Source organism: Bufo gargarizans, chromosome 11 (genome assembly GCF_014858855.1).
Source record: "Bufo gargarizans isolate SCDJY-AF-19 chromosome 11, ASM1485885v1, whole genome shotgun sequence".
Lineage (NCBI taxonomy): Eukaryota > Metazoa > Chordata > Amphibia > Anura > Bufonidae > Bufo > Bufo gargarizans.
In genome coordinates this window covers 8,947,925-9,092,103 of record NC_058090.1, presented here as the reverse complement: position 1 = coordinate 9,092,103, position 144,179 = coordinate 8,947,925, and the positions used below count along the sequence as shown (strand labels likewise).

General features: G+C 45.0%; 3 protein-coding genes, 1 long non-coding RNA gene and 1 pseudogene across 4 annotated transcripts; all 5 read left to right on the top strand.

Annotated features, from left to right (window-relative positions):
* Positions 1–55,971: 55,971 nt before the first annotated feature.
* LOC122922154 (alpha-1-antitrypsin-like) lies at positions 55,972–58,306 on the top strand. The gene is made up of 5 exons (XM_044272659.1): positions 55,972–56,044; positions 56,078–56,689; positions 57,033–57,297; positions 57,600–57,747; positions 58,097–58,306. Exons 1-5 carry the CDS (start codon positions 55,972–55,974, stop codon positions 58,277–58,279), a joined length of 1,281 nt encoding a protein of 426 aa, XP_044128594.1. The 3' UTR covers positions 58,280–58,306.
* A 26,836-nt stretch (positions 58,307–85,142) lies between these two features.
* On the top strand, positions 85,143–89,261 carry LOC122921704 (annotated as a pseudogene).
* Positions 89,262–98,560: 9,299 nt separating this feature from the next.
* LOC122921708 lies at positions 98,561–112,842 on the top strand. The gene is made up of 2 exons (XR_006387058.1): positions 98,561–98,624; positions 112,701–112,842. It is a non-coding gene; the product is annotated as an uncharacterized LOC122921708 (long non-coding RNA).
* A 2,741-nt stretch (positions 112,843–115,583) lies between these two features.
* Positions 115,584–124,401, top strand: LOC122921707 (serine protease inhibitor A3L-like). Its single transcript, XM_044271885.1, has 5 exons — positions 115,584–115,628; positions 120,047–120,471; positions 120,746–120,971; positions 123,978–124,077; positions 124,236–124,401. Exons 2-5 carry the CDS (start codon positions 120,066–120,068, stop codon positions 124,266–124,268), a joined length of 765 nt encoding a protein of 254 aa, XP_044127820.1. The 5' UTR covers positions 115,584–115,628; positions 120,047–120,065; the 3' UTR covers positions 124,269–124,401.
* Positions 124,402–133,329: 8,928 nt separating this feature from the next.
* On the top strand, positions 133,330–139,138 carry LOC122921706 (alpha-1-antiproteinase-like). The gene is made up of 5 exons (XM_044271884.1): positions 133,330–133,344; positions 134,610–135,223; positions 136,073–136,343; positions 136,457–136,603; positions 139,000–139,138. Exons 2-4 carry the CDS (start codon positions 134,617–134,619, stop codon positions 136,500–136,502), a joined length of 924 nt encoding a protein of 307 aa, XP_044127819.1. The 5' UTR covers positions 133,330–133,344; positions 134,610–134,616; the 3' UTR covers positions 136,503–136,603; positions 139,000–139,138.
* Positions 139,139–144,179: the final 5,041 nt, after the last annotated feature.

Sequence of the window (144,179 nt, the reverse complement as noted above, 5' to 3'; positions counted from 1 at the left end):
CGCTGTACTGTTGTTGCTGGGCAAGATATTTAGTGTCCGTCAAAGCACATTTTTTGTTCTGGGTTGAAGTACAATTCCCAATTTAGCAATTTCCTAATTTAGTGGTTTCTGCTATATCAGAGCTATTTGAAATCTATCCCTAAAAGGGTATATAATATTGAAGGTGCACATAGGGTCATTCAGAATAACTTCACACACACGCTTCTGTGCATTTCCAAGTCTAATTCTGTCACTAAACCCATACCTGTCACCCAGCGCCTAAATACTAGGCCTCAAATTTAAATCCCTCTAAATCTCTCGTTACCGCTGTCCTGTTGTAGCTGGGAAAGTTATTTAGTGCCCGTCAAAGCACATTTTTTGTTCTGGGTTGAAGTACAATTCCCAATTTAGCAATTTCATAATTTAGTGGTTCCTGCTATATCAGAGCTATTTGAAATCTATCCCAAAAAGGGTATATAATATTCAAGGTGCACATTGGGTCATTCAGAATAACTTCACACACACGCTTCTGTGCATTTCCAAGTCTAATTCTGTCACTAAATCCATACCGGTCACCCAGCGCCTAAATACTAGGCCTCAAATTTATATCCCGCTGAATTTGAATACAATACATTGGGCCAAATAATATATTTGTTGTTGTGGTGAACCATAACAATGAGAAAAACATCTAGTAAGGGACGCGGACGTGGACATGGTCGTGGTGGTGTTAGTGGACCCTCTGGTGCTGGGAGAGGACGTGGCCGTTCTGCCACATCCACACGTCCTAGTGTACCAACTACCTCAGGTCCCAGTAGCCGCCAGAATTTACAGCGATATATGGTGGGGCCCAATGCCGTTCTAAGGATGGTAAGGCCTGAGCAGGTACAGGCATTAGTCAATTGGGTGGCCGACAGTGGATCCAGCACGTTCACATTATCTCCCACCCAGTCTTCTGCAGAAAGCGCACAGATGGCGCCTGAAAACCAACCCCATCAGTCTGTCACATCACCCCCATGCATACCAGGGAAACTGTCTCAGCCTCAAGTTATGCAGCAGTCTCTTATGCTGTTTGAAGACTCCGCTGGCAGGGTTTCCCAAGGGCATCCACCTAGCCCTTCCCCAGCGGTGAAAGACATAGAATGCACTGACGCACAACCACTTATGTTTCCTGATGATGAGGACATGGGAATACCACCTCAGTATGTCTCTGATGATGACGAAACACAGGTGCCAACTGCTGCGTCTTTCTGCAGTGTGCAGACTGAACAGGAGGTCAGGGATCAAGACTGGGTGGAAGACGATGCAGGGGACGATGAGGTCCTAGACCCCACATGGAATGAAGGTCGTGCCACTGACTTTCACAGTTCGGAGGAAGAGGCAGTGGTGAGACCGAGCCAACAGCGTAGCAAAAGAGGGAGCAGTGGGCAAAAGCAGAACACCCGCCGCCAAGAGACTCCGCCTGCTACTGACCGCCGCCATCTGGGACCGAGCACCCCAAAGGCAGCTTCAAGGAGTTCCCTGGCATGGCACTTCTTCAAACAATGTGCTGACGACAAGACCCGAGTGGTTTGCACGCTGTGCCATCAGAGCCTGAAGCGAGGCATTAACGTTCTGAACCTGAGCACAACCTGCATGACCAGGCACCTGCATGCAAAGCATGAACTGCAGTGGAGTAAACACCTTAAAACCAAGGAAGTCACTCAGGCTCCCCCTGCTACCTCTTCTGCTGCTGCCGCCTCGGCCTATTCTGCTGCTGCCGCCTCGGCCTCTTCCTCCGCCTCTGGAGGAACGTTGGCACCTGCCGCCCAGCAAACAGGGGATGTACCACCAACACCACCACCACCACCTCCGTCACCAAGCGTCTCAACCATGTCACACGCCAGCGTTCAGCTCTCCATCTCACAAACATTTGATAGAAAGCGTAAATTCCCACCTAGCCACCCTCGATCCCTGGCCCTGAATGCCAGCATTTCTAAACTACTGGCCTATGAAATGCTGTCATTTAGGCTGGTGGACACAGACAGCTTCAAACAGCTCATGTCGCTTGCTGTCCCACAGTATGTTGTTCCCAGCCGGCACTACTTCTCCAAGAGAGCCGTGCCTTCCCTGCACAACCAAGTATCCGATAAAATCAAGTGTGCACTGCGCAACGCCATCTGTAGCAAGGTCCACCTAACCACAGATACGTGGACCAGTAAGCACGGCCAGGGACGCTATATCTCCCTAACTGCACACTGGGTAAATGTAGTGGCAGCTGGGCCCCAGGCGGAGAGCTGTTTGGCGCACGTCCTGCCGCCGCCAAGGATCGCAGGGCAACATTCTTTGCCTCCTGTTGCCACCTCCTCCTTCTCGGCTTCCTCCTCCTCTTCTTCCACCTGCTCATCCAGTCAGCCACACACCTTCACCACCAACTTCAGCACAGCCCGGGGTAAACGTCAGCAGGCCATTCTGAAACTCATATGTTTGGGGGACAGGCCCCACACCGCACAGGAGTTGTGGCGGGGTATTGAACAACAGACCGACGAGTGGTTGCTGCCGGTGAGCCTCAAGCCCGGCCTGGTGGTGTGTGATAATGGGCGAAATCTCGTTGCAGCTCTGGGACTAGCCAATTTGACGCACATCCCTTGCTTGGCGCATGTGCTGAATTTGGTGGTGCAGAAGTTCATTCACAACTACCCCGACATGTCAGAGCTGCTGCATAAAGTGCGGGCCGTCTGTTCGCGCTTCCGGCGTTCACATCCTGCCGCTGCTCGCCTGTCTGCGCTACAGCGTAACTTCGGCCTTCCCGCTCACCGCCTCATATGCGACGTGCCCACCAGGTGGAACTCCACCTTGCACATGCTGGACAGACTGTGCGAGCAGCAGCAGGCCATAGTGGAGTTTCAGCTGCAGCACGCACGGGTCAGTCGCACTACAGAACAGCACCACTTCACCACCAATGACTGGGCCTCCATGCGAGACCTGTGTGCCCTGTTGCGCTGTTTCGAGTACTCCACCAACATGGCCAGTGGCGATGACACCGTTATCAGCGTTACAATACCACTTCTATGTCTCCTTGAGAAAACACTTAGGGCGATGATGGAACAGGAGGTGGCCCAGGAGGAGGAGGAGGAGGATGAGGAAGAGGGGTCATTTTTAGCACTTTCAGGCCAGTCTCTTCGAAGTGACTCAGAGGGAGGTTTTTTGCAACAGCAGAGGCCAGGTACAAATGTGGCCAGCCAGGGCCCACTACTGGAGGACGAGGAGGACGAGGATGAGGAGGAGGTGGAGGAGGATGAGGATGAAGCATGGTCACAGCGGGGTGGCACCCAACGCAGCTCGGGTCCATCACTGGTGCGTGGCTGGGGGGAAAGGCAGGACGATGACGATACGCCTCCCACAGAGGACAGCTTGTCCTTACCCCTGGGCAGCCTGGCACACATGAGCGACTACATGCTGCAGTGCCTGCGCAACGACAGCAGAGTTGCCCACATTTTAACCTGTGCGGACTACTGGGTTGCCACCCTGCTGGATCCACGCTACAAAGACAATGTGCCCACCTTACTTCCTGCACTGGAGCGTGATAGGAAGATGCGCGAGTACAAGCGCACGTTGGTAGACGCGCTACTGAGAGCATTCCCAAATGTCACAGGGGAACAAGTGGAAGCCCAAGGCCAAGGCAGAGGAGGAGCAAGAGGTCGCCAAGGCAGCTGTGTCACGGCCAGCTCCTCTGAGGGCAGGGTTAGCATGGCAGAGATGTGGAAAACTTTTGTCAACACGCCACAGCTAACTGCACCACCACCTGATACGCAACGTGTTAGCAGGAGGCAACATTTCACTAACATGGTGGAACAGTACGTGTGCACACCCCTCCACGTACTGACTGATGGTTCGGCCCCATTCAACTTCTGGGTCTCTAAATTGTCCACGTGGCCAGAGCTAGCCTTTTATGCCTTGGAGGTGCTGGCCTGCCCGGCAGCCAGCGTTTTGTCTGAACGTGTATTCAGCACGGCAGGGGGCGTCATTACAGACAAACGCAGCCGCCTGTCTACAGCCAATGTGGACAAGCTGACGTTCATAAAAATGAACCAGGCATGGATCCCACAGGACCTGTCCGTCCCTTGTCCAGATTAGACATTAACTACCTCCCCATAACCATATATTATTGGACTCCAGGGCACTTCCTCATTCAATCCTATTTTTATTTTCATTTTACCATTATATTGCGATGCTACCCAAAGTTGAATGAACCTCTCCTCTGCCTGTGTGCTAGGCCTAAATATATGCCAATGGACTGTTGCAGTGGTGGCTGACGTGAAGCCTGATTCTCTGCTATGACATGCAGACTAATTCTCTGCTGACATGAAGCCAGATTGTCTGTTACGGGACCTCTCTCCTCTGCCTGGGTGCTGGGCCTAAATTTATGACAATGGACTGTTGCAGTGGTGGCTGACGTGAAGCCTCATTCTCTGCTATGACATGCAGACTGATTCTCTGCTGACATGAAGCCAGATCGTCTGTTACGGGACCTCTCTGCTCTGCCTGTGTGCTAGGCCTAAATATATGCCAATGGACTGTTGCAGTGGTGGGTGACGTGAAGCCTCATTCTCTGCTATGACATGCAGACTGATTCTCTGCTGTCATGAAGCCAGATTGTCTGTTACGGGACCTCTCTGCTCTGCCTGTGTGCTAGGCCTAAATATATGCCAATGGACTGTTGCAGTGGTGGGTGACGTGAAGCCTCATTCTCTGCTATGACATGCAGACTGATTCTCTGCTGACATGAAGCCAGATTGTCTGTTACGGGACCTTTCTCCTCTGCCTGGGTTCTGGGCCTAAATTTATGAAAATTGACTCTTACAGTGGTGGGTGACGTGAAGCCTGATTCTCTGCTATGATATGAAGACTGATTCTCTGCTGACATGAAGCCAGATTGTCTGTTACGGGACCTTTCTCCTCTGCCTGGGTTCTGGGCCTAAATTTATGAAAATTGACTCTTACAGTGGTGGGTGACGTGAAGCCTGATTCTCTGCTATGATATGAAGACTGATTCTCTGCTGACATGAAGCCAGATTCTCTGTTACGGGACCTCTCTCCTCTGCCTGGGTGCTGGGTAGTGTTGAGCGCGAATATTCGAAAAGCAAATTTTTTTCGCGAATATCGCAACTTCGCGATTTCGCGAATATTTCGAATATAGTGCTATATATTCGTAAAAACGAATATTCGTTTTTTGTTTCCCCCCCCCCCCCACAAAATTACAGTACACATATAATTGATTGTTTCCCAAAGGTCCAACAGCTCAGATCTTACTCACATTGCCTAGAAAGTGATTGAGGCGCGAATCTTCGTAAGGCGATTTTATTAGCGCACATGCGAATATCGGCACGTCCCAGAACAGAGGCAAAGGGCTTTGCATTCATACATTAGTGAATTGAGTTGCGAATCTTCGTAAGGCGATTTTATTAGCGCACATGCGAATATCTACACTTGTCCCAGAACAGAGGCAAAGGGCTTTGCATTCATACATTAGTGATTGAATTGAGCTGCGAATCTTCGTAAGGCGATTTTATTAACGCAAATGCAAATATCTACACTTGTCCCCAGAACAGAGAGGCAAAGGCCTGTGCATTCATATAGTATAGCACCATATTCGCGAATACGTAGAACTTCGTAAAATTCGATTTACGAATATTCGTATTTTTTATTTTACTTTCCACCTTACAGATTACATTGATCTGTACTCTGTCAACTACTGTCATCACCCCCCACTGTATCTCGATTGATTCCCAAAAGTCTCACATTCCCTAGAAAGTGATTGAGGTGCGAATCTTCGTAAGGCGATTTTATTAGCGCACATGCGAATATCTACAGAGGCAAAGGGCATTGCATTCATACATTAGTGATTGAATTGAGTTGCGAATCTTCGTAAGGCGATTTCATTAGCGCACATGTGAATTTTGCATAGCATATGTATTATGCGATGCGAAAATTCGAATTATCGCATATGCGAAATAATAACGAATTTGAATAATCGCGAATATTTTACGAATATTCTTTCGAATATTCACAAAATTTCGCGAATTCGAATATGGGACATGCCGCTCAACACTAGTGCTGGGCCTAAATTTATGACAATGGACTGTTGCAGTGGTGGGTGACGTGAAGCCTGATTCTCTGCTATGACATGCAGACTGATTCTCTGCTGACATGAAGCCAGATTGTCTGTTACGGGACCTCTCTCCTCTGCCTGGGTGCTGGGCCTAAATATATGCCAATGGACTGTTGCAGTGGTGGCTGACGTGAAGCCTGATTCTCTGCTATGACATGCAGACTAATTCTCTGCTGACATGAAGACAGATTCTCTGTTACGGGACCTCTCTCCTCTGCCTGGGTGCCGGGGCCTAAATATCTGAGAATGGACTGTTCCAGTGGTGGGTGACGGGAAGCCAGATTCTCTGCTATGGAACCTCTCTCCAATTGATTTTGGTTAATTTTTATTTATTTAATTTTTATTTTAATTCATTTCCCTATCCACATTTGTTTGCAGGGGATTTACCTACATGTTGCTGCCTTTTGCAGCCCTCTAGCTCTTTCCTGGGCTGTTTTACAGCCTTTTTAGTGCCGAAAAGTTCGGGTCCCCATTGACTTCAATGGGGTTCGGGTTCGGGACGAAGTTCGGATCGGGTTCGGATCCCGAACCCGAACATTTCCGGGATGTTCGGCCGAACTTCTCGAACCCGAACATCCAGGTGTTCGCTCAACTCTACTCTTAATCTATCTATCTATCTATCGGTCTATCTAGCTAATATCTATCTATTATCTATCTATCTATCTTTTTATCTATCTCATATCTATCTATCTAATGTCTATCTCATATCTATCTATATACACTCACCTAAAGAATTATTAGGAACACCATACTAATACGGTGTTGGACCCCCTTTTGCCTTCAGAACATCTACGTGGCATTGATTCCACAAGGTGCTGATAGCATTCTTTAGAAATGTTGGCCCATATTGATAGGATAGCATCTTGCAGTTGATGGAGATTTGAGGGATGCACATCCAGGGCACGAAGCTCCCGTTCCACCACATCCCAAAGATGCTCTATTGGGTTGAGATCTGGTGACTGTGGGGCCATTTTAGTACAGTGAACTCATTGTCATGTTCAAGAAACCAATTTGAAATGATTTGAGCTTTGTGACATGGTGCATTATCCTGCTGGAAGTAGCCATCAGAGGATGGGTACATGGTGGTCATGAAGGGATGGACATGGTCAGAAACAATGCTCAGGTAGCCCGTGGCATTTAAACGATGGCCAATTGGCACTAAGGGGCCTAAAGTGTGCCCAGAAAACATCCCCCACACCATTACACCACCACCACCAGCCTGCACAGTGGTAACAAGGCATGATGGATACATGTTCTCATTCTGTTTACGCCAAATTTGGACTTTGCAATTTGAATGTCTCAACAGAAATCGAGACTCATCAGACCAGGCAACATTTTTCCAGTCTTCAACAGTCCAATTTTGATGAGCTCGTGCAAATTGTAGCCTCTTTTTCCTATTTGTAGTGGAGATGAGTGGTACCCGGTGGGGTCTTCTGCTGTTGTAGCCCACCTTTCTTTCCCATTCTGACATTCAGTTTGGAGTTCAGGAGATTGTCTTGACCAGGACCACAACCCTACATGCATTGAGGCAACTGCCATGTGATTGGTTGACTAGATAATCGCATTAATGAGAAATAGAACAGGTGTTCCTAATAATTCTTTAGGTGAGTGTATATATATAATAAACAAACTGATGCATTCTGAGTGGATCCTTTTCCATTCAGAATGCATTAGGGCAAAACTGATATGTTTTGGACAGCTACTGAGAGCCAATGACGGATCTCACAAATGTAAAGCCAAAGCGAGAGTGCGAAAGTAGCCTAAGACAGGACCCACTATTCACAATAAGTGATTGTCAGAGCTTATCTATTCTTCCCTTGCACAAGTCACAGAGCATGCCTCTCCCATAGAAGTCAATAAGCTCTCCTTCTGTACATTGAGTCTAAGGACCATGGGGCTGCTGTGAAGCAATTTTCTTAATGCTGTGCAAATGTTGTTAAGAACAGCTCAGGCAAGATGTCTATAATCATGTTCAGGAAACAGAATAAAAAAATTGCAATCAGAAAATAAAAACAGATTAGAAAAAATTATGTGTTCTGGAAGCATGGTCGGAAGCTGAAGGAAGAAATCGGATGGTTGTTCAGCTCCACCAAGAGAAATCGCATCTGACTTAATCCAACCTTTCACAAAGCTCCAAGTGTCCCCAATTAGTCGCAAATAGCCAGGGGACTCCGTCTGCCTCATTTAGAGTCCTCTCTGACATTTCTAAGTGGCCGGGATTAGAAGATACAGTTCGGCCTAGCACATAGTGAAGACCACGGACAAAGTTCCGGCGTGACGTGGCAAGATCAGAGCACCGGGACTTAACTTTCGACCCTCTGCTCCTCCGGACATCACAAGGCCCCCTCGAGTCTCGCTCATCCACCACTACCCGCGCCTTTGCCAATAGGATAGAGGAGATCTGAAACGAGGACCGACATCAGCAATACATAGCGGAGGTACCGAGATGCCCTGAAGGTGCCCGGAGTGCGCATTTCTTGCCACGTTTCTCCCCCCCACCTCCAACTTTCCTTCCCCCTTACCGCTTATAAGCCAGAACCCATATTTCAGAGCACAGATATGAACATCTGAAACAATATAGGCTTCACCTGCATTTTTTAAAGGACCTCTGTGAAGAGATTTGCTTTCACCAAAGTTTTCTTAAAGGGCCACTGACCCAATTTTTTGGGACTGTAGAGTCAACAATGTTCTAACATCACATTCTATAAATAAGGTGGTTTAAAGCTGCTTAAGGGGCACCGATCAAGAGCACATACAGTCATGTGAAAAAATTAGGACACCCTTTGAAAGCATGTGGTTTTTTGTAACATTTTTAATAAAAGGTTATTTCATCTCCGTTTCAACAATACAGAGAGATTAAAGTAATCCAACTAAACAAAGAAAACTGAAGAAAAGTCTTTTCAAGATCTTCTGTAAATGTCATTCTACAAAAATGCCTATTCTAACTGAGGAAAAAGATAGGACACCCTCACATGTATTCCCTCTTAAATTGGCTCAGATCTCACACAGGTATATCACACCAGGTGCACATAATTAGTAGATCGTTACTCTGCATGTTGAATGAGGCTTGCCCTATTTAAACCTCAGACATTTAGTTTGGTGTGCTCCTGACTGTTGAAGTGAGAGTGAGCACCATGGTGAGAGCAAAAGAGCTGTCAGAGGACTTCAGAAAAAAGATTGTAGCAGCCTATGAGTCTGGGAAGGGATTTAAAAAGATCTCAAAAGATTTTGAAATCAGCCATTCCACTGTCCGGAAGATAGTCTACAAGTGGAGGGCTTTCAAAACAACTGCCAACATGCCCAGGACTGGTCGCCCCAGCAAGTTCACCCCAAGAGCAGACCGCAAGATGCTAAAAGAGGTCTCCAAAAACCCTAAAGTGTCATCTCGAGAACTACAGCAGGCTCTGGCTACTGTTGATGTAGAAGTACATGCCTCTACAATCAGAAAGAGACTGTACAAGTTTAACTTGCATGGGAGGTGTGCAAGGAGGAAACCTTTGCTTTCCAAGAGAAACATCGAGGCCAGACTGACATTTGCCAGACATAAAGTTGACAAAGACCAGGACTTCTGGAATAATGTTCTTTGGACAGATGAGTCCAAAATTGAATTATTTGGACACAACAGCAGAGGACATGTTTGGCGTAAACCAAACACAGCATTCCAAGAAAAGAACCTCATACCAACTGTGAAGCATGGAGGTGGAAGTGTCATGGTTTGGGGCTGCTTTGCTGCAGCAGGACCTGGTCAGCTCACCATCATAGAATCCACGATGAATTCTACTGTGTATCAGAAGGTGCTTGAAGAACATGTGAGACCATCAGTTAGAAAATTAAAGCTGAAGCGGAACTGGACCATGCAACATGACAATGACCCAAAACATACTAGTAAATCAACCAAAGATTGGCTGAAAAAGAAGAAATGGAGAGTCCTGGAATGGCCAAGTCAAAGTCCAGATTTGAATCCCATTGAGATGCTGTGGGGTGACTTGAAAAGGGCTGTACGTGCAAGAAACCCCTCAAACATCTCACAGCTGAAAAAGTTCTGCATTGAGGAGTGGGGTAAAATTTCCTCAGACCGATGTCGAAGACTGGTAGATGGCTACAAGAACCGTCTCACTGCAGTTATTTCAGCCAAAGGAGGTAACACTCGCTATTAGGGGCAAGGGTGTCCTATCTTTTTCCTCAGTTAGAATAGGCATTTTTGTAGAATGACATTTACAGAAGATCTTGAAAAGACTTTTCTTCAGTTTTCTTTGTTTAGTCGGATTACTTTAATCTCTCTGTATTGTTGAAACGGAGATGAAATAACCTTTTATTAAAAATGTTACAAAAAACCACATGCTTTCAAAGGGTGTCCTAATTTTTTCACATGACTGTACATGGTAAAGGTGGGAAGATATAGAGGCACCAGCCAAGATACTCAAAGACCCACAAAGAGCTCCTTGTTGTCGCAATCTGACCTAGACAAGTTTATCATGAAAAAAACACAAGCATTACCGGGAGCTCACTCCTCAAGCCCTAAAAGCTCCTCTACACGACAAGCATTTTCACTGCATGATGGAGATAGTGAAGAAGAAGAAAATACAGAAATTGCACAAGATCTCCCAATATCCAGATCTTTCATTTCTCAAGCTCTTTCAAAAGCCCCAATCCAGTAATAGAAGATTGGCAACAGAGTTGAAGCTTTAGAATTTACTCAAACTGCCATTACCAACTACTCAAAACAAATCACAGACACCCTATCTATATATCAGCAACATATCAACCAGCTTTACGATTATATTGAGGATCAAGACAATAGAGGCAGGAGAAACAATATACGCTTCAGAGGAGTCCCAGAGTCAGTAGCACCTGAGGCAGTACCCAAAGCAGTGACTGAAATATGCAAATCCCTGTCAGGGGAAGATCATACCGACCCCATCACAATTGAAAGAGCACACAGAGCTCTACGCCCCAAGCCTAAACCTGGTGACCCTTCAAGGGATATAATTTGCAAGCTCCTAAATTTTGCACAAAAGGAACAAGTAATGAAGAAAGCTAGAGAAACTACCCATATTGAGTATGAAGGTTCCTCTGTATTACTTTTTCAAGATCTGGCCCCAGCCACCCTGAACAAAAGATGAATGCTTAAACCATTGACGGACTATCTCAGACATAAACAAATTGCCTTTAGATGGCTATTCCCTTTTGGAATGATGATCACTTGGAAAAAGAAGAAATACATCATCAGATCTCCAAAAGACCTTCCAGACATATTCGCCACACTAGAGATTGAAGATATCGACATCCCGGATTGGTCTGCCACTAACGACATCTGCATTTCCTCAGAAATACCTACCTCCAATTCATGGGAGACCGTAGCCTCCAGCAAAGCACAAAGATCGAGAAAGAAACAGGGAAGAATGACGCCAAGACGCATCATCACTGAAGAGGACTGAAAGCCCTTTAGAGTTTATGCTTTACTCCTGCTGAGGCATAGGCACCTGTGACTTACCACTGGTCCAGAGCCACATTCGGTCACAGGATTGGGGGGAGATCCCCCTGTGCTCTAACCAATAAATTACGAACATTTTGTCGGCTTGTTTGATATAGCCGACTGAGCGTGGGAGCATCTCTCTTACTGAGATTATCTATTAGATCTAGAAAGCTAATCTCAGATGTTCTATTTGTTAAGATAGTGTCACAACCAGACAGCTGAGAAGCTCTGACAGAAGCCTTTCAGAACCTCCTCCTTGAGTTCTCTTTGTTGTGCTGTTCATTTCCTCATCTCGTTAGTCTCTCTCAGCTGTCATGGAGTTGGACTAATTGCTTCCCTTTAAATTCCGCCCCATAATGCATTACTGGGCGGCTTATACTACTTCCTGGAGTGTGTGTGCATGCTGATCTTGTTTTCCAGTCTGCTACAAAGTTAAGTGCTGAACATTTATCTGTTATTTCCTGTTTGCTGGATCCCAGGTGACCCTGACTCCCTCCGTGTCTGGTGTAGGGAGCCGGTGGTCATGTCCCCTCACTATTGTAGGGTGTTCAGGGGTTATATAGTCGAGGTACGTGGATATGCAACCATCCACCTCTGGGATCTTTGCATAGGCTGAGCAGCCAGGGAAAGTCTCAGGTCTTGTGCAGGGGTCTCCCTTTTGGTTCCTTAGCTTTGGATCCACTCAGTCATATATGCATGTTGCTTTGTCTTGTTTCCTGTACACCATCCGTGACAGATAGCTTCTTCTTTTCTGAGTAAGTCTTACTTTGTTAGAAGTTATATAAACCACATATTTCATTCTTATATTAATTTCACCCATTCTGCAGTCTACCAACTTCTGGCTAGAGGTTTTCAAATTTGGAGGAACGTTGTTATTAATTTATGTTTTTGTTCTTTATCATACCTGTCTTAGCTTTTCCCATCGCATAGCCTCCTGCCCTATCTACCAAGACTTGGATACCAAGCCTCCTCGCACGTCTAAATCTCATCTAGTTTACATCTTCAGGACTGTGAGTATAATAAACCACGACATGCAATCCCAAACATATCATTATGACCAACCTTAGAATTGCAACATACAATGTAAGGGGGCTTTAAATCCCCAGTGAAAAGGAGCCAAATCCTGCATCAATTACATAAAGAGAAAACTGACTTCATCTTCATGCAAGAAACTCACTTTAAACATAACAATATACCAGACCTTTCACGCTCCAGTTACAATCTTTGGTTCCATAGTTACTTTGCCTACTCTAATAGACTAGGAACGAGCATAGGAATTCACAAACACACTGACTTCTCACTAGTAGATAATAGAACAGATGTTAAAGGACAATACATTATGGTAAAAGGTAAAATAAACACGCATCTATACACTCTGGTTAACATATACACACCTAATGTCTCACACAGACAATGGTTCGAAGACTTTTGGCAAGAAATAGAACAGTTTAGAGAGGGTATAGTCATCATAGCAGGAGACTTTAACATCGCCCTTAACCCTTTAACCGGGAAGTCAGCTATCCCTAAAGGAACCTTGAATACCATAAAAAAGCGAATCCATAAAAGCGCCCTTGCAGAAACATGGAGAATACTTAATCCCAACACGAAAGATTATACACATTACTCCCCACCACACAACACATATCAAAGATCAGATTACATTTTATTCCCAGAAACCCAGTTACATCTATGCACCAAAATAACAATTGGCCCAATGATTCATTCAGATCATGCCCCACTATTTGCTTCCTTTGAGTCTCCAGACTCTCACCCTAGGATGCCCATCTGGAGATTAAATAAGACTCTCCTGGATAACCCAAATGTCAAAGGGAAAATAGACAATACATTTAAGGAGATTTTTTTCCATAAATTCAGCAGGAGATATAACCCCACATATGGTTTGGGAGGCACATAAATTGGTTATAAGAGGAGAATTTATCTCTATTGCTTCTCACTTAAATAAAGAAAGACGTAAGAACATAAAAGATCTATATGGCAAAATTTTTAAACTAGAACACACACATAAACGCTCCCCAAAACGCAGATGACTAGATAAGCTATCAGAGGCAAGAGATTAACTTAAAAAATATTAAATACGCAGTCAGCTGAACTATATTTATCCCTGAAGCAGAAGTTCTTTGCCCATGGCAATAGACCCACGAAGTTCATGCTTGCGCTCCTAAAACAACGTAAACGGAAATCAAGTATCCCCGCTATTAAATTAGAAGGAAAGATATTAAAAAGAGATGACATCAGCATTGCTAACGCCTTTCACAGTTGCTATTAAGGACTCTATAACATTAATAATGCAGATTCAGAGACTTCTAGAAACGCAAAAGCTGAACTCACAAAAGATTTACTACAAAAGTTACACTTACCACCTATCTCTGAGGATCAAGCATTAAATTTATGCTCTCCAATATCTTCTAGGGAAATAACTGAGACCCTAAAAAATATTGCAAAAGGTAAATCCCCAGGCCCTGATGGCCTTCCGGTCTTATACTACACAACCTTTATTGATACTCTCTCACCTTTTATGGGCCAAACTTTTAATACAGCGTTGTCTGGCACCCCTTTTCCGCCCAAACCCTGATTGCACACATTACTTTTTTTCACAAGCCGCAAAAAGATCCAACTCTATGTTCAAGCTATAGGCCCCTCTCCCTACTGAACCTAGATCTCAAATTATACTCAAGAATATTAATAATAAACCTCTTCTTAAAGACCTGATTCATCCTGATCAAACAGGGTTTATACCTGGTACGGAAGGCAAAGACAATACATATAAAATCATGAATGGTATTGCCTTGGTGAAGAAAAGGAATAACTCTTTAGTTCTATTAGGGACCGACGCAGAAAAAGCCTGGCCCTTTATTAAATGCACACTGACTAAGTTTGGTTTCCCCGACTCCTTCATTAAGGCAATATTTGCAATGTATGAATCCCCAAGTGCCTTCATTAAAGTAAATGACATTCTATCCCAAGCAGAGCCAATATCAATAATGGTACCAGACAGGGCTCCCCCCTTTCTCCGATCTTATTTATTCTATCAGTTGAACCTTTACTACAACATATTTGACAAACCTACGAGATTAAAGGCCTAGTTTGCGGAGATCTAGAATTCAAACAAGCAGCTTATGCTGACGACATACTCCTGCTAGTCTCTAACCCCACACAGGTCTTTCCAGCAATTATTGATAGCTTCAACTCATTTGGTATAATCTCAAATTTCAAAATTAACATTGCTAAATCCCAAGCTATGGGAGTAAACATATCGACTAAAGATCTTAGAAAACTACGTACAGATTCACCCTTTGAATGGACTGAGACATTTTTTAAATTCCTAGGATTTAATATACTGCCAGACCTCAATAAATTATAAGACCTAAACTACCTCCCCCCTGCTAAAATCTATCCTGGAGCTCTTAAGTTCCTGGTCACCAACCTTTATTTCCTGGATAGGACGAAAACACATGTTCAATACTCTAATATTCCCTAAAATCACATACCTTCTACCAGTGCTTCCTATAGCTCTCCCGAGCCATTTCTTTACTAACTTCCGCAAAGCATGTTCGAAATACATTTGGGGTAAAGTGAAGCCAAGAATTGCTTCCAAGATCCTTATCTAGATTCTATAGAGCAACCCACCTTAGTCGAGTGGTCGACTGGATTAGAAAACTGCCTCATAAAAACTGGATCTGGATGGAAGGAAAATTAGCCAATTATCCACTTAAAGGTCTGATTTTCTCTGAGCCACAAAACACCCCCCACTATCCTAAAGACAATAATATGCTTAAAGCCACCTTGTCCGTTTGGAAACTCCCAGAAATTAGAGAACTATGCTCTAAATACCCCTCACACTTGATGTCTGTGGGAGACGGTCTATTATCAGCAGGGGGTGGCTATTTTCTCCATTCCAACTCAACTACGAAACTCTATTGTCCACCCCCAGGAACTATTAGACCAAGATGGGGCATTCTTAGACATAGAGGCCATTAGAACGAAGTTTCAATTACTAGTAATAGTGCTCTTACAGTGCCCCAATATGTCCCCACTGTGCCCCAGAAGTAATAATGCTCCCATAGTGCCCATACTAGTAATCATGTTCCACCTAGACCCCCAGTAGTAATAATGCCCACCATAATGCCCCCTAGTAGTAATAATTCTTATAATGTGACAGTGCAAAAAATACCTTTTTTAATGCCCCCAGTTGAGGTAAGGTCCCCATAGTGCCCCCATAATGTGCAAGTATAAAATATCCCCATAGTGCTCCTCTTTCCCCTTCCTCCTAGTGACCCCCAGTATAAAATGCCCCATAGATGCCCTCAGTTTATGCCCTCAGATGCCCTCAGTTTACCCCATAATTTGCAAGTATAAAATACCCCTTTTTAGTGCCCCGTAGATGAGCCCATAGTACCTCTCTCTCGCCTTCCCCATAGTACCCACCATAATGTGCCCCAGTATAAAATGCCCCTATACAGAGCCCCCCATATAAAATACTCCTTCTTTGTGGCCTCAGTAGATGCCCCCAATAAGGTGCCAGAAAAATGTGCCCTCATAGATGCCCCCACAGTTCCCCTAATAATGTGCCAGTAAGATGTGCCCCCATAGATACCTCCCAATCATGTGCCAGTGAAAAGTGCCTCCCATAGATGGCTCCCCAATTATGTGCCAGTAAGAAGTGCCCCCCATAGATGGCCCCCAATCATGTGCCAGTAACAAGTGCCCCCCATTCGTGTGCCAGTTACAAGTGCCCCCCATAGATGGCCCCCCAACCATGTGCCAGTAGCCATTATTGTACCATATAAAAATATAAACACTTATACTTACCTCCATGGCAGCAATGCAATGTAGGCCTCTTCCGGCCTGTGTCCCGCACTGTAAGGCTCAGGCTTGTGCCGCCTGCACCGGCCTCTGATAGGCTGCAGGCACTAGGCCTGCAGCCTACTAGAGGAACGGGGAAGGGAGATGCCTCTCCCTCCGCTGCCCCGCAACACATCCATCTGTATCGCTGTCCTGAGGACGGCGATACAGATGACTATGGGGATGAGCGCTTCCACAATGGAAGTGCTCATCTCCTTGTGACCTGCCGCTGCCCCCCACTTGTAAGCAGGGCCGTGCCGCCTGGGGCGATCGCCTCACTTTGCCTAATTGCTCCCTAAAATTTTGCGCCTGGGGCAACGGACCCCCCCCCACGCTACTGGTGTACTCTTTATATTTTGTGTCTTTTTCCGGATACTTTCTGTACACGTACCTTGTCTCTTCCCATACTGAGTGTGCAGCCTCATCCTGGTGTGATGTCAGCACTTTGCCTTGTGCTAGGAGCCAATCAGATGTCTCCTTCTCATTGCTTCTCCCTCCACTCTCACTGCATGCAGTCTCGAATATATAAAGCTGCAGCTACATCCCCATCCTCTCCCTCCTCCATTCACAGGTGTAGGTGTAATCTTTTTTCTGATGACTTATACTCGGGATAGGTCATCAATATCTGATCTGTGGCGGTCCGACACCCAGGACTCCCACCGATCAGCTGTTTGAGAAGGCACCAGTGCTCACAGCAGCACCGTGGCCTTCTCACAACTTACTCTAGGCCACATGATTTCACGTTCATCAGTCATGTGGCCTAGGTGCAGCTCAGCCCCATTGAAGTAAATGAGGCTGAGCTGCGATACTAAGCACAGCCGCTATACAATGAGCAGGGAGAAGGCCACAGTGCTCACAGGATCACCAGTGCCTTCTCAAGCAGCTGATCAGCGGAGGTCCCGGGAGTCGTCCCCCCAGCGATCAGGTACTGATGACCTATCCTCAGGATAGATCATCAGTATATAGGTCTCAGAAAACCCTTTTGACTTTTACAGAAAGTCTACAATCAGGAAAAGAGGGCTGTAGGCCGTTGGAAAATGCTCATAATAAGATAACGTCCACATTTCTTGTGTAATGAAATTTAGAGCAATTTGCGGTGTTGTCTTTGTCTCCCCTGCCCATATACCCATTAACCCCCTCCCACGATACTCAATGGAAGGTGAGCACTTCTATTCTCCTAGGAGCATACGAAACCAGTGTTGATGTTAAACAACTCAGACTGCGGAGCTTGTTAACAGGTAGTCTTCTGAGTATTTTCACTTGCCATCTAGACAGTTCAGTTCTGGTTTCCACTAGAATCTGAAAGTCTCCTCAGTGAATACTTACAATTAGAAATTGGGACTTGAACAGGAGTTCTCCTTTAATCCTTTGGACTGTATATTATCATGTTGGCTAGGCAGCAGTTCCCTGATAAAAATACCTTTTTAATGGAACAATGAACAAGCAAAGAAGGAACAAGGAAATCACATCCCCTGCAGCAGTATTGGGATTATGAAATGTTCTTCTCATGGAGGTTCTACCAGTTCTTGCATTAAGCATATACAGCAATAAGTTGTACATCCCAGATATAATGGGGTATGTAAAAATGTAATCAGCATTAATCTCCCTCAAAGACATAATATACTTGTCACCCTTCTTAATTAAATTCTGTGATTATGAAAGATGCCTACATTATATATAGATACAGAAGTCGTGACCGTCAATGACATATCCTAGGGAGCCACTCATAAGTACTATACTGTATGTATTTCTGTATGGCTTCTGTGTACAAGACCTTGCAGCAATCTGTTAACACTAGGGTCAATTTCTTATCGAACAATTTACAAGTAACCCATTAGATCGTATTGATGATACGTCCTGTGTGTGCATTGGTTACGATGCAATTCTAGGTTTATATGAATGTGTTTGGCATAGGTGGAGGATGAGCCTCAGAGTCATGTTCTCTGGTGGCCGAAAGAAACCCAGTACATATCGGATTATCTGTATCCAGTGCACAAGAAAAGTAAATGACATATTTGTTTCTGCTACATCTATAAACCCAACCCTTTTAGTCATCTGTAGTACCGCAGAGTGACAGTACTATACATACACTCTGCTACTGTCTCTAATGTCTAAAATTAATGTCATCTCTGTATTTATTCTATCAGGTCTTTTACACTGTGCATTCCTATTATTGCTATGTAACTGCTATTCGTTGTATTTCATGTAATGTGCCTGGTTGTACAGCAGATGGCGGTGTGTATCTGGCAGAGTGAGAGAGATCTTTAGATAAAATGGAACTTACCAGTCCATTCCATTCTCCCCCTTTTGGGCAGAAGTTGGGTAGCCCTGCTTCCTTCAAATGGAGGGGCTGTGGGAGGTGTTTAGTCAGTCTTAGTGAATACTACAGTAGTGTTGGAAGTAGACGTGTCAAGATGTACCAGTGAGGGGAAGGTTCCCTCCTCTCCAGAGGGAAGCAGCTCATAGAGCATCATAACTCCATACAGAGTAAGAGACACAGTATTACAAGGGGGTCAACAGCCAAAGGCATCCCCAACTTTAGAAAGTCTGGACTCGATTCTTACTTCACCTACTACAACCCCCCCCCCCCCCCGCCCCTTTATTGCTCCATAGCCTTACCCTAGGGAGCGACGGTATCCTGGTAGGAGCACGTGACACACACAAAAAACTACTGAGGCCGCACCACACCACTCGGCATTTAGATAAACCTGGGACATGATCGGCCCTGGAGGCGGAATGTTGCACATCCAATCTTACGTTTTCTGGACTAGAGCTTAATTTCATTTTTAGGAATTGAAAGTTTTCATTTTTGAGTTACTTCTGGATGCATAGATGATATGTGATGACATTTAAAGCTGCATTCAGAATTTTGTTGGTTACTACTGGAAATGGCTAGCCCCCTAGCAGCTTAGCATTTATACAGGATTGTACTCTGGGAGGGATTATTCACAATTTCAGATATAAACAGTTACTGGTGGGAAAAAACATTTCCCAGAAAGCAAATCACCATATTATGCTGTATAGGGTAATTGATAAGGTCAGGAACCTAATACATATTAAGTTCAAAGTATGTGCTGAACCTTTGTGAGAGCTACCAACAACTTATATCGCACGTGTTTCAAAGCAAAGCCAAAGGCATTTGTAAGGACTGCATGGTGGCTCATTGGTAAGCACTAGAGATGAGCAAAGTTTTGAAAAAGTCAATTTGCCGGTTTGCCAAGAAATTTGATTCATTCCGAATTAATTAGTTCCAAATCGCTATAAATCAGGTAAACCTGTACGTCACGGTGGCTGAGGAAAAGTATGGAGATGCTTCTGGAACTTCCCATACCTGTCATGGTAACTTGCCTGTGGCGTTGTGCACAAGTCACCGGTCAGCAAGGAGCGCATCAAAATCCTATTCACCCTAATTCACCCTTTATTAGGGTAAACAGGTTCTGGTGGTTAAAAGTTATCACTGTAAAAGTAAAAAAAATATTATATATCATATATATATATATGATAATAACATTTACATATTAGGTATAAACGTGTCGGAAAATGGCTTTTCATGCCTCTCATCCTGAGAGACCTGGTCCTGAGTGTCCGGAGGCCCCTCGTAGAGAGGGGGGTACTATCACGAGGGTGTCAAGAACCACGCCTGACTCCGTTATACCCGGGGTCAGGAAGTCGCAGCGGTTGGCTGCACGCTCTATGTAAGATAGGGCTGTTTCCTTATGGTAGCTTTCTGGGTTTGCTTTGCAACCCTTTTTGGCTCACTCAGGGATCCGTAGCTCCTTCTCCTCAGCTGTTCCTTGTCCAGCACTCCCAACCTCCTGATATTCCCCTCTCACACTTCTCTGGTTGCCAGATATAGAGCTTCCTGCCTGGACTTCTATACTGACCCACTGGAGCTGTGTTGCTGCGTTCTCTGGTTGTTGGTCCAGAACGTTTCCCTCCGGATCCCTGTTGGACCTTTGTGGTCTGCTGTGGTCGCCCACCTGGGTTTATGTGTTTGTCTGTATTGTCTGTCCTCTCCCTGGTGTTTCCCTCTTAGTGTCAGTGGTGCGGACTAGCGATCCCACCGGCCCGTTCACTATCTAGAGCTCATTTTAGGGAAAGCCAGCGTTTAGGCACGTGATCGCCGCATGGGTGAGGAACCCGTCTAGGGACGTCAGGGCAGTCAGGTGCCAGCCGCAAGGTGAGTCAGGGGTCACCACCTTTCCCTCTGCCTTGGGCAGGGCTTTCCCTTTTCCCTCCCTGTGCGTGACGCCGGTCATTACAACTAGTGTGTGTAAGTGTGGGACCCATTCTCCCAGACACTAAAAATTACCAGCAATAGCTTTTGCTGCTGGAGTCTTAAGATCAGCTCAACACTAGACAGTCTGAGTGCAAGTACAATAAGGTGTGTGTGTGTGTGCATCAGGTTGCAGTCTGTGTCAGTGATCATCCGTGGCAATGATGGCCAGTAACACAAGAAGCAAGGCTAAGGAGATGGCCGATGCTAGGAATAGTGGCGGGGAGGACGCAGTCCAGATAGGGGGCCAAGAGGAGATGGAAGGCAACTTCATTCAAGACAAGGAGCCAGTTGCCGGCGGTGAGGCCTGCGGCGGGCCGCATTCCACCTGCCCATCCCCCCAGCCAGGCAGGGTCAGCTGCTCTCCTACAAGCTGCCCTGGACCATTTCCAGGCCAGAGACCAGGCTTCCTATGGGATCCTCATGGCAGCTGCAGAGCATCGCGAGCAAGCAGAGGCTGCAGAGCGTGAGCACCAGCTGCAAGTGCTCCAGCTCCAACTCCAGCAGCCCGATGTAAGACGCCAGAGATCCGAATTCCCAAACTACGGGTGGAGGACTTTTCCCCTAATGGACAAAGATGAGGACCTGGACCTTTTTGTTGGCATTTGAGATGGCCTGCCATCAGTACCAGCTGCCAGAGGACCAGTGGGTCAGATTTCAAATGCCACGTCTCTGGGGAAAAGCCCTTGAAATATTCGGGTACCTGCCCAGCGAGACCTTCCTTAGCTATGAGTACATTAAGCAGGCTCTGATCCGGCAGTACAACTGAACCCCGTACTAGAAAATTCTCTGAAGTTTGCAGCGTGTTCCTACCCAGAGCTGGGCTGATCACATGCGGGCCCTGCTGAGACCGGTCGACTAATGGACCACGGGATTGGAGCTCTCCACCATCAAACAGCTGGAGGAGCTCTTCGCCACAGAGCAGTTTCTGTGGAATTGCCCGGAGGACCTCCATAAGTACCTCAGTGACTGGAGGCCAAAGGGGGCCTCTGCAACAGCAGCCCTGGCCAACGAGTACACTAATAACAGGACTTCAGAGGCTCGGAAACCTGTCGGCTGGAGAGGGGGTAAGACACACGCTGCACCTGCTACCCCTGCCCCTAGACCCAAGTGGGCACTGGCCCCTGCTTCACTTTCTACGTCGGTGGGGGAACCCCAACTTTGCCACCTATGTAAGCAGTCAGGACACTTCAAGGCAATGTGTCCACAGTGCCCAAGGGACCCATCCCAGTCATCGACCCGGAAACCATCCACTGTGATGTGTGTGGGTGGTCCCTGGACAATTTTCAACCAGGGACCATGGGCCAGCCAGTCGCCATGGGACTTAGAGACACCGACGCTGAGATAACTCTGGTATCGCCTGAACTGGTGGCACCCCACGATTTATTGCCTGGGAGATCCCTTACTGTCTCTGGGATTGGAGGAGTAGAACTGACGCTGCCCGTCGCCAAGGTCTATTTGGACTGGGGCAGCGGTCGAGGAGTAAGGGAGGTGGGGATATCCTCAAATATCCCTGTCAGTGTTCTGCTGGGGACGGACCTGAGGTGGCTTGTGTTTAAGTATGTAAACCAAAACGAACAAGTGGAAAATGGTATAAAAAGATATAAATTTATTGATAAAATACAAAGGATGGAGCTACTACAGGATTGCAAGAATACGGAGAAGCGCAGGGTCACAGACACCACAATACACCTAAGTGTCTATAAATTATGACACATGGACAGGTACAATGATCAAATACTAATATGCGTTCAAAAATGACCTAAATGGCCAAAAATGGAAGCTCTACACAATACCTGTAGATAAATTTATACAAGTAACCCTGTTAAATGCAGGGAAAAACACAGTGAATCTGCACATGGTAAACACCATGAAACAGCAAACCATGGGAGTAAGCATACTCTAATAGGGATGACAATGTAGACAATAAATACCATGGATAACTAAGGAGACTCACTATGGATGCGTGCAGAGGTCCCCAGCAGCAGTATGAACAGAAGAATACCGGCTTAGAACGTACCTGAAGACATGGTGGTGAATGGGCGTGAGGGCCCTGAGCGCACAACCTCGACGCGCGTTTCGCCCTACGGCTTCGTCAGGAGGTATTGATTGATGAGTAGACAGGGTATATATAAGGAGGGGTGGGTGGGTGAAGGGAAATTACCTCTATATGGTACACCTGTGGTCCACATGTCTGGGCGCGGAAGGCTCCATGATGCTCGACGCCATCTCTCGGCGCATCCACGTCATCGCGCAAGCGCGAAAATATGACGTAATGGAGCGCGTCCAGATGGCGCCGCGCAGCGCATGCGCAGTCCGCGGCCCTGTGGAACGCAGGTGACCCGCAACCAGTAGTGCGTGGGTAAGGAAACAGGAAGTGTTACAGTCATGTGACTGACTGCAACGGGGTGCCAGGGAGGACACTGGACGCATCCATACCGAGTCTCACACAACTTAAACTGAGCCTGAAAACGACAATTAGCATCATATGCACGTGATAGATAGATCAACCGATAAGTGCATAAAGTCAGCCGTGTGTGAGTAGGGGCGGGGCAGAGCACATCCATGAACAATTGGTTGCTCTAGCCCGTCCACACCGACCACAGCCGAAACAACAAAAGTGCACAACGGACCATATAATTATGGCCCAGATATCATCTACCCTAAGATGACATGTGAAACAAAAACATTTCTAGATGTAATGATTATCAAAGGTCCTGATGGACATCTGTCTACCGATTTATTCAGGAAATCCACAGCTGTCAATGCCCTTCTCCACGCCTCCTCTGCTCACCATCCAAACACGATACAGGCAATTCCTACAGGGCAATTCCTGAGAACTCGCAGGATTTGCTCCAGCGAAGAGTATTTCGACCAGCAGGCCTCGGCCCTGACACAACGATTTCTCGAAAGAGGATACCAGTTCAACACTATCCAGCGGGGTTATGAGAGAGCCAAAAAAACATCTAGAGACTCTCTGTTGGTGAGTAGGCCGAAATCAAAAACTAAAAATACAATCCTTCGCAAGCATTGGCCAGTCCTGCAAACTGATGGCGATCTGGCTGTAAGCCTTCCGGCGTACCCCCAGATTACTTGGAGAAGGTCGCGCAATTTACGCGACATCCTTACCAAGAGTCACTATGTGCCCAAACCTACCGGCGGTATTTTTGGGAGTAAGGGCCCGAATTGGGGCTCTTTCTCCTGCGGTTCCTGTACTGCTTGTCAGTACATGATCCGGTCTACCGCCTTCTGCGATTCTTCTGGTTTAAAAAATTACACTATCGTACACCATATAAATTGCAATACTGAGGCGGTGATATATCAGATCACTTGCCCCTGTAATTTGTTTTATATTGGTATGACCAAAAGAGCACTCAAGGTTCGAGTTTTGGAACACATTCGCAGGATTCGGGCAGCGGCAGGCACTCCTGAAAAGGACTGGGACTTGCTACAAGCAGTCCCAAGACATTTTCATAAATTCCACAGATCCGACCCAGGGGGGCTAACAGTTAGGGGCATTGACAGAATCCACTTGGGATCCAGAGGCGGCAACATCAAATTGGCATTGCTGCGTAGGGAAACCAAGTGGATTGTCACCCTAGATACCGTCACACCGCATGGCCTCAACGAGTTCAGCAGCTTTTCTTCCTTCCTATGAATAGCGCGCAAATTTTAATCACAGGGTATATATTTTTGGATGTCAATATATGTCTTTATGACCATAATACTATATGTCTGTTTTCCTTCTTTCTGAGATCTCATATACCCAGTTCCTTTGTGGGGTTCGGTGGCAAGGGATGTCGTCATCAACCATGGGAGAATGCGATTGCCATGCGGTATAATACTGTACCATCGGACACTGTAGGACATCATCCCTCAGTACAGCCATCCTATTGTCCTAACATCCAGAGTTGCAACATGGTTCTTATCCTGCTGGCAGGTTTATATTGCCTTCTGATTATGTGGATACCTTCGAGTCCTAGCCTAGCCTGGCCTGGATCGTTCTTCACATCTGGGCTGTTTCTGGCCCCTTCCATTTTTTCCACTGTAGAGGTCTGGGTCTTTGTTGGATGGGTGACTTTTCGGTCGACCCCGCCCAAACCTTGACTCTCACTAATTGCAGGGGCAGGTGATTGGATATATCACTGCCTTAGCATATGTATATTTATTTATTCACCATATAATCATATTCATTTTTTCATTGGTGGTCACCATTTGTTGTTTATGAAATATTACATTTAAGCTTTATATCTTTTTGTGGTTTTTCTAATTTTTATCATATGCATCATGACCATTTAATTATAATTATGATTTTTGAATCATGTTTTTTGAATCATGTTGCTTGGATTATAGATGTTGATTGTGTATTCGATATCTAATCAGGAAATATGTATTGATTTTGTATCTATTAATGCATGGACCTATTCATGCTCTGGTGGCCATTTAATTCTAAATATAATAATCATGATGATTCACCTACGGGTAGGCTTATTTAATTATGCTGTTTGGATCATGGATTCTGAATACACAGTCAACATCCGATTACAACCATAAAATATGTATGAATTTGTATTATTTAATTATTGTGTATATTGTATATATTTTTTATATTTTTTATATATATATGTTTATATTTCTATACAATGTACAACACATTATGTAATTTATTGTTTTTGTTTCACATGTCATCTTAGGGTAGATGATATCTGGGCCATAATTATATGGTCCGTTGTGCACTTTTGTTGTTTCGGCTGTGGTCGGTGTGGACGGGCTAGAGCAACCAATTGTTCATGGATGTGCTCTGCCCCGCCCCTACTCACACACGGCTGACTTTATGCACTTATCGGTTGATCTATCTATCACGTATATATGATGCTAATTGTCGTTTTCAGGCTCAGTTTAAGTTGTGTGAGACTCGGTATGGATGCGTCCAGTGTCCTCCCTGGCACCCCGTTGCAGTCAGTCACATGACTGTAACACTTCCTGTTTCCTTACCCACGCACTACTGGTTGCGGGTCACCTGCGTTCCACAGGGCCGCGGACTGCGCATGCGCTGCGCGGCGCCATCTGGACGCGCTCCATTACGTCATATTTTCGCGCTTGCGCGATGACGTGGATGCGCCGAGAGATGGCGTCGAGCATCATGGAGCCTTCCGCGCCCAGACATGTGGACCACAGGTGTACCATATAGAGGTAATTTCCCTTCACCCACCCACCCCTCCTTATATATACCCTGTCTACTCATCAATCAATACCTCCTGACGAAGCCGTAGGGCGAAACGCGCGTCGAGGTTGTGCGCTCAGGGCCCTCACGCCCATTCACCACCATGTCTTCAGGTACGTTCTAAGCCGGTATTCTTCTGTTCATACTGCTGCTGGGGACCTCTGCACGCATCCATAGTGAGTCTCCTTAGTTATCCATGGTATTTATTGTCTACATTGTCATCCCTATTAGAGTATGCTTACTCCCATGGTTTGCTGTTTCATGGTGTTTACCATGTGCAGATTCACTGTGTTTTTCCCTGCATTTAACAGGGTTACTTGTATAAATTTATCTACAGGTATTGTGTAGAGCTTCCATTTTTGGCCATTTAGGTCATTTTTGAACGCATATTAGTATTTGATCATTGTACCTGTCCATGTGTCATAATTTATAGACACTTAGGTGTATTGTGGTGTCTGTGACCCTGCGCTTCTCCGTATTCTTGCAATCCTGTAGTAGCTCCATCCTTTGTATTTTATCAATAAATTTATATCTTTTTATACCATTTTCCACTTGTTCGTTTTGGTTCACCTTGGATGTTATACAAGTGGTAACTGTAGCTGTCTAGTTGACAGGTGGCCTTTTGTAGGTTAATTGTGTTTAAGTATGTGGCTGCTGACACCCTGAGGTCTAATCCCCCAGAATGTGATGCCATGTCCACCCCTGTTGATACTGTTAATGTTCATAACATGCCTGTTGATAGGGATGTGTGGGTTGGGGATGTAATTTGTGCCTTTCCCCTCAGAGGGGAGGGGGTCATTCACATCAGCTGTGCTGAGGCCCCAGGGTGTGGCCAGCAAGCATGCTAGAACCTGTTGTACTCAGGTGTGGTGACTGAGGGGACAAGCAGGGGGCAGACAGCCCGCGGAGGAGGAGGATGCAGATGAGGTCAGGGAGGTCCCAAGAGAAGTAGGACTCCTAGGTAAAACCTCAGTGCAGAGTTCCTCCAGAATTGGGATGTCCGAGGGCCAGGTTAGTCCATCTGGACTGGCGACTTGGTCGGAAGCCGGGGGGAGGCAGGCACTACCAGCGGTGGCAGCTGCTATAGCGGCCCCTCAAGGGTCTGATGGCTTTCCCCCTTTCGACCAAGTGGCTGCCGAGTCAGATGGAGGCCAGGAGACAGGTCCCCAGGACCTGACAGAGGACGTGGCAGTCTCGCCTATTCTGGCCACGTCCAGTCAGGATTTTCAGGTGGTGTTAGTGGCTTACACCAGCCTGAATGCTCTCAAGGAGCAGGCAGCACAGCCTCCCTCGGACTCAGACCTTGAGCGGGTGGTGTGGGACCAAGGATGGCTGAACCGGATCACGGTCCAGCAGGGCTCACCGAAAGAGTGGCCTAGGGACCGGCAGGTAGTAGAACTGACAGGGGACGTGGTAGTCTCGTCTATTCTGACCACATCCCTCCAGGGGTTTAAGGTTGCGTTAGGGGCTAGCGCCAGTTGGAACTCTCTCACGGAGCAGGTGGCACGGCCTCCCTTGGACTCAAACCTCCAGAGGGCGGTCTGGGACCAAGGATGGTTGTGCCGGGAAACAGTCCAGCAGGGCTCACCAGAGGCGTGTCCTAGGGACCGACAATTTGTGGTACCCTATCCGTTCAGGGCGGAGTTTTTGTGGGTGTCGGTCATCGAGTGTGTAATGCGCCTCCAGGGAAAGGCGCAGGCCTTGTCGCGGTTGGTGCATGACAGTATGGAGCAGGCCCAGTCCGACCAGAAGCGGGGGTACGACCAGAAGGCTTGTAAGAGGACACACCAGGTGGGTCAGCAAGCCTGGATACTGGTTCCCGTACCTCAGGTCAAGCTTCAGGCGGCCTGGGAAGGCCCGTACCTCACACACCAGCGGCTCAATGCCAGGATGTACCTGGTCACCCTGGACCACGCCCGAGGAAGGCAGAACGCCTTCCCCGTGAACATGATGCAGGCGTATCATGAGCGGGAGGCAGGTGCCCTCCCGGAATGCAGCCCCTTCCGGGAAATGTTCACCAAAAAACCTGGAAGGACAGAGTCCACTGAGATGCTGTTGGGCATGGAGTATGCCCCTACCACTTCTAAGCGGATGGTTAAGCTGCTTAAGGGACTCAAAGGGTATGCCACTGCTTACCTGGAGGTCATTGCTGTCTTCGGTCCTATATGGGAGAATCCCCGAGAGCATCTGGCGCAGATGCTCGGGCAGATCTGCCAAGCAGGCTTGACCCTTACGCCAGGAAAGTGCCAGCTGGGCATAAGTGAGGGTTCTGGGAAGGTGGGGAAGCTTTGGAACCGGAGCCCGGGAGAGTGGATGCCAGCAAATCCTGACTCACCCCCCGGGACAAGAACCAGGTGATGTCCTTCCTGGGCACTGCCGGGTACTATAGGGGGCTCACGCCCCACTATAGTAGCCTGGCAAGGCCCCTGATGGACCACACCAGGAAGAAGCTGCCCTCCGCAGTCGAATGGACAAATGACTGTGAGACGGCCTTTTGGGTGCTGAAGGACACCCTTTCCAGATTCCAGGTACCCCAGGCAGCCGACTTCACGCGGCCATTTATAGTACCGATTGACGCGAGTAATTGTGGCCTCGGTATCATGCTCAGTCAGGGTGACTCTATTGGTCAGGAATGAATGGGAGGTGGGTACGCTGGAGCCTTGCGCTCCAGATGTACCACTTTGCCATTCACCACCAGAGGGTGTGGATGGGTGCACAGGGAAACACAGGAATGTGCTGCCCCTAGCGCCCTCTAAAAGGGGGAGGTGTGAGGAATATAGATTATTATTTAATGTCAGTCATGTTCCCACACCAGCCATCTACTGTCAGATAGCAGAGGTAGTGAACTCCACAGGGAGGCCTGCTTCAAAGCCCAGCCAAATGGCAGATAACTTCTAGCAGGCCACCTTTGTTTACATCTTACACCTCCATACAGCCAACAAGGAACCGAACTAATGGAACAGGAAAAACCTCTCTGCAGGGAATCTAAGCCATTCACCACTTCAATCAAATTATCAGACATATTGGAGCCGGCGATTCATAAGGAATTATGAATCGCCCGTCCATCACAGGCATAAACCAGATACATATTTGTGTCCTTGTGGCCACGATGAACAGGCCTGTGGTCATAGTTTGGTGGTGGGATGCCAGGGAGGAGAGATATACATATCTCCCCACAGAAACCAAATAACGGTAACAGGTTTGGACTCTACTTGTAGCTGGAACCCAGGTGGGTCCGTTGGTTCCTACGAATCCTAAAGGGTTTTGTGGGTCGCTGGGCTGCCTGGACCAGCAGGTAGGGGGGGACCCCTCCAGAGGCGGGAAAGGGGAGGGGCCGGCTACAGGTCAAAAGGCTCACGCAAGTCAGCAGGCGGGTCTTTCTTCTGAAGGGGAGTCACGCTGCATACGTGTTTGGAAGGGACCTGGAAACGGCTGACATCACTTTCTCCCATGTGACTACAGCCTAGCCTTACAGATACCCATTATTCATCACCACCCAATTGACTCATCTACGGTATCTGTTAAACTGACTTTTTGCTCTGTTTAATCCTGTTTGTACCATACTACCTATATTTGCAACCTCAGACCACTGTATATATTCTTTGTGTGTATAGTGTTATGTCTAGTGAGCCCTTAAGACAATTAAATATATAATTTAATCTTGTGCTGTTCTGGTATCTCGATCACAAATTCCCACGTCCGTGTTTCGGCCTAGTTATACGCTACTGCGGGTTGGTTTCTCACCCTATATAATCCTGTTAGCGCACCCGGCTTATATCAAACGAGAAACTGGTGGCAGCATACCCGGGCTGAGGAAGCGCTGTGTTACAGGGGCAGTGAAAAGGCTCCCTCAGGTTGTTGCCTCTTTGTGCCCGTATGGACAGGAGGAGTCTGTGAACACTGTACCAAGCTGACCTTACCTGCTCCTCAGGGACGGCGTAACATCACGCCTTGGTAACCAGTGACTGTACCGTATCTCGCTGGCTCTAAGTATTTGACGTCCGGCGGCAGCGAGGTGCGGTATTCGTCACAGGGACCATACCATGTAAGTCCGGTGAGAAAAAGAGGAAAACTACCAGACAAATAGTGAGAGAGGGAGTAGAAAAGAGACAGTAGAGACGTATGTAGCTGGACTGCGGATGACTGCAGGGTTCAAATGGATAACTGAGTGTGGAAATGTGCTCAGTGTAGCGCAGAGGAAGTATTATGAGAACCCGTAGGAACTCTGTTTGCTGAGATAGAGTACATATGGAGACAGAAAGCTGAGTATGAAGAGGGGAAAATGCAGGTTGCTTGCAGCTGTGGGGGAGTGACGTCACGGAATTGGAATGTGTGATAGAGAGAACACTGTCTGCAATTTTAAGAGAAAATAACAAGGCAATGTATGTGAGGTACTTAGTGTGAGTGTATGTAGCTCCATAAAATGTTATTTGTTAATAAGTTCAAAGACTTATATTTATTTATGTCTGTGTGAGTGAAATAAGCTTTACTGATGGAATCATCACCACAAAAAAAAAAAAACAATGATGAACAGACATAGGAAACTCACTATGTCTCTGGTTACTGTGTATCTTAAGTCAGGATGTCAGCCCCCTCGAGTGAAGCAGTACCCTCCTCCCCCTCAGTCATGCCCAGGAGAGAGCAGTGGCCAGTCAAATTGATGCTTTTCTCCAGCCCTGGGTATTCTAAATCATGATGAGGAATTTAACCTGTTCTGTTCAGAAATGCAGGGTCACAGTACTGCTGTGCTTACCCAGAAGTATGGTGAACATCAACGGCCAGTGGCATACTTCTCAGCTAGATTAGATTCTGTTGCTTGAGGCGCCCCCTCCTGCGTCAGGGCAGTCGCGGCAGTGCAGGCAATCATTGAAAAAGCCTCAGAAGTAGGGTTGGACTACCCGGTGATTGTGCAAACTCCCCATGACATACAGGGCATTCTCAAACAGTTGCAACCAAAACATATTTCTATGGCTAGACAACTCAACTCCAATATGCCCTCCTCATGCCAGACAATATTTCTTTTCACAAGACGTACTACTCTGAATCCTGCTTCTTTGTTACCAATCACAGATTCAGAAATAGGGGAGGGTAGCACAGACAACCTTTTGTCTGATTTAGCTGACAATGATCCTCATGATTGTATACAGTTGACGCAAGAAGAAACTTCTGGATTTTTTTTTATGTGCATGAAAAGCCTCTTGATAACCCTGATTTTGAGTATTTTGTAGATGGAAGCAGGTTTGTGGGAGAGGATGGCCGGGTCCACACTGGATATGCAGTGGTCACACAGCATGAGGTAGCCATTGCTGAACCACTCCCTCCGCACATGTCTCCGCAGGAGGCAGAGTTAAAGGCACTCACTGAGATGTGTAAAATGGCCGAAGGGAAGAAGGTAAACATCTACATGGACTCCAGGTATGCTTTTGGTATTGCAAATTACTATGGACCCATATGGCGGGCTAGAGACGTTTTGACTTCTGCAGGTCAGCCCATTAAAAACAAAGACTCTGTGCTTGAACTAATGGACTCTTTACTGTTGCCAGAAGAAGTTGCTATTGTGAAAGTAAAGGCTCACACAAGGTGTACCACGGCAGAGGTGAAAGGCAATGACAGAGCAGCCAAGCTAGCTGTGCTCCTGCTACTGAGTGCTGATGCCACCCCGGTAAGAGCCTTAAAAGCTGTGAATATATCCAAAGACACTCTGATCAAATTGTCTGAGCAGGCCCCACCTGAAGAAAAAGAACTATGGACTAAACAAGGGGCTGGGCCAAATGACCAAGGATTATGGAGAAACAAAGACAGCATCTGCCTGCCACGCCCTCTGTACCCAGTTATGGCTCAGGAGGCCCATGGGCCTACACATCTATCAAAAGGTGCCATAGTAAGTGGTGTGGTAAATATTGGCTGGATTGCTCCAGGGTTCTCTACAGTTGCAGCCATTTTGTGCAAGGATGTATGGTCTGTGCATTGAATAATCCAGGGCAAGTGGTGAAGACTCTAAGCAAACACACCCCTAGGCCACTTTACCCGTTTCAGAGACTGCAGATAGACTACATACAACTGCCTAAGGTAGGAGTGTATGAGTTTGTTCTTGTGTGTGTTGATCTCTTTTCAGGATGGCCGGAAGCTTATCCCGTGTCTAAGGCAAATGCAAAGAACACCGCAAAGAAACTGGTCAGTGAACTGATATGCAGACCCTGATTCAGTAGAAGGCACACACAGTCTTGAGCCTGGAGATTGGGTGGTGATAAAGAGGCACGTGAGGAAAACCTTTGAGCCCAGATTTGATGGTCCCTTTCAAGTCCTGTTGAAAACTGCAACCTCTGTAAAGGTGTAAGGAAAGCCTAACTGGATTCACGCTTCACATTAACAAAAGGTGCCCAACCCTGAGGATGGAGATCCTTGTACTGCTACTCCTAGGTCTGAGCATTCAAGCTCTACATGTGAACCTAAAAAGTGACTGGGACAATGCCTTTATAAGGCATCATCAGGTCATGTTAAAAAAAATATATGATAACTGTTGGATCTGTACTTACAGTCCTGTGAGTTCAAAGACTATGCCTTATTTAGCGATTCCGGTACCGTGGTTAGAACTTGCTGACGTAAATTGTAGAGACTTCTTATCCATCTGAAGACCAGAAAATGAAATTTTTAAGTTTAACTCCACTGACTACCTAGATGACCAAATATGGGATGTGTTAGGCCTTGTAAAACAAACTAATGATGTACAATCTCAGTTAATCATAGTTACTAACCAGCATACTCTAGTTTTAGACTATCTTACTGCTAAGGAAGAAGGAATGTGTCAAATAATAGGATCTGCTTGTTGCCATTATATAGATCCACAAGGTAACCTTCAAGTAAGAGCAGGTATCGAGAAGATAATAGAAATGAGAGATAAATGGCTGGATGCACATAGTGCTGACAAGGACTCTTGGTAGTCATATACCTTCTCTTTCTTGAATCCAGAAAACTGGTTTAAAAATGTTGGTGGGTGGCCTATGGGTATAGTACAGGGAATAATTCAGATTTTGTTGATTGTTGCACTCATTTACATTGTAAAAAAGCTCACATTTATGTGTTTGAGCAGAGTGTGTAACAGGAATAAAGTTAGAAAAGACTATGAGACATGTTGAGATGATCCCTCACATAGGTGCAGATATGCAGAATCTCAGAAACCAGCAGCAAAGGGAATGTCCAGCTGAAGTATGTGTATCTGACACCTGTGGTAAGTGAATATCTCAAAATGGGGGAATTGTGAGGGTTAAGACTTCATGTTGTGTCCTCAGCCTCCATGTTTGTATTTCATACTGCCATTTTTTGTGTAATGAACGGTAAGCTTCTTGTGGAAAGTTACTGTAACTTCAAGGTCACTCCTTTCCCCCACCAACGCTTGTTAGAAATGAATCTTAATAAGCACTAGGAGTACTAGCATGTGGCTAGCACCCACAGTTAAGATTAAGGAGACGTTCTAGGCGTGTAGCCAAGAAGATGCTCATTTCAGATTGTGTTTTTAATGAGTTATTGATGTAAATGTTTGACTATGTCTTCAGTTGGAAAATGATCCAGAAAATCGCTTTTATTAATCTGTGCTTTCTTTAATAAAGTTTAGAAACTCTTGAAACACAGCTCTATGCCTGTGTTGTTTTTTCTCTATGGATATCCATAACTTCTAATACGGAGTCCACCGCTCATCCAGCAATGGGATTTTTACCCCAACATAGGCAACGAAAACAAAGGAGGCCCACCGCCAAAGGGGTGGAAATCGAAACTAGTAATTTGATTAGTTATTCATATAAGGCAAAACTTCTGGACCATACTAAGAGAATCTTAGTAGTTAAAAGCGTGTGTAGCATCTTACCCCAAGGTTAGCATTCTTTAGCAACATCATATGAATCTATCACAGAGAAAAATGACTTTTCATATAAAAATTAAAGGATTTCTGTCATCAGAAATATCGTTATGTAGCTGGCTAACATTAGCGATGTGTTAATGTCAGCAGAACATAACTGTATGACTTATATCTCCCTGCCTGCCACCGTTTGCGCTAAATAATGACTTTTATAAAATGCAAATGAGCCTCTAGCTGCTAGTGGGGCGTTGCTGCAGCACCTAGAGGCTCTGTCCTCTCACCATTTGGCACGCCCTTGTAAAGGTGATTGACATCCTCGCTCTCCTCCGTGCCCCGCAAATCCCACGCCTGAGCCGTCCATTTTAGTATTAGGTGTAGTTATTGAAGGACGGCAGCAGGCGAGTGTCCTTCACTCACTGCACCTGCGCCTAATACTAAAATGGACGGTGCAGGCATGGGATTTGCGGGGCACGGAGGAGACCGAGGATGTCAATCACCTTTACAAGGGCATGCCAAATGGTGAGAGGACGGAGCCTCTAGGTGCTGCAGCAGCGCCCCACTAGCACCTAGAGGCTCATTTGCATATTATAGAAGTCATGATTTGGTGCAAACGGCGGCAGGCAGGGAGATATAAGTCATACAGTTATGTTCTGCTGACATTAGCACATCGATTTTTCTGATGACAAAAACCCTTTAACTTTTACTGCTAGATATTAAAATAATACCCCACACAAAGTAGAAAATATAACATACTGTGCCAAATAGAAAAGGCAGAGCCTTACTTTGAAGATGTCCAGGATAATACCATCCAAATAAACAAAGATGCAACAGCTTACCGTTTGGAGACCGAGGGCTTGGATAATTGGCATATGAGAAGTGAAGTCAGGACGGAGGGGGGGGGGGGGAATATTCCCTGATGTATCCCTAAAGACTTCCCCTGACTACAGGCGGAGCACCCACCCCAAAAGGGGCGACCCCACCTCTCAGTGGCTAAGCCCTCACTGTCACCTACTGTGACCCTGCCAGTGGATATGATGAATGCTTGTCCCGACGCGTTTCCCCAGTGTCAGTAGGGCTGGTTCATCAGGGGACCAAAGGTACTGTAAGTAATCCAATACTCATTATAGATAGTAGCAAAATTATACGGGCATCCTGGTATGGTTAGGGATACATCAGGGAATAAACCCCCCAACCCCCCCCCCCCCCCCGTCCTGACCTCACTTCTCAAATGCCAATTATCCAAGCCCAAACCCCTGATGAAGCCAGATTAGCTGGTGAAACTTGTCGGGGGCAGTCTTAGGTTTTAGTTTGCTGACCTCTCATGTTTATATGCCTTCAAGAATAATACACAGATACGTGCTATGCAATAAGCAAGAAGTGTGTGCCAGTGCGCACTTCAATTAGAGTAGTGGTGTGGGGCAGTGCACTCCCAGCTACCATCTAAAAATGAAGCAATTCAATAACATAGTAATCTGGCACTAATAATGAGCATCAGATTGTTTTAACCCACAGTGTTTAGAGCTCACTTATAATAGTTAATAGTATTCAACGGCGTGTAGTCCCAATTCATGGGGGATAGATGAATACAGCGGCTCCACGTCTTTGCTGGCAAAAATAGAGTTACTGTCTAGTTGGATGCCATCTAATTGTTTAAGGAGATCCCCTGCGTCTCTGATTTATGGTGGTAGAGATGTTGCAAATAGAGCCAGTATTTTATTAACATATATTTCTATATTCTGACTCAGGCTCCCTATAAACGAAACAATAGTTCTCCCCTTTAAGGGACTATAGCCCTTATGTATTTTCGGGAGACTGTAAAAGGTTGCAATTTGTGGGTGCTGTGGAAAAATAAACTTATGCTGATCCTGATTGATGACATTATTAATTTTAGCATCATCAAGAATCTCCTTGAGTTCTTGTTTATATGTGTCAGTGGTGTCACCCAAAAGGACTTTGTAACAATCTTTGTCTGATAGAAGTGTTTCACAAATTGACTTGTATTGTAAATGAAACATGAGAGAGGGATATTGTTAGGGATATGGCCACCTCAGGGACCTGTTCACCCCTATCGGGCCAGGTGCTCTGTATGTGTTAGGCAGGGACTAATAGGGCTCTATCCTCAACTTTTATGCCCCTAGGGTGACTCTAGGGCCAGTCATCTATATGTCCCTCGACAGCCTGTGTGACACATACTGGGGCTCCGAAGCAGTATCATTCTTCAATCAGTATAAGACTGAAAAAAGATCCACTGATGAACATTCTTCTTATGTATGTGACCAGAAGATTACATCGGATGTGGTAAGACCTACCCTGATTGATGAGAGACATTTAATTATTAGATTTTCTTCTCACCAGTTATTCCAATTTGAATACCTATATATTTTAACTAATTAAGTAAAAGTTAAGTTTTAATTATCATATCCTCATTGTGTACAGTTTTGCCAAAGGGTTCTGAGGAATCAATGCTGCATCACCAAACAGATTTTGAGCTAGACCGTGTAAAGTTTGTTACATTCATAGGAAAAAACATAAAAATCTAAAAGGGGCGCCAATCCCATCTATAGGTGCATGGGTGGACTGGCCATAGCCCCTACAGGAAAATTTCCCGTTGGGTCGATGCCTCGGAGGCTGCCGTTATGGCTGTCAGCCAGGTATATAAAGATATGATGCTTTCAGAATTAATTAATCGCCTGAATTCAATTGTATTGCTCAGGACGATGATACAGTTTCATACTATAACATGGGTGGCAGTATTTTGTAGTGCACTGTGGTATTTGGTTCTGCTGGGGTGGTATTTTGTAGTGCACTGTGGTTTTTGGTTCCGCCGGGGTAATATTTTGTAGTGCACTGTGGTATTTGGTTCTGCTGGGGTGGTATTTTGTAGTGCACTGTGGTTTTTGGTTCCGCTGGGGTAATATTTTGTAGTGCACTGTGGTATTTGGTTCTGCTGCGGGGTTATTTTTGTAACAGCGGTTGCTGTACGCCGCTGTTCCCCCGGTCCCGGGCGCCACGTTCAGCGGTGACCTGTGGTCGGTGCTTCCTATTTCACCGCTGCAGTCCTGGGCTCTGTTTGTGTAGGTGTTATTGCTTCTGAGGATTCCGCTCCACAGCTTCCATTCAGCCCTGGACACAGCATGAGTTGGGCTGGTTTCGTATTACAATGCTCTATGGGTGGAGCGCATCACTCCCTGGGCTGTGTGGGTTGGGTCAGGTGACCTCGCTGACCAACCCTAGCTCTACTGCATATAGTTAAGTGGCTCAGACCCCTTCCCAGATGCCTCAGTGTCAAGGTCCTTGTGTTTTAACTCACGTGTCCTCCTGATCTATACTTCGTTCCTGGACTCTGCTTATCATCTGATCCCTGCCTGCTTGCTTTGACTCTCCTGTTGCCGAACCGGATTGCCTGACCGTACTGTTCCGCCTGCCCTGACCTATTGCCGGACTTACCACGTCTCTGCCTCATCCTTCACACCTGCACCGTTGCTCCTGGTGACGACTCTGCCTGCCTGACTACGCTTGTACTTCTGGTACCTACTCAAGTATCTCCTGGTCTGCCCTGACCAGCTGCCACTGACTCGGGGATTGCTCTGGAGTAGCCCCTGGCAACTACCCTTACGGATCAAGTCTATCCTCGCCAACTGAGGCTCTAGTGAAAACCAGGTAGTTGATTAGACACGCCCCTCCGGAGTATAGCCAGTCAGAGGCACAGTGGGTTCACACCTGTGACAATTTTGTGGTATTGTTGGTCCTGCCTACTTCTGTTGTCCCACCTTCTGTCAACTTGGACCCATCTACAACATGGGGACACTTTTAGTTTTTTTTCCAGGGCCACTTTAAGTATCCAGTCCGCCCTTGCATAGGTGGGGTTTGTTGCAAAAGTGTCAGCAGGTTAAAAGTTAATACCTCTTGGCTATAATATAGCCCAAGACATAATATACAACAAGCATTATTTGCTTCTTTCTAAAATCATTGATTTTGGGGCATAAAGACAAAGTTAGTTCTAAAAAAATACCCATTAGATATTAAGAGATTTCCACAGTATAACCGGAGTAGTGCAATCTTTCCTTACTGCAGTCATAAATCTTTTTTGGCTGAAGCTTGAGCTGAATAGGACCAGTGTCTATTCTGATTTATGTCACCTGGCAATGTTATCATCCTTTGGCATTAATAAGTTTAGATATTAAAAATCTACTTTTGAAACCCTAAGGCATCCATCTGTGCTAATAAAAGTTATTGAGCTCTTCCCTAGACATTTCCCCTCTATCTAATACAGTATTATGCGCACCAATGAAACGTCCAGGCCACGTTTTTTAAATATGTATGTGTAGTCTGTCCACAATGACATGCGGCCATTTGAAGTCAAGATCATGCTATGCCTGTGTACTAAAAGTCCTCAATATTGAATGTGTGCTTTTTCGCTGAGGACGTCTTTCTACCATGTCCTAAAACTAATATACATATATATGGTGGCTCAGTGGTCAGCACTGGTGCCTTGGGGTCCTAGGTTCAAATCCGACCAAGGGCAACATCTGCATGTAGTTTGTATGGGTTTCCTCCAGGTTCTCTGGTTTACCCCCACACTCCAAAGACATACAGTACTGATAGGATGTTAGATTGTGAGCCCCATTGGGGACAGGTAGATGCTAAATTCTGTAAAGCGCTGCTAAATATAGTAGTGCTATATAAGTGCATAAAAAAATTAATTTATTAAAATGATAAATAATACTATCATTAAAGTAAACGAACCACCCGGCCAAAGAGACCATCTTTAAGATTTGGAAAATCCAAAAGTTTCCCAGATAATGGCATCCCTGATTGGGCTGCGACCTTCCTACCACCAGCTTTCAAAGGCTATCATGATGCACAGCAAGATGGGAATGGAGGTCGGTCCTTTTCAGGGATGAGTCCAAATTTTGTCTCGGATGCAATGATAGTTGGAGATTGGTCTGAAGACCAAGTGGGCAACATGGTGAAGAGGCCTTCACAAGGGAACCTTCCCGGGATTATAGTGTGGCATGGCATAATGTTTGGTAGACGAACGCCTCCAGTCTTTATTTCTGGTACACAAACAGCTCTTTGGTTGTGAAACCTGTTGTACAGTCATTTATCCAAAGTGTCCCAGGATCCTTTTTTTTCAACAGGAAAACCCCAGGCCGCATGTTGCCCGTTCTACTGTGAGCAGTCTGTGTGGTCTAAACATGCTTCCATGGCCTGCAGCGTCTCCGGACCTGTCTCTCATCAAGTACATCTAGAACATAGTTGGTCAGCAATTGCAATCTTGATGATCTGCGTGCCTAAGTGTATGCCAAATTGTGTAAGATACCTGTATTTTCGTGCTTGGTCCTCATACTCAAAACTGAATAAATCAAGGTGTTTTGAATATTTTGTTTCTATTGTTTTAACATTTGCATATTATAAACATATCTATCCGTCCTGTGATTTCCATAATTCCATGACTTTTTCTTGGTGTTGCAATTTCTATGTTGAGGAGTTGAGTTATCATCATTACATCAGAGGGCATATCAGCCAAAGAATCTTTTAGATCCCTGAAGGAATAAACTCCAGTGTTAAGCGATTGGCACCAAAGTCCCCTGCAAACAGGGGTGTCTTCTTCTCGACCCCAGGAGGATATATTGGTGCTCCGGGAAGTCTGTGTAACCCTGCCTGGTAGAAAGAGTATAGAATCTATAGATCTATTGTCTAAACTGGGCAACCGCCACACTGTATTATTTATTGCTTCCTATGTCATCAGATTTGTAGACATTGGAACAGTAATAATGGAGGATTCATATGATGTTTAACTTACCTGGAGGAAGAATCTCAATGTTCAACCATCAATTATACAATATCCGGATAAACCTCCTATATATTGAGAATGAGCCTTCACATCTGACACTGGACTCCCATAGCAGCTGCAGGTGAGTGATAGATTGTCATCTTATGGTATATTATGACCATTCTGTTTGTTCTGTGAGTAATACATTGTTATAATATTGTGAGTGATACATTTATATCAGATTGTGAGTGATAACTAGTGATGAGCGAGCATGCTCGGCCGAGTAACGGTTCGACTCAAGCATCGCTATGCTCGGCAGATCCGAGCGCTCGGCCGAGTACCACATGTGCTCGAGCGCCATGCTCGAGTCTCCTCCTCGCACGTTTGCACCTTCTAAGCAGCCAATAAACATGCTGGTGACAAAAAATAAAAAATTCTAGGAACTCGCCGTGCCCCTCACGGAATACCTTGGGGTGTCTTCTTTCCAAAATGGGGTCACTTGTGGCGTAGTTATACTGCCCTGGCAATTTAGGGGCCCAAATGTGTAAGAAGTACCTTGCAATCAAAATCTGTAAAAAATGGCCTGCGAAATCCGAAAGGTGCACTTTGGAATATGTGCCCCTTTGCCCACCTTGGCAGCAAAAAAGTGTCACACATCTGGTATCGCCGTACTCAGGAGAAGTTGGGGAATGTGTTTTGGGGTGTCATTTCACATATAACCATGCTGGGTGAGAGAAATATCTCGGCAAAAGACAACTTTTCCCATTTTTTTATACAAAGTTGGCATTTGACCAAGATATTTTTCTCACCCAGCATGGGTATATGTAAAATGACACCCCAAAACACATTGCTCAACTTCTCCTGAGTACGGCCATACCAGATGTATCTTTTTTTTCAGCCTAGATGCGCAAAGGTGCCCAAATTCCTTTTAGGGGGGCATTTTTAGACATTTGGATCCCAGACTTCTTCTCACACTTTCGGGCCCCTAAAAAGCCAGGGCAGTATAAATACCCCACATGTGACCCCATTTTGGAAAGAAGACACCCCAAGGTATTCCGTGAGGGGCATGGCGAGTTCATAGAAATTATTTTTTTTTTGCATAAGTTAGCGGATATTGATTTTTTTTGTTTTTTTCTCACAAAGTCTCACTTTCCGCTAACTTAGGACAAAAATGTCAATCTTTCATGGACTCAATATGCCCCTCACGGATTACCTTGGGGTGTCTTCTTTCCGAAATGGGGTCACATGTGGGGTATTTATACTGCCCTGGCTTTTTAGGGGCCCTAAAGCGTGAGAAGAAGTCTGGAATATAAATGTCTAAAAATGTTTACGCATTTGGATTCCGTGAGGGGTATGGTGAGTTCATGTGAGATTTTATTTTTTGACACAAGTTAGTGGAATATGAGACTTAGTAAGAAAAAACAAAAACAAACAAAAAAATTCCGCTAACTTGGGCCAAAAAAATGTCTGAATGGAGCCTTACAGGGGGGGGGGGGTGATCAATGACAGGGGGGTGATCAATGACAGGGGGGTGATCACCCATATAGACTCCCGGATCACCCCCCTGTCATTGATCACCCCCCTGTAAGGCTCCATTCAGACGTCCGTATGATTCTTACGGATCCATGGATCGGATCCGCAAAACACATGCGGACGTCTGAATGGAGCCTTACAGGGGGGTGATCAATGACAGGAGGGTGATCACCCATATAGACTCCCTGATCACCCCCCTGCCATTGATCACCCCCCTGTAAGGCTCCATTCAGACTTCCGTATGATTTTTACGGATCCATGGATACATGGATCAGATCCGCAAAACACATGCGGACGTCTGAATGGAGCCTTACAGGGGGGTTATCAATGACAGGGGGTGATCAGGATGATCACCCCCCCCCTGTCACTGATCACCCCCCCTGTAAGACTCCATTCAGACGTCCGTATGATTTTTACGGATCCATGGATCGGATCCGCAAAACACATGCGGACGTCTGAATGGAGCCTTACAGGGGGGTGATCAATGACAGGGGGTGATCAGGATGATCACCCCCCTGTCATTGATCACCCCCCTGTAAGGCTCCATTCAGACGTCCGCATGATTTTTACGGATACATGGATACATGGATCGGATCCGCAAAACACATGCGGACGTCTGAATGGAGCCGTACAGGGGGGTTATCAATGACAGGGGGGGTGATCAGTGACAGGGGGGTGATCAGGGAGTGTATATGGGTGATCACCCGCCTGTCATTGATCACCCCCCTGTAAGGCTCCATTCAGACGTCCGCATGTGTTTTGCGGATCCGATCCATGTATCCATGGATCCGTAAAAATCATGCGGACGTCTGAATGGAGCCTTACAGGGGGGTGATCAATGACAGGGGGTGATCAGGGAGTGTATATGGGTGATCACCCGCCTGTCATTGATCACCCCCCTGTAAGGCTCCATTCAGACGTCCGCATGTGTTTTGCGGATCCGATCCATGTATCCATGGATCCGTAAAAATCATACGGACGTCTGAATGGAGCCTTACAGGGGGGTGATCAATGACAGGGGGGTGATCAATGACAGGGGGTGATCAGGGAGTGTATATGGGTGATCACCCGCCTGTCATTGATCACCCCCCTGTAAGGCTCCATTCAGACGTCCGCATGTGTTTTGCGGATCCGATCCATGTATCCATGGATCTGTAAAAATCATACGGACGTCTGAATGGAGCCTTACAGGGGGGTGATCAATGACAGGGGGGTGATCAATGACAGGGGGTGATCAGGGAGTGTATATGGGTGATCACCCGCCTGTCATTGATCACCCCCCTGTAAGGCTCCATTCAGACGTCCGCATGTGTTTTGCGGATCCGATCCATGTATCCGTGGATCCATAAAAATCATACGGACGTCTGAACGGAGCCTGACAGGGGGGTGATCAATGACAGGGGGGTGATCAATGACAGGGGGGTGATCAGGGAGTTTATATGGGGTGATCATGGGTGATCAGGGGTTCATAAAGGGTTAATAAGTGACGGGGGGGTGTAGTGTAGTGTAGTGTTTGGTGCGACTTTACTGAGCTACCTGAGTCCTCTGGTGGTCGATCCTAACAAAAGGGACCACCAGAGGACCAGGTAGCAGGTATATTAGACGCTGTTATCAAAACAGCGTCTAATATACCTGTTAGGGGTTAAAAAAATCAGATCTCCAGCCTGCCAGCGAGCGATCGCCGCTGGGAGGCTGGAGATCCACTCGCTTACCTTCCGTTCCTGTGAGCGCGCGCGCCTGTGTGCGCGCGTTCACAGGAAATCCCGGCCCTCGCGAGATGACGTGTATATGCGTCGTCGTGCGCAGGGCTGCCGCCTCCGGACCGCACATCTGCGTTAGGCGGTCCGGAGGCGGTTAAAGAGGTTTCAAAGACCCAAAAGTCCTTTTTAGGCAGAAATGTAAAGTGCAGATTTGCACTTTTTTATTTTATTTTTTTATTTACAAAAAAAATCGCTTCATTGGCTATCTTAATCGAAGGTGTCTGCAGTGACTTAAGACATCTGTGCAATACCTTCTGTGTATCAGGGGCATAGATAGGAAGAATATCAGTGAAAACAGCACCCAGTTTTTTGTCTGCGGCAGAAACCGTTTATCGCAGCACATTGCATTTCTATACCATCTGAGTGCTTCAATCCCATATATTGGGAAAAAGTGAAAATCAATATATATACAAATTTCACTGAATCTGCACACAGTTTTTTTGTCTGCGGCAGAAACCGTTTATCGCAGCGCATTGCATTTCCATACGGTCTGAGTGCTTCAATCCCATATATTGCGATAAAGTGAAAATCAATATATATATACAAATTTCACTGAATCTCCACACCAAACAGGCCTGCAACCGTTACAACGATCACCCCATGCATAAATCAACCTTAGCGAGGGGTAGGTGTTCCGCAGTATGGCGCTTTTTTGAGGAAAGTGCAGAGGACAAAAGAGTGGTAGTTTGCAACCTGTGCTGTACCAAAATGAGCCGAGGCATGAACACTAGCAACCTCACCACCATCAGCATGATCCGCAACATGGCATCCAAGCACCCTACTAAGTGGGCTGAACACCTGGGTCCACAATCTGGTTCTGCGGGTCACACCACTGCCTCCCCTTCCCCTGTGTTACGTGCTGTCCAATCCCATGTCCAAGACGCAGGCCCGCATGCCTCTCGCCCTGCACCTGTACCCTTCGAATGAACCAGCAGCAACAACATCCACTTCCCTGTCCCAGTGCAGTGTCCAAATGTCCATACCACAGTCATTTGAACACAAGCGCAAATACCCACCCACAGGCCATAGCACTTAATTGCCAACTTTCAAAATTACTGGCCCTTGAAATGTTGCCATATAGACTTGTGGACACTGAGGCCTTCCGCAGCCTGATGTCGGCCACGGTCCCTTGGTACGCAGTCCCCAGCCGCCACTATTTTTCACGGTGTGCAGTGCCCGCTTTACACCAGCATGTGTCCCAGAACATCACCCATGCCCTGACCAACGCAGTTACTGGGAAGGTCCACTTAACCACAGACACATGGACAAGTGCTGGTGGCCAGGGACACTACATTTCCCTGAGCGCACACTGGGTGAATGTGGTAGAGGCCGGGAGTGAGTCGTACCCTGGGATGGCACAGGTGCTACCCACTCCCAGGATTGCAGGCCCTACGTCCATCAGGGCGCAATTAAACTGTGCCTCCTGCCAGTGCACCAAAAAAAAAAAAGTTTCAAAACCGTACCCAGCTTCATGTTTAACTTAGCTAGGCGGCGCACGACAACACTGTCCAAGTCGGACCAGTGCGAACAGTTGGTCGGTTGGCTTGCTGACAATAATGCTTCCAGTCGGCTAAGCACCACCCTCTCTTCCACCAAGTCCAGTCTCTGTAGCCAAGAGTCTGGTCAGCCAGGCAGAGCTACTAGTGAAGGCGCGCCGTGTGTGTGCCCATTTCCGCAAGTCGTCCACAGCTTCAGCCGGCCTGTCAACGCTGCAGCAGCTTCCAGCTCACCGACTGTTGTGCGACGTGAACACGCGCTGAAACTTTACGTTTTATATGTTGGCCAGGCTTTGTGAGCAGCAGAGGGCAGTTGTGGAATACCAGCTGCAACATGGTCAACTGGTCAAGTCAACTGCCACTATTCACAAGCGAGGAGTCGGCATTGATGTCAGACCTGTGTGAGGTTTTTAAAAACTTTGATGATTCCACACAGATGGTTAGTGGCGATAACGCTATTATCAGCGTAACCATCCCACTGCTGTGTCTACTCAAACGATCGCTGCTCACAATTAAGGACGACGCTCTGAATGTGGCAAACGAGGAACTGGGGGAGGACATCTCACAGGGTGATACCCAGACCACCCACAGTTCGTCTTCTCAGCACGAATTGGACTGTGAAGGGGAGGAGGAGGAGATGGAGACTGTTGCCTCTGCTACTGAGGCTAGTACCCATGGAACTTTAATTCCCTTTGTTCAGCGTGGATGGGCCCAAAAGGAGGAGAAGGAGGAGGAAGAGGAGATGGAGAGTCATCCTGATGTCGACATGTTGCCTGTTGGTACTCTGGTACACATGGCTGAATTCATGTTAGGCTGCCTTACCCGCGACCCTCTCGTTATACACATTACTGGGTGTCCACCCTTCTCGACCCCCGCTACAAAGAAAACTTCTCATCTCTCATTCCTGTGGTGGAGAGGACGAGTAAAATGGTTCAATACCAGAAGGTACTTGTTGAGAGATTGCTCCGGAATTTTCCATCTGACAACACTGGCGGCAGAGTCCGCACTACCTTAGGCAACCGGGGAAGGGAGACAAGGGGAACATACAGCAGTTCCAACAAAGGCAGGGCAACACTCTCCAAGGCATGGGACACTTTCATGACACCCCGCCAGCAACCTCACTCTGAAGCGCGGCCTAGTGGTACAAGGAGGGAAATGTTTTGGAAAATGGTGAAGGAATACATAGCAGACCGTGTCAGCGTCCTAAATGATCCCTCAGTGCCTTACAACTACTGGATGTCCAAGCTGGACATGTGGCACGAACTTGCGCTCTACGCCTTGGAGGTGTTGGCCTGCCCTGCCGCCAGAGTTTTGTCTGAGCGCGTATTTAGTGCTGCTGGTGGCATCATAACAGATAAGCGTAGCTGCCTGTCAACTGAAAATGCTGACAGGTTGACTCAGATCAAAAATGAACAAGGCCTGGATTGCCCCTGACTTCTACACTCCACCAGAGGAACGCTGAGCTAATTAGGAACAAATACGCAATTTAAATGTATGCTTTACAATATACTCAATTAAAAGACAGAAACATGCAATGCGACAATAAACTGCAATATAGAGTACAAAATTGCATAATAATAACAAGTGCTACACTATAAGTGCGAGATACTTGCCAAATCGTTTTGTACAAAATTATTTGAGCCCGTCTGCCGAGCGTCAAGGCGATCTCTGTTAGACGGGTTCCTACGCTAAATTCTACCTGTTAGGTGCCATGACGGCTACCATACACTTCAGGGAGTGTAGGTTCCACATTCCTACATTGAATTCTACCTGTTAGGTGCCATGACGGCTACCATACACTTCAGGGAGTGCAGGTTACACAGCAGGCCCACTCCACAAAACCACCAGCGCCAAGCAGCTACCAAGGAGTGAGAGTCCCACTCCTGGTGCCATGGCTTCAGTGAATGAGGGGGAGCAGGCCTGACTATGTACTAACACTAATTAAAATCAGCCTGTAAAGCAGACAGGGTGGGCAGGAGTGCATGACTGAGGAGGCAGCCACACCTCCAATACAAACTGCAAAGAAAAACCAAAAAGGGGGTCAGTCAGCACATACCAAACCACAGTAGCACATTGCAATGGCAAGGAACAACATTAAAAGACAGAAACATGCAATGCGACAATAAACTGCAATATAGAGTACAAAATTGCATAATAATAACAAGTGCTACACTATAAGTGCGAGATACTTGGCAAATCGTTTTGTACAAAATTATTTGAGCCCGTCTGCCGAGCGTCAAGGCGATCTCTGTTAGACGGGTTCCTACGCTAAATTCTACCTGTTAGGTGCCATGACGGCTACCATACACTTCAGGGAGTGTAGGTTCCACATTCCTACATTGAATTCTATTATTATGCAATTTTGTACTCTATATTGCAGTTTATTGTCGCATTGCATGTTTCTGTCTTTTAATGTTGTTCCTTGCCATTGCAATGTGCTACTGCGGTTTGGTATGTGCTGACCGACCCCCTTTTTTTTTTTTTTAAATATACTCAATTCACAAAATTCACCTCCAATGTTTTATGGGGTTCGCTCACCTGTAGGCCTTCACTACAATGTTTCATATGGTCTGCTCAGTTGTAGGCCCTCACCTCCAATGTTTTATACGGTCTGCTCAGCTGTAGGCCCTCACTCCAATGTTTCATACGGTATGCTCAGCTGTAGACTCTCACTACAATGTTTCATACGATCTGCTTAGCTATAGGCCCTCACTATAATGTTTTATACGGTCTGCTCAGCTGTAGGCCCTCACCTCCAATGTTTTATGGGGTTCGCTCACCTGTAGGCCCTCACTACAGTGTTTTATATAGTCTGCTCAGCTGTAGGCCCTCACTACAATGTTTCATACAGTCTTCTCAGCTGTAGGCCCTCACTACAATGTTTCATACAGTCTTCTCAGCTGTAGGCCCTCACTACAATGTTTTATGGGGTTCGCTCACCTGTAGGCCCTCACGACAATATTTCATACGGTTTGCTCAGCTGTAGGCCCTCACTCCAATGTTTCATACGGTATGCTCAGCTGTAGGCCCTCACTCCAATGTTTAATAATGTCTGCTCAGCTGTAGGCCCTCACTACAATGTTTCATACAGTCTGCTCAGCTGTAGGCCCTCACTACAATGTTTCATACAGTCTGCTCAGCTGTAGGCCCTCACTACAATGTTTCATACAGTCTGCTCAGCTGTAGGCCCTTACTACAATGTTTTATGGGGTTCGCTCACCTGTAGGCCCTCACTACAATATTTCATACGGTTTGCTCAGTTGTAGGCCCTCACTCCAATGTTTTATACGGTATGCTCAGCTGTAGGCCCTCACTCCAATGTTTCATAATGTCTGCTCAGCTGTAGGCCCTCACTACAATGTTTCATACGTCTGCTCAGCTGTAGGCTCTCACTACAATGTTTCATACGGTATGCTCAGCTGTAGGCTCTCACTACAATGTTTCATACGTCTGCTCAGCTGTAGGCTCTCACTACAATGTTTCATACTGTCTACTCAGCTGTAGGCCCTCACCTCCAATGTTTTATGGGGTTCGCTCACCTGTAGGCCCTTACTCCAATGTTTCATACAGTCTGCTCAGCTGTAGGCCCTCACTACAATGTTTCATACAGTCTGCTCAGCTGTAGGCCCTCACTACAATGTTTTATGGGGTTCGCTCACCTGTAGCCCTCACTACAATATTTCATACGGTTTGCTCAGTTGTAGGCCCTCACTCCAATGTTTCATACGGTCTGCTCAGCTGTAGGCCCTCACTCCAATGTTTTATACGGTATGTTCAGCTGTAGGCTCTCACGACAATGTTCCATGCGGTCTGCTCAGCTGTAGGCCCTCACTACAATGTTTTATACGGTCTGCTCAGATGTAGGTCCTCACTACTGCCAGTGCCCAGTTGCACCACTCTTATCTGGTGTCACAGTAGCTTGCATTTAAAAATAAAAAACAATTTTTTCACTTAAATATAATTGCAGTTGCTTGCAAGCGTGTGTGGCAGGCCCACAAGGTTTACTGTGCCCACTACTGCCAGTGCCCACCGCCACCACTAATATCTGGTGTCACAGTAGCGTGCATTAAAAAAAAAAATAATAATTTTTTCACTGTGATCTAATCGTAGTTGCCTGCAAGCGTGTGTGTCAGGCCTACAGCGTGTACTGTGCCGACTACTGCCAGTGCCCAGTGCCACCACTCATATCTGGTGTCACAGTAGCTTGCACGCATAGTACAACTAATCGGAAAAAAAATGACAGGCAGAGGTAGGCCACCCCGCAGGGGCCATCTTGGTCGTGGTGCTGTGATTTCCTTTAGCCCTAGAATAATGCCCAGTGTTCAGAGGCCACGTACCCTGAACTCGAAAAGTTCTGAGGACATAGTTGGCTGGCTTACACAGAACACCCAATCTTCTACAGCTTCCGCTCGGAACCTTGATGCACCATCCTCCTCCAGCTCAGCTTCGGGCACCTCTCAAATTACCACTCGCCCGCCTGCCGCCACCACCAACACTAGAACCACAGCCGCTTCACTTGATCTGTCAGAGGAGTTATTTACACATCAGTTAAAAGAAATGAGTGATGCGCAACCATTATTGCCAGAGGATGTAGATGACAGGGATATGTCTCAGTCAGGCAGGATTACACACATGGACGTACGGTGTGATGATGATGATGTTGTACCCGCTGCTGCTTCCTTTGCTGAGTTATCAGATACAAGTGAAGCGGTTGATGATGACGATGTGTCCGTGGATGTCACGTGGGTGCCCGCTTGAAGAGAAGAAGAACACGGGGAAAGTTCAGATGGGGAGACAGAGAGAAGGAGGAGATGAGTTGGAAGCAGGGGGACTGTCGTCGCAAGGAGCTAGTGGCACAGTCATACAGCATGTATCGGCACCAGGGGTCAGCCAGACAGCACGCCAATTAACACATGCTGTTGCCACCACCAGAATGCCGTCATTGCAAAGCTTATGTCATGCCCCACTCTGACAATGTGTGGAGGTCGGCCAGGATAGCAGCACGAAGTTAGTGTTTGTTTTGGTGCCGTGCTGGATCCGCCTCTCATCAGGTGCACTGGGTGGAGTGATTAGTTTAAATGGCACTCCAGCCAAGTGATCTGAGCGGATTATACTAATCATTGTGGTCTGGGAAGCTTGGAGGGAAGGTTGGCTGTCTGTTCCTGCTCTCTAAGATAAGTGCCATTTCTAGTTTGGTTGTTTGTGTCATCTATCCCATCCAGGTTCTGTGCGAGCAGGCTGCTCCTATTTCCCCAATTCACCATCTCAGGGAATTCAGGGTTTTGTCAGCCCAGGCTGGAGGACACAGCACACCTACCTTCAAGGTCTGCATGTGGGCTGAGCAGTGCAGGGAAAGAGGTCAGGGATTAGCTAGGAGGTGACCCTTCCCCTCTCTCTCGTCCAGAACCTGGTTGGTGCGTTATCCGTTATACTGAGTGCACGTCCGCCGTGACAGCTTAGCAGTGTGGCATTTTTTGTGTGTGTCTCCCTCTGATAACAGCAATGCCATTTGCAACCTGTGCCAAAAGAAACTGAGTCGTGGGAAGTCCAACACCCACCTAGGTACAACTGCTTTGCGAAAGCACATGATCTCAAATCACAAACGCCTATGGGATCAACACATGATGACGAGTAGAAGCAGCACACAAGCTCAAAGCCACCATCCTCCTCCTGGTCCAGCATCTTCAGCCACGTCAACCACTGCTGTCCTCCTTGCCCCCTCTCAACTATCCGCCACTCCGCCTCTCACCTTCAGCAGTTCCTGCTCATCTGCCCCCAGTCAGGTGTCTGTCAAGAAAATGTTTGAGCGTAAGAAGCCAATGTCACAGAGTCACCCCCTTGCCCGGCGTCTGACAGCTGGCTTGACGGAACTCTTAGCCCACCATCTTTTACCATACCAGCTGGTGGAGTCTGAGGCCTTCAAAAAATTTGTCGCTATTGGGACACCGCAGTGGAAGGTACCCGGCCGAATTTTTTTTTCACAAAAGGCAATCCCCAACCTGTACTCTATTGTGGAAAAGGAAGTCATGGCATGTCTGGCACACAGTGTTGGGGCAAGGGTCAATCTGACCACTGATACCTGGTCTGCAAAGCACGGTCAGGGCAGGTATATCACGTACACTGCACATTGGGTAAACCTGCTGACGGCTGCCAAGCATGGAATGCGTGGCTCTGCAGAGGAGTTGGTGACACCGCCACGACTTGCAGGCAGGCCTGCTGCCACCTCCTCTACTCCTCCTACTTCATTCTCTTCGCTAACCTCCTCGGCTGAGTCCTCTTCTGCTGCTGCGTCTTGCTCCACATCAACTGCACCCCCACAGATTCCCAGGGGCTATTCCACATCCCGGATACGACAGTGTCACGCCGTCTTGGGGTTGACTTGCCTGAAAGCAGAGAGTCACACCGGACCAGCACTCCTGTCTGCCCTGAACGCACAGGTGGATCAGTGGCTGACTCCGCACCAACTGGAGATTGGCAAAGTGGTGTATGACAACGGAAGAAATTTGTTGGCGGCATTGAATTTGGGCAAGTTGACATGCATGGCACATGTGTTGAATCTGATCGTACAACGCTTTGTGCATAAGTACCCAGGCTTACAGGACGTCCTCAAGCAGGCCAGGAAGGTGTGTGGCCATTTCAGGCGTTCCTACACGGCCATGGCGCACTTTTCAGATATTCAGCAGCGAAACAACATGCCAGTGAGGCGCTTGATTTGCGACAGCCCGACACGTTGGAATTCAACACTCCTAATGTTCGACCGCCTGCTCCAACAAGAAAAAGCCGTCAACGAGTATTTGTATGGCCGAGGTGCTAGGACAGCCTTTGCGGAGCCTTTGCGTAATGCCTGTAGGCTCATGCGTCCTTTTGAGGAGGTGACAAACCTAGTCAGTCGCACCGAAGGCACCATCAGCAACATCATCCAATTTGTTTTCTTCCTGGAGCATGCTCTGCGAAGAGTGCTGGATTAGGCCGTAGATGAGCGTGAAGAGGAAGAGGAAGAGTTGTGGTCACCATCACCACCAGAAACAGCCTTATCAGCATCGCTTGCTGGACCCGCGGCAACGCTGGAAGAGGAGTCTGAGGAAGAGGAGTCAGAGGAGGAATGTGGCTTTGAGGAGCAGGAAGACCAACCACAGCAGGCATCCCAGGGTGCTCGTTGTCACCTATCTGGTACCCGTGGTGTTGTACGTGGCTGGGGGGAAGAACAGACCTTCAATGAGATCAGTGAGGACCAGGGCCGTCTTTAATATTAATTGGACCCTGGGCAAGAATTTACTTGGGCCCCTTGGATCCCGCCTTCACACACCCTAGCATGCAATCACGCCCTCCACCACAAACACAACACACAACACACAGTGAATGGGTCCGCATCCGAGTGGCCAAAACGGCGGACCCAAACAACGGCCGTGTGCATGAGGCCTAAGCCAATGCAGTCTCAGGAGTGGTGCACACCACACCCCTGCCTTGCAGCCTCACAGGAGTACAGGACCAGTATCTGCACACGTATGTATGGCATAATTGGGATGCACATCAGTCTTGGTCTATGTGCAGAGATATCTGATTGGAGCTGACTTCCTATTTTCTCCTTTGCACATAAATGGTTAAACTATATTCCTTAGTGAAAATGACCACTCCACACCACACCACGAGGGCCCCCCTGCCCTGAGCAAAGATTAGTAAATGTGGCCGGGTGGCCCCAGGCCACAGTTCAGCAGCAGACAGAGAGAACCCAACCCCTTATGTCTCCTGGGGCTGGGGCCGTCTCTATAATAATCCCCCACTAATTTATAAATGGGGTAAGGGTTAATTAATAATTCGGTGACCTGACCGACTGGTCTAAATTTCTAATATAAATAAAGTCAATATGCGTGCAGCTCTAGCCTCTACCCTACCTCCTCCTCCTGGCGCGGCAGTGGCACGTCTGCCTGTGTAAGGTGAGCGGCAAAGACAGCCCTGGTGAGGACGAGGAACGGGACATGAGTAGCTCGGCATCCAACCTTGTGCAAATGGGGTCTTTCATGCTGTCATGCCTGTTGAGGGACCCTTGTTTAAAAAGGCTGAAGGAGAACGACCTGGGTGGCCACACTACTAGACCCCCGGTATAAGCAGAAAGTGGCTGAAATGTTACCGAATTGGCAGAAGTCGGAAAGGATGCAGCAGTTCCAAAACAAGTTAAAAAGTATGCTTTACACAGCGTATAAGGGTGATGTCACAGCACAACGGGAATCTAACAGGGGAAGAGGTGAAAGTAATCCTCCTCCAACCACGACCACGCCGGCAAGGACAGGACGCTTTACAGACGTGTTGTTGATGGAGGACATGCAGAGCTTTTTAAGTCCTACGCATCGCCACAGCCCTTCGGGGTCCACCCTCAGAGAACGACTCGACCGACAGGTAGCAGACTACCTTGCCTTAACTGCAGATATCGACACTCTGAGGAGCGATGAACCCCTTGACTACTGGGTGTGCAGGCTTGACCTGTGGCCTGAGCTATCCCAATTTGCGATAGAACTTCTGGCCTGCCCCGCTTCAAGTGTCCTGTCAGACAGGGCCGGTGCTACCATAAGGCAGACCAAGCGGCCGCCTTAGGGAGCACCCTGGGGAGGGTGGAAAAATGAGACATGGAGGGGGAGAAATGTGACATGGGGGTCTGATGGCTGACATTGGGGGCTGATGGCTGGGGGATGATGTCTGACATGGGGTTCTGATCTGAGGTCTGATTAACATTGGGGGTCTGATTGGGGCTGTGAGCTGAGGTCTGATTAACATTGGGGGTCTGATTGCTGGTCTGACCTGAGGTGTAATGGAAAATATTTTTTTCTTATTATCCTCCTCTAAAACCTAGGTGTGTCTTAGAGGGCGAAAAATATGGTCCTTAAACCAGCCATTGTCTGAAGCAGAGAGAAGATACCAGGACCACAGAGAGGAGAAGCATGGGGGGGGGGGGGCGCCAAAATGTAGCTTCGCTTGTGTTGGCAAAAATCCTTGCACCGGCCCTGCTGTCAGAAAGGACCTTCAGCGCAGCAGGAGGTATTGTCACTGAGAAGAGAAGTCGCCTAGGTCAAAAAAGTCTAGATTACCTCACCTTTATTAAGATGAATGAGGGATGGATCCCGAAGGGACTGACAGTGGGGGATGCATTTGACTAAAAAAGGCCTGATGAGATGCCTTGGGCTATAAAATGGTCCACACGCTGCTGTATTTAATCTCTGCATGCCGGATGACGTGCGTGACTTCTCCGCCACCAACTAGGGTTCAAGCCACAATGTTTTAGTGCACTTTCTGCCTGGAAAACATCAATTTTTCCGGCTGCTGCAGCGGCTGCAACAATACCTAATTTTTCAGGCATGTGTACATGCCAAATTTTTCTGGCATCTGGTGCTGCACTGTGGCTGCAAAAACAAAACAAAAAAAAGGCACATACATGTGTCAATTCCCCTTCGTGATCGTTACCTTGTTGTGGTGAAGGGGCTTGCGTATCACAATGAAGCGATCACCTCTAAGTGTGTTGGCATAGGCAATGTTGGCACACCCCAGATAAGATAATGTCGTTGCTTCATTGTGAACAGACCAAAAGCGATCGGCTGGATAATTTTGCATAGAAAAAACATTAATTTTCTTTGTGATCATCTAAGGTGATCATTAAAGCCTACTAGGCCAACAATGGGACCACACTGCAGAATCATTGTTTTCTGGGTCACTTAACTGTCACTGAACTACCTCAGCACGACCATAGGCTTTGAAAAACCGCCATCGACTGCAATCTCCCAAACGTGCGCACGAGCACATCATCACTACACCAAGATTGACGCATAGAGGAATAAAATGTATGTAATGAGTGTGTCAACTATTGACAACTCTTTGCGGTTGTCTAAAATCTATTCCATACACGTCCCCTGATAGGGGACGTAACAGGGATTAAACTGATAGGAATAGTACTACTTAACATACCACTCATATCTGGTAGCACAGTAAATTGCACGGCGCACGCGCAGTGCCCCAAGTTGGAAGTAGGAGGACCAACCAAGCATCTTTTTCCATCTCCCGGTTCCTAAAATCTATTCCATACACCACACCGACCCCTGATAGGGGACAAAACAGAGATTAAACTGGTAAGAACTGATTTTTTTAATTAAAAAAAAAGAGGACAGCCTCTGCGGAGCTGGGTATTTTTTGGCCGCGTTACTGAACGCTCATGCACAATGGCTGTAGGCTCATGCGTCCTTTTGCGGAGGTGACAACCTGGTCAATCAAACCCAAGGCAACATCATCAACCTCATCCCATATGCGTTTTTTCTGGAGCGTGCCCTGCGAAAAGTGCTGGATCAGGCCGTAGATGAGCATGAAGAGGAAGAGTTGTGGTCACCTATCACCACCAGAAGCAGTCTTGTCGTCGTCGATTGCTGGACCTGCGGCAACGCAAAGAGAGGAGTCGTAAGAAGAGGAGTCAGAGGAGGAAGGTGGCTTTGAGGAGGTGGAAGACCAACCACAGCAGGCGTCCCAGGGGGCTTGTTGTCACCTTTCGGGGACCCTTGGTGTTGTACGTGGCTGGGTGGAGGAAGAGACCTTCAATGAGATCAGTGAGGACAAGGAACGGGACATGGCTAGCTTGGTATCCAACCTTGTGCAAATGGGGAGTTTGCGGTTAGCGGTAAAATTGTATCTAATATTTATAGATGATGTCTTCATGATTTGGTCCAGCTCCAAAATTCTGTTCAAGGAGATGGTAGAACTTTTTAATAAAGTGAACAACATGAACATGAGCTAACCGCAAACTTATTTTATTTACACCTTTGTTGAGTTTAGGGATTTTCATATTTTTCATGATTTTGAGAAGATATTGAAGGGGATGTCCAGAATTAGAAAAATATGGTTGTGTTACACCTGTATACAGGGGGTCTGTAGGACGGCAGCACAGCTCTGTTCACCTCAATGGAGCTAAGATGCAATAGCAGACTCAGCGCATGGACAGGTGTGGTACTATTACTGGAAGAAAGCAGCAATGTTTTTTGCAATTTTGGACAACCTTTTTAAAGTCATTTGGAAATTTGTGCTATAAAGAAAGCATCTCCTGCCATTAGTAATGGGTCATCAAAGATATTGGTACTTGTGATTTTCTCAAGGTTCGGAGACTCAATCAAGTGCATTTCAAAAGTAGGATGCAGATGTAGCTTGCCTGAAAATTTCAGGTAGGCAGGGAAGGCTATAGATGGGGTTTATCATCTGCACCTGTAAAGTAAACCCTGGTTGGTTCTTGGGCACTGCCTGACTGCTCCCTTTATCCCTGTTGGATGCTATGTTATCAGCATGAATATGCTTAGCCGCCATGAAAGGTCAATGTCTTCCTCAACCGTTACTTCTCTTCATTACCCAGATATTCAAACATTCTTCCCAAAAGTCAAGCCGATTGTTGTACTACACGCAACCTGCTAATTCAGTTTCTGATGGGGCAAATCCAAATTAACCGACTATACTTATTATCAACCCTAAAACTATGTCATTATTGTGGGGTGCTACTCTGGGGGTGAATAGACAATGTAATTATTACTTTGTTATATTGAAGAATATCTTCTTTGTCTTTCAGAAACATGAGAGTCCTTCTGCTTGTGGGAGTTGCTCTACTTATCACCTTGGCCTTTGCCGATCACCATAAGGGTCATCGTAAACAAGACAAAGATGATCATGATGACAAAGACAGCCATGACCACAGAGATCACCATAATCGCAAACATGGCCATCACAAGAAAGGGGAAGACTGTGACAAAAAGCGCCACCATCACCATAATGAGTCCTTGCCCTGCCACAAGATAGCTGATTACAATTCAAAATTCTCCTTTGACCTGTTTCGGCAGGTAGCTCTAGATCATCCTTATGAGAACATTGTCTTCTCCCCTGTCAGTATTTCTACGGCATTTGCTTTCCTGTCCCTTGGTTCTAAGGCTCAGACCCACTCACAAATCATTGAAGGACTCTTTTTAAACAGCTCTGAGATCTCAGAACAAGAAATTCATGAAGGTTTCCATCATCTTCAGCATCTCCTGAATGATGTGGACAGGGAGCTGCAGCTCAGCGGTGGGAATGCTCTCTTCATTTCCAAGGAACGCAATATTCTCCAGACGTTCTTAGATGAAGCCAAGAAGATCTACCACTCAGAGGTGTTTTCTACTGATTTTAAAAACACAGAAGAAGCAAAGAATCAGATTAACAGTTATGTGGAGAAAAACACCCATGGCAAGATCCCTGAGCTGCTGGACAGTGTAGACCAGGATGCCATTTTTGTCCTCATCAACTACATTTATTTCAGAGGTAATCTATTACTTTATACAGCAACACGTAGCCTACCACTCCTGTTAAACCTGTCTCCTTCTAACCTTAGTAGTACCCCTTGGCTTACTTCTTAAAGAAAAGTCATCACAAGATAGGGAGAACACTGAATAATTACACTTCTTGGCACTAATGATTGGTCAAGAAGTATTGCTCAAGAAATATCACTTGGAGGTTATGGTATATTGCACGAGCAGATGGGTCAAGCCTCAGTTTAAACCCCAGTCAGGCTGTTCATTGGGTGTATATAGCATCGGTCAAAGAATATCACAGCTCAGCTGGTTTCATACCATACAATAACCTCATATTAATTTTGTCTTCACAGGACAATGGGAAAATCCATTTGAAGAGGAAGGTACAAAAGAGGGAGAGTTTCACATCAATGAGAACAAAACGGTGAAGGTGCCTTTCATGAGCAGAACAGGAATGTACAATGTGGCCTTCACTGATGAGGCCACCGTGGTCTCCATACCGTATAAAGGAAACGCTGTTGCTTTATTCGTCCTGCCAAATGAGGGGAAATTGTCAGAAGTAGAACAAAATTTTAACAAAGAATCAATTAAAACGTGGAAGAAATCATTTCATAGACGGTAAGGGAGCATCTCTATCTATCTATCTATCTATCTATCTATATCCATCTATCTATCTATATCTCTCTCTCTCATATCTATCTATCTCTCTCTCTGTCATATCTATCTCATATCTATCTATCTATCTATCTATCTATGTACACATTATGTCAGCAGCTTTTAAATATTACTGTTACTGGGGAGAAGTTGCAATAATTCCATTACAGATCCCTCCATGTTTGGATGTTTTTGACTATGAAGGATCTGCACATTGTCTTATGGCGTTCATTATTTGCATATCATCTGTTGTTCTTTTCACACAGGTTGGTGGACTTACACCTCCCCAAATTCTCTGTCTCCGGCACTGTCAACCTGAAAGAAACATTAAGCAAGTTGGGCATAGAAGACGTTTTCTCAGACAGCGCTGATCTTTCTGGTATCACTGGAGAACCCAACGCAAAGATTTCCAAGGTGAGATCTATCAATCCATCTATCTAATATCTATATATATCATATTGGTCTATCTGAATCTAGCTATCTATAACTAGCTATCTGTCTGTCTGTCTGTTGATGGCTCAGTAGTTATAGTACTGGTGCTTTGCAGTTCTGGGGTCCCATAAGGCAAACTCTGCATGGGTTTCCCCCCACACTCCAAAGACATGCGGACAAGGAATTTAGATTGTCAGCTCTACTGGGGACAACGATTTCTAATGATAATATCTGTAAAGTGCGGTGGAATACGTTAGCGCTTTGTAAGTTAGTAAAATAAATATCTATCCACTGGAAAATGTAATATTTTTTTTTCTCTCAACCTCCATAGGCTATCCATAAGGCCGTGCTTAGTGTTGATGAGAAGGGGACAGAAGCGGCAGGTACCACCGCACTGGAGGCAATGCCCATGATGCTTCCTCCTCGTATTCAGTTTAATCGTCCTTTCCTTGTCTCAATGTATAACGACGAAAGCATTCTCTTCATCGGAAGAATTACCAACCCACAGGAATGATTCTCTCCTAAACTTTTCTTTAATAAAATATTACAATGTATCAGGGCTATTATTTATTTTTTGATATTTAGATACTGTGGCAAACATCGCCACTTATAGAATGTCTTTCTTGTCTGTACCTCTTCCCCTCCCCCCTTTTCCTGTCCCATTGTTTCCCCAGCAGGGTGTTGTCTCAGGGACACTGGGAGACCTGTTTAAACTAGCTGCAGTGTCCCCCCTCAACCTCCCATCAGCCCTCGCTATTGTCTGACCCCACCTTTCCTTGTACCATAGTAATCTATGTATTGTATGTAAATGAGGCTGTTGGAGGTTTGAAACTAGGTGCGCATGCCTAGTAAAGTCAGTGGACTCCCAAACTGTGTGTCGTCCAGTTACTGGGGAAATTGTCTCTTGGATATTGACCTGCTTCTTCAGCTACAAGGGGATTTAAGTGAAGATATTGAGGGTATACCTTGAAGCTCCGCAACAGATACATTTCCCCATCTCATGAGATCCTGTAGCTCCTCTGCTGATCCCAATGAAGGTAGCAGCCGTCAGTTCACAGCCGCTCCATAAAGTCCATAGAGATTTCTATTATAGAAATTGGGGTAAGAAATAAAAAACAAAGGACAGAAAGAATAATAGGTGATCACAGGAAGATGCCCAAAAATTCAGGGGTAACACGGTAAATGACTGCTGGACACTGGGGTGTTGCTCATCAAACTACTAGACATGTTTCCCGAAGACCAGTGGGTAGGTCCATCAAACTCCTCCATTTATAAGCCTTTACAAAGTCTATGACACATAACTCTTTGTTAGGGGCAGTGGCGTAGCGTGGGTGGTCGTTGCCCAATTACGTGAGGTGAGGCGATCTCCTCAGGCGGCCCTGGTGACAAGTGGCGGACGGCAGCAAGGCGCAGGGAAATGAGCGCTTCCATTGTGGAAGCACTCATCTCCATCGTCATATGGATGGATGTGCTGCGGCGCGATGACATCATCGCGCCGCCTGAGCCGTACATCGCAGGACACAGGCTGGAAGAGGCCTGCATCGCATTGCTGCCAGCCTGATGGAGGTGGGGGAGGGGGGCTGTTTGGCATTCCCTCTAACTTTCATGGTGGAGACTGGCTACAAAAATTTGCTGCAGCTCTGAGGAATTTTGTGGGGTCATCAACCTGCACCCCTATTGATCAGGTGTTTGGAAGTAGGACTAGTGCTAGAAATAGGCACTGTAGTAACCAGACCTTAATATTATTCAGTGGACAGAGCTCTGCAGTCCACGTGATATTGCAACCCTTCAGTAGCCTATCGGTGGAGGTATGTGGTGACCGTTGACCTATCATAGGAAAACTTCATCAATTGTTGCATCCTAGAGAACCTCTTTAGACCATAACTAAAACATTAAAGGGCAAAACGCCAGTCTTAATAAAGCTCTAAGCTGGCGGTGGATCTGCCAGAGTTATGAAGAGGCGCCGACCTCTCCATAACTTCGGCGTATCCAGCGCCTCTTCTAAATGTAAGTGAGGGGACAATGTCGGTGCGTCTTATGGGGCGAAAACTAATGAACACTTCCATTATGGAGACACTCATTAGTACAGGAGGAGCGGGAAGCTGTGGATGCAGAGCTTCCTGTGTGGGCTGTGTACTCACCGCTTTCTGGTCTTCTCCTGCAGGCACCGCGCACAGTGTGAGGATGTCTGCGCACTCTGTGACTTCAGTCTGTGCGGCAGGAAGATCAGGAAGAGCTCTGTATCTCAGGAGCGGCAGTGGCGCCCGGAGCAGGAAAGGTAAATTGATTTATTTATTTTTGTCAGAACGGCAGTTTACATTGGGGGTATGATCTGAGGTCTGATTGGGGGTCCTTTTAACATTGGGGGTCTATGCAGAGGTCTGATTAACATTCAGTTCTGATTAGTGGTAATAATTACTGATAATATTTTTCTTCTTATTTTCCTCCTCTAAAACCTAGGTGCGTCTTACAGGGTGAAAAACAGTTATATTCTTATACATAGGAGCCAGTTATTATAGTACTTATAGTCTTGTACATAGGAGCAGTATTATAATAGTTATATTCTTGTATATTGGAGCAGTATTATATAGTAGTTATAAACTTGTACATAGGAGCAGTATTTTAATAGTTATATTCTTGTACATAGGAGGCAGTATTACAGTAGATATATTCTTGTACATAGGAGCAGTATTATAGTAGTTATATTCTTGTACATAGGAGCAGTATTATAGTAGTTATATTCTTTTACATAGGAAGCAGTATTATAGTAGTTATATTCTTTTACATAGGAGGCAGTATTATAGCAGTTATATTCTTGTACATAGGAGCAGTATTATAGTAGTTATATTCTTGTACATAGGAGGCAGTATTATAGTAGTTATATTCTTTTACATAGGAGGCTGTATTATAGCAGTTATATTCTTGTACATAGGAGCAGTATTATAGTAGGTATATTCTTTTACATAGGAGGCAGTATTATAGCAGTTATATTCTTGTACATAGGAGCAGTATTATAGTAGTTATATTCTTGTATATTGGAGCAGTATTATATAGTAGTTATAAACTTGTACATAGGAGCAGTATTTTAATAGTTATATTCTTGTACATAGGAGGCAGTATTATAGTAGATATATTCTTGTACATAGGAGCAGTATTATAGTAGTTATATTCTTGTACATAGGAGCAGTATTATAGTAGTTATATTCTTTTACATAGGAAGCAGTATTATAGTAGTTATATTCTTTTACATAGGAGGCAGTATTATAGCAGTTATATTCTTGTACATAGGAGCAGTATTATAGTAGTTATATTCTTGTACATAGGAGGCAGTATTATAGTAGTTATATTCTTTTACATAGGAGGCTGTATTATAGCAGTTATATTCTTGTACATAGGAGCAGTATTATAGTAGGTATATTCTTTTACATAGGAGGCAGTATTATAGCAGTTATATTCTTGTACATAGGAGCAGTATTATAGTAGTTATATTCTTGTACATAGGGAGCAGTATTATAGTAGTTATATTATTGCACATAGGAGGCAGTATTATAGTAGTTATATACTTGTACATAGGAGCAGTATTATAGTAGTTATATTCTAGTACATAGGAGCAGTATTATAGTAGTTATATTCTTGTACATAGGAGACAGCTCTATAGTAGTTATATTCTTGTACATAGGAGCAGTATTATAGTAGTTATATTCTTGTACATTGGAGGCAGTATTATAGTAGTTATATTCTTGTACATAGGAGACAGCTCTATAGTAGTTATATTCTTGTACATAGGAGGCAGTATTATAGTAGTTATATTCTTGTACATAGGAGGCAGTATTATAGTAGTTATATTCTTGTACATTGGAGGCAGTATTATAGTAGTTATATTCTTGTACATAGGAGGCAGTATTATAGTAGTTATATTCTTTTACAAAGGTGGCAGTATTATAGTAGTTATATTCTTGTACATAGGAGGCAGTATTATAGTAGTTATATTCTTGTACATAGGAGGCAGTATTGTAGTAGTTATATTCTTGTACATAGGAGGCAGTATTATAGTAGTTATATTCTTTTACAAAGGTGGCAGTATTATAGTAGTTATATTCTTGTCCATAGGAGAGGATAGACGTGTGCTGTTGAGCTCCCTGCAGGGAGGGGGCATGGCTTCTGACCCAGGTGGAGGGGAGGGGAGCTGGGCTGATGATCCTGGGAAAGCCCAGAGCTTGGAGTGCGGCCTGCAGCATGGAGATCTTGGAAGCGATGATCTGGAAATGGTGGCTGGTGAGTCAACTGAAACTTGTAGTGCTTCTGGATTAAGTACAACTGTGACAAAGAAAAGTTTATTTAAACTGGAAAGGCGCATTTCAAGTGAAGAGATGAGATAAAGACAGAGGCTGATCCCAAGAAGAAGCTGATGAAGTATGAATGCCTGGATGACTGCACACGTGAACTGGATATATTAAAAGACAAATTAGATAAAGGTAAAAACACAATACCTAAAGTGGAAAGCTGGGCAATGGAGAAAAAGAGGGAGGCCAGAGCCCAGAATGTGAAGATGAAGGAAATCATAGAAATAAAAAGTAAAGATTACGGCGATGTGTATAATATGGTGAAGCAAGGAAACCCTCAGATGTGAGGGTGCAGCGCCTGGAGGGTCACTGCTTTCAGGGTCACTATGTATGGGGTCTGAGCAGTCAGTCTCTGAAAATGCTGGGAATACTATGGAGCAAAGTGAGCCATCCAACAAGGAGTTAATTGCAGTGGACTCAGCTTGTTTCTCTGGTGAAGTGAATGAGAACCGCAATCCTGTGTGTGAGCAGGAGAGACCCCGCTCAGTGCTGTGGAGGAGACCCCGCTCAGTGCTGTGGAGGAGACCCCGCTCAGTGCTGTGGAGGAGACCCCGCTCAGTGCTGTGGAGGAGACCCCGCTCAGTGCTGTGGAGGAGACCCAGCTCAGTGCTGTGGAGGAGACCCAGCTCAGTGCTGTGGAGGAGAGCCCGCTCAGTGCTGTGGAGGAGAGCCCGCTCAGTGCTGTGGAGGAGAGCCCGCTCAGTGCTGTGGAGGAGACCCCGCTCAGTGCTGTGGAGGAGACCCCGCTCAGTGCTGTGGAGGAGACCCCGCTCAGTGCTGTGGAGGAGACCCCGCTCAGTGCTGTGGAGGAGACCCCGCTCAGTGCTGTGGAGGAGACCCCGCTCAGTGCTGTGGAGGAGACCCCGCTCAGTGCTGTGGAGGAGACCCCGCTCAGTGCTGTGGAGGAGACCCCGCTCAGTGCTGTGAAGGAGACCCCGCTCAGTGCTGTGGAGGAGACCCCGCTCAGTGCTGTGGAGGAGACCCCGCTCAGTGCTGTGGAGGAGACCCCGCTCAGTGCTATGAGTGAAAGTCAGCTCTCAGAGGAGACAACTACACAGACTGGAGCAGACATGGAGGTCAGTATACAGGACCCTCAGCCGTCCACAATGTCAGCTGCACAGCGCTCTGGAGCAAACACAGATGGATCTGCAGGACAATCTGGAGTCAGTAAGCCTGTAGAGGATGACCCTATCCGCACCTTCAATCTAATATACCCTTTGATGGATAGATTTAAAGTAGGCCTGATACAGCAGAAACCACTGATTTAGGGAATTGCTAAGTTGGGAATTGTATTTCAACCCAGAACAAAAATATATCCTTTGCCAGACAGCAGACAGTATTACAAATGGCTGGCCACAGCTGAAACACCAGATTTAGGGTACTGCTATTTTGGAAATTGTATTTCACCCCTCAATAAAATAGCAAGCACAGCCAAGCCCCTGATGTAGGATATAGCAAAAAAAAACACACTATTGATGGTTAAATGGACTTGGTGGCAGCTTGTGCTGGCGCACCACAAGACACAAAATGGCCGCCGATCACCCCAGAAAAAAGTGACTGAAAAACGCTCTGGGCAGCCTAAAAACAGTGAGCAATTGAATAGCAGAAGATGAATGATCCACAGCTGTAGATCGATCACTGAATGAAGTCTTTTGGAGGAGTTAATCTGCCTAATCTCGCCCTACTGTCGCAGCCGCAACCTCTCCCTACGCTAATCAGAGCAGAGTGACGGACGGCGCTATGTGACTCCAGCTTAAATAGAGGCTGGGTCACATGGTGCTCTGGCCAATCACAGCCATGCCAATAGTAGGCATGGCTGTGATGGCCTCTTGGGGCAAGGAGTATGACGCTTGTTGATTGGCTGCTTTGCAGCCTTTCAAAAAGCGCCAAGAAAGCGACGAACACCGAACCCGAACCCGGACTTTTACGAAAATGTTCGGGTTCGGGTCCGTGCCACGGACACCCCAAAATTCATATACAGTTCGGGTTCGCTCATCCCTAATCGTGGACGTCACGGGGATGTGCGATCAGGCAGAAGTTATCTAGAGTGAACAAAGCGGCAGCAGGGCCTCTCCTATATAACGTTTCCTCATCCAAAATACCGCAGTGACATTCCGTGACATTTCTTTTTTACTCATTCCAATAACAGGGCATCTTAAGAGTCCTGTATTGTTATTTATCGTCACTACCTCCCCGAGTCGGTAGTGTGTGATCTGAGCTACACCCGCTTGCCTTCCTCGGATGTGTTAGCCGTTTCTCAGGCTCCCTCTTTGGCATCAAACCATGATTCCCTGTTACCCATGATCACCATGGTAGGCGCAGAAAAGAACATCAAAAGTTGATAGGGCAGACATCCAAATGGATCGTCGCCGTCACGGGGACGTGCAATTGCCCAGAGGTTATCTAGAGTCAACAGTGCGGCAGCAGGCCCTCGCCCCTAAGGTTTTAGATGGTCAGATCAGCAGGCCCTTGCCCCAAATATTTTTGAGGGTCACCAGCAGGCTATCAATCATAATTTTTCAGGGGTGTGTATGATGCCCTCCTTTATGTGTAACAAAGGGTGTATTGTAGTGCCGGTTCCTTGTAGTTTTTGGCAGCCCTTTCACTTAGTGCATAGGCTTTATGAGTGTAGGAGTCCCACTACCTGAACAATTGTACCACAATGTGAATGAGGCCCTCCTTTATGTGATATACAGGTTGTATCGGAGTGCCTCTTCCTTGTAATTTTTGCAGCACTTGCACTTTATATACAATTGAATATACAGTAGAGAATGTTTCCGAACAATTTTTCATGTAAAATAGATTTTTGGGGGGGTTTTGTGTGTATTTTTGGCAGTCTATAAAAGAGGCGTACAACTCGGACAACAAGGTTCTCAGCAGCGACCTGCGAGTCCAAGATGCATCCAGACATTGTCCCCATGTTGTTCCCGATCCATTTCGGTGGTGTTTCTGTCAATTTCTGACCTTTTCCAATGGACCAGGCACCCTCCCCTCTTCAGAGCAGGGGGCGCCTGGTTGTCTCCCATTGACTTCCATTATACTCGGATGCTCGGCCGAGCACACGAATATAGCAATGTGTTCGGGCCGAACACCCAAGTACTTGGGTGCTCGATTATTACTAATAACTATCAGAACGCAAAACTATAAAGAGCTTCTTTTTTTTTTTTTGCAGATGGTAGCCATGATAGCTTTTATGGCATGTGGATCCCAGTCATGACTGATTTATTGTCTTTAGTTAGTGAGGAATCAAAACGACTAACACAAATAAAGTGCATCATTTAGTGTCATTGTCTCATAGAAGCAATGTAAAAAAACCACTGATTGTTTCCAATGACAATTAGCAATCTTTCTCTTATATGACAGTGCTAAGATACGTGACAAGTAACGGACAACGTTTGGCTGCCACTCAGCTTTTCCTGACTATTGAATGACAAATCCATGTTTTTATGCATCTCTACAAATCCAGCTTCCATATTGATGCGTGTCTGTGTAGAACTGAAATCTAATGTAAGATCCTTACCTGTCTCACACTCCGGTGTGACCAAAAAATGGTCCTCGTGGAGCTGCGGGACAGGTTACACGTGTCTCCATTGATACACCATCTCCGACCCCTTTGTGAACCGACGCGGGGATGCGTTTGCATGTGCGCCGGAGGGGACAGCTTGGCTTTCGGGGACAGCTTGGCCGAGCTAGTGGCAGTACGCTGTCTCCGGTGCCTATTGCGGATTCCATTCTGGTGTCCATGTCGACGCACTCTCGCAGAGCCTGTTGTGCATCCGCGTTTACGCTCAAAAACGGGTTCGCAAGGGTATACGCGGTTGCGTCGCTGACCAGAGAATGTAATAGCACCTGGCCGCAAGTTCGAAATAGATTAGGGGGCCAGCATTGGTCTAATTAACTAATGACCGACCAAAGCCTTGTACGCAGGTGTAGGGCAGGATCATGACCTATGGGGAGTGGACACTTAGCGCCCTGGGATTTGTTAACAGGCACATAAAAGGTGGCCTCCCAAGGTCGGTCAGTGCCCACTGTTATCCTTCCTTATCCAGGTGCAGGTCAGTACTGCTAGCTAGTGACTGAAGTTTGCTGGGACTCTGTCTTTTCAGTGGGACCCAGGACCCGGGACTTTCCGTTACGCATCCGTTTACCTGACAAGTTGCACAGAGACTTATGCACGGATCAGGACTACTCCTGGCTTTCCTTCGTTTTTTGTTTGCCTGATATTTGCCCAGTGAAGTTTACCTAGACTTTGTTTATTTTGTTAATAAACCCCTTTGACTTCATCCTCACTGGTCTGTTTCGTTGGTGCCTTGCATTACAGAACAGTGGCCCAACAAACAGTTGCCATGGAAAGAATCCAGCAGCAGCTAACTGAGCTAACAGGAGCAGTTAGTCTGTTAACCCAACAACGCCCGAATGTGCCGTCAGTCGCTGCAGCTCAAATCCAGGAGCAACTGTCTAATGTGATGGGGGAGGCAAGACACCTAGTGGAGCCGAAGATTCCTCTGCCTGACTCCTTCACAGGAGATAGACAGGAATTTCTAAACTTCAGGGACCCCTGTCTTTTATATTTCCAGTTGTGGCCGATAGCTTCCGGCAATATCAGACAGAGGATTGGAATCATAATGTCCTTGCTGCGTGGAGATCCCCAACGTTGGGCGTTTAATTTACCCCAGCACCATGTCGCCTATTTGTCAGTCAAAGCTTTCTTTGAGGCCATGGCCGTTATTGACGACAACCCAGATCGTACCAATACTGCCGAGAACCATCTCGAGCATATTCAGCAAGGTCGTCGCCCTGCCGAAGAATACACTGCGGAATTCAGGCGATGGGCAGCTTTCACCACCTGGGGCGACACAGCCTCCGCCATCGCTTCTTGCTGGAACTTTCTGATGCAGTCCGGGATCTTCTTCTAGCCTTACCCACTTCCGTCTCATTGGAGATGGCCATCTCCCAGGCAATCGATGCTGACAGACAGATCCGGGAGAGGCAGGTAGAATGGTCGACTTGCTTTACACCAAGCCAGCAGAAGAGCTAATGGAGATTGGGTCCTCCTATCTTACACAAGCGGAACGAGCTTGTCGCCAACAGAAAGGTCTGTGCTTGTTTTCTGGAAAAGCAAGAAATCTCGTTAAGACCTGTCCCCTGCTGTGAGAGGGAAAGGAGTGTACCTAGGGGGCATAGAGGAGAACCTCCTAGGTACTATTATCCCTCCTCCAACTCGAGTGATGGTACCCATTTCACTACAGTGGCAAGACAAAGTCCATGTGTTTTCTGCCCTGATTGATTCTGGAGCAGCAGGGAATTTTATGGACTCAGTCTTGGTGCATCGACTTGGCATCCCGCTTATGCAACCAAAGACCACCCTGTCAGTGACCGCTATTGATGGATCTCCTCTCCAGGATGGTCGTGCCATGTGGATGACGCCCGGGATGCAGGTAACAATGGGGGCTCAGCATCGGGAGACCTTAAGCCTTTTTGTCCTGGACATGCCACCCACTCCTGTGATTTTGGGTCTCTCTTGGTTGAGACTACATAATCCGAGAGATTCAGGCCCAGCGTGATTATATTAAAGAGAATCTCGAGAAGGGTTTCATTCGTCCATCCACTTCCCCCGCTGGAGCCGGGTTCTTCTTCATGGAGAAGAAGGATGGAGGCTTGAGACCCTGCATCGATTTTCGTGCCCTCAATCGGATCACGGGGAAGAACCGGTACCCTCTGCCTCTGATTGACAATTTGTTTTCTCAGGTGGCAGGTGCCCGGATCTTCACCAAACTCGATTTGAGGGGTGCATATAACTTGGTACGCATCAGAGAAGGTGATGAATGGAAAACTGCATTAAACACCAGGGACAGGCATTACGAGTATCTCGTTATGCCTTTGGTCTCTGTAATTCTCCTGCAGTCTTCCAGAAGTTCATCAATGATGTCCTCAGGGATTTCTTAGGTAGATTTGTTGTTGTCGGATCTGGTGTCTCATCGGAGACACGTGTCTGGTTTTCCTGAAACTGAGGGAGAACCGCCTCTTTGCCAAACTTGAGAAGTGTCTGTTTGAGGTAACGGAATTGGCTTTTCTAGGGTACATTATCTCAGAAAGGGGACTGGCTATGGATCCATTTTTAGGCTTTGCCAACTTGTACCGCAAGTTTATTAAGAATTTCTCTGCGATAGTGGTACCTCTCACTAAGAAGGGAGCTAATCCTTCAAAGTGGACGAGAGTGGCAGACAGAGCCTTTGAAACGCTAAAGCAGGCCTCTTGCACTGTTGCCAATCCTTACTCATCCAGACACTTCCCGACTAGGGATGAGCGAACTCGAACTGTATAGTTCGGGTTCGTACCGAATTTTGGGGTGTCCGTGACACGGACCCGAACCCGGACATTTTCGTAAAAGTCCGGGTTCGGGTTCGGTGTTCGTCGCTTTCTTCGCGCTTTTGTGACGCTTTCTTGGCGCTTTTTGAAAGGCTGCAAAGCAGCCAATCAACAAGCGTCATACTACTTGCCCCAAGAGGCCATCACAGCCATGCCTACTATTGGCATGGCTGTGATTGGCCAGAGCACCATGTGACCCAGCCTCTATTTAAGCTGGAGTCACATAGCGCCGCCCGTCACTCTGCTCTGATTAGCGTAGGGAGAGGTTGCGGCTGCGACAGTAGGGCGAGATTAGGCAGATTAACTCCTCCAAAGGACTTGATTAACTGATCGATCTGCAGCTGTGGATCATTGAGCTGCTGATCCTCAATTGCTCACTGTTTTTAGGCTGCACAGACCGTTTGTCAGTCACATTTTTCTGGGGTGATCGGCGGCCATTTTGTGTCTTGTGGTGCGCCAGCACAAGCTGCGACCAAGTGCATTTAACCCTCAATGGTGTGGTTGTTTTTTGGCTAAAGCCTACATCAGGGTGAAGCTGTCACACCAAGTGCATTTAACCAGCAATAGTCTGTTCATTTTTTGGCCATATACTAAATCAGGGGCAAGCTGCGCCTGTCACCAAGTGCATTTAACCCTCAATGGTGTGGTTGTTTTTTGGCTAAAGCCTACATCAGGGTGAAGCTGTCACACCAAGTGCATTTAACCAGCAATAGTCTGTTTATTTTTTGGCCATATCCCAGTCTAATTCTGTCACTAAATCCATACCGGTCACCCAGCGCCTAAATACTAGGCCTCAAATTTATATCCCGCTAAATCTGTCCTTAGTGCTGTAGCTGGGCGAGTTATTTAGTGTCCGTTCAAGCACATTTCTTGTTCTGGGTTGAAATACAATTCCCAATTTAGCAATTTCATAATTTAGTGGTTTCTGCTATATCAGAGCTATTTGAAATCTATCCCTAAAAGGGTATATAATATTCAAGGTGCACATTGGGTCATTCAGAATAACTTCACACACACCCGCTACTGTGTATTTCCAAGTCTAATTCTGTCACTAAACCCATACCTGTCACCCAGCGCCTAAATACTAGGCCTCAAATTTATATCCAGCTAAATCTGTCCTTAGTGCTGTAGCTGGGCGAGTTATTTAGTGTCCGTTCAAGCACATTTCTTGTTCTGGGTTGAAATACAATTCCCAATTTAGCAATTTCATAATTTAGTGGTTTCTGCTATATCAGAGCTATTTGAAATCTATCCCTAAAAGGGTATATAATATTCAAGGTGCACATTGGGTCATTCAGAATAACTTCACACACACCCGCTACTGTGTATTTCCAAGTCTAATTCTGTCACTAAACCCATACCTGTCACCCAGCGCCTAAATACTAGGCCTCAAATTTATATCCAGCTAAATCTGTCCCTAGTGCTGTAGCTGGGCGAGTTATTTAGTGTCCGTTCAAGCACATTTCTTGTTCTGGGTTGAAATACAATTCCCAATTTAGCAATTTCATAATTTAGTGGTTTCTGCTATATCAGAGCTATTTGAAATCTATCCCTAAAAGGGTATATAATATTCAAGGTGCACATTGGGTCATTCAGAATAACTTCACACACACCCGCTACTGTGTATTTCCAAGTCTAATTCTGTCACTAAACCCATACCTGTCACCCAGCGCCTAAATACTAGGCCTCAAATTTATATCCAGCTAAATCTGTCCTTAGTGCTGTAGCTGGGCGAGTTATTTAGTGTCCGTTCAAGCACATTTCTTGTTCTGGGTTGAAATACAATTCCCAATTTAGCAATTTCATAATTTAGTGGTTTCTGCTATATCAGAGCTATTTGAAATCTATCCCTAAAAGGGTATATAATATTCAAGGTGCACATTGGGTCATTCAGAATAACTTCACACACACCCGCTTCTGTGTATTTCCAAGTCTAATTCTGTCACTAAACCCATACCTGTCACCCAGCGCCTAAATACTAGGCCTCAAATTTATATCCAGCTAAATCTGTCCCTAGTGCTGTAGCTGGGCGAGTTATTTAGTGTCCGTTCAAGCACATTTCTTGTTCTGGGTTGAAATACAATTCCCAATTTAGCAATTTCATAATTTAGTGGTTTCTGCTATATCAGAGCTATTTGAAATCTATCCCTAAAAGGGTATATAATATTCAAGGTGCACATTGGGTCATTCAGAATAACTTCACACACACCCGCTACTGTGTATTTCCAAGTCTAATTCTGTCACTAAACCCATACCTGTCACGCAGCGCCTAAATACTAGGCCTCAAATTTATATCCAGCTAAATCTGTCCCTAGTGCTGTAGCTGGGCGAGTTATTTAGTGTCCGTTCAAGCACATTTCTTGTTCTGGGTTGAAATACAATTCCCAATTTAGCAATTTCATAATTTAGTGGTTTCTGCTATATCAGAGCTATTTGAAATCTATCCCTAAAAGGGTATATAATATTCAAGGTGCACATTGGGTCATTCAGAATAACTTCACACACACCCGCTACTGTGTATTTCCAAGTCTAATTCTGTCACTAAACCCATACCTGTCACCCAGCGCCTAAATACTAGGCCTCAAATTTATATCCAGCTAAATCTGTCCTTAGTGCTGTAGCTGGGCGAGTTATTTAGTGTCCGTTCAAGCACATTTCTTGTTCTGGGTTGAAATACAATTCCTAATTTAGCAATTTCATAATTTAGTGGTTTCTGCTATATCAGAGCTATTTGAAATCTATCCCTAAAAGGGTATATAATATTCAAGGTGCACATTGGGTCATTCAGAATAACTTCACACACACCCGCTACTGTGTATTTCCAAGTCTAATTCTGTCACTAAACCCATACCTGTCACGCAGCGCCTAAATACTAGGCCTCAAATTTATATCCTGCTAAATCTGTCCCTAGTGCTGTAGCTGGGCGAGTTATTTAGTGTCCGTTCAAGCACATTTCTTGTTCTGGGTTGAAATACAATTCCCAATTTAGCAATTTCATAATTTAGTGGTTTCTGCTATATCAGAGCTATTTGAAATCTATCCCTAAAAGGGTATATAATATTCAAGGTGCACATTGGGTCATTCAGAATAACTTCACACACACCCGCTACTGTGTATTTCCAAGTCTAATTCTGTCACTAAACCCATACCTGTCACCCAGCGCCTAAATACTAGGCCTCAAATTTATATCCAGCTAAATCTGTCCCTAGTGCTGTAGCTGGGCGAGTTATTTAGTGTCCGTTCAAGCACATTTCTTGTTCTGGGTTGAAATACAATTCCCAATTTAGCAATTTCATAATTTAGTGGTTTCTGCTATATCAGAGCTATTTGAAATCTATCCCTAAAAGGGTATATAATATTCAAGGTGCACATAGGGTCATTCAGAATAACTTCACACACACGCTTCTGTGCATTTCCAAGTCTAATTCTGTCACTAAATCCATACCGGTCACCCAGCGCCTAAATACTAGGCCTCAAATTTATATCCCGCTGAATTTGAATACAATACATTGGGCCAAATAATATATTTGTTGTTGTGGTGAACCATAACAATGAGAAAAACATCTAGTAAGGGACGCGGACGTGGACATGGTCGTGGTGGTGTTAGTGGACCCTCTGGTGCTGGGAGAGGACGTGGCCGTTCTGCCACATCCACACGTCCTAGTGTACCAACTACCTCAGGTCCCAGTAGCCGCCAGAATTTACAGCGATATATGGTGGGGCCCAATGCCGTTCTAAGGATGGTAAGGCCTGAGCAGGTACAGGCATTAGTCAATTGGGTGGCCGACAGTGGATCCAGCACGTTCACATTATCTCCCACCCAGTCTTCTGCAGAAAGCGCACAGATGGCGCCTGAAAACCAACCCCATCAGTCTGTCACATCACCCCCATGCATACCAGGGAAACTGTCTCAGCCTCAAGTTATGCAGCAGTCTCTTATGCTGTTTGAAGACTCCGCTGGCAGGGTTTCCCAAGGGCATCCACCTAGCCCTTCCCCAGCGGTGAAAGACATAGAATGCACTGACGCACAACCACTTATGTTTCCTGATGATGAGGACATGGGAATACCACCTCAGCATGTCTCTGATGATGACGAAACACAGGTGCCAACTGCTGCGTCTTTCTGCAGTGTGCAGACTGAACAGGAGGTCAGGGATCAAGACTGGGTGGAAGACGATGCAGGGGACGATGAGGTCCTAGACCCCACATGGAATGAAGGTCGTGCCACTGACTTTCACAGTTCGGAGGAAGAGGCAGTGGTGAGACCGAGCCAACAGCGTAGCAAAAGAGGGAGCAGTGGGCAAAAGCAGAACACCCGCCGCCAAGAGACTCCGCCTGCTACTGACCGCCGCCATCTGGGACCGAGCACCCCAAAGGCAGCTTCAAGGAGTTCCCTGGCATGGCACTTCTTCAAACAATGTGCTGACGACAAGACCCGAGTGGTTTGCACGCTGTGCCATCAGAGCCTGAAGCGAGGCATTAACGTTCTGAACCTGAGCACAACCTGCATGACCAGGCACCTGCATGCAAAGCATGAACTGCAGTGGAGTAAACACCTTAAAACCAAGGAAGTCACTCAGGCTCCCCCTGCTACCTCTTCTGCTGCTGCCGCTTCGGCCTATTCTGCTGCTGCCGCCTCGGCCTCTTCCTCCGCCTCTGGAGGAACGTTGGCACCTGCCGCCCAGCAAACAGGGGATGTACCACCAACACCACCACCACCACCTCCGTCACCAAGCGTCTCAACCATGTCACACGCCAGCGTTCAGCTCTCCATCTCACAAACATTTGATAGAAAGCGTAAATTTCCACCTAGCCACCCTCGATCCCTGGCCCTGAATGCCAGCATTTCTAAACTACTGGCCTATGAAATGCTGTCATTTAGGCTGGTGGACACAGACAGCTTCAAACAGCTCATGTCGCTTGCTGTCCCACAGTATGTTGTTCCCAGCCGGCACTACTTCTCCAAGAGAGCCGTGCCTTCCCTGCACAACCAAGTATCCGATAAAATCAAGTGTGCACTGCGCAACGCCATCTGTGGCAAGGTCCACCTAACCACAGATACGTGGACCAGTAAGCACGGCCAGGGACGCTATATCTCCCTAACTGCACACTGGGTAAATGTAGTGGCAGCTGGGCCCCAGGCGGAGAGCTGTTTGGCGCACGTCCTTCCGCCGCCAAGGATCGCAGGGCAACATTCTTTGCCTCCTGTTGCCACCTCCTCCTTCTCGGCTTCCTCCTCCTCTTCTTCCACCTGCTCATCCAGTCAGCCACACACCTTCACCACCAACTTCAGCACAGCCCGGGGTAAACGTCAGCAGGCCATTCTGAAACTCATATGTTTGGGGGACAGGCCCCACACCGCACAGGAGTTGTGGCGGGGTATAGAACAACAGACCGACGAGTGGTTGCTGCCGGTGAGCCTCAAGCCCGGCCTGGTGGTGTGTGATAATGGGCGAAATCTCGTTGCAGCTCTGGGACTAGCCAATTTGACGCACATCCCTTGCTTGGCGCATGTGCTGAATTTGGTGGTGCAGAAGTTCATTCACAACTACCCCGACATGTCAGAGCTGCTGCATAAAGTGCGGGCCGTCTGTTCGCGCTTCCGGCGTTCACATCCTGCTGCTGCTCGCCTGTCTGCGCTACAGCGTAACTTCGGCCTTCCCGCTCACCGCCTCATATGCGACGTGCCCACCAGGTGGAACTCCACCTTGCACATGCTGGACAGACTGTGCGAGCAGCAGCAGGCCATAGTGGAGTTTCAGCTGCAGCACGCACGGGTCAGTCGCACTACAGAACAGCACCACTTCACCACCAATGACTGGGCCTCCATGCGAGACCTGTGTGCCCTGTTGCGCTGTTTCGAGTACTCCACCAACATGGCCAGTGGCGATGACACCGTTATCAGCGTTACAATACCACTTCTATGTCTCCTTGAGAAAACACTTAGGGCGATGATGGAAGAGGAGGTGGCCCAGGAGGAGGAGGAGGAGGAGGAGGAAGAGGGGTCATTTTTAGCACTTTCAGGCCAGTCTCTTCGAAGTGACTCAGAGGGAGGTTTTTGGCAACAGCAGAGGCCAGGTACAAATGTGGCCAGCCAGGGCCCACTACTGGAGGACGAGGAGGACGCGGATGAGGAGGAGGTGGAGGAGGATGAGGATGAAGCATGGTCACAGCGGGGTGGCACCCAACGCAGCTCGGGTCCATCACTGGTGCGTGGCTGGGGGGAAAGGCAGGACGATGACGATACGCCTCCCACAGAGGACAGCTTGTCCTTATCCCTGGGCAGCCTGGCACACATGAGCGACTACATGCTGCAGTGCCTGCGCAACGACAGCAGAGTTGCCCACATTTTAACCTGTGCGGACTACTGGGTTGCCACCCTGCTGGATCCACGCTACAAAGACAATGTGCCCACCTTACTTCCTGCACTGGAGCGTGATAGGAAGATGCGCGAGTACAAGCGCACGTTGGTAGACGCGCTACTGAGAGCATTCCCAAATGTCACAGGGGAACAAGTGGAAGCCCAAGGCCAAGGCAGAGGAGGAGCAAGAGGTCGCCAAGGCAGCTGTGTCACGGCCAGCTCCTCTGAGGGCAGGGTTAGCATGGCAGAGATGTGGAAAACTTTTGTCAACACGCCACAGCTAACTGCACCACCACCTGATACGCAACGTGTTAGCAGGAGGCAACATTTCACTAACATGGTGGAACAGTACGTGTGCACACCCCTCCACGTACTGACTGATGGTTCGGCCCCATTCAACTTCTGGGTCTCTAAATTGTCCACGTGGCCAGAGCTAGCCTTTTATGCCTTGGAGGTGCTGGCCTGCCCGGCAGCCAGCGTTTTGTCTGAACGTGTATTCAGCACGGCAGGGGGCGTCATTACAGACAAACGCAGCCGCCTGTCTACAGCCAATGTGGACAAGCTGACGTTCATAAAAATGAACCAGGCATGGATCCCACAGGACCTGTCCGTCCCTTGTCCAGATTAGACATTAACTACCTCCCCATAACCATATATTATTGGACTCCAGGGCACTTCCTCATTCAATCCTATTTTTATTTTCATTTTACCATTATATTGCGAGGCTACCCAAAGTTGAATGAACCTCTCCTCTGCCTGTGTGCTAGGCCTAAATATATGCCAATGGACTGTTGCAGTGGTGGCTGACATGAAGCCTGATTCTCTGCTATGACATGCAGACTAATTCTCTGCTGACATGAAGCCAGATTGTCTGTTACGGGACCTCTCTCCTCTGCCTGGGTGCTGGGCCTAAATTTATGACAATAGACTGTTGCAGTGGTGGCTGACGTGAAGCCTGATTCTCTGCTATGACATGCAGACTGATTCTCTGCTGACATGAAGCCAGATTGTCTGTTACGGGACCTCTCTGCTCTGCCTGTGTGCTAGGCCTAAATATATGCCAATGGACTGTTGCAGTGGTGGCTGACGTGAAGCCTCATTCTCTGCTATGACATGCAGACTGATTCTCTGCTGTCATGAAGCCAGATTGTCTGTTACGGGACCTCTCTGCTCTGCCTGTGTGCTAGGCCTAAATATATGCCAATGGACTGTTGCAGTGGTGGGTGACGTGAAGCCTCATTCTCTGCTATGACATGCAGACTGATTCTCTGCTGACATGAAGCCAGATTGTCTGTTACGGGACCTCTCTCCTCTGCCTGTGTGCTAGGCCTAAATATATGCCAATGGACTGTTGCAGTGGTGGCTGACGTGAAGCCTGATTCTCTGCTATGACATGCAGACTGATTCTCTGCTGACATGAAGCCAGATTGTCTGTTACGGGACCTCTCTGCTCTGCCTGTGTGCTAGGCCTAAATATATGCCAATGGACTGTTGCAGTGGTGGGTGACGTGAAGCCTCATTCTCTGCTATGACATGCAGACTGATTCTCTGCTGACATGAAGCCAGATCGTCTGTTACGGGACCTCCCTCCTCTGCCTGGGTGCTGGGCCTAAATATATGCCAATGGACTGTTGCAGTGGTGGCTGACGTGAAGCCTCATTCTCTGCTATGACATGCAGACTGATTCTCTGCTGTCATGAAGCCAGATTGTCTGTTACGGGACCTCTCTGCTCTGCCTGTGTGCTAGGCCTAAATATATGCCAATGGACTGTTGCAGTGGTGGGTGACGTGAAGCCTCATTCTCTGCTATGACATGCAGACTGATTCTCTGCTGACATGAAGCCAGATTGTCTGTTACGGGACCTCTCTGCTCTGCCTGTGTGCTAGGCCTAAATATATGCCAATGGACTGTAGCAGTGGTGGCTGACGTGAAGCCTGATTCTCTGCTATGACATGCAGACTGATTCTCTGCTGACATGAAGCCAGATTGTCTGTTACGGGACCTCTCTGCTCTGCCTGTGTGCTAGGCCTAAATATATGCCAATGGACTGTTGCAGTGGTGGGTGACGTGAAGCCTCATTCTCTGCTATGACATGCAGACTGATTCTCTGCTGACATGAAGCCAGATCGTCTGTTACGGGACCTCTCTCCTCTGCCTGGGTGCTGGGCCTAAATTTATGACAATGGACTGTTGCAGTGGTGGCTGACGTGAAGCCTCATTCTCTGCTATGACATGCAGACTGATTCTCTGCTGACATGAAGCCAGATCCTCTGTTACGGGACCTCTCTCCTCTGCCTGGGTGCTGGGCCTAAATTTATGACAATGGACTGTTGCAGTGGTGGCTGACGTGAAGCCTCATTCTCTGCTATGACATGCAGACTGATTCTCTGCTGACATGAAGCCAGATCCTCTTTTACGGGACCTCTCTCCTCTGCCTGGGTGCTGGGCCTAAATTTATGACAATGGACTGTTGCAGTGGTGGCTGACGTGAAGCCTCATTCTCTGCTATGACATGCAGACTGATTCTCTGCTGACATGAAGCCAGATCCTCTGTTACGGGACCTCTCTCCTCTGCCTGGGTGCTGGGCCTAAATTTATGACAATGGACTGTTGCAGTGGTGGCTGACGTGAAGCCTGATTCTCTGCTATGACATGCAGACTGATTCTCTGCTGTCATGAAGCCAGATTGTCTGTTACGGGACCTCTCTGCTCTGCCTGTGTGCTAGGCCTAAATATATGCCAATGGACTGTTGCAGTGGTGGGTGACGTGAAGCCTGATTCTCTGCTATGATATGAAGACTGATTCTCTGCTGACATGAAGCCAGATTGTCTGTTACGGGACCTTTCTCCTCTGCCTGGGTTCTGGGCCTAAATTTATGAAAATTGACTCTTACAGTGGTGGGTGACGTGAAGCCTGATTCTCTGCTATGATATGAAGACTGATTCTCTGCTGACATGAAGCCAGATTGTCTGTTACGGGACCTTTCTCCTCTGCCTGGGTTCTGGGCCTAAATTTATGAAAATTGACTCTTACAGTGGTGGCTGACGTGAAGCCTGATTCTCTGCTATGATATGAAGACTGATTCTCTGCTGACATGAAGCCAGATTCTCTGTTACGGGACCTCTCTCCTCTGCCTGGGTGCTGGGCCTAAATTTATGACAATGGACTGTTGCAGTGGTGGCTGACGTGAAGCCTCATTCTCTGCTATGACATGCAGACTAATTCTCTGCTGACATGAAGACAGATTCTCTGTTACGGGACCTCCCTCCTCTGCCTGGGTGCTAGGCCTAAATATATGCCAATGGACTGTTGCAGTGGTGGCTGACGTGAAGCCTCATTCTCTGCTATGACATGCAGACTGATTCTCTGCTGACATGAAGCCAGATTCTCTGTTACGGGACCTCTCTCCTCTGCCTGTGTGTGTGCTGGGCCTAAATATATGCCAATGGACTGTTGCAGTGGTGGCTGACGTGAAGCCTCATTCTCTGCTATGACATGCAGACTGATTCTCTGCTGACATGAAGCCAGATTCTCTGTTACGGGACCTCTCTCCTCTGCCTGTGTGTGTGCTGGGCCTAAATATATGCCAATGGACTGTTGCAGTGGTGGCTGACGTGAAGCCTCATTCTCTGCTATGACATGCAGACTAATTCTCTGCTGACATGAAGACAGATTCTCTGTTACGGGACCTCCCTCCTCTGCCTGGGTGCTGGGCCTAAATATATGCCAATGGACTGTTGCAGTGGTGGCTGACGTGAAGCCTCATTCTCTGCTATGACATGCAGACTAATTCTCTGCTGACATGAAGACAGATTCTCTGTTACGGGACCTCCCTCCTCTGCCTGGGTGCTGGGCCTAAATATATGCCAATGGACTGTTGCAGTGGTGGCTGACGTGAAGCCTCATTCTCTACTATGACATGCAGACTGATTCTCTGCTGACATGAAGCCAGATTCTCTGTTACGGGACCTCTCTCCTCTGCCTGTGTGTGTGCTGGGCCTAAATATATGCCAATGGACTGTTGCAGTGGTGGCTGACGTGAAGCCTCATTCTCTGCTATGACATGCAGACTAATTCTCTGCTGACATGAAGACAGATTCTCTGTTACGGGACCTCCCTCCTCTGCCTGGGTGCTGGGCCTAAATATATGCCAATGGACTGTTGCAGTGGTGGCTGACGTGAAGCCTCATTCTCTGCTATGACATGCAGACTAATTCTCTGCTGACATGAAGACAGATTCTCTGTTACGGGACCTCCCTCCTCTGCCTGGGTGCTGGGCCTAAATATATGCCAATGGACTGTTGCAGTGGTGGCTGACGTGAAGCCTCATTCTCTGCTATGACATGCAGACTGATTCTCTGCTGACATGAAGCCAGATTCTCTGTTACGGGACCTCTCTCCTCTGCCTGTGTGTGTGCTGGGCCTAAATATATGCCAATGGACTGTTGCAGTGGTGGCTGACGTGAAGCCTCATTCTCTGCTATGACATGCAGACTAATTCTCTGCTGACATGAAGACAGATTCTCTGTTACGGGACCTCCCTCCTCTGCCTGGGTGCTGGGCCTAAATATATGCCAATGGACTGTTGCAGTGGTGGCTGACGTGAAGCCTCATTCTCTGCTATGACATGCAGACTAATTCTCTGCTGACATGAAGACAGATTCTCTGTTACGGGACCTCCCTCCTCTGCCTGGGTGCTGGGCCTAAATATATGCCAATGGACTGTTGCAGTGGTGGCTGACGTGAAGCCTCATTCTCTGCTATGACATGCAGACTGATTCTCTGCTGACATGAAGCCAGATTCTCTGTTACGGGACCTCTCTCCTCTGCCTGTGTGCTGGGCCTAAATATATGCCAATGGACTGTTGCAGTGGTGGCTGACGTGAAGCCTCATTCTCTGCTATGACATGCAGACTGATTCTCTGCTGACATGAAGCCAGATTCTCTGTTACGGGACCTCTCTCCTCTGCCTGTGTGTGTGCTGGGCCTAAATATATGCCAATGGACTGTTGCAGTGGTGGCTGACGTGAAGCCTCATTCTCTGCTATGACATGCAGACTAATTCTCTGCTGACATGAAGACAGATTCTCTGTTACGGGACCTCTCTCCTCTGCCTGGGTGCCGGGGCCTAAATATCTGAGAATGGACTGTTCCAGTGGTGGGTGACGGGAAGCCAGATTCTCTGCTATGGAACCTCTCTCCAATTGATTTTGGTTAATTTTTATTTATTTAATTTTTATTTTAATTCATTTCCCTATCCACATTTGTTTGCAGGGGATTTACCTACATGTTGCTGCCTTTTGCAGCCCTCTAGCTCTTTCCTGGGCTGTTTTACAGCCTTTTTAGTGCCGAAAAGTTCGGGTCCCCATTGACTTCAATGGGGTTCGGGTTCGGGACGAAGTTCGGATCGGGTTCGGATCCCGAACCCGAACATTTCCGGGATGTTCGGCCGAACTTCTCGAACCCGAACATCCAGGTGTTCGCTCAACTCTATTCCCGACCTTTTGCCCTCCAGGTCGACGCCTCCGAGGTTGGTGTTGGGGCAGTTCTTTCACAGTATTCTGTGGTCCCTCAGAGGTTACATCCCTGTGTCTTCTTCTCTCGGAAGCTGTCTCCAGCTGAGTGTAATTATGACATTGGCATAATAGAGAACTTCTCTGAGCCAGAGACTATTCTTCCCACTAAATGTTTTCTGGCCGCCCTAGGGACCGCAGAGTTAATGGAGGACTTGTCCTCTTTTCTCGAGCCTTCACAGGCAGAGAGTCCGCCTAACAAGCCCGGGGGGCAATGGTTTGTACCAGTTAACCTTCAGTTAAAAGTTATCCAACAGCTTCACGACTCCAAGTCTGCAGGGCATCTGGGTGTTAAGAAAACACTTGCCCTTGTTAAACATCACGTTTGGTGGCCCAGTATGTCCATGATGTTAAGGCCTACATCCAGGCATGTAGTGTGTGTGCTCGATGTACACCGTCTCGGTCCGCCCCTTCTGGTTCTTTGCTCCCACTGCCCATTCCTTAGGTTCCATGGACTCACATCTCCATGGACTTCATCACAGATTTGCCAAGGTCCTCTGGAAGTACAGTAATTTGGGTAGTGGTGGACAGTTTTAGTAAAATTGCCCATTTTATCCCACTTCCCGGATTGCCCTTAGCTAGAGAATTGGCAGATCTGTTTTTGAATCATGTCTTTCGATTACACAGAGCGCTGGATGATATTGTTTCAGATGGTGTTCAATTCATCTCTCGGTTCTGGCGTTTTTTCTGCTCCCGGTTGGGTATAAATTTGTCTTTCTCTTTCAGTTTTTCACCCAGAAACCAACGGTCAGACGGAAAGGACTAACCAGACCCTGAAGCAATATCTCCGGTGCTTCGTGTCATACTGCCAGGAGGAATGGGCCGCGCATCTACCCTTCGCGGAGGTGGCTAATAACAACTCTGAGCATGCTTCCACTAAGATGTCTCCATTCAGGTGCGTGGGGTGCAGGGATCCAAGGCTCTCTTCTCTGGCCGGGCCCTCCACTGATTCATCAGTGGTGGTCCCATTTGGTCGTTGGTTCAGCGGAGTCTCCGCAGTGCGGTGGCGCAACAGAAGAAATTTGCTGATCGTCATCGCACTGTAGAGCAAAAGTTTAAGGTGGGGAATCCTATTGCGGATTCCATTCCGGTGTCCATGTTGACACGCTCGCGCACTCTCGCAGAGCCTGTCGTGCATCCGCATTTACGCTTGAAAATGGGTTTGCATGGGGATACACGATCGCACGTACGCGCTTCTTATGCGCTTCGCCGACCAGAGAAGGGAATAGCACCTGGCCGCAAGTTAAAAGTAGATTAGAGGGCCAGCATTGGTCTAATTGACTAATGACCGACCAAAGCCTTGTACACAGGTGTGGGGCAGGATCATGACCTATGAGGAGTGGACACTTGGCGCCCTGGGATTTGTTAGCAGGCACATAAAAGGCGGCCTCCTAGGTCGGTCAGTGCCCATTGTTATCCTTCCTTATTCAGGTACTGGTCAGTACTGCTAGCCACTGACTAAAGATTGCTGGGACTCCGTTCATTTCCAGTGGGACCCAGGACTTTCCGTTACGCATTCGTTTACCTGGCAAGTTGCACAGAGACTTATGCACGGATCAGGACTACTCCTGGCTTTCCTTCGTTTTTTGTTTGCCTGATATTTGCCCAGTGAAGCTTACCTAGACTTTGTTTATTTTGTTAATAAACCCCTTTGACTTCATCCTTACTGGTCTGTTTCGTTGGTGCCTTACATTACATATAAGATATATGAGTGACAATACTGTAATGATATCCATTTTGATTGAATAGAAAAACTCAAGGATTTATGGATTTAGCCCTATTCTAGAAGGTAATGTTGCATCATATTTGGACATTATCAGTTTTGGACAAAGGTGATATACAGAATGTTCTCGTTTCTTGCATCATCGCTTAACTTTACTTAATTGATTAAAAATTTCAGTCACAAGGTCTCTGGAATCAAAGTTGAAGAGCTTCATCATTTCACAATGATGAGAGTAAATAACCTGTAGAATATATATACTCACGGAGGCAGCTGTACTATTCCACACATCCCAGAGACCTCCACAAGCTGCTGGTGAGTATTATGTTTTTAGTCTCCTGAGTTTGGAGCTAATTCTCCTTGTCTATGTGCAGACATTATTGATAGTCTTCTTTTCTACTGGTGCCTTAGTTGCTTGTATCTTGCAGTTGTTCCATCTTGATGTTTTTTGTAGTTAATGTAATTTTATGATATGAAACTTGTCCTGACTATAGACACTGATGGACAATAAACATGATGGACAATTTTTGAAGTTCTGATTTTATGGTCATTTATGGGGCTCAACAGGCAGATAGAGATGGCCTTGCTGTTCGCCCGGCGGTCGTTTCGCAGCGAACTTTGCTCGTTTGCGATTCGCCGAACATGGGAACATATGGTGATGTTCTCATGCGCCATATTCTTTTGCACTGCGCCAAACTTTGACCCATGACACATCCATCAGGTGGGACAGGCCAGCCAATTGAGATGTTTTAGCGCATGGACGCACCCCCACCCTATAACAGAACCCGATCTGGCCATCATTTTACATTCTGTGTTTTGCCAGTGTAGGGAGAGATTGCTTTGTGGAGCAGGGACAGGCTGTTAGGGACACCAAACGCTAGCTAATAGTTAAGGACTGGTATAGGTGTGCTATTGATAAGTGTGATACCCTGAGGGGTGTGATATGCTTATAATTACTTTCTAACATAGAAGGTATACTATAGTGCATTTGTATTGTGCAGCAGTTGTGTGCGGTTCTGCTGCGATACTGCAGATAGATAAAGGGACAAGCGCTATTGGAATAACTAATTGCAAATGGTGTGATATACCTGTTGCCCCAGATAAAACTGATTGAAGGGTGTGATTAACCTATAATATACTTTCTAACATAGAAAGTATATAGTGCATATGTATTGTGTAGCAGTTGTGTGCGGTTCTGCTGCGATACCGCAGGTATATAGAGGGACAAGCGCTATTGGAACACCTCAGGTGTGATATACCTGTTGCCCCCCAAAAAACTGATTGAGGGGTGCGATATACCTGCTTCCACAAAATACTGATTGAGGGGTGCGATATACCTGCTTCCACAAAATACTGATTGAGGGGGGTGATATACCTGCTTCCACCACCAAATATTGATTAAGGGGTTCTATATACCTGCTTCCCCAAAATACTGATTAAGGGTCACATCTTGCGCTCCCAGGACGCCGGAACATGGCTCAGCAGTGTGGGCTTTTTTTAACGTGTTAGCTGCTGACAATAGTGTTGCAATCTGCAGCCTTTGCTATCAACGCATAAGTACGCCCAACATTCACCCAGGGACAACTGCCCTAAGAAGGCACCTGGCTCCCATCACCGAGCCCAGTGGGAGCAATGCCGTCAGAACCCACAAAGCCACACTCCGGGCGCTCCACGTCCTGCCTCTTCTCCTTCTCCTCTCTCCTCCCTTTTGTCCTCCACTCCACCTTTCACCCTGTAGTTGTCGCGTTCTTCTGGCAGAAGGCAGGCTTCCATGACCCAAATGTTCGAGCGTAAACAGTTAATGACGCCAGATAACCCTCTTGCCCAACGGCTGACAGCTGGCTTGTTGGAACTGCTAGCCCGCTAACTACTTCCATATAAACTGGTGGACTCGGAGGCCTTTCGAAAATTTTGGGCCATTGGCACACAGCAATGGAAAGTCCCTGGAAGGAAATATTTCTCCCAGAAGGGCATCCCCGAGCTATATGGCCATGTTCAACAGCAATTGAATATATCTCTGGCACACAGTGTCGGTGCCAAGATACATCTGACCACAGACACATGGTCTAGCAAACACGGGCAGGGAAGGTACATAACTTTTACTGCCTACTGGGTGAACCTTCTGACGGCCGTCAAGCATGTAACCTGTGTCACCCGTGTGGATTTGGTATTACCGCCACAGATTGCATGCAGGTCTGCCTCTTTTTCTCCTCCTCCATCCTCTGTCTCCTCCTTGGCTGACTCCTCCTTTTCCACTGTTACCGCCTCTTCCGCTGCACCCCCCAAGCTCCCCAGAACCTATTTAACATGCTAGGTGAGACGTTGCCATGCTGTGCTGCGGCTGTTGTGCCTGGAAGCCAAGAGCCACACCGGTCCTGCCTTCAGCTCTGCGGTCACAGGGCGATCAGTGGCTAACCCCGCTCAATTTGACAGTTGGTAAAGTGATGTGCGACAACGGTGCCAATCTGCTGAGCGCAGCTGAAACAGGGAAAAATGACACACATGCAGTGCATGGCACACGTCCTGAACTTAGTCATGTAGCAAATCGTTGCCAAATACCCCGGGGTCCAGGATGTCTTACGGCAGGCCAGAAAAATCTCTGGCCATTTTAGAAGGTCTTACATGGCCATGGCTCGCCTTGCTGACGTTCAGCGGCGACACCACCTGCTCGTCAGACAATTGATTTGTGACAGCCCGACGCGCTGGAACTCCACCTTGTATATGCTTGATAGGCTGCTCCAGCAGCAACGTGCCGTTTATGACTACCTGTGCAAACTCTGCAGCAGGACAGGTTCTGGGGAGCTTTTTTTTTTTTTCACAGTGCCAGTGGCTGCTCATGCGCGATGAATGCAGACTTCTGTGGCCATTTGATGAAATTACCGAGCTGGTCAGTCGCAGCCAGGGCTCCATCAGTGACATCGTACCTTATGCCTTCTTTCTGGAGCAGGAGCTTGAAGATGAGGAAGTCACAATGCTGAATGAATTCCCAGGGGGGGCTATTCCATCTGAGACAAGTCAACAGGAGTGTGAAGAGGAGTCAGAGGAGGATGGTGGCTTATCTAGACTTTAGTAAGGCTTTTGATACTGTCCCACATAGAAGGGTTATCAATAAAGTTCAGTCTTTGGGCTTGGACTTCCATATTGTTGAATGGATTAGGCAGTGGCTGAGGGACAGACAACAGAGGGTTGTAGTCAATGGAGTATATTCAGACCAAGGTCTTGTTACCAGTGGGGTACCTCAGGGATCTGTTCTGGGACCCATATTGTTTAATATCTTAATCAGCGAAATTGCAGAAGGCCTTTTTGCTGATGACACAAAGATTTGTAACAGGGTTGATGTTCCTGGAGGGATACACCAAATGGAAAAGGACTTAGGAAAACTAGAGGAATGGTCAAAAATCTGGCAACTAAAATTTAATGTTGATAGGTGCAAGATAATGCACCTGGGACGTAGAAAGCCAAGAGCAGAATATAACATCAGTGATACAGTCCTAACCTCAGTATCTGAGGAAAGGGATTTAGGGATCATTATTTCAGAAGACTTAAAGGTAGGCAGACCATGTCATAGAGCAGCAGGAAACGCTAGCAGAATGCTTGGGTGTATAGTGAGGGCATTACCAGTAGACAGAGGGAGGTGCTCATGCCGCTCTACAGAGCACTAGTGAGACCTCATGTGGAGTATTGTGCGCAGTACTGGAGACCATATCTCCAGAAGGATATCGATAATTTGGAGAGAGTTCAGAGAAGAGCTACTAAACTGGTACATGGATCGCAGGATAAAACTTACCAGGAAAGATTAAAGGACCTTAACATGTATAGCTTGGAAGAAAGACGAGACAGAGGGGATACGATAGAAACTGCTAAATACATAAAGGGAATCAACAAGGTAAAAGAGGAGAGAATATTTAAAAGAAGAAAAACTGCTACAAGAGGACATAGTTTTAAATTAGAGGGGCAAAGGTTTAAAAGTAATATCAGGAAGTATTACTTTACTGAGAGAGTAGTGGATGCATGGAATAGCCTTCCTGCAGAAGTGGTAGCTGCAAATACAGTGGAGGAGTTTAAGCATGCATGGGATAGGCATAAGGCCATCCTTCATATAAGATAGGGCCAGGGGCTATACATAGTATTCAGTATATTGGGCAGACTAGAGGGGCCAAATGGTTCTTATCTGCCGACACATTCTATGTTTCTATGTTTCTATATGTTTTTTTGTCTTCCAGGAACATGAGGGTCCTTCTATTTTTGGGAACTGCTCTACTTTTTACATTGGTCTTTGCTGACCATCAAGAAGGCCACAATAAAGAAGGCAATGATGACGACCATGATCACAAACATGACCATGACCACCATGATCACAAACACGATCATGACCACCATGATCACAAAGATGGCCATCACAAGAAAGGGAAACACCATCACCATAACGAGTCCTTGCCCTGCCACAAGATAGCTGATTACAATTCCAAATTCTCCTTCGACCTGTTTCGACATGTAGCGCTAGATCATCCTTCTGAGAACATTGTCTTCTCCCCTTTCAATATTTTAACTGCATTTACTTTCCTGTCCCTTGGTGCTAAGGCTCAGACTCACTCACAGATCATAGAAGGACTCCGTTTCAACACCTCTGAGATCTCAGAAGAAGAAATTCATGAATGTTTTCACAATCTTCTGGTTCTTCTGAATAATGTAGACCGAGAGCTACAGCTTAGCAATGGGAATGCTCTCTTCCTTTCCAAGAAACACAAGATTCTTGAGACGTTCTTAGATAAATCCAAGAAGCTCTACCACTCAGAGGCATTTTCTACTGATTTCAAAAACACAGAAGAAGCAAGAAATCAGATTAACAGCTATGTGGAGAAGAACACCCATGGGAAGATTGCTGAGCTGCTGGACAGTGTAGACCAGGATGCTATTCTTTACCTCATCAGCTACATTTATTTTAGAGGTAATCTATTACTTTATAACACATAGTCCACTTGTCAGAGTAAGGCTACATGCACACGGCCGTTGTTTTGGTCCGCATCCGAGCCGCAGTTTTGGCGGCTCGGATGCGGACCCATTCACTTCAACTCCGTGTGCTGTCCGCATCCGTGGCTCCGTTCCGTGGACCGCCAAAAAATATAACATGTCCTATTTTTGTCCGCGCTTTGCGGACAAGAATAGGCAGTTATATTAAAGGCTGTCCATGCCGTTCCGCAAATTGCGGAATGCACACGGACGCCATCCGTGTTTTGCAGTTCCGCAATTTGCGAACCGCAAAACACACAACGGTCGTGTGCATATAGCCTAATGTGAATCTATTGCTTCTACACCCAAAATAGTGCCCTGATAGCTTTTTAGAGATGCTGCCCATACACATAAGATAAAAGTCATGAAAATGGTAAATTTTTGACGCCCATCATTAAGAAGTTGAACGCATACTTCTATGTGCCAAAAATACATTTGCCAGGCTGCTCTGTGGCAATTATGTTCTTTTTGGACATGTCTGTGGATGAGCCAGTTTACTGTCTCCTGTGGCTGATGAGATTGCTCGTACATATAATCTCATAGATGACTCTTAGGTCACACTGCAGATATAAATTGTCATCTGTGTAAGGCAGGCTTGAGAAAACATTTAAAAATTTCTTCCCTTCTCAGAATGAAAGATTGGCCAGAAGGTGCCACTTACAGTACCGCCATACACTCAGGTTTCTGCATGCACTTTTGGAAGCCAAAACCCGGAGTGAATTAAAAAAAACGACAAAAAAGAGAAGTCATATTTTATACTTTCTCTGCTTTTATGATCTACTCCTAATATTGGCTTTCACAGCTGCATGCAGAAACCTGACCGTGTGACCGTACCCTTTGGGTGAACTAGTTGGTTCGTTAGCTGATCATTGATTTCTACTCCAATTAGGCTGCCACTCTACCCAGCTACAATAACCTCATATTCATTTTCTCTTCATTTCTCCATAGGACAATGGCAACATCCATTTGAAGAGGAATGGACAAAAGAAGGAGACTTTCACATCAATAAGAACACAACGGTGAAGGTGCCTTTCATGAGCAGAACGGGATTTTATGATGTGGCTTTTCACAATGAGGCCACCTTGGTCTCCATACCCTACAAGGGAGGCGCCAAAGCCTATTTCATTCTGCCAAATGAAGGAGAGTTGTCCAAAGTGGAACAAAATTATAACAAAGAAGAATTTGACAAATGGAAGACATCAATGCGTAATCGGTAAGAGCGTATTTGTATTCTTTGCCTATGCTTTCCCTATATTGTCAGTAATCACAGAACAATAGTTGTTTGTGGCTCTGTAATCTTTATTTTTAATTTGTTTTGTCAATGCAATGCAACACACACTGCCCCAAGTTCAGAAGCTGAACACAGTATGGCGCTTCTTCTTGGTCAGCATAGACATCTCTCTGCCTACTGCCTCCCTGATTGGCTCATAAGGCATTCATTTGCTTGTCCTTAATCTGCACATTATGTTATGGGGTCCATTATCATCCGTTGTTCTTTTCACACAGGTTGGTGGAGTTAAAACTTCCCAAATTCTCTGTCTCCGGCACTGTCAACCTGCAAGAAACATTAAGTAAAATGGGCTTAGCAAATGTTTTCTCAGACAGCGCATGATTTTTCTGGGATTACTGAAGAAGCCACCATAAAGATTTCAAAAGTGAGTTATCTATCTATCTATCTACCTACCAGTACTTCTCCCTACTTTATTCTATCTATCTCTATATATCTATCTATCTATCCATCTATATCTATCTATCTATCTATCTATCTACCAGTACTTCTCCCTACTTTATTCTATCTATCTCTATCTATCTATCCATCTATTATCTATCTACCTATGGTTATATACCCACCAAAGATTTTACTAAAACCTTTCTCCCAACCTCTGTAGGCTGTCCATAAAGCTGTGCTCAGTGTGGATGAGAAGGGGACAGAAGCGGCAGGTGCCACCGTGGTGGAGGCAATCCCCACTATGCTTCCTCCTAGCGTTGAATTTAATCATCCTTTCATTTTCGCATTGTATGACAACAACTGTAAATGCTTTCTCTTCTTTGGAAGAATTGCCAACCCACAGAAATGATTCCCTCCTAACATTTCTTTGAATAAAATGCTAAAGTATATCAGTGTTCTGATGCAACAGGTGCCTCCCCCCAGGGCCCTCCTATAACGAGACCCAGGTGTAGGAATACCGAGTGGTGTAGTGTGGCCTACTGTATCATTATGCGTATGCGATACCGCTGGACCCCAGGCTTTGGCTCAGAAGCAATAAATGGTGGGAAAAATTGAGGGATTGGGAGTCCAGACCTTGAGATGAAGTTCAATGGCAGGTTTACTTTAACAAACATTTCTCCAAACAGTTTCAGGCTTTGTATTGGTTCCAGCAGGAGTTAGCATTAAACTGGCAGGCAAACTCAACTCTGCTCTATCCTTCTCTCACTTTGCTGTACTGACAAGCTGACTTGGTAACTTGGCTTCCTCTTTATGCTGCAGTTCACTTTTTAGTTGGACTTATCTTCAGCCAAGGAATAGGTAAGAATCCTGGCAGCTCCAACATGGAGTCTCAACCAGCCCAAACTAGAACTGCCCCACACCTCCTTCTGGTAGCAGGCAGGACTGGCCCACTTCTGATCAAAGGAGGGGGGCAATAGAATGGTGAGTTCCATTCTATCTAACTATAGCGCTGCCGTGTTTGCTTCCACCTGCTGGTGAACCAGGCACATTACACGTGAACATAAACAGTTGCATAGAAATAGATATGCACATTATACAGGACCTGGAAATAAATATATAGGTGACCTACAGGTTAGACCATAAAAGATAGTAGCAAGGTGCAGAAGTGATAACACCACTCTGGGGTGTTACACTTATTATATTTTAAATCTGTACAATATTTACAGACTTGACAACCATCTTCTTCCTCTCTCATGAGATTATGTAGCACCTCTGACAATCTCAGTGAAGGAAGCAGCTGTCAGTTGACAGCTGCTAATTTTTTCCAGTCCATATACATCTTTAATATAGAAATTGGGGCAAATAATTAAGTTACAGGGGAACAGGAAGAAGACTGATAGATGTAGCTTCCAAGGAGTAAGACAGAAGGTAAATGAGTACCAGTGGCATAACTAGAACTGACTAGGCACACAACAAATTTTTGAAGGCCCCCTCCCCTCGGTCTCCTTTCTTCTTCTCCTGGGGACACTTCTGCTCTTCAGTGCAGAACTGTATCTAGGCACATGGTAACTGTGACCTAAAATCGCAGGGTCAGGTCATAATTAGTGATGATCGAGCATGCTCGGCCGAACACCTGCTCGGCTCGAGCATCTCTTTGCTCGGCGCTTAGCGGTATTCGGCCAAATACTGCATGTGCTCGAGCGCAATGCTCGAGTCTCCGCCCCGCACTTTTCTTGCCTGCTACGTAGCCAATAAACGTGCAGGTAAGTACTACCCTCACTGTAATGCTGTAACCATGTTACAGTGATTGGCTAGCCGGAACGCATCATCGGGTGCTATATAGCACCCGATGACGCATGTTCGGCTCATTCTTAGTCAGGGAGAGCTGGAGAGCAGAAGGGAAAGATAGTGTAGGGAGTGATTTAAGAATATTATTACCACCAAAACTTTTCAGGACTATTGTGTGTGGCAGCAGCAATCTATATTTTTAGCGTAACCTGCGATAAATAGTGTACAATAGTTAGGCCACTGCGGACCTCGACATTAGCTGCACCACATCTCCAGTGTAAAGTGTGTGAATCCTCAAAAAATCTGTGACATACAGTGTCCTTTTTCCGTATACGGTGTCCGCTGCGGACAGTGACATTAGCAGAGCCACATCTTCTGTGTAAAGTGTGCTCATCCAAAAAATATCTGTTACATACAGTGTACTTTTTCCGTAGACAGTGTCCGCTGCGGACATTGACATTAGCTGCGCCACATCTCCAGTGTAAAGTGTGCGCATTTGAACCACACAACAATAGGCCAAGCGTACAACAATTTGCTTCGCCAATTCCTCCCAAAATTCTAAATGCCAAAAACTGATCCCCAGAGAAGGGACAAAGGGAGATAAAACGTAACATTTAATAGTTATAGTTAAAATACGAAACCGCGCTAGCCACGGGTAAGTAATGTCAAAGTCAAACAATAGAGAAGCCATTGTTGGGCCAAACCAGACAAGCCCTGGATGATACCAGTATATAACACCATGAAATAAGAAATGCTCTCACCCATCAGTGGCTGTAGATCTTGGTATACTCTCCCAGTGAGGTGGGCTTCCAAGCGGTGGGTTCCCCAGATTCATGTAGATTGAAGGATCAAGTAGACTGAAGTACCATTCAGAGGAGGTGCCAAAAATGCAGCTTCAGCGTGGATAGGAGTCAGGAGTATAAGTCCCTAATTGACCCTAACAAAGGGGCAGGGACTAGTGTCACCCTACCTATCTATACCAAGTGCTTGCCCCGCAAGGGGCGACCCCGTCCGGATACCTTTCCCTGATATCGGGCAGTATCTCTAGTACACCCTGCTAAAAGTGAGCTCCCGACGTGTCACGTTTCATTCCACATGAACTCATCAGGGGAGATGTACAATTAGGGTGGCAAGCAAAAAGAGCTTGCATTAAAAGGGGTAAATATAAACAAAAAGTTGGCAGTGGCTGGAGCTATCAAATAAAAAGAAAGAGAGGCTCCAAGAGAGAGGCCAGGTCAGTGGGACCAAGGCCACCCAAGAACCACAACTGGACCAAAGCACTAGCACACCCGTGGGTGAAGCCTGCTTAAAGTAACTGTTGGTCCATGTGAGGCCCAAAGTACAAGGTCAACATAACAGGGCTATCAACATGGAGTGCCTACCTGCAGGGGCTTTTTAAAGGCATCAGTCAGCGCGGCAATAGTCCAGGACCGCCCATTTCAGTCTCGTGGTGCAGTGTAATGCAACACACGTGACCAGTGGAACGCATTACGTCGGACGCAGCGCACAACGGCGCTATGCCCCACCAGCTGATACAGGAACGCAGCGCAGGAAGCCACCGCGCTCCACATGACAAAGGTCAAGTGATAGTACCTAACTGGCCGTGGAACGCAGCTCCAGAGGCCGCCGCGCTCAACCGCAAGCGGCCCACAGGAGGGGCGGATACAAAAATGTGGAAACTCTAAATCAAAAACTAACTGCGGGTATTGAGGTTGCTCAAACGTTCTCACAGGAGGCGGAGTTTGTAAATAAAGAGAAACAACAGCAAAATTTCCTTGAGAAATATCAATACCATCTCAAGGAACGCAAGCACTGCCAATTTGTGAGGGATTTAGCAGACTTCAAAGAAAATAGGATCTACTCCTCTATTGCCAATAGAAGGGATACTGTGGGTGGCAACACCGACCAATCCTCGACTGAAACAGACTTTTCTGATTCTGACAGTGCACCAAAAGGGACTAGGCAGTCTCCTCGGGAGGGGGGGAATCGTTATGGTACTTCAGTCTACTTGATCCTTCAATCTGGGGAACCCACCGCTTGGAAGCCCGCCTCACTGGGAGAGTATACCAGAATCTACAGCCACTGATGGGTGAGAGTGTTTCTTATTTCATGGTGTTATATACTGGTATCATCCAGGGTTGTCTGGTTTGGCCCAACCAGGGCTTCTCTATTGTTTGACTTTGAGGGTACTTAACCGTGGCTAGCGCGGTTTCGTATTTTAAAGTGTGCGCATCCAAAAATATCTGACATCTAGTGTATTTTTTCCGTAGACAGTGTCCGCTGCCGTGATGCTGATGGTGCACGCAGAGGCCGTGGTGAAACTATGCCTGCTGCCAGAGCACAAGAAAAACCATCATCCACGATACCTAGCTTCATGTCCCAGTTTCCAGGACAGCACAGGACACCACTCTTAAAATCAGACCAGTGCAACCAGGTGGTCGGTCGGTTGGATTGCAGCAGATAATGCTTCCAGTCGGTTAAGCACCACCCTGTCTTCCATTAAGTCCAGTCTCAGTAGCCAAGAGTCTACTCAACACAATCCTCACCCTGAGCCTCCTTCCTCCCACCATGGAGAGTCTGGGCAAACAGATGATCCCACACTCGGATATTCCAAGGAGCTCTTTTCAGCGTCATTCTTTGATTTGGCCCTCTCGCCAAGCACGCTCGAAGAGGGACAGATCTTGTGCCCTAATTCCCAAACTCTTGAGCATCCACAAGAAGATGACAGTGGGGAACGGCAATTACTGTTTAATGAGGTGGATGATGATGAGACACATTTGCCAATAACTCAACGGCAATTACTGTCTCAAGAGCTTGAGGAAGAGGATAAGACACATTTGTCAATCACTGAGGTTGTGGTTAAGTCAACAAGTCAGCAGGATGAGCAGTGTGAGGAAGTGGAAGAGGAGGTGGTGGACGATGAAGTCACTGACCCAACCTGGGAAGGTAGGAAAGCGCAACTGTTCCCCGGAGCATCCCCTTGCGGAAATCTCCCTTGCCAAGGGGTAGGTGTTCCGCAGTCTGGCGCTTTTTTGAGGAAAGTGCGGACGACAAAAGACTTGTAATTTGCAACCTGTGCCATACAAAAATGAGCAGGGGCGTGAACACTAGCAACTTCACCACCACCAGCATGATCCGCCACATGGCATCAAAGCACCGTAATAGGTGGGCCGAATGCCTGGGTCCACTATCTGTGTCTGCGGGCCACACCACTGCCTCCTCTTCCCCCTGTGTTACATGCTGGCCAATCCCCTGTCAAAGGCGCAGGCCTGGATGCCTCCCGCCCTGCACCTGGACATTCGCAAGCACCATCAGTGACCACATTCACTTCCGTGTCCCAGCGCAGCGTCAAATGTCCTTACCCCAGGCAATTGAACGCAAGTGCAAATACCCAGCCACCCCACAGGCCATAGCACTAAATGCGGAGCTTTCCAAATTACTAACCCTGGAAATGTTGCCATTTAGGCTCGTGGACAATGAGGCCTTTCGCAGCCTCATGTCAGCGGCCATCCCACGTTACGCAGTCCCCAGCCGCCACTATTTTTCAAGATGTGCCGTGCCCGCCTTACACCAACATGTGTCCCGTACCATCACACGTGCCCTGACCAACGCAGTTACTGGGAAGGTCCACTTAACCATGGACAAGTGCATTCGGCCAGGGACGCTACATTTCCCTGATGGCACACTGGGTGAATGTTGTGGAGGCCGGGAGCGAGTCGTACCCTGGGATGGCACAGGTGCTACCCACGCCAAGGATTGCGGGCCCTAAGTCGATCAGAATTTCCACCAGCACCTACGTTAGTGGCTCCAATCCCCACTTCTCCTCCTCAGCTTCCTCCTCCACTTCCACCTCCGAATTATCCGCGTGCAGCACCAGTCAGTCATCAGTCAGTAGCTGGAAACAGTGTAGCACTGTAGTGGGGAAGCGGCAACAGGTCGTGCTGAAGCTGATATGCTTAGGGGACAAACAGCACACCGCCGCAGAGCTGTGGCAGGGGATAAGAGACCAGACTGAGCTGTGGCTCTCGCCACTCAACCTAGAACCAGGCATGGTTGTGTCTGATAATGGCCGTAACTTGGTGGCGGCTTTGGAGCTCGGGAAGCTCAGAGACATCCCATGCCTAGCCCACGTCTTAAACTTAGTGGTTCAGTGGTTTCTCAAAACCGCTCGTGTGCACATTTCCGCAAGTCATCGATAGCTTTAGCCGGTCTGTCAATGCTGCAGCAGCGCTTGAAATTGCCAGCTCACCAGCTGTTGTGCGACGTGAGCAGACGCTGGAACCCGATGTTCCACACGTTGGTGTCACGGCCTTTGCTGTGTGCGCCGTGACACTTGTGCCATGCTTGCGGTTGCCGGTGGCAACGTGTTGCTGTTAAGGCATGTGGTGGCAGTGTCTCGGCTTTGGCTGTGTGCGCCGTGACATGGTTGCCATGCATGCTGTTGCCAGGGGCAATGTATTGCGTGTTGGCCGGTGTGTGCACTTCGCCTTTAAGTTGTAGCCTTTCCCTGTCTGGTGCTGTAAGGGTTAACTCCCTGACTGGGTGTGGTCATTTGAGTTTTATCTCCTGTGGCTTCCTGGCTGGAGTCAGTTGTACTTCAGCTGTTGTTGGTGCTGGAGCTCTGCTCCAGTCCAGGGTGTTCTATCTGCCCAGTCCTGCTGCTAGGCCATTTGAGACTCCTGTTCATCCGTGTCTGGGAAGAACAAGTCGTCTTTCCCCTGCTCCTTTGTGAGGGATTCTCAGGGCCAAAGGTTTCCAGTGTATGAGCCGTCCTACCATCAAGGTCCGCTCATACGGTTAGGAGTTAGGGCGAGGATTAGAGACACAATAGGAGGTGACCTGCTCCCTGATCTCGGCGTTCTGGCCTAGCTGCTACCCCTATCCCGTTGACATTATACGGTGGGGGGTTTCCCCCACTCCCCACCGTGACAGTTGGCCAGGCTTTGTGAGCAGCAGGAGTGCACATGGATGTCTGACCTCTGTGAGGTTTTAAGAAACTTTGAGGAATCAACACAGATGATGAGCGGCGATAATTCTATAATCAGCGTAACCATCCCACTTCTGTGTCTACTTAAACGCTCGCTGCTCACAATTAAGGCCGATGCTTTGCATGTGGAAGAGGTGGAAATGGGGTAAGACATTACACAGGGTGATAGCCAGACCACCCTCAGTTCGTCTTCTCAGCGCAAATTGGACGATGAAGAGGAGGAGGAGCAGGAGACAGTTGCCTGCACTACAGAGGGTAGTACCCATTAAAACTAGGAAAATCTTCCATTTTAAATCAAGACTGGAGACTCCATTATGCAAGTTCAAAGCTTATGCTCTATAATATGACTGTAAACAAAAGTTATCAATACCTAACTAATGGTTACTGAATAATACCATGGAAACGTGTGATTCCGGTCGGAAATAAAAGGTTTTAAATGTTGATTCAGAGGACCAGTTGGCCGCTTTTTGAATGTTTGATAGGGAACCTCCGGCTTGTCTAACTTTAGTGGACATAGCTCCTCTAGTGGAATGTGCTCCAAAAAGAGAAGTGTTCACCCCAGCTAAGGACATAGTTTCAGAGACCCATCTAGCTAAGGTTGCCGGTGACACTGGTAAATGGGGTCTGCAATATGAAATGAGGAGTTGGGATACCGATGGATTAAGAGGTAAAGTTCTACGTTCGAAGGATTGTAGACACCTAACCACACAAAGTTTTTCTTGTAGAGGGAAAGCAGTGTAAAAAACAGAAGAAATATTAGTTTTTGTACGACGGACAATAGAAAACTGAACTCCTTGTGGTAAGAATTGTCTACGAGATATGTCTAATGAACGGACATTTGAAATACGTTTAAAAGATTTGAGACATAATAGCACGGCTAATTTAAAGGATAACAACTTCAAAGGGAGGAGATCATTATCGTCCCAAGTAGAGTTATATTTGGGAACGGGAGGTCTTCAAAATCGAATGCCCTTCATTAGTTTGCAAACTACAGGGTGTTTGCCTATTGGTAAAGCCTGGATAGGGGGATGATAAAAAGAGATGGCTGATCAGTAGACATTAAAGGGACACTGACAGGCCCAATAACCATAATTAGCTGTACATATCCATGCACAGGTCTTCTAATGTGCATTAAAAACATATAAGTATCCCCCCTGTCCACATTATGAATACAGTAAACTCACATTTTATAACCTGAACTAATCGCTGTTCTTTCTGCCCAAGGGGCGGGGTTTCAGCTTCTCTTGCGCCCAGCCAGCCTCAGCCAAACCGACGTTTTTGAAGCGCCGCCCAGCTCATCAATATTCACTTAGCTGGGCGGCTTCTGCAGTCCCCGACCTTCCGAGATCCGGCGCATGCCCAATAGAAAGCTATTGGTGCCGGGCGCATGCGCAGAAGCTGAAAGCGAGTCCGATGCCCATGTTCTGGTTGAAGGGGGAGGGCCTCTCCTCCTATTAAAGATGTTTGGGTCCTACACATTTCTTTATGTCCTTCACAAAGGAATCTCCAAAGAGAAAACCTTCTGAAGATGGGGTATTGTCTGTAGTGGCCAGGTGTACTAGTTGTGGGTCTAATCGGATAGACCTCTTTCTTTCCATGCATATAGATGCATTGGTGTTACCCAATAAGCATATAGCCCTTTGAGACCAGCCCTTCAGGACTGATAAGTCTACTGGATTACCAGAGATAGAGGCCTGTTCAGTTAAATCTAATATTTTTGTCAACGGACCGACAACGTCCTAGTCTGTCCTGGATCGACCTGAAAGAACGATCAACTCCTTTTTTGGGATTTTTGCCAGATTTGGATAAATATTTTATAAGAGTTGGATCTATTTCCAAGGTATCCACAACTTTATGTGGAAGTGTGGGCCTAGGGCACTCTGAACATAGGTTATTTCTCACTGTTTTGTCTAATGTTTTTTTGAGCCATAAAGAAAAAAATTTGGAAACTTGAGGTTGTGGTACCCATTCTCCTGACCTAGGATGTTTGATCATCCCTGGGTCAAAGAAAGGGACACCTGACCCATCTAAGATAAGGGATGAAGAACTTTCTTCTTCTCCCAAAATTTTGTCTCCCTCATCAGAAACGTCCTCATACAGGGACATATTGTCAATGTCAGAATTATCAGCCTCATCTAGGGAGGACTCAGAAGGAGAAGAGTTATATGAATCTGGCTTAACTCTCAAAGCCTTAGAAGCCTGCTTCATGTTGACAACCTTAGGGGGGGAGGGTTCAATGTTGACTGCTTTAGCAGCGGTAATTGTGCTTTTTGAAAAAGCTTTAGACGTATCCTGATCCCATTTATCATGTAATTTTTGCAATTTTTTAGGATTGGGATCAGTAAATTAGCGCCTTTTAAGAGAGGCTTTACCCCCTTTTCTTACCTTCCGCTAAACGGGAAGTGGATTCCTCCGTAGACCAAAATTGGTCGGACGGGGTAGAAGGGTCTTTAGACGTTTGCGTGGTTTGTGCATTAGTAATAGCCATGGCCACAGATTGTGCAATAACATTTTGTAGTGAAGACATGGTGGCATCGACCGCACATTGTACAGAATTTGCCACTGTATCATTGACTATGGCTTGAAGGAAATCTTCCTCCACAATGATTGAACCTGGAGTCCCAGGTATTTATTAGAATCCTCAGCGGACATCGTAGAGGAAAAGTATATAGATAATTAATAAGGAAAATAATGAAAAATTAGATATCATTAAAACATATCATATAAAAATATAGATAAGTAATAATTTGATCAATACTAATGAAAATATAGGAAAACTGAAATATACATAGAAGACCATAAGTAGAAAGGATATTTTGTTAGTAATAACACTAGGGGGCAGCAAAGAACTGTAGAGGAGCCGAGCTGCAAGCAGTCGACTAGAGGTGAATCTGACAGGAATGCTGAGCGTGTCTGACAGAAACTTGTGTGAGAGAAAAAAGCGCGCAGGCTGAGGACTAGCTAGCGCGTGCGCACTGCAGGGAACGGAGCGGTGAGGTAAACCGAAAGTAAACAGTGACGTCGGTAATAGATGAGGGTAATGGAGAGAAATCTCATCGAAAATATGACTGATTAAACCTCTAATAGAGAGTGAGGAGTGTAGGAATATATACAGCATATATATCAAAACCATAGGAAAGGCTATTATAAAATATAAGCGTTATATATGTATCTATGAATGTGTATATAATGAATATATATAAACCAAATGCAGTAATGCAATATTGATAACCTATGCTCTGTGAAGGTCATCAATATCAGATCGGCACCCCCAACATTCATTCGTATGAGCGCTGTATTCTCTTCTTTGTTTACCTGGTCACGTTGACATTGGAGCTGGGAGCAGGTGCACTTACCGCTCCTCCATCCCATTTACTTCAAAAGCTACAAGTGATTCACTACCTGACATTGCCTAGTGTCACATCTGTACTGTTCAATACACCGCTATACTGACTTCTGTACTCTTCTGCTTTTCTTTAGTTGTTAAGGAGGCAAACATAAATTCCTCCTGTTTCTTCATGCTATTTATATAGACCAGAATTCTACTAGTTATATTCTTGTACATAGGAGCAGTATTATAGTAGTTATATTCTTGTACATAGTAGCAGTATTATAGTAGTTATATTCTTGTACATAGGAGCAGTATTATAGTAGTTATATTCTTGTACATAGGAGCAGTATTATAGTAGTTCTATTCTTGTGCATAGGAGGCAGTATTATAGTAGTTATATTCTTGTACATAGGAGGCAGTATTATAGTAGTTATATTCTTGTACATAGGAGCAGTATTATAGTAGTTATATTCCTGTACATAGGAGCAGTATTATAGTAGTTATATTCCTTGTACATAGGAGCAGTATTATAGTAGTTATATTCTTGTACATAGGAGCAGTATTATAGTAGTTTTATTCTTGTACATAGGAGGCAGTATTATAGTAGTTATATTCTTGTACATAGGAGGCAGTATTATAGTAGTTATATTCTTGTACATAGGAGGCAGTATTATAGTAGTTATATTCTTGTACATAGGAGCAGTATTATAGTAGTTATATTCTTGTACATAGGAGCAGTATTATAGTAGTTATATTCTTGTACATAGGAGCAGTATTATAGTAGTTATATTCTTGTACATAGGAGCAGTATTATAGTAGTTATATTCTTGTACATAGGAGCAGTATTATAGTAGTTATATTCTTGTACATAGGAGCAGTATTATAGTAGTTATATTCTTGTACATAGGAGGCAGTATTATAGTAGTTATATTCTTGTACATAGGAGCAGTATTATAGTAGTTATATTCTTGTACATAGGAGGCAGTATTATAGTAGTTATATTCTTGTACATAGGAGGCGTATTATAGTAGTTATATTCTTGTACATAGGAGCAGTATTATAGTAGTTATATTCTTGTACATAGGAGCAGTATTATAGTAGTTTATATTCCTGTACATAGGAGCAGTATTATAGTAGTTTATATGCTTGTACATAGGAGGCAGTATTATAGTAGTTATATTCTTGTACATAGGAGGCAGTATTATAGTAGTTATATTCTTGTACATAGGAGCAGTATTATAGTAGTTATATTCTTGTACATAGGAGCAGTATTATAGTAGTTATATTCTTGTACATAGGAGCAGTATTATAGTAGTTATATTCTTGTACATAGGAGCAGTATTATAGTAGTTATATTCTTGTACATAGGAGCAGTATTATAGTAGTTATATTCTTGTACATAGGAGCAGTATTATAGTAGTTATATTCTTGTACATAGGAGGCAGTATTATAGTAGTTATATTCTTGTACATAGGAGCAGTATTATAGTAGTTATATTCTTGTACATAGGAGCAGTATTATAGTAGTTATATTCTTGTACATAGGAGGCAGTATTATAGTAGTTATATTCTTGTACATAGGAGCAGTATTATAGTAGTTATATTCTTGTACATAGGAGCAGTATTATAGTAGTTATATTCTTGTACATAGGAGGCAGTATTATAGTAGTTATATTCTTGTACATAGGAGCAGTATTATAGTAGTTATATTCTTGTACATAGGAGCAGTATTATAGTAGTTATATTCTTGTACATAGGAGCAGTATTATAGTAGTTATATTCTTGTACATAGGAGGCAGTATTATAGTAGTTATATTCTTGTACATAGGAGCAGTATTATAGTAGTTATATTCTTGTACATAGGAGGCAGTATTATAGTAGTTATATTCTTGTACATAGGAGCAGTATTATAGTAGTTATATTCTTGTACATAGGAGCAGTATTATAGTAGTTATATTCTTGTACATAGGAGCAGTATTATAGTAGTTATATTCTTGTACATAGGAGCAGTATTATAGTAGTTATATTCTTGTACATAGGAGGCAGTATTATAGTAGTTATATTCTGTACATAGGAGCAGTATTATAGTAGTTATATTCTTGTACATAGGAGCAGTATTATAGTAGTTATATTCTTGTACATAGGAGCAGTATTATAGTAGTTATATTCTTGTACATAGGAGCAGTATTATAGTACGTATATTATTGTACATAGGATGCAGTATTATAGTAGTTATATTCTTGTACATAGGAGGCAGTATTATAGTAGTTATATTCTTGTACATAGGAGCAGTATTATAGTAGTTATATTCTTGTACATAGGAGCAGTATTATAGTAGTTATATTCTTGTACATAGGAGCAGTATTATAGTAGTTATATTCTTGTACATAGGAGGCAGTATTATAGTAGTTATATTCTTGTACATAGGAGGCAGTATTATAGTAGTTATATTCTTGTACATAGGAGCAGTATTATAGTAGTTATATTCTTGTACATAGGAGGCAGTATTATAGTAGTTATATTCTTGTACATAGGAGGCAGTATTATAGTAGTTATATTCTTGTACATAGGAGCAGTATTATAGTAGTTATATTCTTGTACATAGGAGCAGTATTATAGTAGTTATATTCTTGTACATAGGAGCAGTATTATAGTAGTTATATTCTTGTACATAGGAGCAGTATTATAGTAGTTATATTCTTGTACATAGGAGCAGTATTATAGTAGTTATATTCTTGTACATAGGAGCAGTATTATAGTAGTTATATTCTTGTACATAGGAGCAGTATTATAGTAGTTATATTCTTGTACATAGGAGGCAGTATTATAGTAGTTATATTCTTGTACATAGGAGGCAGTATTATAGTAGTTATATTCTTGTACATAGGAGCAGTATTATAGTAGGTTATATTCTTGTACATAGGAGCAGTATTATAGTAGTTATATTCTTGTACATAGGAGCAGTATTATAGTAGTTATATTCTTGTACATAGGAGCAGTATTATAGTAGTTATATTCTTGTACATAGGAGCAGTATTATAGTAGTTATATTCTTGTACATAGGAGCAGTATTATAGTAGTTATATTCTTGTACATAGGAGCAGTATTAGAGTAGTTATATTCTTGTACATAGGAGCAGTATTATAGTAGGTTATATTCTTGTACATAGGAGCAGTATTATAGTAGTTATATTCTTGTACATAGAGGCAGTATTATAGTAGTTATATTCTTGTACATAGGAGGCAGTATTATAGTAGTTATATTCTTGTACATAGGAGCAGTATTATAGTAGTTATATTCTTGTACATAGGAGCAGTATTATAGTAGTTATATTCTTGTACATAGGAGCAGTATTATAGTAGTTATATTCTTGTACATAGGAGGCAGTATTATAGTAGTTATATTCTTGTACATAGGAGCAGTATTATAGTAGTTATATTCTTGTACATAGGAGCAGTATTATAGTAGTTATATTCTTGTACATAGGAGCAGTATTATAGTAGTTATATTCTTGTACATAGGAGCAGTATTATAGTAGTTATATTCTTGTACATAGGAGCAGTATTATAGTAGTTATATTCTTGTACATAGGAGCAGTATTATAGTAGTTATATTCTTGTACATAGGAGCAGTATTATAGTAGTTATATTCTTGTACATAGGAGCAGTATTATAGTAGTTATATTCTTGTACATAGGAGCAGTATTATAGTAGTTATATTCTTGTACATAGGAGCAGTATTATAGTAGTTATATTCTTGTACATAGGAGCAGTATTATAGTAGTTATATTCTTGTACATAGGAGGCAGTATTATAGTAGTTATATTCTTGTACATAGGAGCAGTATTATAGTAGTTATATTCTTGTACATAGGAGCAGTATTATAGTAGTTATATTCTTGTACATAGGAGCAGTATTATAGTAGTTATATTCTTGTACATAGGAGCAGTATTATAGTAGTTATATTCTTGTACATAGGAGCAGTATTATAGTAGTTATATTCTTGTACATAGGAGCAGTATTATAGTAGTTATATTCTTGTACATAGGAGCAGTATTATAGTAGTTATATTCTTGTACATAGGAGCAGTATTATAGTAGTTATATCTTGTACATAGGAGCAGTATTATAGTAGTTATATTCTTGTACATAGGAGCAGTATTATAGTAGTTATATTCTTGTACATAGGAGCAGTATTATAGTAGTTATATTCCTTGTACATAGGAGCAGTATTATAGTAGTTATATTCTTGTACATAGGAGCAGTATTATAGTAGTTATATTCTTGTACATAGGAGCAGTATTATAGTAGTTATATTCTTGTACATAGGAGCAGTATTATAGTAGTTATATTCTTGTACATAGGAGCAGTATATAGTAGTTATATTCTTGTACATAGGAGCAGTATTATAGTAGTTATATTCTTGTACATAGGAGCAGTATTATAGTAGTTATATTCTTGTACATAGGAAGTAGTATTATAGTAGTTATATTCTTGTACATAGGAAGTAGTATTATAGTAGTTATACTAGCAGAAGGACTCGGCTTCGCACGGGTATATTTCATCTATTTCATTTAATGTTTGTGTGTGTCGTTAAAAGATATCAACAGTTTCCACAATAACCGTGACATCTACAGTAGCCCGTCCCTTCAACAGTGACCTCCACAGCACCCTCCCCTTTAACAGTGATTTCTACAGAGCTCTGTTCTCTTAAACTGTGACCTCCACAACACCCCGCCCCTTAACAGTGACCTCTACAGCACCCCCCCACCCCCCCCCCCCATTAACACCAACCTCCATAGCAGCCTGCCCCTAGGGTGGCCAGAGGTCCGGTTTTAGGCAGGACAGTCCAGCTTTCAGACTCCCTGTCCTCCGTTCAGTGCAGGACCTGGACAGACACAGGAATGTTCTTTTGAACAGCTCACTCTCAGACAGCAGCACTGTACTGTGTGAGCATGAGCTGCAGGGAGAAAGTCCCCCTCCCTCCCTCCCCTCCCCGCAGCTGACAGAAGTAGATTAATACCTTAAATTAAAGGCAAATAGGCAATACAGGCACTCACCATCTGGGACCAATGGTACAGTAAAAGGTTGCTATTTTTAATAAATATCTAAAAACAAGGTATTGGAGATCAGTATTTCTACAGTATAGGTATGGATAGTACAAATAGTCAAAATATATATGTATAAAAGATGGATGAATAAATATGAAAAAAGTAGTGAGGTAAAGATATCACTTGTGAAACAATATATATAATAAAAGTCTCTTATTTCATTGGTACAAAAACTGTCTCTTATTCCATTGATATTGTGCAAAAATGCAGATAAAGTGCGCCAAAAAATAGTGCAAACGTTAATATAAATCCAGTGTGAGTTGAGTGACTTCCATAAAACACTGAAGTTTTGTGAGTAGTAAGTTAAAAGCACTTGAATATTAAGTTAGAAGTGTTTGGTAACAATAGAAAATCTTGAGTGTCTATATTTGTAGAAATCGCAATGTGACACTTAAAAGGTCAAATATTTCAGACCGTCTGAGTTCCTGGTAAAGTGCTTTGAATATCACACTTAGAGGAAAATCTTGTGCCAGCTACATTGAACAACACGTGTATAATATTCGTACGAACAATTCAAATAATGCATACAAATTTTTATAACAGATAAAAACACGTTTCGTTCATGAAAAACAACACAGAAAGTAAGAAATCGATATCAATTTTTCCTCTATCCAGAACATTTATTATAATATAGAGCACACATTTGTGAAAAAAAAGGCATTACCCCCCAAAAAAATCGCATCAAAAACGCTACAAAAACGCATGCAATATTTTAAAGAATTTATTATGGATTTTTTTGGGGATTAATACGAATTCATCACAGTATTTAGCGACAACCAATAGAGAATTCGGGACTATCCACAAATTCGAATTTTTACCGCGGTGCAATGAAAATGAACACGACAATGTTACAGGAGAACTCAGCTTTATTAATCCTCAAAGTTTGAAGACCTCAGTGAAGGATTACCGAAACTTACAGTTTCAAACAATGGGAACCTTACGAACATTTTCAACATAATCGCAAGTACCTAAAACAACACGTGACAAGCCGGGCGATCACGTGAACGACCCACAATCACGTGAGACGCCGACAGTGTAGCGAGGTCAGCTACACGAAACTTCCATCTACACAAGCACAGGACCAACGCAGACACAGCAGGACGGGTGAGTGGCTGAGGAACGGGTGGGACGCCCCCGATCACAGTCTTATCTAACTAGCCTCTTGTGAGTAGAGACAATACCTATTTCTCACCCCTCAAGCGTGTTGTTCAATGTAGCTGGCACAATACTTTCCTCTAAGTGTGATATTCACAGCACTTTACCAGGGACTCAGACGGTCTCAAATATTTGACCTTTTAAGTGTCACATTGCGATTTCTACAAATATAGACACTTGATATTTTCTATCGGAAATATTGTTACCAAACACTTCTAACTTACTATTCAAGTGTCCTACTCACGAAACTTCAGTGTTTTATGGAAGTCACTCAACTCACACTGGAATTATATTAACTTTTGCACTATTTTTTTGCGCACTTTATCTTCATTTTTGCACAATATCAATGGAATAAGAGACATTAATTTTTGTACCAATGAAATAAGAGACTTATTATATATATTGTTTCACAAGTGATATCTTTACATTTTTACCTCACTACTTTTTTCATATTTATTCATCCATCTTTAATACATATATATTTTGTCTATTTGTACTATCCATACCTATACTGTATAAATACTGATCTCCAATACCTTGTTTTTAGATATTTATTAAAAAATAGCACCTTTTACTGTACCATTGGCCCCAGAGGGTGAGTGCCTGTATTGCCTATTTGCCTTTATCTTTTACATATTTTGTGACGAGGTGAGTCACACAGCACAGAGCACCTTCACCAATTCTGTAAAGGAGGGAGAGCCACCACAAACTGTATTTGTGAAATACCTTGATTTTTTCAATCCCCGTTTGCTGTGGAGTGGGAGGGGGCGTGGCTTAGTGGGACCTGGGGGAGGGATTTTTAAGTCCATCTTTTAAGGGTGGCCTGAATGGCCACCCTACCTGCCTCTGAACTGAGACTTCCACAGCACTCCGCTCCCTCAACAGTGTCATCCACAGCACCCTGCACCTTTAAAGTTGACCTGCAGCAGTGAAGAAAAATGGCTGGGTTGTTATGGAAACCTGGTATAAAACTCTGTGTATGTGGAGACTAAGGGCCTGCAAGCTTCTATTGGCTGAAAAGGGTCATGTGACCAGGCTTCTATTGGCTAATGCATTTTTTGGGAATATCTTACACAGGGATGTCCTTTTGAACAGCTCACTCTCAGACAACAGCACTGTGCTGTCTGAGTGTGAGCTGCAGGGAGAAAGTCACCATCCCTCCCACCCCTGCAGAAGTTAATTTTTAACTTCATTTTTTCAATCCCTGTTGGCTGAGGAGTGGGAGGGGGCGTGGCCTAACCGGATTGGGGGCATGTCCTTTTGAACAGCTCACTCTCAGACAGCAGCACTGTACTGTCTGAGTGTGAGCTGCAGGGAGAAAGTCACCCTCCCTCCCACCCCTGCAGCTGACAGAAGTTGATTTACTGCTCTCAATCATAGGATTTCCATTATTATTCCAGGAAAAACCTAAAAAACTATTCATTACTACATCAATTACTAGATGCCCTTCTCAAATCCTTTTAAACTAATCAAAACCAAATAATGAAAAATATTCCCTTTTTATCAATTTTTGTTTTCATTTTCCCATTATAGATTTTTTTATTCCATTTTCTGTACTTGATTATGCTGGTAGCCATGGGCTTCTGTTAACAGTATGTAGAGATATGCTTTACAGCAGCAGTCACATACACTAAGGGATAATGAACAGAAAATGACTATGAGAGATTGTTGTGGGCATGCATTGTGACCAGGGATGAGCGAATCAACTTCAGATGAAACATCCAAAGTCGATTCGCATAAAACTTTGTTCTAATACTGTACAGGGCAGGAGCTCGGTATGTATTGGCTCCGATGAGCCAAAGTTTTTGCTATGCGAAGTCTCGCGAGACTTCACGTAATAACTTCATAAATTGATTTATACTGTAAAAAAAAAATCCCGAACTCGGGTTCAGTTCCAAGGTACCACTTGGAACCAAACCCGAGTTCGGGAAATTGTTTTTTACAGTATAAATTAATTTATGAAGTTATTTTGTGAAGTCTCGCAAGACTTTGCAAAGCAATAACTTTGGCTCATCGGAACCAGTACACGAGCTCTTGCTGCGTACAGTATTAAATTGAAGTTTTATGCAGGAAAATAATTGCATTCTGAATACAGAATGCATAGTACAATAGGACTGGAGGGGTTTTTTAACTCACCTTAATCCACTTGTTCGTGCAGCTGGCGTCTCTTCTGTCTTGTTCTGTGAGGAATAGGACCTTCGATGACGTCACTACGCTCATCACATGGTCCATCACATGATCGTTTATGGATCATGTGATGGACCATGTGATGAGCGTAGTGACGTCATCAAAGGTCCTATTCTTCAAAGAAGAAGACAGAAGAGACGCCAGCTGCACGAACAAGTGGATTAAGGTGAGTTAAATATTTTTTATTAACCCCTCCAGCCCTATTGTACTATGCATTCTGTATTCAGAATGCAATTATTTTCCCTTATAACCATGTTATAAGGGAAAATAATAAAGATCGGGTCCCCATCCCGATCTTAACCTAACAACTGTGCGTGAAAGTCGTTCTGCATCCATATCATCGTCTTTATGACATTTTAGATGCCGCCCTGTAATAGTCTATATTATAATAGTCATCTCTTCATCCTATATTTCTACACTATAGGACACAGCTCCACCTTGTGGTAAATCCAGAAATGTGCAGCCAAGTAGATTTTAAATGTTAACATACATGAGAATGAATTTACAAGTATAAGATGCAGCAGTTTGTCAGTTTGTCTGTGACGTTATGAGGATTCTTGGTGAAATGTGGCAGCCATATTGAGATCACACAACCACTGACCCCCACGAACCCTCCTCCCAGATGTCCCAATAGTGCTTGCCACAGCTGACCCCCAAAGAGCATGGGGCAGCTTAATGGGGTTTACATAAAACAGATAGTCGCCATATAATCCCAGTCTGCTTCATACTACCAGGGGGGGCAGCTTCTGGGTGACATTATGATGGGCTACATGACCCCTTATGCTCTTGTGGAGATTCGGTGGTCTTCATTAGAGATGTCAGTGACACACAATCCATCATGGTCTCTTTTTGGAGGGGTGAGGATCAGAGGGGGTTTGGAACCTCTTTGCCGGTATTGTTCATCCTCTCAAAGCCAGACATCTCCCAAATGAAAACTTTACAAACTTACATTTTTTTCTAACAACTTATTCACAGATTGCAATCGTGTTGTGGTTCTACCTGTGATTTTTCTAAAGCAGCAGCAAGAAAAAACGTATCTTCACTGCAAAGTGTGAATAAACCCGATAATCAGAGTGATCTAAGGTGCAGATCACTCTCTGTGGAGGAGGAGACCTACAAATAATGTGAAGGTTGTGTCAATACGGGCGGTATTGTTTTTTACCAAATCCACGAGAGATGCAGCAGCGGCGGTCTCGGCTCCTGCGTCGTGGACAGTCAGTGACGCTTTTTCCTATGGATATGAAAGACAAAACATATGAAGACGATATTAGGCCGTATCACGGTGACGTACAGAGCGAAAGGCCATGACGCGACATACATGAGCGCAGGAGAAGGCCACATACTACAGGTCATACTAAGAAGGTCAATCTAAGATATAACAGAAGGAAGTTGACAGAATGTAACAATGTGGAGCAAACATAAAGTCCGGTAAGATTAAAGGGGTTGTGTAGGGGGTTGTATTTTTAGGATAGATCACCAATATCAGATCGGTGGGGGTCCGCGCGGATCAGCTGTTTGAAGAGGAGGCGCTGCTCCTTGCGAGTCCTGCTTCCTCTTCGTTACACTACCCGTCGTCTCCCCTGTAGCGGTGGCGTAGTGTAATTACTAGTACTCGCTCCATTCAAGTGAGTGGAGCAAGTACTATTAATTACACTCGCTTCTGATAGGTAGTGTAACAAAGAGAAAGCAGCGCTTGCATGGAACGCCACCGCCTCTGATCGGCGGTGCCTGAGGATACGTCACTAATATAAAACCCCTGCACAACCCCTTTAAGACTCTGTTCACACTTATCCTAAGAGTAAAGATGATCAAAGATGCTACAGAACCCCATTTAAGTCTGAGGACTTAATTTGGATGAGTCATACAATGGATTATAACCTGAAGCCATGACACCAGTGAGAATAGAGTGTTACAGGTTAGACCCTCGGACATCCCTTTATGGAGTGGCCATATTATTGTCCTTCCGCTTGTAAAGACTATAAGGCTTGTGCCAACATAGAAACTGATCCCCTATGCATAAGAAAGGGGATAAGCATCTGATCATTGGGGTCTAGCTGCTAGGACCCCCACCAACCATGAGAACGGGTGGCAGGCCTGGCATATCCACTGCCTAGTCCTAGAAAGATCAGCAGTGTGAGTGAATGCGGCTGATATGCTCATCCTCTATAATGCACCAAGAAGTCATCCAGAATGAAATCTATAAATGAATGGGATGAAGGGAGAGGAATATCTGAATCAATGTCATTCAAGGTCATTGTAAACCTCTAATATTTAGGTAAAAATAGGCTCAGGTAAAATACAGAAGACTGAGGGGTCTGGTCAGGCGAGGGTGACATTTACCAAACCTCTACCCAACCCATAAGAGCAGCAATACTTACTCCCAAATTCCCATAAGGTCTCATAGTTTGGTGCTTCTAGATTTCATTGTGACTAGTAGTGCTACATGATGAAAGCAAGTCCTACAAGATGATGGCTCATGGCTGCATGAGGAGATATAGAACTACCCCTCCCACTGGACACCCTGGTGCAGCACTATGACCTTCAGGAGTCACAGTATAGTCAATGTTGTCCTTCCATAAAGTGAACCTAAGACATAGCTGAAAACGCATCCTTCTGTCTGGTCAACTGCGCCCACATTTGCCCCCTGAGCAGCAAGATACCATAAAATATAACATTTATTTCAATCAGTTAAATCCCTAAATACATGCGATATACACCATAACACTGCGCAATTGGTGACCCAGAGCTGGGGATGGGGGAGACTAATACTGGGTCTCTGAAATCTAGTCTCACCCTGTACTGGATGTATCTTAAGGTGGCCAGGCACTTCCAAATACCCCAGCTGGCCGGTGAACACCTATAAGACCCTCCCTGTCCCTGCGCAGCAATGGAGACTGCCCAGCTTCGTCATGCTGTGGTGGGGGGCCCTGTCGCCAATGTGTTGATGATTAACATGAGCACTATAATGTCCTAGTTTGCGTCCCAACGCGTTTCGTTCTACGTAGGTCCAACTCATCAGTGGACCTAATGGTCAGTATCCGGAGGTGATGTGTCACGGATGAAGTTAGCAGATAGCTGAAACATATAAATAAACAAGCCACTGGCTTGATCCCAAACTAAGGAGCTTATAGGTGAGCCCTATAAAACCCTAAGAGCGCTCCCTGACTGCTATGCACATGCAAGGGTGGTAGACGATTGCATGCCCACGTACCTAATCCTGTATGACACCTGAAAACCCTATAATAGTGAGGGGACACGACCACAGGCTCCCTGCACTTAATACGGACGGAGTCAGGGTCACCTAGATCAAGCCAGCAAGGAAACACAATAAAGGAAAAGACTTATCTGAGCAAACAGCAGCAGCAGCCTCCAGCAGTGAACACTTCATCCAGGAAGTAGTATAAACCGCAAAGTGAGGCAGTATGGGAGGGATTATAAAGGAAGACGATTAGTCAAAATAAGTGACACCTGGCAGAAGGAAAGGAGATGAGAAAGTGAAACCAAAACAAAGAACATCATACAAGAGGTAGAGAAGAACGTCTGCCAGATCTTCTCACAGAACTGGCGGTGACATGATGATAAGTTTGAGAATCACCTCTTTCCGCTGGTTAACAGTGCATTGAGTAACATGCTGTGGGGAGATAAAGGCCCCTTTACAGTGGTGCATTCATTAACATGTTACTTATCTCATGCCTCCCATGTCTCGGTCCACACCAATGCAGGCTGTGTTGTGGCTTGTGGCAGCAATGATGCCACATGTGAAATGGCACCTTTTTAAAGCAAACGCTGAACACGTTGGACAAGAAAAGGGAAGTCACTAGCATAACTAGAAAATCGCAATTCTAAAGCTTTAAAAGAGTTGTCCCATCTGGGACATTTATGGCATATCGATAGGATATGTCATAAAAGTCTGATAGGAGCAGGTCCCATCTCTGGGACCTGCTCTGTTCTCCAGAACGGGGTCCTAAGGTGAATGGAGGGCAAGCAGTGCATGCGCAGCTACCCCTGCATTCACCACTATGGGACTTCCAAAAATTGACAAGCACAGGCTCAGCTATTCTTCGAAGTCCTATAGCAGTGAATGGAGGGGATGCTGTTCACTTTAAGGTCCTATTCTTGAGATAGGAGCTGATCCCAGAGGGCTGGGACCTCCTTCCATGGAAACCATACTAGTTCTGGTCACTGATAAGATGCTTCTAGGTCAGTGGTCTTTAACCTGTGGCTGTACAGCAGTGGTGAGACTCCACTCCCATCATGGATGGCCAGTATCCAGGCGCAGGATACAGGCTGCCACTCTGATTTCTTGGCAGACAATTATAGTGGAGCATGTGTCTTCTGAGACTGGCACGCATGACATGGAACCAACAGATGACGGCAAACAGAACACAAGGAACATCTCATTAACATTCCTTATTCTCTACCAGCTAGAAAGTTTAATCATCTGCTTCTTCCAATACAAATATTACTATAGAATATTATTATTTTTGGTCCTGTGATGTGTACTCTGACAGAAAGAGAAACCTTGAGAAATTACCTGAATCTGGAAGCCCTTCTGTGTGCCTCAGGGTCCATGCGGTCACGCCACAAAAGATAAGACATGTCCTATTCTTTGCCGCATTTTGCAGATCACAAACCCATTGAAGTTCATGGCCTGATGCAGTGTGCACATGGCCGGTATTTGTATTCTGCTGATCTGCAGTCCGTAAAACGGACAAAAGTCGTGTGAAAGGACCTTGACAATATTGGCTTCATAAAGCCTCCCCAATATGAAGCCCCCATTATGACTTCACTTATTTATAGCTAATGAGGAGACCACCTTGTATAATGTGGGATTTTGGCTACCGACTATATGGCTTTCCCCAGCAGGAGCCCTGTTATTACAAATTTGTGAGCCACCCCTTATCGCTTCTTCTCTAATATCCAGCAGTGGACATGGTTCTTGGATGAGATCATTTTCTTAGAAGTCTTCCCCCCAAGTCCAAAATGTGCAGCTGTGATCCAGTGCAGCTTCATTGTTCTTGGGCGGACATCTCCAACTCGCAGTTCTCCAGGTGTCAGGGCGTGCTGACTTTTGCAACAGTTAGACACCACTAGCTCAGAGGTTGCATTGACGGTGCCATGGGCCACACCTTCTCCACGTTGGCCCCTGACTGTTTCCCACAGGTTTTCTCAATGCTTGCAGATTGTGTTTCATATATCTGCTATTAATCCTGCCTTAGTAATTTGGCACTTCTTGCACCCCCTCCCCCAACTTCACCTCCTTTCTCACATCATTTAAGGTCTGCAGATTCCTTATTGCGCTTTTTTTTTTTTTTTTTTTGTTTACTTCAAGGGAGGAAGGCTTCAAAAATTGGACTTGGCAAAAAAATATTGTTTGTCTAAATGTTTCCCGTCACGCCTCAGTAGTCAATATAAAGCGGGTTTTATAGGACGTCGCTATCAGACTCCACCGCGGCTACTCTGAAAGTGAGAGGTGAGCATTGCCCAACCCTGTACCCACTGTCTGTCTGTCTGTCTGCTGTATCTGTGAGTTGCTCATATGCCATAATCAGGTGTGGAGGGAGATACATGATCAATGCTGTGCTCCATATAAACAGATCTGACCAAGCAGTCACAAAATAAGGCACGAGGGGAGACAGACTTCAGAAATCCAAGGAGCTGTCCTTCTTTGTCACATTTTTTTGTAGCTAAGAATTAATTTCTATCCATAAATTGTAACAAGATATTGTTTCTGAGCCGCAAGTTATTTTATAATCCAGTAAAAACAAATAAACAAATAATAATGAAATGCGCCATTAGATCCCATTATAGACAATGGCGGTGCCCGGCTATGCCGGATATGGTAAGGTCTGGTAGTGTGTTTCTCTGCTGGAGTCCACTGGCGCAGATGTGAACCTAGACTAACTAAGGGACACAACGACCAAACGGCCTCTGCACATACTGATAGCTCAATGGGTGACTATCTCTGAACACTATAGGTATATGTCATACCCAATTACCAGGTAAATTGTATGTGGTCCTAGGACTGGGGGAACAGAAATACAAAGGGAGGTCAGAAAGAATTTTTCTTTTTTTTCTGGACAACTTATCCCCAAAATCAGAGACAGACAATTTTTTTTACAAATTGGAAAAACCATAATAAATGATAAACATAATAAGTAGTGCTGAGCGACGCGAGCTTTGGATGCTTCATCCGAAGTCGCTTTATTGTAAACTTTGGAATAATACTGTATACAGTAATAATATAGTATTAGAATGTATGGGTTCCGATGAGCCGAAGTTAGGCTACTTTCACACCAACGTTATTGCTGGATCCGGCAGGGTTCAGGAAAAACGTTTTTGTTACTGAAGATACAACCATCTGCATCCGTTATGAACGGATCCGGTTGTATTATCTTTAACATAGCCAAGACGGATCCGTCATGAACTCCATTGAAAGTCAATGGGGGACGGATCTGTTTTCTATTGTGTCAGAGAAAACGGATCCGTCCCCATTGACTTGCATTGGAGGTAATGCCGGATCCGTCTTGCTCCGCATCCCAGGACGGAAAGCAAACCGCAGCATGCTCTCCGGTATGAGAAAGGAACAGAATGCATTTTGGAGCGCTCCGTTCTGTTCAGTTACGTCTTGTCCCAGTTGACAATGAATGGGGACAAAACGGAAGCGTTTTTTTTTTCGGTATTGAGACCCTATGACGGATCTCAAGTCACAAGTGACTTTGTTGAATAACTTCAGTAATTGATTTTTTTAAGTTGAAAACCACTTTAAAACATGAAACCGAACTCGGCTTCAGTTCCGAGGTACTAGTCAGAAGCGAAGCCGAAGCGGAGTTCGGTTTCAAGTTTTAAAGTAGTTTTCAACTTTAAAAAAACAACTACCAAAGTTTTTCAACAAAGTTACTCTCGACTTTGTTAATAACTAACTTTGGCTCATCGGAGCCCATACATTCTAATACTGTATAGTATTGTTCCAAAGTTTGAAGTATCCAAAGCTCGCTTCGCTCAACACTAATAATAAGTATTACATGTCTACAGCTCACTATACTGATAAGGACTCATTACCAGCATTTACTGTGAGCTGAGAACTGAATGGTGCTGAGCTGCAATACCGAGCACAGCCACTATGCAGTTGATGGCACTGTGCTTGGTAAGCTCCAAGAAGGCAGAAGCCCCGGTGCCTTCGGCGGATGTCCTGCGTGTCGGACCCTCCACCGATCAGATACTCATGACCTATCCAGAAGCTTGGTCAACAGTATTAAAATCTCAGAAAACTCCTTTAAGTCATGTCAACCATGCCCTTTTTTCATGAATATTAATGAGCTGTAAAATCTCAACCCGTCATACTAGTGTCTACAATAAAGGGGATGTCCACAACCGGAAAATAAGGGAGACAGTGCCCCTCTTCCTTAGGTGGCTATACTTGGTATTGCAACTCACTGCCATTCAAGTAAATATCAAACATAGTCTATGGAGAGGTGTAACAATTTTTCTAGAGCAAAAGTATTTTTTTTTTTCTAATGCTGGAGTAGCCCTCTAACCTGTAAGAAAACCTATATTTAATAAAATATTGCACAAAAAATGTGGCCTTAAAAGTCCATATTTCAAGGGACGCGCAGAATATAGAAGTTATATAGTAGTCACTTGCTCTGTCACTATGCAGTACCGTTTCTTATCTCATTATACTATCAGCGCCACCACTGGTGAGTTCTCAGTTTTGAAATAAAACTATCTTTCAACAGCAAAAACAAAAATGTACAGCGTCAGTCACACAAAAATAATTCTGTGTCATAATCAGTAAGGCAAACAGCGCTGCTTAGGAAATATTTGACAGTGACCCTTTAAATGAGCCGGTAACCAGATGGAGATTACAGGGTTTATCTTCACTTTCATCATTCTCTTCATTGTGTGTTTATGGAATTACAGCCCAGCAAACACTTGTAATCTAATGTAAGCTCCTGGGGTGAATACAGAGAGGGTCACATCCTGTTCAATTACCAGAGAAATTGGTATTATTTACCCATAAGCCTCACCGCAGGGCTGATCAAATATCTCACGCCCATAAACCTCAATTAATTCTGCAGTCGCTGGGTATTACGCCCTCACCACCTGCTAAATTCCTGTGAACTGTGTAATATATATAGATTGTATCATCTCTCTATATATTCAGTGGTTGGGTTTGGGGTGGCCCCAATGCTGCGCTAGATCTCTTGGACACCTTTGAGGTGTCACCACGTGCTGCTGCTGTTCTCCAGAAAGGATGGTAAGGAGTGGCACTCCCCAGGTTCAAAACAATACAGGCACTGACCTTACCAGTCTCTACCCTGGCAGAAGAAGGTTCTGTGCTGAGGAAAGACCTGAGCTAGCTGTCCCTCTCTCCCTCTCTCTCAAAAGGCTGGTACTCTGGCAGAGTATCCCCATCTCAGCGTCTTCTTCTGGTCACTCGTGCAGTCTGGCAGAGTCTCTCCTACCAAACACTAGTCCCTATCTGCGGACAACTAGAGGCTATGACTGATCTCCTTATATACAGTTTCTAGCTGAGCTAGAACCTTCCAGTGGGAGGGAAGGAGAAACTTAGTCTGACCAGTAGTGTTGAGAGAAGTGAAGCATTCGAAGCGGAACTCGTTCCAAATTTAGAAAAAAAATCATTTGCAACGAATCTGAATTTCCTCACGCTTCATGTAGAGTGTAGAAGAGACACGCAAGATCACCCATAATGCCGTGTAGCCAGCCAATCCTCAGATATCCATCCCCTGTGATGTCACAGCCCTATAAAACCCTCATCCCGCGCTGTTTCCACCATTGTCCTGTGAGCTAAGCATAGGGATAGATTTGGCAAGTGGTCATGCGCTAGGGACAGTGTTACTAAAAACGAATAATAGAAGAATTCAGTACTAATAAGATGAAAGCCTTTATTATTCCGGTGCCAGCATGCCAACCAATACCATCCAGTCTGCACCACGTAGGGCTGCCAGGTCTTAATGATGACCATCCTCATCTTTTGCTGGCTTTACTTCTTCCAAATCATCCTTCTTGGTCTCCATGTCCTAGAAAAGTCAGCAAGATGCAGAGAGAGGAGAAGCTGGATGTTCCTGATGACATATTCTCATTAATATTAGATGATGTGGAAAAGGAGGAAAAACATATGGCAGAAAAAGGGCTCCCATCTGTAGGACAGGAGAGCGCTGGGGTTGGAAAAGCGGTATGTCAGCATATGATGCCCCCACCTAACCTTCCAAACTCCATACCAGCAACAGTCCCTGTTTGAAGGTGCATTAAAGGGGAAGCGCAGCCATTAACAATGAAGAAGGACTATACAGTGCGGTCTTCATTATTAAATGAAAGGCAGCTGCGGGATAATTGGCCACGCGGTTCTTTACCGCAGCTGGCCGCAATCTGCCCGCAGTATGGCCACTCCATGTGGCCGTACCCTAAGGCAGAGTGGCCTGGATATACCTGGTTAGTAGCGATTCATGACAAATGCATTAGTGATAAATCAAATTTCTTGGGAAAACTTCAGCAAAGATGCCAAAGCAAATTTTTCAAAAACTTTGCTCCTCTCTACTGGCCAGTTACAATGTTGCAATTTTAGTCTGTCTTAGGCCTCTTTCACACTTGCGTTGTTAGGAAATGCCCGCCGGATCCGTAACACCGCAAGTGAACTGAAAGCATTTGAAGACTGATCAGTCTTCAAAATGCGTTCAGTGTTACTATGGCAGCCAGGACGCTATTAAAGTCCTGGTTGCCATAGTAGTAGTGGGGAGCGGGGGAGCAGTATACTTACCGACCCGTGCGGCTCCCGGGGCGCTCCAGAATTATGTCAGAGCGCCCCATGCGCATGGATCACATGCGCGTGGGGCGCCCTGACGTCACTCTGGAGCGCCCCGGGAGCCGCACGGACGGTAAGTATACTGCTCCCCCGCTCCCCACTACACTTTACCATGGCAAACAGGACTTTAGCGTCCTGGCAGCCATGGTAACCATTCAGAAAAAGCTAAACGTCGGATCCGGTAATGCACCAAAACAACGTTTAGCTTAAGGCCGGATCCGAATCAATGCCTTTCAATGGGCATTAATTCCGGATCCGGCCTTGAGGCAAGTGTTCAGGATTTTTGGCCGGAGCAAAAAGCGCAGCATGCTGCGGTATTTTCTCCGGCCAAAAAACGTTCCGGTCCTGAACTGAAGACATCCTGATGCATCCTGAACGGATTTCACTCCATTCAGAATGCATTGGGATAATCCTGATCAGGATTTTTCCGGCATAGAGCCCCGACGACGGAACTCTATGCCGGAAAAGAACAACGCAAGTGTGAAAGAGCCCTTAAACTTCTATAGAGAGCGTCAATACAAGTCTATGGGAATGACTAAGCAGTTATTCAAGTCTTGAGATGTAAATAACAAAGGTAAACTAGACAGTCAAAAGGTCAGTGTGCCTGTTATTTTTACCTTTAAAACTTCCCATAGCCCCTAATAGTAACTGTGGAAGATTTTTTAACTTCTCAGCCCATATATAGAAATCCTTAAACTCACTCAGCATTAGCTGGCTGTGCAGTAACCCTTTCCAAAGTGTAGGGCAGTTATAGTGTGATAACAGCGCAAATGAATAGGATGTATTACAATAAGCATGTCAAATGCAGTTCAACAATACAACACAGGATAAGTGTAAACAACAGTTGCTCAAGTAAACCCTTTTTACTGATGTGGAGCATGCTGGTATAACCCGGGCATCTCCTGTATATAACTATATATGTACACCTGGTATAACCTGGGCATCTCCTGTATATAATTATATATGTACAGCTGGCATAACCCGGGCATCTCCTGTATATAACTATATATGTACACCTGGTATAACCTGGGCATCTTCTGTATATAATTATATATGTACAGCTGGTATAAGTTATACATCTTCTTGTATATAGTGATATGGACCATGCTGGTATAACCTGGGTATCTCCTGTATATAATTATATATGTACAGCTGGTATAAGTTATACATATTCTTGTATACAGTGATATGGAGCATGCTGGTATAACCTGGGCATCTCCTGTATATAATTATATATGTACAGCTGGTATAAGTTATACATCTTCTTGTATATAGTGATATGGAGCATGCTGGTATAACCTGGGCATCTCCTGTATATAATTATATATGTACAGCTGGTATAAGTTATACATCTTCCTGTATATAGTGATATGGAACATGCTGGTATAACCTGGGTATCTCCTGTATATAATTATATATGTACAGCTGGAATAAGTTATATGTATTCTTGTATATAGTGATATTGGGCATGCTGGTATAACCTGGGCATCTCCTGTATATAATATATATGTACAGCTGGTATAACCTGGGCATCTCCTGTATATAATTATATATGTACAGCTGGTATAAGTTATACATCTTCTTGTATATAGTGATATGGAACATGCTGGTATAACCTGGGTATCTCCTGTATATAATTATATATGTACAGCTGGAATAAGTTATATGTATTCTTGTATATAGTGATATTGGGCATGCTGGTATAACCTGGGCATCTCCTGTATATAATTATATATGTACAGCTGGTATAACCTGGGCATCTCCTGTATATGATCATATATGTACAGCTGGTATAACCTGGGCATCTCCTGTATATGATTATATATGTACAGCTGGTATAAGTTATAGACCTTCTTGTATTTAGTGATATGGACCATGCTGGTATAACCTGGGCATCTCCTGTATATAATTATATATGTACAGCTGGTATAAGTTATACATCTTCTTGTATATAGTGATATGGACCATGCTGGTATAACCTGGGCATCTCCTGTATATAATTATATATGTACAGCTGATATAAGTTATACATCTTCTTGTATATAGTGATATGGACCATGCTAGTATAACCTGGGCATCTCCTGTATATAATTATATATGTACAGCTGGTATAACCTGGGTATCTCCTGTATATGATCATATATGTACAGCTGGTATAACCTGGGCATCTCCTGTATATAATTATATATGTACAGCTGGTATAAGTTATACATCTTCTTGTATATAGTGATATGGAGCATGCTGGTATAACCTGGGCATCTCCTGTATATAATTATATATGTACAGCTGGTATAAGTTATACATCTTCTGTATATAGTGATATGGACCATGCTGGTATAACCTGGGCATCTCCTGTATATAATTATATATGTACAGCTGGTATAAGTTATACATCTTCTTGTATATAGTGATATGGACCATGCTGCTATAACCTGGGCATCTCCTGTATATAATTATATATGTACAGCTGGTATAAGTTATAGACCTTCTTGTATATAGTGATATGGACCATGCTGGTATAACCTGGGCATCTCCTGTATATAATTGTATATGTACAGCTGGTATAAGTTATACATCTTCTTGTATATAGTGATATGGACCATGCTGGTATAACCTGGGCATCTCCTGTATATAATTATATATGTACAGCTGGTATAAGTCATACATCTTCTTGTATATAGTGATATGGACCATGCTGGTATAACCTGGGCATCTCCTGTATATAATTATATATGTACAGCTGGTATAAGTTATACGTCCTCCTGTATATAGTGATATGGAGCATGCTGGTATAACCTGGGCATCTTCTACTGTAGATTTTTTTTTATCATGATTTATATTATTTGTTATAGGAAAACAAGACATAGAAAAATGAAGATCCTTCTGTTCTTGTGTATCGGGGCATCTCTTGTGCACTTGGGGGTCCAGGAATATTCCTATCTGACACTTACAGCCCCCAAACATTTGCCTCGACAGAATTCCCATGACTATGTGTTTTTGAGCCTTGCATTTAATCTTGGGTTTCTTGACTCCGTATATGAAGAGTTGGAGAATCCTGAAGGCACGTTTCATTCTGCTGATGGAGTCGCCGTTTTCCTAACTGATAATCGGAGTCCCATGAATAAAAATACTAAGGTGATGGCTGCAGATTTTGAAAATCCAACTGAGGCCAAAGCCCAACTCAACAAATATGTTACTGACCACACAAGTGGAAAAATCAAAAATGTATTCCGTAGCTTGGACAAAAATACAGATGCTGTTGTCATCAGTTACGTAGGTAAGTCCGGTCCTAACAAGCAAAAGCCGCAGCTCGTGTATACAGTCTATAGCTAATGATGTTAATAATTTACGCATTTCCTTTCCGTCTGTGAAGGTTCTCATTTATCCAGGTCATGGTATATCTGTAAAGAATAAATCAAGGCAGTACAGTCATTTAGAATTGAGGAAGCTCGTTGGAAGAACGAGTGAAACGTTTTCAAGAAATCTACAGTACGTCCAGTTGCCTTCATTTATTCTTTACAGATGTTTACATTTCCTTTCCTTCTTCTTAGACAAATGGAAAGTTCCAGTCAGTGAAGGTCGGAAATTCACTCTTCAGCTGACCGGAGAATACAATGTTATGGTGAATAAAGAGCTGGGTTTCACTATGATAGAGATTCCAAAGAACCAGTATGTGGCTGCACTGTACACTATACCGGATGTGGGGAAGGAAGAAGCAGTGGGGGCCGTTATCAGTGACGTTAACCTGGCGCTGTGGAGAAAGTCAATGACCAAACAGTAAGGGTTCTGTTCTGCATTAAGTCTTCTTTCTTACTAAATGCCAGTAATGCCTCTGTGCAATATAACTACTATAATACTGTCTTCTATGTGCAAGAACTTAACTACTATAATACTGCTCCTATGTACAAGAATATAACTACTATAATACTGCTCCTATGTACAAGAATATAACTACTATAATACTGCTCCTATGTACAAGGATATAACTACTATAATACTGCTCCTATGTACAAGAATATAACTACTATAATACTGCCTCCTATGTACAAGAATAAAACTACTATAATACTGCTCCTATGTACAAGAATATAACTACTATAATACTGTCTTCTATGTGCAAGTACTTAACTACTATAATACTGCCTCCTATGTACAAGAATATAACTACTATAATACTGCTCCTATGTACAAGAATAAAACTACTATATAACTGCTCCTATGTACAAGAATATAACTACTATAATACTGCTTCTATGTACAAGAATATAACTACTATAATACTGCTCCCTATGTACAAGAATATAACTACTATAATACTGCTCCTATGTACAAGAATATAACTACTATAATACTCCTCCTATGTACAATAATATAACGACTATAATACTGCCCCTTTGTACAAGAATATAACTACTATAATACTGCCTCCTATGTACAAGAATATAACTACTATAATACTGCTGCTATGTGCAAGAATATAACTACTATAATACCGCCCCTTTGTACAAGCATATAACTACTATAATACTGCTCCTATGTACAAGAATATAACTACTATAATACTCCTCCTATGTACAATAATATAATGACTATAATACTGCCCCTTTGTACAAGAATATAACTACTATAATACTGCCTCCTATGTACAAGAATATAACTACTATAATACTGCTGCTATGTACAAGAATATAACTACTATAATACTGCCCCTTTGTACAAGAATATAACTACTATAATACTGCTCTTATGTACAAGAATATAAACTACTATAATACTGCCTCCTATATGTACAAGAATATACCTACTATAATACTGCTCCTATGTACAGGAATATAACTACTATAATACTACTCCTATGTACAAGAATATAACTACTATAATACTGCTCCTATGTACAAGAATATAACTACTATAATACTGCTCCTATATACAAGAATATAACTACTATAATACTGCTCCTATGTTCAAGAATATAACTACTATAATACTGCTCCTATATAGAAGAATATAACTACTATAATACTGCTCCTATGTACAAGAATATAAACTACTATAATACTGCCTCCTATATGTACAAGAATATACCTACTATAATACTGCTCCTATGTACAAGAATATAAACTACTATAATACTGCCTCCTATATGTACAAGAATATAACTACTATAATACTGCCTCCTATGTACAAGAATATAACTACTATAATACCGCTCCTATGTACAAGAATATAAACTACTATAATACTGCCTCCTATATGTACAAGAATATACCTACTATAATACTGCTCCTATGTACAAGAATATAAACTACTATAATACTGCCTCCTATATGTACAATAATATAACTACTATAATACTGCTCCTATGTACAGGAATATAACTACTATAATACTGCTCCTATGTACAGGAATATAACTACTATAATACTGCTCCTATGTACAAGAATATAACTACTATAATACTGCTCCTTTGTACAATAATATACCTACTATAATACTGCTCCTATGTACAGGAATATAACTACTATAATACTACTCCTATGTACAAGAATATAACTACTATAATACTGCTCCTTTGTACAAGAATATACCTACTATAATACTGCTCCTATGTACAGGAATATAACTACTATAATACTGCTCTTATGTACAGGAATATAACTACTATAATACTACTCCTATGTACAAGAATATAACTACTATAATACTGCTCCTATGTACAAGAATATAACTACTATAATACTGCTCCTATGTACAAGAATATAACTACTATAATACTGCCTCCTATGTACAGGAATATAACTACTATAATACTGCTCCTATGTACAAGAATATAACTACTATAATACTACTCCTATGTACAGGAATATAACTACTATAATACTACTCCTATGTACAAGAATATAACTACTATAATACTGCTCCTATGTACAAGAATATAACTACTATAATACTGCTCCTATGTACAAGAATATAACTACTATAATACTGCCTCCTATGTACAGGAATATAACTACTATAATACTGCTCCTATGTACAGGAATATAACTACTATAATACTACTCCTATGTACAGGAATATAACTACTATAATACTACTCCTATGTACAAGAATATAACTACTATAATACTGCCTCCTATGTACAGGAATATAACTACTATAATACTGCTCCTATGTACAAGAATATAACTACTATAATACTACTCCTATGTACAAGAATATAACTACTATAATACTGCTCCTATGTACAAGAATATAACTACTATAATACTGCTCCTATGTACAAGAATATAACTACTATAATACTGCTCCTATGTACAAGAATATAACTACTATAATACTGCTCCTATGTACAAGAATATAACTACTATAATACTGCTCCTATGTACAAGAATATAACTACTATAATACTGCTCCTATGTACAAGAATATAACTACTATAATACTGCTCCTATGTACAAGAATATAACTACTACAATACTGCCTCCTATGTACAAGAATATAACTACTATAATACTGCTCCTATGTACAAGAATATAACTACTACAATACAGCCTCCTATGTACAAGAATATAACTACTATAATACTGCTCCTATGTACAAGAATATAACTACTATAATACTGCTCCTATGTACAAGAATATAACTGATGCCCATTTTCTGAGCCTTAAACTGGAAAGCAGCCACATTACACCCACACACTACTTCATGGATTTCAGATTCTCTTTTAATCTTCCTGTGTATGTTTCATTGTATTAATGGAGATGTCACCTTTGATTTGCTTAGGCTGATAAATCTCGAGGTGCCTCGCGCTACTCTGTACGGCTGTGCTGCGCTGACCACTGAACTAGTTATCGACGGTGATTTTGAATACATTAGAAGCAAGGTGACATTTGCATTTTCTTGCTTAGTTACATTATCTTTGGAATGTATATAATGTGAAATATAATTATCGAATTGAGGAAATAGATTTATGAAAGAGACCGGTGACCCTTGTTCCTTTCTTTATGCAATGCTGACTCTGCATTGTCTTCTCTTTCGCAGTACACAGCGAGAATATCAGCAACATTCCCATAAAGACGAGAGCTGATGAGCCTCCGACAGCCAATCACATGCTTGAAATTAGTCCCGTTTAGAAGCGAAATACAATGTTTCCCATTAAAAACAAAAATGCTTTTCTCTACTACAAAAATAAAGCTGCAGACGTAAATTATGGTGTCCGATCCTTGTGTCTTATAACTGTCCAATACATTGCTGAAGTGAAGCAGCTAGTCACAATGGGCTACCCTGTGTCACACATGATGCAGGGACAGGAGGTGTTCCCGACTCCCTATCCTGGCATCTATGTTCATACGTGCCAGCATTGTTGAGAAAAATGAGGTTTTAATTTATGCAAATGAGACTTTAGGAGCAATTACTCCTATTCCTATTCCCTCTTCAACTGGCCAGGCAGTGAAAAAAAAAAAATACCCCATTTTTATGCCTGTGCTATTGAACGCATAATTCAAAGACATTTTACCGCAAACATTGCACTATTATATTTGGATTAGTGAAGGCGGTACTGCATCCCACTCCACCTCCTTTCTATCCCATGTCTAAAGTAATGCATTGCCATCCGCCGTTGGACATGATCGGCCACACCGGCGAGCAGTTGCTAAAGTACGTCAAGCAGCAAAATTCCCACTGGCTGTCACCCCTCCAACTCCAACTGGGAAAGGTAGTCAGGGATAGTGGCTGGAACATCGTAACGCCGCTGCGTTTGGGGGAAATAAAACATGCCTCCTGCGTGGCATATGTGATCAATCTAGTCATGCAACACTTTTTGAAAATGTAACGTGGCTTGCACAAGGTCCTGGCCATGTCCAGGTGACTGTCCTCGCATTTCAGCCACTTTTATGCAGCAAGGAACTAACTTGTGGACTTGAAGGGACAGAGCGGTCTACCGGTACACCGATTAATCTGCAATACTCCAACTCGCTATAATTCAACCCTGCATATGTTAGAGCTTAAGTTATGAATGATATTATGATGCACCAGACAGCAACAGTGTTGTTACAAGGTCAGGCAGTGGCAGCTCATCAGAGACACCTGTTGCGTACTCAGACCTTTCGAAGAGACCACCAGATTTGTCAGTAGAGGCAATTTTGGGAACAATGATGTCACCCCCCCTTGATATTTAGGTTGGGAGGGTGGAAGAAGAACAGCTTACTGGCCAGCCTGTAGCTGTTGGGGACCCACAAGGAGAAATTCCCATAGAAGATGAGGATGATTAGCTGCCATCTGAGGAGGAAGAGCCGTGGTGGAGGAGCAGGAGGATGATAATGATGACGAAAACTCCACCCATAATGTCCAATCGTCTCAGTAGGGAGCAGCCAGAATAACTGGCTCCTTGGACACTCTGGCCAGAATGATGAGCTGCATGCTTTCTTGCTGTGTATCCTTTCCATCAAGTAGACTGATGAATACTGGATAGCCTTTTTTTAAACCCTATCAAAGCAAAATGATGGAATGTCTTTTTGTTCCCAAAAGGGAGGCCAAATTGCACACAGTGTATGCAGCTTGCCGCAGCTTTTGTTAAGCAGACAGCTGCTGCCCACGTGTCTGAGGCCCCTCTCTAGCCCCCCATCTTTGCAGAGTTACCTCTACCACATGCAGCAGCCAGTTCATTCTCATGACCATGATGGAGACATTTTTTCACATGCTGCACTAGGCTGAGGAGATGTACACCTTCAACACTAAGGTTCAGTCCTATTTGTGCATACCATGTTCCCTGACCCCGCGGACTTCTAGGTAGGGACACTGGCCCAAAACATCAACAGCTCTCTCAGTACTGTCTTGACTAGAGTCCAGTGTCATCTCAGAGAGTCTTTTCAGTGTGACAGGGGAATCATGACACAAAGTTATCCTACGACAGTATCCAAAACATCACTTTTGTGAAAACGAACTAGGCATGGATCCATGAGTATTATCACATTGCTCCGGCTGAGGTCGATGATTAGATCTGCCATTGCTGACAGTGCCCTATCATGCCGCTGTCTGCCTGCCTACCATCATGTTCTGTAATGCTGCAGCTGATACTTCCTGCTGCTAATCCTCCTACTGCCACTGTCGTTACCACTCCACATTGTTTATTAATACTACTACTACTACTACTACTACTACTACAATACTTTATTTAGATCTAGATAAAAGAGTATCCCAAACCTAACTATAAGGCTGACTACGGTACACACAAAATACAAATAGAAACAGATATAAAAAATGAACAAAACCATTCTCATCTTTGCACCTCCTAGGTGTCAGGCCAACAAGGGAACCCCCTATGTAGTATCCTCTGCCAGTCTATTATGATGAGCTACATATGGTAGAATGTATCTTTCTCCCTTGTTTTACCATGCGTAAGGGACATTTTTGTATCCTTGTATATCTTTTTGTATCTGTTGTTGCTTTCGGAACGTATTTTACTCTTATATACCCCCTGATGAACCCATCTCGGGGAAAACACGTCGGGATGAACCGGTATTAGGTACCACCATGCAGGGTATTAAAGGGTATATCAGGACAGGTACGAGGACAGGAATACCCCACCATCAGGAGTTGTCCCCGGGCTCAGGGTAAACCAGGGTTTTCTCTAGGGGCAGTTCCCCCCTCCCTGGTTTACCGGAAACTCCCCCTACCTTGGTCGCTGAGTACATTCCCCTAGTGTTTTCTGCAAGAGTGGTTTTGTTTATTTTTTATATCGGTTTCTATTTGTATCTTGTGTGTATAGTTAGGTTTGGGATGCTCTTTTATCTAGATCTAAATAAAGTATTGTTTTAAGGGTCCCCATTTTTCTAGTACTTCTACTGCCTTGTCTGGTCCATGTTGTGCTGCTATTACTGTCACTATTATTGCGGCCACATGCCACGATTACCCTACCCTTTCCATATCCACACTGCACTGCTGCTTCTCTCAATTAAATGGCAGAAACATTCCAGGCTTGTTCAGAACAAGTCACTCTATCTTCTGACCATTAACACATGGGTGTCTAAATACAGGCAGGCATTCTGCTCATAGTAATGCATACTTTTTGGGTGCTTGCATAGAACAAGCCACTGTTTCCTGTGACATTAGCGTGTTTGTGTATAAACAAGGACAGGGATCTTCACCCGTTAAGGGACAATTTTTGGAAGCATTCTAATATGCAAAAGCAAAACACACAGGATAGTATGGAGTGTTTTTAAACACACTGATTGTTAACACAGTCAACCATGCATTTACCCATAGCTATAGACGTTAGTGTCACTGTGACATTACATTCTCTTGCTGCCATTGCATTTAACAGGTTAATAGAAAGGGCTGGAAGAAGGAGAAAACATTTGTGAAAACTTTTAAAAATATATTTAAGAAAAAAGTCCTAGGAGACCTCAGAGTATCATATACTAATTTGAAGGCTAATTTGAGCAACTTTGATTCCTGTAGAATCAATTCGGACCCAAATCCAACTTTTTTTAAAACATCTCAGCTAATCAGACACGCTTTCAATGACTTGAAGGCTCAACTTTGCAATATGCCATGGTTCCACCACCTGGTGGAACCATGTGGTGGAACCACCAGTATCTGCCATGGTTCATCCACCTGGTTATTGCTTTGTACTTTTTCACAAGGAGATAGAAGGGGATAAACATCTCAAGAAAGCCCAAAGAGGAAGCCTTAGGGCTAATACACAGTTTGCACCCTGCACTTTTGTAGCCTGCAAAGTATCTCAGACAAGGGGATCTCCAATCTGAAACGTATTCAATCACCATTAATATCTTCTGTCCATGCTGGCTCTAACAGCCCAGTCTACAATTCACCTGGAGATCTTGGATGTCTTGAGCCTGAACGAAACACAGAAGAGGATTTGCACAGACCATCTCCCTGGTCCTTCTCCCTCGTACACTCATCCGGCTTCAGTTTCGCTACTGCGCATGCGCCCGCCAGCCTTACATACTAGCGCAGTTACAGAAGATGCCGGGCGCATGCGCAGTAGCGAAACTGAAGCCGGATGAGTGTACGAGCCGGAGCTGGGATCGCGCTACAGCAGCCCTTTACTGCGCATGCGGGCTGGGAGCGTGGTCCCGGCACTGAGATCCGGCGTGTCAATAAAGGTGGCGGGGGGCGGGGAGAGCAGGATTGGAAACGCCTAGGCCGCTGCCCCCTTGACTTCAAACCTGACTTGAAGCAGGGGGCAGCGGCTGAATAAAACATCGATTTCTCAAGGAGGCTAGATGCGGCTAAACGATGAAAAAGTGCATTAGGAAACTACTATGCAGCACTATAAGGTACTATTAACAGCTTAGTAGGCGATTTTTTGGTGACAGGTTCCCTTTAATGTTCAGGGCCCCTTCACAGCAGCAGCGGACCAGGCCCCCTTGCTAATGTGATCTAATCTTACTGTCTCCTGATGTGTCTGGGATTCGAACCCACAACCTCCATGTATCAGAGGCAAAGCATTTACCCACACAGCCATAAGGGCTGCATTGCCACTGATTGAAAAAATATGAGACTTCTACTGTTATAGCTGGCTAAGTGTACATCTATACACATGACAGCTGCCCCAACACACCCAGCACTGCTATATCTCTATATGACAGCTGTCCCAGCACACTCAGCTCTGCTATATCTCTATATATGATAGCTGCCCCAGCACACCCAGCTCTGCTACACCTATACACCCAGCCCTGTTACATCTATACACTTAACAGATGCCCCAGCACACTCAGCTTTGCTATATCTCTATATATCTATCTACTGTATAGCAATACTTAGAGATATATAGATGTAGCAGAGCTGGGGGTGCTGGGGCAGCTGTCATATATAGAGATATAGTAGAGCGGAGTGTGCTGGTGCAGCTGTCATGTGTATTAGATGTAGCAGAGCTGGGTGTGCTGGGGCAGCTATCATATATAGAGATATAGCAGAGCTGAGTGTGCTGGGACAGCTGTCATATAGAGATATAGCAGTGCTGGGTGTGTTGGGGCAGCTGTCATGTGTATAGATGTACACTTAGCCAGCTATAACAGTAGAAGTCTCATATTTTTTCAGTCAGCGGCAAGGCAGCTCTTATGGTCTTGTGGTTAGGTGCTTTGCCTCTGATACAGAAGGTCGTGGGTTTGAATCCCAGCAGAAACTTTTCTTAAATACAAGCACTGACTCCATATATGGACATACAGGGCGGGACACAGGAAGACGCTGCATCGCATCGCTGACATGGAGGTAAGTATAAGGGCTCATGCACACGGCCGTGAGCGGTCCGTGGAACCATTGGTTGCTTTGACGCCGTGCGCTCCCTGCTGCCGCCACAATACAGTAATACACTGCTGTGCTCTCAGCAGGAATCCAGCTAGTGGTTCCACGGACCACTCACAGCCGTGTGCATTCGGCCTAAGTGTTTATTTTTTTTTTTAATACCCGACTGTTACTGCCATTGGGGGAGCGGGAGGCACTTGATACTGGCACATGGGGGAGGGGGGTTGGCACCTGATACTGGCACATGGGGGGGAGGGGGGTTGGCATCTGATACTGGCACATGGGGGGGAGAGGCACCTGATACTGGCACATGGATGGGGGGGGAGAGGCACTCGATACTGGCACTTTTTTTGGGGGGGGGAGATGGCACTATGATACTGGGACATGGGGAGGAGAAAGGCACTTGATACTGGCACGTGGGGGGGGTTGGCACTTGATACTGGCACGTGGGGGGGTTGGCACTTGATACTGGCACGTGGGGGGGTTTGGCACTTGATACTGGCACATGGGGGGAGAGGCACTTGATACTGCCACTTTTTTGGGGGGGGAGATGGCACTATGATACTGGGACATGGGGCGGGGGGGAGAGGCACTTGATACTGGCACATGGGGGGGGTTTGGCACTATGATACTGGCACATGGGGGGTGGGAAGGAGAGAGGCACTTGATACTGGCACATTGGGGGGGGGTGGCACTATGATACTGGGACATGTGGGGGGGGGAGAGGCACTTGATACTGGCACATGATGTGGGGGCATCTATGGGGACACTTACTGGCACATTATTGGGGGGCATTATGGGGGACACTAGGCCGGCAGCCTATCAGAGGCTGGACACTGAGGGGCATCTACTGGGGCACTATATATGGGGCATTTTATACTGGTACATTATGTGGGGCACTAGCAGGAAGGGTGGGGAGGAGCACTATGGGGGAATTTACTGGGGCACTATATAGGGGTATTTTATACTGGGACATTATGGGGGCACTATGGGGACATTAGCTCAACTGGGGGCATTACAAGGGGGTATTTTTTGCACTGTCATATTATAAGGAGAATTATTTCTACTGGGGGGGCATTATGGTGGGCTTTATTACTCCCCCATGGCATGACCCCCTAGTACCAGCACCAGCCTCACCCTGCTCTGCTATCCCTCTGCCCCTTCTCCAAATCCTTATTATGAAATCTTTCTCATTAGGATAAAGCACAACATCAGCTCCACCGAGCCCCCGGCCAAAGTGTGGAGGTGTCCGAGACCCCCAAGGGTCAAGCCAAGTAACTGTAAGTTTTCATGTGAAATATGTTTATGTTATACACATATAGCCTACACTGTGCCCCACAATATACAGTATACCGCTACACTGTGCCAAAGGAGTGGGGTTTACACAGGAGGAGGGAGGTGCGAAGCGCGCTGGGGGGTCCTTACAAATATTTGCTGTGGGGCCCAGTCACTTCTAGTTACGCCCCTGCTCCTTGAGCTGCAGCGGCAGAACGGCATCCCCCAACATAGGCTGATATGTGACGTTTCCACCCTTTGGAATTCCACCCTCCATATGTTGGACCGACTATACGAACAGAAAAAGGCCATAAACAATTTCTTGATGATGCAAGCGGACAGGAGTACTCCACTGTGTAACTTCGATGTCAGCCAATGGCAGCTCATGCGTGACACCTGCCGTTTGCTCAGGCCCTTTGAGGAGGCCACGTTATTTGTCAGTCGCCAGGGCTACGGGGTGAACAACGTCATTCCACTGGTTCATGTCCTGGAACAAATGCTGGAAAATCTGGCTGGTCAGGGGACTGGAGACGTGGTGCCTAGATTTCACGGCCACATGAGCCCTGTGGGGAATGAACTGGAGGAGGAGCTACAGGGCGATGAGGAAGATGAGGCAGAGGACCCAAACACACCGTGGCAGTATGCAGTGGAGATGGAGGCAGGGAGTCCCTCCGAGACATTCTATGTAGTCAGTTGGCCACTGCCTATTTGCGCCATCGTCCATCCTCTCGCAGGTCTGACCGGGGGGGCTCTCTGTGCTCACATTCCTCTGCCATGGCTGCTGTAGTGGGGTGGAGGGGTAGGAGCAGTTCCAGGTAAATCAGCAGCAACTTGAGTCTAGAGTCGCTGATGAGCAACTTTCTTCAGCCGCCTAGTGAATAAACTACTTACCAGCAGCTAGACCTGGAGCAGGACCTGAACCATCAGGTGGTGGCATACTTGGACAACACCCTGACACCCCACACTGAAGATCCGCTGGACTACTGGGCAGCCAAACTGGATTTGTGGCCGCAACTAGCAGAGTTTGCCCTGGAAAAGCTGTCCTGCCCGGCCAGTAGTGTGGCATCAGAGCGGGTGTTTAGTGCGGCGGGGGCCATAGTTACCCCAAGAAGAACTCGCCTGTCCACTCAAAATGTGGAGAGACTGAACTTTGTCAAGATGAATCAGGCGTAGATCAGCCAGGATTTCCACCCACCAATGCCTGATGCATCAGACTAGATCATCCATGGTGCCATGGTTTAACAAAAGAGTGTGGTTTCTTCTGGCTACCTGCCTCAGCTACTATTCTGATGCTGCCACCCGCCTGATGCCACACATCTGATGCCAAGTGCTCTTTCTTTCGCCCACCATCTTCAGCTGGTACTTGTATTGCCACCCACCTCCCCACTCTGTCACCAGGTCACTCTGTGGTCTCCTGATGCTGCTGCCACCTCCACACCATGTCACCTTGCCACTCTGTGGTCTCCTGATGCTGCTGCCACCTCCACACCATGTCACCTTGCCACTCTGTGGTCTCCTGATGCTGCTGTCACCTCCACACTATGTGTCACGGTCATATTGGTGTTTGACCGTGACACGGTTGCCGTGCAGACTGGTTGCCAGGGGCAATGTGTAGTTTGTGGTTTCGCACTTCCCCTTTAAGGTGTGCCTCCCTGCTGTTTGGTGAGCAAGGGGTTCATCTTCTGGCTAGTGGGAATTAAGGTGTTTCCTGGGTGTGGCCGGAAATAGCCGTTTTTTTACGCGAACCGGCCGAATCGAATTTTTAGAAAATTCGCTCATCTCTAGTCATAATCCGACTGAAACGTCCGGATACTCATAAGTGGCTACGTACTAAAATATGTGTATTCTTCTGTATGTTAATTTTCTTGAATGTAGTTCACACATATCTACTGCTGAGATCATGAAGACAGACTTCACACGACTACAAAAGGTCAAGATAAAGATGATTACGTGAAGAACAAAACAAATGCAAAAACTGTCATCTATCTCATATCTATCTATTTATCTAATATTTATCTATTTATCTAATATCTATCTAGCTCATATCTATATATCTTTCTAGCATCTATCTATCTTTTTATCTTTCTATCCATCCGTCCATCCATCTATGTGACAGCCCCCCTGATCTTTTGCTATGACAAAATGCTTCTGTGCACCATCATCAAACTCCTGCTCCAAATCCCAGCATCCATGCCTTTCATTGTACCTGAGCTCGGATAGATCCATAATGTAAAATAAACTCTGTCTATAGACAAGATCTCTGGATGGAGAAATATTTTGGAAAAATGCTAAAAAAAAAAACGTGTATTGATCAATATTATGTGCTACAATGTATCCATCCAATGTCTCATATTGTTAAATGTTTCCATTCCTTAGTGACACATACCTTTAGCATATCCCACTGTTTGTCTGTCTTCCATATGTTCCATCTATTTCAAGCTATGTTAATATGCCAATATTACTCTGTTACTTATTAACCCCCTGGCTGCTTTATTCATGGGGTCAGGTCATCATGACATCTTCATAGATCAGATAAGGGATCTATGATATAAATAACAAAGTTATCGAGATTCCCTGTTTTACTGAGGACGGCGACACAAAGAGAACGGTGAGGAATTTGTTTCATTGGCTTTTGTGTCACATTTCATTTTTAGCCATTTTAGACAAAGTTATCATCATTTATATACAGAACTTCATATGGCCTTCACTTTATATGGAATTGAGGCCTGGGATACTTATATGGGTGGGTTACAAGGGCCCTTTAAATCTCAATCACACATTAATTATTATGTCATCAGCGCACCTAAGAAATCAGAGGGAGGGAGGTGATCACGTTTGTGACCATATTACACCAAAATCAAATTGTAGTCCAGTTTTGGGCATTTAAAATGTGGTAATCTGGCCAAGTAAAAGATGAAACACACCAATACCATAATCAAAGCATCTATGATTTTTAAACGCTCTGCTGGCTATCAGTGAATAGAAACATTATCATCCTGGTCTAGTCCTGTCTATGACTTTAGGTATTAGTATTTAAAAAAAAAAAACTCCAAAAGAAGCCTTACTCTGTCCAATCCTTTGCCATTTCAGGGCTCCCTTACGGTTTTTGTTTTTGGTGCTGGAATGATGAAAACCCCTGACTACCCATGTGATTGCTGCAGCCAATCACTTGCATCAGTCAGGTACTTTATTTCTGCAGTGCCAGCCTCTCTGCAGTGATGGTGTCTCCAACTACCATGCATGACCGCTGAGGCTGCAGTGATCACATGGCGTAGTCAGGGACATCAATGCTGGACCTCCAGAAACAAAGACTGGAACAGCAGCTCTGGAACAGCTGGTGAGTTCTGCCTTTACCTAAATTTAAAAGGAACCTGTCACCGTGAAAATGAAAAGTAATGTGAAGTCGAGGAGGCGGTCCTATCAGTGATTGACAGCTCTCTCTGTATACACAGTCATAGAGGGAAGGCTGTCAATCACTGATAGGACCGCCTCCTCATAGAGGGAAGGCTGTCAATCACTGATAGGACCGCCTCCTCATAGAGGGAAGGCTGTCAATCACTGATAGGACCGCCTCCTCATAGAGGGAAGGCTGTCAATCACTGATAGGACCGCCTCCTGGACTTCAAAGCCCAGAAGGAGTAGGAATTTAAATGAATAAATTCCAAGTTTTACTGGATCTTTCCCCAGAAAACTATACATCAATCTGCTCAGCTCCTCCTGCTCTATAACATGCTGCTTGCAGCTCAGACACCATGTTCAATGTAACCGGTTCCCTTATTGATCAAAGACCGAACTGGCCCTTTAAATGGCTGAAATGGCAGCCGAGAGTAGGTTCCTTAAGCACAAACTTAAATCCAACCTCCTATGTTCCAGACAGAAGATGCGACTGCCACTGCTTGTCTTGTTTTCTGTCTCCACGACGGTCACCTTCAAAAATGACAAACAGAAGAAAGATGACTGCGGCGGTCAGTGGGACGGCAGCAACTTACCCAAGGCCAGTATGCACTTTGTTGTCTCCCTATATAAATTGGTGTCTTCCAAGACGGCAAATGCCCCTCCCAACTTCTTCCTCTCACCATTCAGCATCTACACCACGCTGGCCATGTTAGGTCTCGGGGCAAGATCCTCAACTCAGCAGCAGATTCTGGATGCCATGTGTTTGAATGCCAGTCAAGCCGACAAAATCTTGAAGGACGACTTTAAGAACTTCCTTGAAAAAAGTAGAACAAAACAAGGAGAGGTGGAGTTCAGATTTTCCAACTGGCTCTTCCTAGATAAATCCTTTTCCCTTGACACCCAATACCATCAGGACCTGGTCAACTACTACAGAACCTACATCTACGTCATTAACTTCAAGGATCCATTGAAGGCAGAGAGAATTATCAACGAGAAAATCAGCGGCCATTCAGATGGCAAAATAGAAGACTTGGTCAGCAACGTGAACAGATGGACGCTGATGTTTCTGATAGACTATGTAAACTTTAATGGTGAGTCACAGAGTAGTCAATTAAGCTCCTACACCCAAAGCAAAACCTACAACCAGAACCCCCCCCCCCCCCCTCCCCCTTCCCTCAACATTTATAATACTGGTGTCTGATGTGGAAAAGGGACCATTGGACAACCTCAGGCATGAGGGCCAGGTGCAGCTGCTACCCTTGCATACTCTATAGCTGCACCCTTCACTTATCCTAAGGGGCTGTTGCTGTGGACAACCCCTACATGGGCTCAGCAGAAGATACCTAGAGATATTTATAAGAAATGGCCAGTAATGCGGGTGGACACCAGTACCAGGGGCCCAAGTGCAAAAACAGTATATGGGCGCCTTGAATTCCAATGGAGGATTTAATGTTATCTATTGTATAGCCACCCCTGACCTCACCTGAAGGAAACTAGTCATAGCAGGTACCTGACAGATACACACTTGTGATGTCACTGCAGCTCACATGACACATGGATATTTGTGATGTCACAAGTGCTTACCTCACAGATACACACTTGTGATGTCATAGCAGTTACCTGCCTAAAACCTGTGGTGATGTCACAAGTGCTTACCTCACAGATACACACTTGTGATGTCATAGCAGTTACCTGCCTAAAACCTGTTGTGATGTCACAAATGCTTACCTCACAGATACACATTTGTGGTGTCATATTAGTTACGTGACAGATACAGCTTTGTGATGACACAATAGTCTCCTGACAGATACAGATCCTTGTTCTCTTGCTGAATGGATGGGCAGGATTGCCTATAGGCTCGGCCTTGGGAGCATAACCTCCAGGCACTGGATCATGGGTGATGATGTAATTTTACACCATTTCCACTCTTGTTTCACCAGCAAAATGGGAAACCCCTTTCACCTTCCAAGGGACCAAACGTGGACTTTTCAAGGTGAACAAGTTAAAAACGATCGAGGTTAAAATGATGCATCAAGTGGGACAATTCAAGACCTTCAAGGACCATGCGCATGACTGTGTGGTGGTTCAGGTCCCATACACCGACCAGCTCGTTCTGCTTCTTATTGTGCCGAATAATGGAGATCTCGATGAAGTGGAAAACCAGTTATCCATACGGCTCATAGAACGGTATTTAAACAAAGCTAAGACCAGGTGAGTGACCACATTTTTGGGCACAAGCTGAATGTTTTGTTTTTTTTGCATGGAATAAAACACTAAATTATGTTACAATGTAACTACTGATTTCTATTATTTTACAATCGTAGTCTGCTGGATCTCTACATCCCCAAAGTATTTGTACAAAAGAAGTGAATGTGCAGAGTGCTCTGATGAAAATGGGGATACTACAAGTGTTTAATGAAACCGCAGATCTGTCTGGGATCTCAAAGAAACCAGGGCTGAAAGTGTCTGGAGTAAGTAACAGGAGCAAAGGATTGTTCTATAGAAGCAGTACAGCAAACTAATAGTAATCACACAGTGGAGTCACATTGTTCTGACCAGCAGCTAATATCCAGAGTAACCACTGTGGGCAGCACGGAGAGCAGCTAAGAGGTCCGGAGTGACTCCATAAGGTCCTGGTAGGTGGTCAAAGGTATCTGGAGCCATGCTGCCTGCAGTGCATCCCACAGCTGCTCAAGGGTGCGTGGGGGGGATCCATCCAGATGGTCCCACAGATGCTCAATTGTGTTCAAGTCTGGGGAATCAGGGGTCAGGGTAGTACTTGGAAGTCTTGGTCATGGTCTTCCAACCAATGTCAGACATTTCTAGTCATGTGACAAGTCTCATTGTCTTGCTGGAAAATCCCATGTGCCCCAGGAAATACAATCAGCATCTAGGGGTGTACATGATCTTCAGGGATGGCTTCATGCACAGATCTGTTGAGAGTGCCTTCTACATGGATGAGTGGCCCACAGAATGCCACAAAAACCTCCCCGAGACCATAACGCTGCCCCCACCAGCTTGTGTTCATCCAGCAATGGCTGCAGGGTGTTCCCTCTCTGATGTTTCTCTCCTGACACAGCAACGTCCATCTATTCTATGAAGTAGAAAACGTGACTCATCGGAGAAGACAACCCTTTACCAACCAGCGGAGGTCCGATTCTTATACTGCAGGGAAAATTGAAGCCTTTTCTGCCGATGCAACTTCATTAGCAGAGGAGCAGTGACCGTCCGTCTGCTCCGGGGCCCCATACGCAGTAGGTTCTCTGAACTGTTGTGTTAGACTCATGTCTGGTCCCCCTGGTTTATTTTGGCGGTGAGCTGCTCCACCTTAAGGTGTCCTTTGCCCTCGAGCACCTCTCTAGCCGACGTTAACACTCAATGACACGTGTTGCTCCACAGTTTCCATTTCCCTTATTCACAATGGTGACATTTGTCCGCTTTCCATACACTTTCACCACCGCAGAACAAGAACAGTTCACAAACTGCGCAGGTTTAGAAATCTTTTTGGAAGTCTGATGAATCACCCCTTTTACCCATGACAGCTACGCACACCTTATATACCCACCAAGCCACGTGACCAAACAGGACCCCCTTCGTGAGCTACACGCTGCCGAGGTCATAAGTAGGAAGTGATCAGAATAATGGGACTCCACTGTGTATATGCTTGTATTATAGTAGTTATATTCTTGTACATAGGAGCAGTATTATAGTAGTTATATTCTTGTACATAGGAGCAGTATTATAGTAGTTATATTCTTGTACAAAGGAGCAGTATTATAGTAGTTATATTCTTATACATAGGAGCAGTATTATAGTAGTTATATTCTTATACATAGGAGGCAGTATTATAGTAGTTATATTCTTGTACATAGGAGCAGTATTATAGTAGATATATTCTTGTACATAGGAGCAGTATTATAGTAGTTATATTCTTGTACATAGGAGGCAGTATTATAGTAGTTATATTCTTGTACATAGGAGCAGTATTATAGTAGTTATATTCTTGTACATAGGAGCAGTATTATAGTAGTTATATTCTTGTACATAGGAGCAGTATTATAGTAGTTATATTCTTATACATAGGAGGCAGTATTATAGTAGTTATATTCTTATACATAGGAGGCAGTATTATAGCAGTTATATTCTGGTACATAGGAGGCAGTATTATAGGAGTTATATTCTTGTACATAGGAGGCAGTATTATAGTAGTTATATTCTTGTACATAGGAGCAGTATTATAGTAGTTATATTCTTGTACATAGGAGCAGTATTATAGTAGTTATATTCTTGTACATAGGAGCAGTATTAAAGGTAGATATATTCCTGTACATAGGAGCAGTATTATAGTAGTTACATTCTTGTACATAGGAGCAGTATTATAGTAGTTATATTCTTGTACATAGGGGGCAGTATTATAGTAGTTATATTCTTGTACATAGGAGCAGTATTATAGTAATTATATTCTTGTACATAGGAGCAGTATTATAGTTATATTCTTGTACATAGGAGCAGTATTATAGTAGTTATATTCTTGTACATAGGAGCACTATTATAGTTATATTCTTGTACATAGGAGCAGTATTATAGTAATTATATTCTTGTACATAGGAGCAGTATTATAGTAGTTATATTCTTGTACATAGGAGCAGTATTATAGTAATTATATTCTTGTACATAGGAGGCAGTATTATAGTAGCTATACTCTTGTACATAGGAGCAGTATTATAGTAATTATATTCTTGTACATAGGAGGCAGTATTATAGTAGCTATACTCTTGTACATAGAAGCAGTATTATAGTAGTTATATTCTTGTACATCATACAGTATATATATGTCAGTTACTGGACTCTTTTTTTCTATCTCTAGATTTTGCACAAGACTTTGATTAATATTGTTGAGAACTATACAGAATCCACTGAAGGTGGAATCGTAAACGTTTTTACTCTTCCCAGTGCTTTAGAATTTAGAATTGATCGACCATTTCTTGCCTTGGTGTACAACAAGCCTATGAACACTATTGAGCTATTAGGGAGAGTTATAGATCCTTCAGAGGATTAGGTTTTCCTTCTTGTTCTGTGTCTACACTGTGGGAAAGGATGAGACTTACTGTAAAATAAAGTTTCTCCCTGAACAACTGTGTATTTTGTGTGCGAGTCTATTTATTCTTCTCTAGAGATCTGTGAATCAGAAACATCATTGGGTTTTCACATATCTGTCACCTGCATTGCAGTCTTTAGAAATAATTATTTTAATTAGCATCAATAACTAACATTTGGAGTTGAAGAGGTTGTCCGGGTTCAGAGCTGAACCTGGACATATCCCTATTTTCACCCCCCGGCCCCCCTGATATGAGCATCGGAGCATTTTATGCTCTGATGCTCCCCCTTACCCTGTGCTATACAGGGCTTTTTTACACTGTCAGGCAGAGGCTTCCGCCTAGCACTGTTGCTGGTGACGTCACCGGCTCTGATGGGCGGGCTTTAGAGCTGCCCTGGCCGTTTTTCAGGCTAGGGCAGCGCTAAAACCCGCCCATTAGTGCCGGTGATGTCACCGGGCTCACTGCTGGGCTGAACCCTCCACCTACCTTTCCCCAAGGAGAGCCCGATACGTCACAGGAACTGCTAAAAAAAAAAGCTTTTTCACTGCGCAATTCAGTGCATGGCAAAAGGGGAGCATCTGAGCATGAAATGCTTCGATGTTCATATTAGGGTGGCTGCCTGGGTAAAAATGGGGGAATGTCCGGGTTCAGCTCTTAACCCGGACAACCCCTTTAAGGGAAAATAAATGTCGTATTAGAATAGCCACACACTGCTACTGCTTTGAAACTCTTCTATGTAAAATATAGAGAAACTCAGACGTTTACTGAAGGCAGATTTATTATATTATGAAGGTCAATGAGAGCTCCCCCTAGTGGCGGCTGCAGGCAAGCAGAATGTTTCACAAACACAATATTCCAGGGCAGATCAACCTTGAGGAGGGTGCAATGAAGCTGCAGCTTCTCTTTCTTATTGTGTTAGGGGTCTGTATTAAAGGAGGTCTAATGTGGGGTATGTATTTAAAGGGGTTGTCGTCTCACTTCAGCAAATGGCATTTATCATGTAGAGAAAGTTAATACAAGGCGCTTACTTATGTATTGTGATCGTCCATATTGTCTCTTTTGCTGTCTTGATTCATTTTTCACATCACATCACACACTGCTTGTTTCTAAGGGTTAAGGTAAACTGATTATATATTACACAGATATGAGCCGTTGGGGTTTAAGGTACCTAGAGTTAGAAAAGACAATTTTGGAATAGTGGTCACCTTTAATATTTAACTTTTATTATTAAAAAATAAATAAAATAAATGCCCTAAAATGAGGTGCAGAATTTGAAGGAGCAGGGTGGAACCACCCTACTCTAGGTGAGTATACTGAGACTCTAAGGAGGGAGGGAGGAAAGGGAGGGAGGGATGCTGGGTCTCAGCCCCTAATAGCGCCCTGTTAAAGGAGCCCTATTTCCGTTCACCACCACCTCCTAACCAAAGCCCTCAGTTCTCCCTAAGCAGTGCTCTGACTGCCCAGCTTCGTCCTGACAGGGAGCAAGTGAGGGGGGAGGTAGTCCCTAGATGTCGTTGTAGTACACCACCTGCGATACGCCACCAGGTCCCTGGGGGCGATCGCTAGTCGTACACTAGACCTGTGAGGATAGTGTCCTGAAAAACAATATATGTGTGGGTGTCAAGGTTGAACACCCCACATATGTAATCGTTGATGATGCTGAGAAGCTCAATAACCATGGGTGGCCCGACGCGTTTCCCTGTTGTGTTACAGTTCGTCAGGGGCCCCAAGAAATGGATATAAGCAACAATAGGGGTGACTTGTCCACCAGTTGGGACAGTTCACCAAATCACACTTAAATTGTAAACAGCACGGTTATTAGCAGCTGATATGTATCATTAAAATTTCAAGCAACCCCCATAGTGTGGCATTATAACGAGCCGCAGTCACAGATGGGGGTGAAGAGAGGTACTTAGCTCGTCAGGAGTCACCGGTCAGTGGACCTGTCCCTGCGATGCAGACTGGTTCCTGTTCTTGCACAGTCTGTGTGCTGGATCCCGCGTGTGGCAGTGCAGCCACACGCGGGATCCAGCACACAGACTGTGCAAGAACAGGAACCAGTCTGCATCGCAGGGACAGGTCCACTGACCGGTGACTCCTGACGAGCTAAGTACCTCTCTTCACCCCCATCTGTGACTGCGGCTCGTTATAATGCCACACTATGGGGGTTGCTTGAAATTTTAATGATACATATCAGCTGCTAATAACCGTGCTGTTTACAATTTAAGTGTGATTTGGTGAACTGTCCCAACTGGTGGACAAGTCACCCCTATTGTTGCTTATATCCATTTCTTGGGGCCCCTGACGAACTGTAACACAACAGGGAAACGCGTCGGGCCACCCATGGTTATTGAGCTTCTCAGCATCATCAACGATTACATATGTGGGGTGTTCAACCTTGACACCCACACATATATTGTTTTTCAGGACACTATCCTCACAGGTCTAGTGTACGACTAGCGATCGCCCCCAGGGACCTGGTGGCGTATCGCAGGTGGTGTACTACAACGACATCTAGGGACTACCTCCCCCCTCACTTGCTCCCTGTCAGGACGAAGCTGGGCAGTCAGAGCACTGCTTAGGGAGAACTGAGGGCTTTGGTTAGGAGGTGGTGGTGAACGGAAATAGGGCTCCTTTAACAGGGCGCTATTAGGGGCTGAGACCCAGCATCCCTCCCTCCCTTTCCTCCCTCCCTCCTTAGAGTCTCAGTATACTCACCTAGAGTAGGGTGGTTCCACCCTGCTCCTTCAAATTCTGCACCTCATTTTAGGGCATTTATTTTATTTTTTAATAATAAAAGTTAAGGTAAACTGTTTGAAGGTTTTTTGAGAGATGCTACCTTGAAATACCTCAATGAAAATAAGCAAATAACTCCATATCAGCTTCACGAGGGATCGGCCATGTCAGACTAATTTACTCAGTTTCTATGAGGAGGTAAGTTCTATACCGCGGCGAATCAATGGATGTTGTATATCTGGACTTCTCCAAAGCATTTGACACTGAACCACATAAAAGGTTAGTATATAAAATGAGAATGCTCGGACTAGGAGAAAACGTCTGTATGTGGGTAAGTAACTGGCTGAGGGATAGAAAACAGAGGGTGGTTATTAACGGTACACACTCCGATTGGGTCACTGTCACTAGTGGGGTACCTCATGGGTCAGTATCAAGCCCTATTCTCTTCAATATATTTATTAATGATCTTGTAGAAGGCTTGCACAGTAAAATATCAATTTTTGCAGATAAACTGTGTAAAGTAATTAACATGGAATAAGACAGTATATTGTGTGTGTGTATATATATATTTATATTTATACTACAGAGGACAGTATAATGTATATATACTACAGAGGACAGTATACTGTATATATACACTACAGAGGACAGTATACTACTACAGATGGATCTGGATAGATTGGAGGCTTGGGCAGAGAAGAGGCAGATGAGGTTTAACACTGACAAATGTAAAGTTATGCACATGGGAAGGAATAATGCAAGTCACCCGTACATACTAAATGGTAAAACACTGGGTAACACTGACATGGAAAAGGACCTAGGAATTTTTATAAACAGCAAACTAAGCTGTAGAAACCAGTGTCAGGCAGCTGCTGCCAAGGCCAATAAGATAATGGGTTGCATCAAAAGGGGCATAGATGCCCGTGATGAGAACATAGTCCTGCCACTTTACAAATCACTAGTCAGACCAGACATGGAGGACTGTGTACAGTTCTGGGCTCCTGTGAACAAGGCAGACATAGCAGAGCTGGAGAGGGTTCAGAGGAGGGCAATTAAAGTAATAACTGGAATGTGGGGACTACAATACCCTGAAAGATTATCAGAATTATTCACTTTAGAAAAAAGACGACTGAGGGGAGATCTAATTACCGTATTTTTCGCCCCATAAGACAGTGCGTCTTATGGGGCGAAAAATACGGTAATTAGATCTCCCCAAAAGTGCCCCTGCGTCTTATGGGGCGAATGCTGGCAATTTACATCGCAGACTGCGACGTATTAGTGAGGAGGGAGGAAGGAGGAGGGACTGTAGTAGGCGGGGAGAGCGGCGGGCAGTGCAGGTACTGTACTCTGGCCCCGCCGCTCAGTATGTACTGTATTATACGTAGTGTTAATTATCAGATCTAAACTGAATAATGATGCGCTCCCCCTGCTCCCCATGTGTACCGTACTTACATGTCACGCTCCTCTAGTAAGCACTAGCAGGCAGGCCGGGCGGCCGTAACTCACGGAGGTCACGTGAATGAAGTAGGCGGAGCACACACATGACCTCCATGAGTTACTGCCGCCCGGCCTGCCTGCTAGTGCTTACTAGAGGAGCGTGACATGTAAGTACGGTACACATGGGGAGCAGGGGGAGCGCATCATTATTCAGTTTAGATCTGATAATTAACACTACGTATAATACAGTACATACTGAGCGGCGGGGCCAGAGTACAGTACCTGCACGGCCCCGCCCCTCTCCCCGCCTACTTCAGACCCTCCCTAGGAATCTGTGAATGGGATAATGATGGGGGGGGGTCTGTGGATGGCATTATGATGGTGGGGGGGGGGATCGTTGGATGGCATTATGATGGTGGGGGGGATCTGTGGATGGCATTATAATGCCATCCACAGACCCCCCATCATAATGCCATCCACAGATCCCCCTATAACAGTGCCATCCACAAATCCCCCATAATAGTGTCATGCACAGACCGCCATTAGTTTAAACCCACCAAAAGCACACCTTTTGGTTAAAAAATATTTTTTTCTTATTTTCCTCCTCAAAAACCTAGGTGCGTCTTATAGGGCGAAAAATGCGGTATGTATAAATATATCAGGGGTCAGTACAGAGATCTCTCCCATCATCTATTTATCCCTAGGACTGTGACGAGGGGACATCCTCTGCGTCTGGAGGAAAGAAGGTTTGTACACAAACATAGAAGAGGATTCT

Bases quoted from the DNA above. Each gene is read 5' to 3' on its own strand.
- LOC122921707 (XM_044271885.1), top strand. From the start codon at position 120,066: ATGAAGATCCTTCTGTTCTTGTGTATCGGGGCATCTCTTGTGCACTTG. The intron at 120,972-123,977 runs GTAAGGGTTCTG...TGATTTGCTTAG, and splicing joins AGAAAGTCAATGACCAAACA to GCTGATAAATCTCGAGGTGC. The intron at 124,078-124,235 runs GTGACATTTGCA...TCTCTTTCGCAG, and splicing joins TTGAATACATTAGAAGCAAG to TACACAGCGAGAATATCAGC.
- LOC122922154 (XM_044272659.1), top strand. From the start codon at position 55,972: ATGAGAGTCCTTCTGCTTGTGGGAGTTGCTCTACTTATCACCTTGGCC. The intron at 56,045-56,077 runs GTAAACAAGACA...ATGATGACAAAG, and splicing joins CGATCACCATAAGGGTCATC to ACAGCCATGACCACAGAGAT. The intron at 56,690-57,032 runs GTAATCTATTAC...TTGTCTTCACAG, and splicing joins CAACTACATTTATTTCAGAG to GACAATGGGAAAATCCATTT.
- LOC122921706 (XM_044271884.1), top strand. From the start codon at position 134,617: ATGCGACTGCCACTGCTTGTCTTGTTTTCTGTCTCCACGACGGTCACC. The intron at 135,224-136,072 runs GTGAGTCACAGA...TTGTTTCACCAG, and splicing joins AGACTATGTAAACTTTAATG to CAAAATGGGAAACCCCTTTC. The intron at 136,344-136,456 runs GTGAGTGACCAC...TTACAATCGTAG, and splicing joins TTAAACAAAGCTAAGACCAG to TCTGCTGGATCTCTACATCC.